The 129,431-nt window shown below is 35.4% G+C and overlaps 5 protein-coding genes, 1 long non-coding RNA gene and 1 pseudogene across 7 annotated transcripts; 4 read left to right on the top strand and 3 right to left on the bottom strand.

Annotated features, from left to right (window-relative positions):
• Positions 1-11,765: 11,765 nt before the first annotated feature.
• LOC126732419 (ras-related protein Rab11D) lies at positions 11,766-14,254 on the bottom strand. The gene is made up of 2 exons (XM_050435264.1): positions 13,831-14,254; positions 11,766-12,473 (listed from the first exon to the last, which is right to left on the bottom strand). Exons 1-2 carry the CDS (start codon positions 14,079-14,081, stop codon positions 12,026-12,028), a joined length of 699 nt encoding a protein of 232 aa, XP_050291221.1. The 5' UTR covers positions 14,082-14,254; the 3' UTR covers positions 11,766-12,025.
• Positions 14,255-23,979: 9,725 nt separating this feature from the next.
• LOC126732418 (flavonoid 3'-monooxygenase CYP75B137-like) lies at positions 23,980-35,104 on the bottom strand. 2 transcript variants are annotated; one of them, XM_050435262.1, is made up of 3 exons: positions 34,949-35,104; positions 30,047-31,661; positions 23,980-24,689 (listed from the first exon to the last, which is right to left on the bottom strand). In XM_050435262.1, exons 2-3 carry the CDS (start codon positions 31,019-31,021, stop codon positions 24,069-24,071), a joined length of 1,596 nt encoding a protein of 531 aa, XP_050291219.1. In that variant the 5' UTR covers positions 31,022-31,661; positions 34,949-35,104; the 3' UTR covers positions 23,980-24,068. The 2 variants fall into 2 exon arrangements, with proteins under 2 accessions (XP_050291219.1, XP_050291220.1); XM_050435263.1 differs by lacking the exon at positions 34,949-35,104 and having other exon boundaries at positions 30,047-31,683.
• Positions 35,105-41,580: 6,476 nt separating this feature from the next.
• On the top strand, positions 41,581-42,169 carry LOC126689616 (uncharacterized). Its single transcript, XM_050384849.1, has 3 exons — positions 41,581-41,763; positions 41,885-42,004; positions 42,122-42,169. The coding sequence occupies exons 1-3, from the start codon at positions 41,614-41,616 to the stop codon at positions 42,167-42,169; spliced, it is 318 nt and encodes a 105-aa protein (XP_050240806.1). The 5' UTR covers positions 41,581-41,613.
• Positions 42,170-50,932: 8,763 nt separating this feature from the next.
• Positions 50,933-57,795, top strand: LOC126732416 (ABC transporter G family member 1-like). The gene is made up of 7 exons (XM_050435261.1): positions 50,933-51,599; positions 54,506-54,585; positions 55,304-55,768; positions 55,962-56,264; positions 56,386-56,580; positions 56,720-56,806; positions 57,035-57,795. The coding sequence occupies exons 1-4, from the start codon at positions 51,104-51,106 to the stop codon at positions 56,058-56,060; spliced, it is 1,140 nt and encodes a 379-aa protein (XP_050291218.1). The 5' UTR covers positions 50,933-51,103; the 3' UTR covers positions 56,061-56,264; positions 56,386-56,580; positions 56,720-56,806; positions 57,035-57,795.
• LOC126689615 (ABC transporter G family member 1-like) lies at positions 56,163-57,646 on the top strand. Its single transcript, XM_050384848.1, has 3 exons — positions 56,163-56,264; positions 56,720-56,806; positions 57,035-57,646. The coding sequence occupies exons 1-3, from the start codon at positions 56,163-56,165 to the stop codon at positions 57,644-57,646; spliced, it is 801 nt and encodes a 266-aa protein (XP_050240805.1).
• Positions 57,796-60,625: 2,830 nt separating the features above from the next.
• Positions 60,626-70,106, bottom strand: LOC126732417 (uncharacterized). The gene is made up of 4 exons (XR_007659469.1): positions 69,617-70,106; positions 68,508-68,567; positions 62,240-62,306; positions 60,626-60,948 (listed from the first exon to the last, which is right to left on the bottom strand). It is a non-coding gene; the product is annotated as an uncharacterized LOC126732417 (long non-coding RNA).
• Positions 70,107-78,312: 8,206 nt separating this feature from the next.
• LOC126689614 (ABC transporter G family member 1-like) lies at positions 78,313-81,251 on the top strand (annotated as a pseudogene).
• The last annotated feature ends 48,180 nt before the right edge of the window (positions 81,252-129,431 follow it).

The following is a 129,431-nucleotide window of genomic DNA, read 5'->3' as shown; positions in this document are numbered from 1 at the left end:
TTTACCTGCCCATTCCAAATGGCTTCTGATCGATGGTTGGGCTGCAACGTCAACACTGACGTGTCAATGGGGCCAGGCTGCGCATGGTTAATCTCTCCAGCATTTGCAGCAGCCATACTGCACAAAAATGATAAGCAATTAGCACATACTAGACATTATTGAAAACAAAAACAAAAACAACCTAAAAAATATTGTCAATAATAATACATAATGAAACAAGGTATGCATTTGATGTTACATCTAACTTTTTCTTTTATATAGGTTATTTGAACAAACCTCTAACAAAACCACAAAATACAAAATATAAACCAGCATATAATGTATCCGTGAACTTATCATAAGACATTGCAGAAAATCTACTAAATATACATAACCATTGGATACATTTTACAGGAGACAAGATTTAACACATATCTCAGATGAATCTGAAGCATGTGTGTTATCTGCAATCAAATACCCAAATTCATCCCCTTCAAAGCTACACCACATGTCATGCCATTTTTTTGTCCTCCTTCATCACAATAATATACTCAAACAAAAAGAAATAAAAAAATACTGATGTTATCTAAAATGGGTCTTCGAAATTTGTCTTAAGAACATAAAATTCGAATCTAAAAAACTAAGTGAGAAATGGCATACTTGAAAAATGGGAACGAATTGAAGCAACAATCTGGGAATGAAGAAGAATGCTTCTTATACAAAAAAAAAAAAAAAAAAAAAATACAAACAAACAAACAAAACGAACTGACTCACCTTTTTTTCTTCTATTTCTTTCAGATACCGCGTAGGTGAGCGAGAGAGTGACTGAGACTGGGTCGGTGAGGCTGAGAGGGTGAGTGGGTTGGGGCCGGCGTCGGCGACGGTGACGCTGAGAGAGTGAGAGGAGGAGAGGGTGAGTGACAGTGTCGGTTTGCTGAGAGGGTGAGTGAGGCGTTTGACTGATGAGGGAGAGTGAGTGGGTGGGTGACTGAAAGAGAGGGTGAGTGGGTTGGGGCCGACGTCGGCGACGGTGACGCTGAGAGAGTGAGAGAAGGAGAGGGTGAGTGAGGGTGAGCGAGAGTCTGTAGAGGCGTTTGACTGATGAGGGAGAGTGAGTGGGTGGGCGACTGAAACTCTCTTAAATTCAAAAATATCCTATTAAAAATCGACCTTCACACACTCGGTTTCCAGGTCGTGCTCCACGTCAGTCCACGTCAATGGCACGTGACACCAACATGGAAATCGACTCTCTGATGGTCGATTTTCAAATGGCTGCCACCTGGCAATAACGCCACATCAGATGTCACGGACAACCAAAACCGACTCTGTGAGAGTCGATTTACAAGGCCCAAAATCGACTGTCAGAAACTCGAGATGTTACTAACCCAATTTCTTTCAAAACCGGACCTATTAACTAGATAGTTGGGAAATTAGGCCTATTTTCCAATTTCGTTCGTTATAGGTGGATTGAAAATGTTTTACTAATTCTAATGAGATGGCTCCAACATTGATGAGATAAATATCAAACATAAAGGAAAAGAGTGACCATGAGAGTACTAGGAGAGAAGTAGAGACTAGCGTTTTGAATATAGGAATAGAATATGTATAGAAATACATATTATAAGTAGGATATGCATAGAATAAACTATATTATATGTATAAATAAATTAAATATATATTAAATTATATATATACACTCGGGGTGGGGTAGGGTAAAAAACGGGGCAAGGCAAGCAAACTTGTCCCTGCCCCATCACCTCTTCAGGGTGGGTCATTTCTGTCATTCTAATATAAGTATATGCTAAATTTTTGCATTGTAATCACTTTGGACAGCGTGACATTAGTGTTGATAAAGCCACTTAAATGTTAAAAAGAAAAAAAGAAAAAAAAAAGCCACTTAAATAGTTTTGCCAGCAAGTCTTTGGCGGCAGAAGGCTTACGGAGATGACTAGAAATGTGAAAATTGTTTTAAAAAATCACAAGACAACTTTACAAGAATGTCAGTTCATAAAACAAGATGTGATGTTGATGAAGTAGTATGAATAAATAGAATGATAAATTAATGATTACACGGTTGATTTGATAACCAATACCTGATAATGGAGTACTTTCAATTTTGATATGAGTTAGTCTCTACATATTCAAATTAAGTTCGTATGAGTTTTGATTATTGTGATAATCTATTTTAAGATAATGAATAATTTGAATAATTTATTTAAATAAAAATTATATATATATTTATATATATTTTTGCTTAAATATATAATCAACCTGCAGTTCATTTTTAAAAGTAACTAGTTGCTAATCTATGTTATGCACATGAACCTACCTATTTGTGAGGTAGACTAAATTTTATAAATTTTTTAAGAAATTACACCATTACATGATTTGCTCTTGTATGACTTTAATTTCTGTTACAATTTGATGAAGAAGCTATTGCTTGAACGTGCAATAGCATACAAAAAATTTGTCAGACAGTTTCAGATACTGCAAAAAAAATAACTCAAAAATTTAGATATTAAAATTTCTAAAAAATCAAAAAATATTAAAGAATCAAATGGTTCACTACGTAGAAATTATTGAAACAAAACAAGATATATATGACTAAACAATAGACAAATATAAGAGAAAGATGGGTTACATTCAAAAGAATAATTTCAATTATTACAAGCTTTTTTATCTTGTAAAAAGTGGCTAAAGAGAGTTTGATGGTTCGTGTACAAAAATTACTTTTTAAAAAATACATGAAAAACCATAAAATAAATGTTTTTATTTTTTATTTTTTTTAACAAAGTAGAGGAGAAGAAAATAACATAAGAAGAACTCATACCTCTACTCAGCTTTAAAAAAATATATATTGGGGTTTGCTTTACTTTTATAGTGTTCATGATTAACCTCGCAAATTTGGAGGATAAATTATCAATGTTTGAGTTTGAGTTTAAGTTAGACTTGTTAGAGAGATAGAGTTTCACTCCTTGTTAAGTTTGGACTAAACAAAAATAATTTTATTTAAATAAAATGAACAATCCATGATCAATTAGTCCACAAAAGAATAAGACCTAAAATCAAATAAATCTCAATTAATATAGATGTCAAAAAACCTATGAATAATATAAAAACTAAAAAAGAGACTTGTTGAAACTAATTGCTCTACTTGAATACCGCAATATTATAACTTCGTAAAGATAGTGGAAAAGAAGAGCATCCCTGGGCACATCCCCATGTGCACCCATGGCTCATGTACTGTAACTCTTGTTGGCTATGGCAATAAGTAGTAAGACTTTGCAAAATCTATTTTATCGTTCAAAACCTAAATTAAAAAAAAAAAAAATTAAACCAACAATTCATTAAAAAAATGATAAACTTACAAAAGGGGGATGTAGAGGAGAGAGAAAGGGAAGCAAATTCAGTGAAGAGGGCAATCAAAGCAATCTATATATAAATAATTCCAAGAAATATTAGACAAATAATTTCTAAAATTTAAACACCAAGAGAAAAAAAAAAAAGGAGAGTGGAAAAACAACTTTCACCTAGGAGAGAGAAGAGAGAGAGGCAAAGATACTAATGAGTTTTAATACATGTGTTGGTGGCTTGGTGTCGTATAGTGAGGTTTTTGTGACTTTGTGTGAAAGAAAGAAAACCTAAAAGGCTTTATGTTTGTGTTGCTGTCGTACAAAACAAACATGCATTATATAGTTAAAAAAAATGATAATAATGAGTTTGAGTTTAAGTTGGACTTGTTAGAGAGATGAAATTTTACTCCTTGTTATATTTAGACTAAACAAAAATAATTTTATTTAAATATTGTGCTGACATGGAAAATTATGAGAGATTCAAAGGTTTTGGTTTATATATATATATATATATATATAAACCCTAGTTAAGGAAGCCAACACATCTAAACCTAGGATTCAAGAACCCAAAGTTGATTTGGAGAAAATCTACAATAGGTTTACCAAATCCAAGAAGGAAATTATTGTCCAAGATCTCCAGAAAGAGATCAAGGATACCAAGTCAGAAGTGAGAACCCTTAAGCAAGAGTTAACCATCCTTAGGGTAGATCACAACCTCCTTGACAAGAGAGTTAAACAGATAGAAAACACTTCTCATCAGGGCAATGAGGAAGGAACCTCATTTCAGAACCCTTCTGATTAAGAAGATGACGAAACAGTTAACCCTACAGCTGATATGGTACAGAAACCCTCCAGTGAGACGTTCTTACAAACTATCAGTAGGATTAACTTCCAGAAATGGCATTCCAAAGTCAGGATTGTCATCAGTAAAGATTTTGAATTTGAGGTCGTAGCCTTAATAGATTCAGGTGCTGATCTCAACTGCATTCAAGAAAGGAATTATTCCCTCCAAATACTTCAAGAAAACCAAAGAAAGCTTAACTTCTGTGAGTGGAGGAAAAATGCAGATTGAATTCAAAATTCCAAAAGCCCATGTTTGCCAAGACAATACGTGTTTCAAGACAATACGTGTTTCAAAACCACATTTATCCTTATCAATGACATGACGGATAGGGTCATCTTAGGAAACCCTTTCATGTGTTTGTTGTACCCTTTCATCACGAATAGTGAAGGAATCACTACTCGTCCCTTTGGCCAACCAGTTAAATTTAAGTTTCTAAGGAGCCCATAATCTAGAGAGATTAGCAATCTCCAAGAAGTTTCTGTCTCTAAAACCCTTAACCTTATCAATGCCAAAACCCAACACCTTAAGTACCTTGACAATGAACTAAGTTACAAGAGAGTTGAAGAACAATTGGCTTGCAAAAGCTACCAATCTGAGATCATAAAGTTTGAAGAAAAACTTAAGCAAAAGGTCTGCTCTGATCTTCCTACAGCCTTTTGCATTGGAAGAGACACGAGCTCAACCTGTCCAAATGAGTCAGGAACTTATGGATACCTATAAAGCTGAAATACACGATCTTCTTCAGAAAGAGATCATCAGAAACTCTAGGTCACCATGGTCCTATCCAGCCTTTTATGTCCAGAAAAACGCTGAGATTGAGAGAGGTGTCCCTAGACTTGTCATCAACTACAAGCCCCTTAACAAAGTCTTAGAATGGATAAGATATCCAATTCCCAACAAAAGAGACTTAATCATTAGGCTTAGCAAAGCAGTGGTCTTTAGCAAGTTTGACATGAAGAGTGGTTTTTGGCAGATACAAATCAGAGAGTCTGATAGGTATAAGATAGCCTTTACCACACCTTTTGGCCATTATGAATGAAATGTAATGCCCTTTGGTCTCAAAAATGCACCTTTTGAATTCCAAAATATCATGAATGAGATTTTTAATCCATTCTCCACTCATGCTATTGTTTACATTGATGATGTACTCATTTTTTCAGAATCCTTACATCAACATTGGAAACATCTTCGAGCATTCCTTCATACCTTCAAGCTCAATGGTCTTGTTGTTTCAGCCCCAAAGATCAAACTTTTCCAAACTAGTGTCCGGTTCTTAGGTTTTGATATAAGACATGGTGTCATCAAACCCATAGACAGAGCTATCCAGTTTGCAGATAAGTTTCCAGATGAAATCCTAGATAAAACCCAACTCCAAAGATTTCTAGGATCTCTTAACTACATTTCTGATTTCTAACAAAATCTCAAGCAGAAATGCAAACCTCTTTTTGATAGACTTAGGACCAATCCTCCTCCTTGGACCCCAACTCATACCACAGTTGTCCAAGACATTAAAAAATATGTCAAAACACTTCCTTGCCTAGGAATTCCCTCAGAAAATTCCTTCAAGATTGTTTAGACTGATGCCTCTAACATTGGTTATGGTGACATTCTCCTCCAACGTTTCAGTCCCACTTCCCCTGAACAAATTGTCTGTTTCCATTTAGGAATTTGGACCCCCCCACTCAGATTAATTATAGTACTATTAAGAAAGAAATCTTATCTATAGTACTATGCATTTCAAAATTTCAAAGTGATCTTTTGAATCAAAAGTTTTTAATAAGGATTGATTGTAAATCTGCAAAACATGTTTTAGAAAAAGATGTTCAAAACATTGCATCCAAACAAATTTTTGCCCGATGGCAAGCCATCCTTTCAGTTTTTGATTTTGACATTGAATTCATAGAAGGAACTCAAAACAGTATCCCTGATTTCCTAACCCGTGAATTTTTGCAGAATCAAAACCAGGATGTCCGGGAAAAGACCCATACAATCCTAACCCCCAAAGTTGCCTAAACAGCAAACCACTGGTAGTACTACTCAGGCAAAGAACCCTGGCCTTTTAGTACCTATCTCTCCCAATCCATCAAAGACCTTACCTGTGTCACCTTCCATTGTTGCCAATCGCTATTTGGTGTCTACCATCCCAAAACCAAATTACAAGAGGCCCTAGGGACAGCACAGTTACAGCTCTGCCTTAGCCGCACCACCTCCTAAGACAATCACCCCATACACAGTCGAAGAACCTTTTGGCCTAATTGTACCCCAAAAGCCTTCTTCCCATCCCCCCCAGAAAAGGAAGGTCTTCCTATGTTAGGAAACCCTTTATCCAGCACATCTCTTATATTGAGCCACATCTGGTTCATATAATAGATCCTTTAGCTCTAGCTATGGAAGTTTTGCCCCTAGAATGGCATTACCTCCCAAGACACCCAGGGAAAAACATCAAGTTCTATAAGAGCATTCTCACCCAAGAAAAGTTTGCTTGAATAGAAAATGTCATGAACAAGACAAACCCCTCAGAAGCTCTCTACCACAAATTCATCATTACAGGATTTGTAAGTTGCAAGGATTGGGGACACCCCTCCTCACTTAAGACCCTTACAAACCTCAAGTCTCTCACAGGCTCAGAACTCTAGTACAGTTATTATGACTACATGGACGCCTTTGAGAAGGTTTTATTTTACTAGAATAAGAACTTTGATCATTCATGGTTCTTAATGTTTGATAAGAAATTCTCCAGTCCGATACCTTCATGGTTCCTAAAGTGGTGGGAGATGTTTGGATCAATTCCTCAGATTTTTTTAGAACCCCTTCAGGATGCCCTCAGATACTTTGGATCTAGATTTCAAGCTTCCAGTCATGGTTCCCAGTTTCCACCAATTCTGCATATGACGATCATGTACAGAATCCATTGGATCAGCATGTGGAATTATTCAATTAATAATAATCTCTTAGACAGGGAGTTTTCAGTAAAGTGGTGGGATAGTTTTAGGTTTGATCAAATCATCAGCCAGATTCACAGGGACTTTCCCCCTTCAATTCAGAGAGCCATTGCTCATAATACAAGATCTTAGTCAAGTCTAGACTCCGTCCAGATCGCCGGAAAATCTAGCAAGGAACTGAAAGATCTTGCTCAGCAGTTGCTCCTCCAATTAGAGAAGTTAAAGTAAGAAGAAAAGAACTCTCCTGCCTCTTCAGAAGCTTTAGTGAATCGCAATCCAGTCGATCCCTTGCAGGATTCTTAAGATCCTTATGATGGTTACAACTTGGATAGCGATTAAGATATTTTGTCACTATTTGGAACAGTTCCTCAGTTCGGTTACTATTCAGTTACAGTACCCGCACTCAGCAAAAGTTCCAAACAGATCACTATTCATCCACATCACTAGTCACTGTGCATGAACAGTATCCAGAAAAGTAAGGGGACAAGTCACTATCCATGAACAGTAACAGTTACTATTCATCAAACAATACCCGACAGAATCATTCAGAGTACTATTTGCTTTTGGTGGAAAAGAAATTCACCCTCAGTAAAAGCAATTTACTCTCCGGATTTTCAGCAATCTCTTGAAGAATCCAAGGCTTCCTCCAGCTATATAAGGAACCCTCAGGCTCATTCTTTAGCAAGTCTCATTTTAGGTCTAGTTTGGACAACTACTTTAGAGCCTCCCTTCTCTTTACAACCCCTAATCTTGTAAACAGAATGGCAACCCCAGTTTATACTAATCTTGTAAACAGAATGGCAACCCCAGTTTACACTTGTAACACCATAGTTATGGTCTTCACACTTGTAACCTGTAATTTACATTTCCGCAATCAGATGGCCTCAGTCGGCCTTCCCCTTTGTCTGTAACTTACCCCCTAGATTTTGTCCAGCAACTAGCCGATGGTACGGTTAGGCTTAGCTTTGACCAATCCAGGTTTAGGACAGCCTTAGAGTATGATGAACCCAGGTCTAGATCCCCAATAGATCTACACCAACCTTTCAGGTAGCTAGCTATCCTTCTTAGAGATAGACCTGCATCTCAGTGTAGCTCATTCAGAAACCTAGCACCCTTTCCCAGATCTAGGAGAGACCTAGGACCAGAGCTCCAAGGAGTAAAAACCCAATCCTAGGTTAGTATCCCTTGTTACACAGCCAAGCAAGACTCAGTTGTTGACCAAGAAGAAGACAACACTAGTAAAAAACAGCCATCACCATTAAGAACTGATATGGAAGATCCTTTTCAGCAGGAAACTGAAAAGGAGATAGAACATCTAGAAGACCAATTTCGAGGTTTGCAGGTCAATAGGCTTTACCAACCCAAGGTTAACCCAACCAGCCTAACCAAGAATTGGTATCCCAGACCTACACCTCCTGACCTCCAGTTCGAGGAACGGAATAGTTAGTTCACAGTATCCACTAGTAAACTCAATGAATGGAACATAGATGGTTTATCAGAACAAGAAATCCTAAACAAGATTCAACATATGACCATGGTAGCCAATAACTACCTAAATGATGGACATCAACACACAGAGGTCATAGAGCTCATGATTTTAGGATTCACAGGAAAACTTCTGCAATGGTGGAATAACTGCCTCATAGAAGAGTCTAAAGAAGACATTAAGAATGCTGTCCAAAAAGATGAGAATGAGAACCCCATCTTTGACGAACACATAGGACGAGGTGTTCCTGACGAAGTTAATACCCTGATCTATACGATTATGAAACACTTCGTAGGAAAACCCAGCAACATCACATCTAGGATTTACGACCAGTTGAGTAACCTTAGATGTAAAACCCTTGGAGAATACAAATGGTATGAAGATGTGTTCACCACCAAAGTCATGCACATAAGTGATTGTAACTCTCCATTTTGGAAGGAGAAGTTTATCAATGGCTTACCCACATTGTTCAGTGAAAAGGTGAAAGAAACCCTTTGTAGCCTCTCAGGTGTCATAGATTATGATAACTTAACCTATGGAGACATCTCTAGCACGATCTGGAGTGAAGGAATGAAGATGTGCAGAGACTTGAAAATCCAAAGCTAAGCCAGCAAGAGTAAAGCCAAGTATGAAGTAGGAAATTTCTGTACACAGTATGGCTTACCTTCAGTCATTCCCAAAAGAAAATCCAAGTACAGAGGAAAAGAATCCTTTGAGAAGTTCCATAAGAAAAGGACATCATCCAAGTATTATAGAAAACAGAAGTTTAAAACAGATGATTTCTATAAGAAAGGAAAGTCCAAATCCACAGGAAAGTTCATACCCAAAGCATCAGGAAAATGCTTTAAGTGTGGAAAAAGAGGTCATTTCCAGAAAGAGTGTAAAGCTAAGGCCAAATCCCTTATCAACACCCTTGTTAGTGACCAAGCCAGTAAGGAAGAAATCTTCAAACTCTTAGAACTTGATCGCTTCGATAGTGAGTCTCCCAATAGTTCTAGTGAGCAAGAGAAGCACCAGTTATATAGGTCATCCTCTGAACCCTCTAGAGTTTCCTCTAGCTCCTCTAGTGGCCCAGATGAACCTATAGCATGCAAAGATAGTTGTTGTAGGAACAAGACTATCACTGTTCTTTCTAAGCAAGAAGTGCTCCTTTTAGATCTCATAGAACAGATCGAAGACCCAGTCATCAAAGCTCAAAGGCTTAGTGATTATATATATATATATATATATATATATATAGATGACATTATAACAAATGAATAACTGTCCTAAAAACGTAGTAACAATAAATGTTATGTTTAAGATTTTAGATATCACGAGTTTGAGATTTATATATATTTTTAATAAATTTGGATTTAGAATTGTGCTTTCAACCCAAACATGTTTTTGCCTATCATGTAAGTCAGTAAGTGCACAAAAATAAATCGAAGTGGACCAAAATGGACCGAAGTGGTCCGAATAGACCGAATTGGACCAAAGTGGACGGAAGGGACAGAATAAGACCGAATGGGAACAAGGTAGACCGAATAAGACAAAAATGGACCGAATAAGACTGAAGGAGACCAAATAGGAGCAAAGTAGACCAAATAAAAACTAATGGACAGATTAGAACCAAAGTAGACAGAATGGACCGAACGGGACCAAATTGGATCGAATAAGACCGAAGTTGACCAATTAAGACCAATTTAGACTGAATAGGACCGAAGTAGACGAAACGGACCGGATAGAACCAAAGTGGAAAAAATGGACTGATTAGGACTAAATTGGACCAAATAGTCTGAATAGGACTGAAGTGGACTAAAGTGGATAGCATGGACCGAATAGGTCCAAATAGAACCAAAGTAGACAGAATGGACGAAATAAGACCAAAGTGGACCGAATATGACCAAAGTTGATGGAATAGACTGAATAGGACCAATGTAGACAGAATAGAATTGAAATGGAAAGAATAGGATCAATGTGGATCGAATAGAGCCAATGTGGACCGAAGTGGACTAAATAAGGCCGAAGTGGAGCGAATAGAACTTTAGTGGACATAATGAACTAAATTGGACTGAAGATGATAGAATGGACCGAATAAAACAATGTGGACTGAATCAGACTTTTGAATATTTATCATTTTTATTGCATTTTTAGGGCTCATATTTTTAATTGTTAGGGAGAACAAATTATCTTCAACAAATTTTAGAGAAAAAATTATACATTATATTACAATACAAAATAATTATTTATTCCTACACATTGCATGAGTCTTTGACTAGTTTCAATAAAACACAATACATTCGAAAATGAGAATATGATCTATTAAATAAATCCGTGTGGCAAAACATGTATTGACTATTGTGTAGACCAAAAAAAGTTGGACATCAATTGTAACGCTAAATCATCAAGCATGATGTGTGTATCAAATTGCCAATATAGATTTCGAGTCCGACTGAATGGTTCTGCTTGGATAGGAGGATTTAAAAACAATGAATTTGAAGAACAATTTTAAGTATTAAATTGTAATATACGGAGTAATTCAATATACAAATGATGATTCGAGTTTTGAAATTTTGCTCAAACAAACGCCCCTGATATTATGGATTTGAAATTTTGCTAAAAAAAAAGCCCCTGAAATTATGGATTTGAAGGATTTGAAATTACTTCTACTTCTGATCATTTGAAATCCATATATAAATAAATTTCAAATCCACTCATAAATTTCATAACAACAGCCAAATCTAAAAACAAAAATAATAATATATATATATATATATATATATATATATATTTAAAAGATTATTTTACAAATGACCTTTAAATGTCTTTTTCAAATACACTTAAGTCAAGTGATATTTTCTAGTGTTTTCAACAAAGACATCTAAGATTTGAAACCCCATACTATTACTTAAAATGTATATAGAAATAAAGCTACATATTTATTAATCTATTCAACTCCTTTAAACAAAGATTTGAAATCCTCTCAATAGAGGAATTAGATAAACAAGCCAACAGAAAACACCTATCCAAACAAACCATCCATATAGACACACACCTTAACGGCAATAGGATACGTAGCTGTGCTCGTGTTTGCATTTAAGTATTTAACCCTAAGCATGGCCTTTATCAAGAGTGCAAGACACTAGCAATTTTCTCAAAGGCATTCATAAATTTTACAATAATTGTGAATTGTGAAATTGATTGAAAGAGAGTGTTAACTTAAGTTTTGAGACATCAAATACGTAACAAGCAATCTGCAACTTAGCTTCATCTTTAGTTCTTTCTCCCATTTCAAAACATGAATATAATTGGCTTCCTCCTGCAAACTAAACTTAAGCATTGAAAGATATACAAAGGAAACACATCACACACCTAAAAGAATTGCTATGAGTAACACAGAACCAAGATTCCCCTCTTTTTAAACCTCAATTCAATCAAATCATGATGATCTACAGCACATGTTGCTCTTAGCTGGGATCACTTGTGCAGGACCAGGGATAAGGATCTTCTTGCCAGCCAGAGATGCAGGGTTCCCGTTACCTTGATTTTCATCAGCAACTAGGTTCTTCTTGTTCACAATGTTGAAGATCTCTGTCAACACAGTCAAAAAGGCGGTTTCAACGTTCGTTGCTTCCAGTGCCGAGGTCTCCAAGAAAAACAGTCCTTCCTTCTGAGCAAATTCTTTGGCATCCTCTGTGGGAACTGCACGCTGATTCTCGAGATCAGTTTTGTTCCCTATCAGAATGATGACAATGTTCTTGTCCGCATGGTTACGCAGCTCTTCCAGCCAACGAGGTATGTGATCAAAAGTCTGGCGTTTGGTTATGTCGTAAACCAGCATTGCCCCAACAGCACCCCTGTAATATGCACTTGTAACTGCTCTGTATCTGCTCAATCCACCAAAAAACTTGATCAGATGATTATTACTTGCACTAAATCAACATTTCTTTAAAATAACTTCACGGATAATACAATGTGATTCAGGCAACACTTAGATGAGACTTAAAAATTGGCAAAAAGGTTTGCACAGGCTCTCTCTCATCAAGTAGAATACAAAGCTATATCTAGTCCAGTAACATTTCAACATTTTCCTACAATTCACTCTTAGAATACAAAGCTATATGCCTATATCCATTCATTTTGAAATTAGTGGATTGAATTTTGACACGTCATTAATAATTGAGTAATCATTTATACTGGTAAGACAAAGAACTTGTCTGCAAATAAAATATCAATCTTCATAAACATTCAACATGTCAGTCATGTGATGCTGGGTCCATTTCCAAATATCTATAGGAGCCTAATACAATTGATAAGTGTAATCATACAATTGATCTATAAAATCAACCCACACCGACATGGCTACATAACCAAACAATGACAAGAAATTTCAACAACTCCAAACTTCCTATTACCTTTCGTCTTTTTTTTTTTTTTGGATTAAGACCCTGTAGAGTTCTTAGTGTAACTCTACCATGGATTTCTTAAAATCCTTTCCATCCATTTTGAAATTGGATTTTACCATATAATCAAAATTTAAATAGATATCAAAATGCCGATGCTCAATGTCTATTTAACTACTCATGATGTGGTAAAATTCAATCCATTCATTTCAAAATGGATGGATAAGATTTTAGAAACTCTACGAGTAACCATAAAGAGTCTAAACGATCCTAATCCATTCTTTTATTTTGAAAATATATAATGATTTGCAAATTATAATCAATATCTACAATTATACTTACTAAAATTGAAATAAACCTCATGATAGTATACACATTCAAAAGCGTTAAGAAACTCTAAAACGGACTAGATTGGAAATAATATTCAAATTATACTCTTCGTCCTTCATATTAAATCCAAATTTTAGTCCCATTTGTTTTGTTCTTCCAAAAATTATAATATCAGCAACAAATAAAAATAAAATAAAATCATAACCATGGAATATATATATATATCAGTAATAAAAATCAGTTACAGAGATAAATTTGGACTTGGGTTTGAACTTCGAAAACTGCGCATGAAAATAGATACGACGATAACAAAATCAGTAAACCTCAACAAACAAACAAAAACAAGCGATTCAACCAAAGCTAAACTAAACAAAACTAAACAAAACAAATCCATTAACATTATTTTTATCAAATGCAAGATCGATCTAACTCTAAAGTGAACTAAAAAAAAAGAAAATCAAAACCCTACGAATCAAGCAAAAGCAGTATAAGTTTCTAGACTAGAAGGTACCGTTCTTGACCAGCCGTGTCCCAGATCTGAGCCTTGACACTCTTGTGCTCAATGACAAGAGTGCGAGTCTGGAACTCGACGCCGATGGTGGCTTTGGAGTCCAAACTGAACTCGTTGCGTGCGAACCGAGCCAGTATCTGAGACTTCCCGACCGCCGAGTCACCTATCAGCACCACCTTGAACACATAGTCTATCTTCTGGTTCGAATCTCCATATCCTGCTCCTCCACCTCCACCTCCACCGCTAGCCATTTTCAGAGAGAGCTATGAATCTCCGAGCGCTTTTTTGGTTACTCTGTACTTTATGGTAGTTCAGAGATCGGTGAGGAAAGGCTTTAAGTTTTTTGGTTTGTGTGTGAGAACTGTGAGAGGTAAAGTGAGATTGATTTTGATTAAAATGAACAAGCGACACGATTTTGCTGATTTTTTTGTGTATTTAAATATTTGGCTTTGTTTATACTTTATATTATAGTACATTTCAGTTTAGGGCACTACTATAAGTTAAGCAATGGATACTTGCCACGTTTGTGAAAAGTTATTTTTGTTGGGTTATGTGGCATGAAGGGATTGGTTAGGATGGTGCGGAGATGTGATGGGATCAACACTGGAAAGAAAGGGAGAACACAGATTTCACAATGATCGCTCTCGCTGTGTCAGGTAGTGGTGGCGTATGTCTCGGTGAGCTGTCTGATTAATGTTGTTGAGTTTGACCACTCGCACTGTATTATATGTCATTTCATAACTAAATAAATGTTTGTACTGTGTGTGAAGGTAGGAACTCAAATTTTAGAGTAAACAAGTTTTTAGAAAAAATTTCATACACCCGTACATTATTAGAGTAGTAGGTTAGAATAAAATTTCATAAAGTAAAACTTAAAAGAATGTTGTTTTTATTGTTTAAGTTATAAACTTTCTGATCCCATCCAAAAAAAAAAAAAAGTTATAAACTTTCTGATATTTTGGTGGGTTCATTTGGGCTTGATATGTCCATTTATTTGGGCTGATGTTCAGAATTATACAGTCCAAGTCCAGCAAAGGCTTAAAGAATGTCGTTTTTAGTGTTTAAACTTTAAACTTTCTGATATTTTGGTGGGTTCATTTGGGCTTGATTTGTTCACTGATTTTGGGCTGATGTTGGCTTGAGGGAGGCCATTGTGCAGTTTATCAACAAAAAGAAAAGTTTATAAAAAAGAGGGAGGCCATTGTAAGGAATAATTACAATGAAATGCTTACACTAAAGCCAATAAAATATACTAAATAGTTGACAAATACACTAATCGAAGTGTTAATATTTAAGTGAGTTGCAGCTAACTCAACTAGTAAAGTTTATTGTTTTCGAATAGGAGAGCTAAGTTTCAAACCCTACCTATATTAAAAACCAATTAGTGTTATGATTTGATGATAAAGAGCGATCATAATAGAGCAACATCATAAGTTAAAATTCTATCATATCTAAAAGATAAATCGTTGAGCATTTGTTAATATTTTGACCATAATTTTTTTTTTCCAAAAATTTCAAATTGATATGAAATTAGTGTCATTTGAAAGATAATTCAAAATTCTACAACTTCGCCAAAATTGTGCTTGAGCTAATTTCGATATGTATTATGTCCAAAATGACCTGCAATGTGAACCTGAAACTTGTGATTCTGAATGTTTGTAATGGTGTCATGGTAAGTTGGGTTTTTTTTCTTTTTTCTTTTTTCTTTTTTTTTTCTTTTTTTAAAATTCAATCCGAATTTTGAACTTAAAATTTAACCATTTGGGACCAGCTAAGAATAATGAATATTTTCTCCAAAAAAAAAGAATAATGAATATTTATAAAATAATTTATTTTAACTAAGCACTTATTTTAGAAAATAAGATTATCATAATCCCATGTGCAATAGAACACCCTTCTCCTAAGCCAAAACCAATATTGTGGGGGGGTATGAAGCCGGGAAGCCCATGTCAATGTCTGCGCTGGGCCCAGGGCCCGATCCAAGGAAGGCCCACCCCTTGGCCATGGGAAGGATCCTCCTCGGTCATGGGAAGGACCCTCCTCGGCCATAAATGTAGCCGGGGGCAAAGGGAGCAACTCGGTCTTGGTGATGACATTTCGGGTCATTTCGCTGAACAAGAAAAGTACTAAAACGATAAAGAACAAGGGAAAGACTGCCATTATTGCAATTAAGTACTCTGCACATGACAGAATCATACTTTTTAGCTTTTACAACCACCCCCAACCATTTTGGGTATGGGTTGATGGGACAAATATCAGCCCTATAAAGCTGAACCTACACGTGAACGTTCGTGAAAGGAAAAAAACTAATATAAAAGGAGGAAGAAGCAGTCCAGAAAGGAAAGGGGGACCAGGTCCAAGAACCGGAGCCACCCAGGCCGTGCCGAGGAGAAAATCTTTTTGGATAAGCTTAGTTCTCCTCTGTACGATCATCATGAACACCATGACTAACGACTGTTCGTTCACCAAGGTCAAGTCTTTTAGCCCACTCTCTACAAATTCATTGTATTGGGCCCGCTGGTCCAAGATCCCACCCACCGTGTGGTATTGGGCTGAAAAACGAGACCCTACAAATATTATTATGACACCTTATTAATTAATTATTATCCTTTAAAAGACCAATCACAATTAGCTAACCATAATCATAAGTCATTGTTCTAATGGTAGGGATGTCTATCAACTGTAAAAACTTGATTTGGCCGCAACTTTTGATCCAGTCATATCGTTTTGATTGTTAAGATTTCAAAATATATTTTACAAAGATAATTTAGAAGACCAACAATTAAAATTATGATTTTACCCTTGAGATGTTAAAGGATCATTTAACCCCCATATGAAGCTAAATGTATGTTGTAAAGTGGGGTGTCAACACATATTAGATTCTTTAATGCTAAAACAATGATACTTAAGGTCAAGGTTGTCAAAATTGAGATCCTATGTAGAATTGTGGGAGGTAGATGGGATTATGGATCATAAGATCGGATCGTGGATCGTAAGATCTTCCATTTTTTGGAAAAAAAAAATACACATTGCTAATAACTTTGTATGTTAAATAATCACAAAAATTATACATTCATCTTTATATATATATATATGCATTAATAAGAAGTGATTTGTATACCATATTTAAGTAAATATTTAATTAGCAACCAAGTACAACAAATTGTTATCAATTTCTATTAAAAAAAGTTGTTATCAATTGTTTTTAATAACCAAATTGAAAAATTAAATTTTCTTAAAAAAAAAAAACCGAAAACTTCAATTAGAAAAAGGGTACCAAAGCATTCCATCGGTGGCATTAGAGCATTCACATTTGGTCTCCTATATGCCATATGTTGGTATATTTTAGCATCAAGGCAAAAAAATAACCCATTACCCGGTCTTACAAAATTTTGGAATTGCAAAAATATCTGCAATTGTGATACAGTGCCATCCTAAATGTATGATGGCACTGTAGCACAATTCTAAATCAAAAAATTATATTTTATTCTTTTTCACCTTTTGTTTTCTATCACTCTCACTTCTGTCTCTCATCTACTCTCTCTCTCTGAGCTCCTCCCTCTCTTATCTCACTTCTCTCTCTCGATCAAAACTTGCATCGGAGTTGGGTTGGATTCAAAGTGGTCACGGCGTGGATCGACGGAGATCGGAGATCATGGTGATGTGGGTTTGGATCGATGAGCTGTGTGGGTCGTGGGTCAGGTGGTGGTTTTGGAGTTGTGGGTCAGGTGATTGGTTTGGATAGGTGGATCGGTGGATCGGTGTATCATGGGTTAGGTGGTGGCGTGGGTTTGGATTGGTGGGCAGTGTGGGTCGTGGGTCATGTGGTGGGTTTGGAGTTGTAGGTCAGGTGATGGGTTTGGATAGGGGGATCAGTGTATCATGGGTTAGGTGGTGACGTGGGTTTGGGTGCTGTGTGTGGCTTCGTTGGTGGCTCCGTTGATGGCTTTGATGACGATTTTTTTTAAACAGGTTGGGATATGTGGAGTTTTGGTTTGGTTCGAACTAATGGTTTGATGGTTTTTTGTTAATGTGGTTTTGGTTTTGGTTTGATGGTCTAGTGGTTGGTGCTGGGATATGTGGGGTGGCAATGTGTTGGCGGGTGGCATGGTGGTGGTGTGGTGGCTATGTTTTTTTTTTCTTTGTTGTGGCTGGTGCTAGAGGTGGAGGGAGAAAGAGAGGAAAAGGAAGAGAGAGTAAAATAGTAAAAAAAAAAAAAAGAATAAAAAAGTAAATTTAAATAAACTGGGAAAAAAATAGAGTTTGGGATGTTAGGTGTGTTGTAAAACTGTATAATATAATTGATAAAATAGATTTTGAGATGGTAAAATAAAATAGTATGAAGATTACGGATGTGAATACTTTTAGAGCATTCTCATCAAAGGTGTTAAAAATGCTAAATGTTATTTTTTAGAATTTTTAACACCTCAAATCATAAAAACATACCTACAATAAAGATGTTAAATGCTAAATATTTTAGCATTCAGCTACAATGAGCTGTCATTGATAATAGCTCACTATAACTGGATTGTAAACAAAAAAAATATTTTTTTATTCCTTACAAGTCTGATCTCTCACACTATTCTCTTCTTTCTTTTTCTCTCACAGGTTTGACTTCTTCTCTCTTTTCTTCTTTCTTTTTCTCTCACCGGTCTTACTTCTTCTCTCTTTTCTTCTTTCATCGGCATCAACAACTGAAAAATCACAGTGATAGTGGTGGTGCTGAAGTTTTATGGTTTTTTTTTTTTTTGGAGGTAACTTGTGATTCTAATGGTGGTTGCCACGGTGGTGATGTGGGTCTTGGTTGTTTTGTATCAATGGTGCCTTGGCGATGGTTTTGATGGGTCTTGGTTGCTAGGTTGCTGGGTTGCTCGATGGGTCTCGATGGTGTTTCTCAGCGGAAGTGGGTTTGGGTTTGTGATTTTGGTAGGTTGTTTTTCTTTATCTTTTTCAGATTGTTGGTGATGATGAGGCTGTGGGTTTGGGTTTGTGATTTTGGTGGGTTGTTTTTCTTTTTCTGCTTGTTGGTGGTGATGAGGTTGTAAGTTTGGGTTTTGTGATTTTGGTGGTTGGGGATTGTGGTGGCTACTGGCTAGTGATTTTTTTTTTTTTTTTTTTTTTTGGTGGTGGTGGCTGGCAGTGGCTAGTCTTAGTTGTGGCTGTGGCTGTGGTTGTGGTTGTGGTTTGCTTGGATTGAGAAGAAAGTGGTGGATTTCTTCAGAGAAAGAGAGAGACATGAATAAGAATAGAGAGAGAAAGAAATATAGTGAGAATAAAAATAAAAATATTTAAATGAAGTTGTAAAAAAAAAATAAAACTTTTGATGTTTGGTATACTGTAAAATGAGATGTTAAAGTAGTGTTTTGAGATGTTAAATGCTAAAATTTGTAGCCCCATTTGGTATACCCACTCAAACACATATTTTCAGTTTTAAAAAAATATTATACGTATTTTCACATACTTTTTCACTTATTACCTATATGTATTTCTACCCATATTTTCAAATAACAGAATACATGTTTTTAAGAGTATGCGCCAAATAAGACTCTCTCAATGAAAATGGTCATAGCAGAAAAAGTAGCTTATCTAAGAATAAAGGCATTTCCAATTCTGCAGTACAAAATTGACACGCCAGTACTCACTAGTCACTAGAGCTACCTAAGTCATTGACTCCACCCGTCAGCAATTGCATATACGTGGCCACTGCCTGAAGATTGAGAGAACGCATGGAAATAATTAAGACTAGGTTGATTACATTAATCAAGATTTCAACTTTCACATTATCGACCCAAAAAATTAAAAAAGCCATTTTCCTTGGAGTTGATTTATCCTCTGTGGAATAAAACTATGCTAAACTGATTCTCAAAAAAAAAAAAAAAAAAAAAAATATATATATATATATATATATATATATATATAAAGCTTCTGCAACTAAGCACCAAATATACTAAAGTCTCTAGTTGTTAGGGTGGTGCATCCAACCCACCAATTCAATAAAACCAATCTAATATAACCCAATTCAATGCCTCAAGTTGGCTTTTCATTGGTTAATGGGTTGGATTGGATTTGTTTCTTTTTATTTTTTTAACTCATGGTGGGTCAAATTCTATTTGATAGTTTTTTCAACCCAATTCCCCACACACATTGTGTGTATTTGTGTGTCAGTGATGTAGAATATACAGCACAAGCCTTCTTGGAGTAGCAAGGGCGCCAGAAGTCACGACGCGAGATTAAGGGGGTGCTAATAGAGGCCATTAGGGCGACGATGTTAGAATTGCATGAAATTTGGCAGGTTGAAAGATAACGGTACTCTGATCCAAACTCGAGACTAGAGGGTTGCCTAAATTTAAACGAATTCCTTCATTAAGGCCTCAAAAATAGTGTTTTTGTAATTTTTAGTAATATTTGTTTTTCTTTAATAACTTTTAGTTTAAAAATCGGAGTAAGGTCCTGACTGTTTTGAGACGTCTCTTAGAGACAGTATTTTCAATTTTCGCAATTATATAATTTTTGCTATTTTGGCAAAAATCACAATTTTGCCACCTAATTACGTGATTAGCGTGAATTATGGTTGTACGATACGGGGTCCTCAGGCCCTTTGGGCCTTGCGCCCCAGCCCTGTGGTACGGTCCATAACCCCAACCCCTTGTACGAGGTAGAACCCCAGGCCCCAGTCCTGCTAGGCCATGGGTCCTAACCTCGTGCCACGATGCCTGACCCAATGCCCATTGGACCTATAATCTCGACCTAGATACACTTTGAGGCCCAGTCCGGCCTCTCCCAATCAACTGCAACTTGGACGGGAATGTGATTGCTCGGAATGACCATGTCTCGACTGCCTAATATTGCCTTGGAGAATATCGCTGCCGAACAACCTTTTGGAGGTGGGAACCAATTCCAATGCCATTACCACCACTCCCAATGGAACATCCACTTAGAAATGATGGAATTGGACCCCCATTCCCACTAATAACCAAGAATAATCATAACACCTCAATTCATCTTGAGTTATAAATAGGGGAATAGAGTGAGAAATAGGGAGGGGGGGGGGGAGGCTGGAGAGAAAAAGAGAAAAAAGGAGGGAGCCACACCAAGAGTGAAGGGAGCGACCTTGTGAGAGGAAGAGAGGAATTCGTAAAGACAAGTGTGAGTGTAACTGGGTCTCCGGGCAAAGGACTACCTATAATAGGAAACCCAAATCTCACAATACAAATAGGTTGTAAGCCCAAGTATAAGTCAAGCCCATTGGCCATATTTTGGGTGTGCACAAGGGTTTTTGGGTGTTTTCCTAGCCGCCATAGGGTCTATTTTTTACTATTTAAACATATTGTAACCTCCAAGATAGTTTAGTTTTTCAGATTTATAAAAAAATACAAACTTTGTCAATTTTTCTCTAATGGATTCCAGAACCCTATCACCTTGTGGATTCACGAAACCTCCCATGGATTCGAGGTTTTCATTCAGAAGTTAACGTGTTTCTTTTTCCATTTAGAAAGCAGCGTGTTTGTTTTCTTGTAGCTTCCACAACATTAATTAGTTATAATTATTTAAATTTTGTTGTTTTATTTATATTAGTATTTCAAAAATTAGTATAATTTAAGAACATATGTGAAGTGTAATGATTTATTGAAATAAAATGGTGTAAGTAGTAGATGAAAAATCAATTTTTACAAGATATGAAAATTTATGTCTAACCCACCATGGATCGGGTTGGATTGACTTCTACATAGGTAATGTATTGGATTGTGCTGAAAAAAAAATCCTCCACAAGAATTTTTAAACTAAAAAAGAAATGCACTTCTAGTCAATGTGAAAAATCTCCAACTTGAAACAATATCAATCACAAAACAAAACCTAATATCTAAAAATGCCAAAAGAAGGGACAGTGGGACACAAATATTTAAACTAAAAAAAAAGGTAGCACACTCCTAATCAACGTGAGTTTTTTTTTCCTAAACATCAAAAAGTTTCTTGAACACTCGCCCCAACTCTCTAAAGGCATCTTAAATTTTTGGCATAAATGTACTTTTAGCCCTTACATTTTGACTTTTTTCCATTTTAGTCCCTATATTTTATTTTTACCACTTTTAGTCCCTAAACTAATTAACACAGGACATTTAAGTCCTTGAAGTACCATTCCGTCACCAAACTAACGGAGAAATTGGACGTGGCTGACGTGGGCATTAAAATATTATTAAAAAAATTATTTGGCATTTTAAAAATGCCAAAATTAAAAAAAAAAAAAAATTAATTACTCAATTTTCTTTTCATTATTTGTGTTCTTCCCTATAATCAATCTCCAGCAAAAAAAAAACCCTAAACCTAGATCCTAACCAAACCCTAAACCCATATCCCTAGTAAAGCAAACCTTAGCCTTCAAACCCATAAATTTTCTTGGCAAATAAACACAAAAAAAACCCACTCACTGGTATGTTGTTGTTGGTTGTCGTTGCCACCATTGTCCGAACTGTGACCACCTCTTCTTCCTTGTTGTCTTCCTCGCACTCTTCAACCTCGTACTTCTCAATATCCCTTTCTTTAACATCATCATCAGCTATCACAACAACTTTATCGTCTTTCTCCTTGGAAAAATCTAAGCTTTCTTCAATTTTTGGTAATGGGGTTTCAGAAACATCATCATCGAAGGGTTTCTCTAGGACACGACGAGTGGGTTTGTCTCTATGCTTGCCTTTGCCGTTCACCTTCTTTGACTTCTCGCCGTGAGCTAAGTGGTCCTCAAACGCTTCAATGGCTTGGTGGATGAGCTCGCAGTTTGGCGAGGAGTCCCATTTGAAACAGTAGCTTGTGTAGCAGTCAAAACAGCCGCACTCAAACATAGGTGGCTTATGGGTATTGTTGGTGGTGTTGTTGTTGTTGTTGTTACTGTTGTTGTTATGGTTATTTGGGGCTTTCTTTGGAGGTTTTCGCTTGGAATCTTAGGTGATTGGAGATGGGGTTGTGGTTTTCATGGAGCGGGTAATCATGTAAGCAAGGACTTCACGGTCTTCAAGAGAAAGAACAGAAGCTAGAGCTAGAATCGCAGTTGGGAGGAGCTTTAACACAGAGAAAATCTCCATCAGAATGGCATGGAATCACCGAAGAAGAAGATGAGGAAAAAGATGAGGATGAGGATGGAGATGGGTATACTTTACCTTTGTTCTTTATCTTCATTTTTCTTTGCTTTGCTTCAGAAAAAAAGAAAAAGAAAAAATTGTATCTTTTTTTTTTCCTCTCTTTTCTTATGGTTTTTCTCTCGTCTCCATCTCTCACTCACACTCGCTCACAGTCTCTCTCTCTCTCTCTCTCTCTCTCTCTCTCTCTCTCTCTCTCTCTCTCTGTGCGTTTGAGATATTTTTAAAAAATTTGAAATTTTCAGATCGATAAAAAAATATCTTGGATGATGTAAAAATGTCATCCACCAGACTTATTATTATTTTTTGCCATTTGGTTGCTAGGTTTCTATTCTTTTGCTTGGGTTTGATCTTAATTTTCTTTAATTCGGTGGTGGTAATTTGGGATTTTTTTTTTCCAGTGGGTTTTTTTTTTTTTTTTTTTGTGCGTGTTTATTTGCCAAGAAAATTTATGGGTTTGAAGGCTAAGGTTTGCTTTACTGGGGATATGGTTTTGGTTAGGATCTGGGTTTAGGGTTTGTTTTTTGCTGGAGGTTAATTATAGGGAAGAACACAAATAATGAAAAGAAAATTGAGTAATTAATTAATTTTTTTTTTAATTTTGGCATTTAAAAAATGCTAAATAATTTTTTTAATAATATTTTAATGGCCACGTCAGCCATGTCCAGTTTTTTTGTAAGTTTGGTGACAAAATAGTGCTTCAAGGACTTAAATGTCCCGCGTTAATTAGTTTAGGGAATAAAAGTGGTAAAAATAAAATGTAGAGACTAAAATGAAAAAAAAGTCAAAATATAAGGACTAAAAGTGCATTTAGTCCTAAATTTTTTATTGGCGTATAAAGTGAAGGTCGGTTTTGGAAATTCAAAAGATAAGACAAAAAAAGTACTCCATTTTCACAACTGTCGACATGACCTGTTGTGATTTTAAGTAATGTCACTTTCATCTGAGTTCTTCTTTGATATCACATTTATGATGTACCAATCACTACATGCATGTCAGTCATTATTAAAAAAGATGCGCCTGTGAACTTATTTCTCTCTTGTAGTAATATGGATGTTGCAAACTTGCAATTCCACTCATCATATCAAAAGCAAATACACTTCTAACTTACTCATACATAGATGGATCAGTTAACCTTGGGGTAGGTATTGCAACAAGAGGGGTCTTCTTTTTTAGTACAATCCCAAACTTTTCTATAAGGTCCAATTTCTCTCCCTGGGGCAATTTCCAATCAAAAGAATGCAAAAGTGTAGCAAGGGAATACATCACCATCCTCTCAGCCATTGCTGTTCCAACACATATTCTCCGACCAGACCCAAACGGAAAATAATTGAAGTCACTTCCACTATAGTCCCATTTACTCTTCAAGAACCTCTCTGGATCAAAATATAATGGATTTTCCCAAATAGAAGGGTCCCTTTGTATTGCCCATACATTCACAAAGATCCGAGACCCTTTTGGAATGGTGTAGCCTCCCACGGTGCATGTCTCACTCGGGCAATGAGGGACTAATAATGGCAAGGCTGGGTGTAATCGCAGTGTTTCTTTCATCACAGCATATAAGTACGGTAATTTGTGAATATGAGACTCTTCTACAATGTTATCCTTGCCAACTACAACCTCCAATTCTTGTTGGGTTTTCCTCATCACCTCCGGTTTGTTCATAATTTCAGCCATGGCAAACTCAATTGTATGGGAGGATGTGTCTGTCCCACCTACCACCATATCCTGTTTACAATGTACACTAGATTATGGCACGTGGATGCCTCCTTGGACAACTTAGCTACCAAACCAAACAAGTCAAATCAATTGTAATATCAATGTCATAATTTGAAAGATAATGTTGTTTTTTAGTGGGAGCCTTGCGTATGGGGACTCCCTGTGACTTAGGGGGCTCACCACTTAGTGATATAAAATTATAAATATTTCACCGATGATAAAAAAAGTCTATAACATTATTCATATTGAAATATCATAAAAGGAAAATCAAAATCTTGTAAACAAAGAATAACAGCTATATAATATATTTCTCGTTCAGCCGCTCCAATAATTCCACTTGACATGTTCCATACACATTTTAAAATTATAGAAATTACAATGTAGTAAGCAAGCAAACAAACAATTAACAGAGTGCCAAACAATTTGATTTGATTTTTTTTTTAAATTTTTTTTCCTCTGCCCTAGGTGCCAAGATTCTTGAAATGCCAAACAAATATTTCTTAAAATGCATGTAAATTTTTGTTCAATTCAAATGTTATTTATTATTCGATCAATAAACTTATTTTTTATGCATATTTTAGACTATAAAAACTTAAAATATATACATTTGATTGATAACATAACTATTAATCTTCAATTTTCTTGAAATTACAAGTATGAAGAATATAATAAGAACATGCAATCCAACAGTTACATCCAATAAAAAGATAGTGGATTAGTTTGAAATACTATCTACAGACAATTACTTGTCATCCTTTAATGCTAAATGGGTGGGCAAAGCAAGTTAGACCTTTTATTGTCAAAAGGTTGACTTGGTTCTCTCTCAAGTCTTAAAAGGGGAAATTATATTTTATCTCTCTAAACTATACCCCTTTTTACACTTATCCTTTAAACTATGAGAATGATCGTTTACTCTCCCAAACTATTACCTATGGGGTGGGTGCAAAATGATGGTTTAATGGGGGTAAGTGTGAACTCTATTAATTTATGGGGAAAAGAATTACACGAGTAATAGTTTAGAGAAGTAAGTGTAAAATAAAGTATAGTTTAGGAAATTAAAGTGTAATTTTCCCAAACCTCTTAAATTTTACTTTTTGCATGCATTGTCAATCTAGTCACACATAGGCGTGGCTTTAGGTAGATAAGCAAGATCAAATTTCTCTACTAAAGGCCGTGACTTCGTCAATTAGTATAACTTTGATATCACGTCTCCTTTAAATGACTTTCTTGCATGGATGGATTATTGCCTTGTCGGGATTCAGATCCTCTAGATTTCTTAGAGTACTTTACCTAATAGATTTCTTTAAATCCTAAGCTCTCTTTTATGATTTAAGAGTCTAAATTTTGTCATGTCAACTGTGCGTACCCAAATTCTACTTGATGGGTCGGGCTTAGAATTGGGCTCACAATTTACTTGTATTAGTGGGCTTAGTGTTTCCTATTGAGGGTAGTTCCTAACCAAGTGACCCAACGGCGCCCCTTAACCCCCACAAATTCTCTTTCTTTCCTTTCTGAGTGGTTCTCCCTCCTGGTGATACCAGCTTTAACTCTCTCTTTTCCTCTCTATCTTTTCCTTCACATTGCCAACCCCCTTTCTTCACTCAATTTTGCTATTTATAGCTTAAGGCTAGTAGAGGTTTCATGATTACATTCTGGTCTCACTCGTGTGGGTGGGGTCCTATGTGATTATTCCTGACATGGAATATATCCCATTGGAAACGATGGTAGTGGCATTGGAACTGATTTCCTGCCTCCAAAAGATCGCCCAGCAGCGATACCTCCCAAGGCAATATCGAGCTATCGGGGAGGTACGTCATTCTAAGCAAACGCACCTCCGAACAGATCATGAATGGGCAGTCATGGGCTTGTTTATCATGCACTCAAAAACGATATGGACTTACTATGAGGTTTGGATTCAATTTTGGTTCTTGAGAATGTTCGGGCCAAGGCCTAATGGGCCTGAGGCCATACCTCGTACATCAACATTTTACTAACAATACTTTTAAAATAATAAGATAATATTGTAAACAAAACAATTAAGATTATTGTTAGTGAAATGCTGACATGGCAAAATCCAAACTATTAAATCATTAAAGAATGGTTAAGATTTAAAGAAATCTATTTGATAGGGTACCCTAAGAAATCTAGAAGATCTGAATCCTGCCTTGCCGACACTTCAGTTTATTGCCTTTTATCATAAGTCATGACTATAATCTATATGTCGACATATAGAGACGTCTCTCAACTGAAATTTGTAGAGACAACCACAAACTTCACCCAATTAATAATGACTAATCTTTTAAGAGATTAAATCCAATAAGGATGTGGTGTAAAACCAATGGTTTTGAAACCCGAACCGGACCGTACGGTCCGACTGGGAAAACCTCGAACTACTCATTTTTGCGGTTCTTTTAGTCTCAAGAATCGCTCTACGGGAAAAAAATAGGGATCTATGCAAACTGCGGTCGAACCTCATGGTTTTGAGAATCATGAACGGTTCTCGCGGTTCTCATAGGTCCCTTCAAAAAAAAAAAAAAAATTTAAAGCCTTAAACGGCAGCATACCGCAATATATATTGGATTCTGGCTGGTTAATGGATACCAGACCAATACAAAATTACACACAAAATGCTTCTTTCCCTCCCCTCATGCTAGTCATACTTTCTACCTCCCTTCATTTCTAACTCTCTTTACGCTAATGATGAAGTCATACCATTTGGTGGAGAGCGGCGGCACCAGTAAATATCCAGCAAGCTTTGAGTCCTTGAGAAGGGGTTGAAGGTCTGAAGCTTTAATAGAAAGAGAGAGTTTGAGGTGAAAGATAGAGAGAGTTGTGATGGAAGTGAAAGAGTTTTGGAAAATAAAGAAATGTTTGATAGTGAAGTGATAAGTTTAATCGTGTGAAGATGAGGGCTTGTTGGAAATTGTAATGACATGTAGGTTGTAGTTGTAGGTCTTAGGCGTGTGATATGGATTAGAAAAAGAAAAAGAAATTAATAGAGGTGGGAGTGGGAGGCAACTGGCAAGAGGCATCAGGCATGTGTTTGGTTTTATCACCCACCATTTTAATTTTTCTAATTATTTAATCTTTTTTTACCAAACTCCTCTCACGTAATAATCAGTAATATCTCATTTCTCACCTACTAACCCTTCTTTTTTATTATCTTTTTCTAGTCTTATACTTTTATCTCTGTTCATTTTTTTTTTATAATAAACTTATAAGCTTAACAAGTTTAATTGCTTAACAAATTAAAGTTATAAATATGCAAATAAAATTTATTTATTTATTTTTAAAATTTATACAAATAATTTTTTTTAAATAGCGGTAAACCCGAAACGGTACACCGGTATTGATCGATACCGAAATATATCGTTTCGCTGACCAAACCGGTACAACCTCTGATACAAGATTGACTTCCTTGTTCTAGAGCTGTTTTTGACTTCTTCTTCTCTCTTCCTTTAATTTCATCTGCTTTTGTTTGTTACAAAGCCTTGAGCCCCACATGATATGATGATACATCATATCATCCTCTTTTGTCCACTTGCTGGTACAAATTAATGCTTTTAACTTTCTTTTTATAAAAAAAATGGTTATTATTATTATTGGATAGATATTTCATACTTGGGCTTGAGATGGATATATTAGACATAGTTAAAATATGGATTTATAGTTTTAATTGGACTATTTTAGTTAATTTCTCTATTTTTTACTAATTTAATATTTTTATATATATTTAAAATAATTATTAAATTAATTATGATATCATCACGGTTCGACCTCGGTTCGACCTCAAAAACCTTGAACCTTCCCCTTTTACGGTTCAATAAACGGTCCGGGTTTCAAAACCATAGTTTTACCCCTCCAATTCCAATATGTCACATCATCTTGTCACACATTTAAGAACAAGTACAACCACACTCAATCAATTCTAATACCCATATACAAATCTAACCAATTTGGGAGTTTATTGAGATATTATTAGGTGTGGTAAGATATATTTAATTTTAAGTAAAATACTGATGTGACAATTTCTTATTGGATGGTGTAAAACATGGATTTTACACTCCATTCTTACCAAATTTGGACTCATCTTTTAATTAGGGTTGTAAATAAATCAGGTCATTCATAAACAGTTTCGGCTTAGCTTAGTAAAAAATTCATTTATATTTATTTTTTCCTAAACAAGTTAAGCTTGAATCTTAGTTTTAGGCTTGTATAATAAATGAATTAAACCAAAAAAAAAAAAAATGTTCATTATCAGGCTCATAAACATTAGGGCTCGATACAAAATAAGCTGAGTTTAGATTGTTTATTGGCTTGGTAATAAGCTTGATATGAGTTTGATAATTAAACTCATATCTTACTAACCTTAAGCAATTGGGAGTTGGGATTGCTCATCTAAACCAAATAGGCTTAATAATAAGCTTGATATGAGTTTGATAACGTATCTATATTGAATTTCAAGCTCAAATGCTTGATATTGGGCTCAAGCCTGACTTAACTAATTAATCAAACCAAACACAAATTTTAGGACTGTTTGACAAGCTCGAGCTCAAACATTATCTATAAGTTTAATTCAAACTCAAGTCAAGTTTGAACATTTTACAATCGTAATTAAGCCAAATTTGAAAACTCGTACTTGGCAATGCTCAGCTCATTAAGGTTGTCCTATTAAATAATAGCATACTAAATGCTTCAATGAATATAAGCTCTTTTAATTCAAAACAAGTATATTACCTGACTAGAAAAAAATAAAAAATAAAAACCTACCCGGCATAAACCTTTTATTTTCTAAGGTCCCCATCATAAAACATTAAAACCTTAATTGGTAAATCCCATCTACAAGTAATTTTTATCTCATATTTTATTTCTTTCTTCTTTTTTCTGCTAAGACATATTTTGTTATTTAATAAGCTTAATTCAAACTCAAGTCAAGTTTGAACATTTTACAATCATAGTTAAGCCAAATTTAAATACTCACTACTTGAAGATGCTCAACTCATTTACTGCCCTACTTTCGAGGGTTGTTCTATTAAATAATAGCTTACTAAATACTTCAATGAATATAAGCTCTTATGTGTCTTTTAATTCAAAACAAGTATATGTTTCTCAAAAAAAAAAAAAAAAAAAAAATAATTCAAAACAAGTATATTATCTAACTAGAAAAATAAAAAATAAAAACCTACCCGTCATAAAACATTAAAACCTTAACCGGTAAACTCCATCTACAAGATATTTTTATCTCATATTTTATTTATTTCTTTCTTTTTTGGCTAAGACATATTTTGTTATTTAATTTACTACTATTTTTTTTCCCGATCAAATTATTTACTACTACGATTTGATTGTGAATGAAAAGAACGTACCATAAGCAAGGCCTTGAGGTGGATCATGGTCAAAGGCGGGTTGGAATCACCTTCATCCTTCAATTTCAACAAAAACTGCAAAAAGTCCTTACTACCTGACCCTCTGCTCCCGCCTTCTTTATCAATCTTCAGCCTTTGATCAATCATAACATCAAAGATCCGATCAAACCGTCGGGCCAACCCGTCCATCTTCTTCCGTATGCCTTGCAAGTCAAACCGGGCCAAACCCGGATAAAAATCCGAGATGTTGGGCTTCCCCAAAAGCTCCGTCATCCCTAACACCACTTCTCTGAATTCAGCCCCTAGCCTAGCCCCCTCCTCCTCCTCCTTCACTGTCCCACCCCACAACATGTTGGTAATCAGGTTCAACATCGTTAAGAACATTTGCTCCTCAATGTTCACGGGTGACCCGACCCGACTATACAAGTACCCAGCGGTTTCTCTAACATGTTTACGACGTAGCATGTAAAAGGAGTCCAACGTGATATTACTAAGCAACTTGAGCGCACAAACTTTTCTCAACATCCGCCACTCTGGCCCGTATGAGCACCACGCTATATCGGATCCACCATAGGTAGCAGCCCGACCCGCTTCGGTTATGTCACGGTTCGCAAAGGTGACGTCTTGGTCTTTGAGCACTTGGCGAGCCATGGAAGGTGAGCTCACCACGATGCCAACCTTGTTGCCGAGCCGAAGCTTGAATATGGGCCCGTAGATATGGGCGAGGCCCGCGAAGTAAGAGTGAAGCTCCGGTTCGAGGGAGAGGAGGTTTCCGATCAACGGGATGCCACGTGGACCTGGCGGCGGCGGAGGAGTAGTACTCGTCGTCGTTTTGTTAGATTTGGAGGAGTGAATCGTGACCCATGCGTACCAAGAGAGAGTAAAGATGACAAGAAGAAGAGTGAGAAGCAGTGAGCGTGAAACTGGGTCATTTCCACTGCTAAGACTCTGGAGGAAATATGCGTTGAGAGTCATGGTTGATTGCTGCTAGCTAGTATTGGTTTGTGGATTTGGAGATGAAAGGTGTGAGTAGACTTGTGAAGGCTTAGGCTTGATTTGTGGATTTGGTTGAGGATAATAACATATATAAAAACTAATAAAGCAGTACGGAGAAGTCTAGATATTTAGTTTATACAGTGAACCGGAGAAGTAGTAGTTTTGTCCGCAAGGTCTAAGACAAAATTGATCACTATTCTAGAAACAAACAAAATTTTAATGACCAGATCCTATTGGTGCAGGTTGCTAAAGTCTGAAAGAAAGGTTCTGTCCATCCATCTTGCCTTCTTGACGTAGTTGTAGATCTGAACCAAATATTTATCATTGCTAATAACATAAAGCCTCTGATAGCCCATATCCTTTGCTTTCATTAGAGCTAACAAAAGAGCTTCCTGGGCTGCTTGATGGCGTGTTTTAACTCCACTGCTTGCTCCCCCTGAACAAAATTGATCAATCCAAGCTCCTAGTTTCAATAGCAAATCCACTCCTTCTGGTTCTTTTGTTCTCAGTAGCTGCCACCTTTATCAAAAGTTGCCAATTCTATCCGCATTCCTTTGTTCTATTCCTGCTTCTTTGACAATGATTGTACCCCTTATACAGATTAAAAGCCTCCTTGAACCTGCAAATAAGAGATTGAGATGTGAGAATTACTTCTACAGGATTAGGAGTTTTCTCATTGTGAAGAATCAAGTTCCTATGGATCCAGATTGTCCATAGAATAGTGAAAATAGATTGAAGAGAACTTTGCTTTGTTTGAACTGGCATGTTGGTGGTAATGATATGACTGAGAAGCCATTGTTTCACAGAAAGATGGTTCAGCTCAGAAGTCCTGATGCCAAGTGATGAGCCATACCAGACAGCCCTAGCAAAAGGGCATTGTAGAAACAGGTGAGACATTGTTTTTTCCCCTTCATCACACATTAGGCATCTGCTAGTTGTTTGAATGCCTCTTCTGATCAGGTTTGTTAACACTGGTAGACTATCATGCAGTAACTTCCAGATAAAGGTAGTAATTTTCATAGGAAGTTTCACTTTCCACAAAGCTTTCCAAACAGATTGAGGAATATCTTCTATGATGTGATCTGGTCTTGTGTTTATATTCTGGATTTGTTGAATCTAGGAGTAAGCTTTGGCCACATTATATTCTCCTGAATTTGAGTACTTCCATATTAGAGTGTCTGGAATCAATTTTAGCTATGGGAATCTTGCTGATTTCTACACAAGTGTTGTGGTCATATAACTTCCCAAGCAAATCCCAATTCCAAGTTTTTGTGTTAGGATGTATCAAATCAGCCACTGTACCTCTAAGGAGATTGTGGTCTCTCAGGATATGATCTGGGATATGAAACCAATCAGGATGGTTGAGAGGGATTTGATGACCTGATCCAACTAACCATCTGCCTTTCCCCAGCTCTGCAAATTGGGGTTTTGCAATATTTTTCCAAGTCCATGAGTGGTTGGGTTTGGGTATGTATCCTTGCAGGTGAGTTTTAGGAAAGTATTTTGCTTTAAAGGTTCTAGCAAGGAGAGAGTCTGGGGAGTTTTGAATTCTCCAAAATTGTTTTGTTAGCATAGCTTGATTAAAGGTGCTAAATTTCCTAAAACCAAGTCCACCATTGCTTCTTGCTTTGTAGATTTTATCCCACCCAATCAAATGTAGTTTCCTAGTACCCAAATCATGCCCCCACCAAAAAGCCCTTACAGTTGCATCTAATTTCCTACAAATAGTTTCTGGAACCTTAAAAAGCATTGGAAGGTGTAGAGAGGCATTGATTACAAGACTGATTTTATGAGGGTGGTCCTACTTGCTTGAGATAAAATTCTTGCTTTCCAACCCTGAAGTTTAGCCTGCATCTTATCCACTAAGTCTTGAAAATCCATCACTCTTCTACCTCTCAATTTGAAATCTGTTCCCAAATACTTGCTTGGCCTAAGGACAAGGTTAACTCTCAGATTTTCGGCCAAGGACTGTTGAATGTTAGTAGGTATATTAGGGGTGCAGAATAGATTAGATTTTGCAAAATTAATGCACTGACTAGATAAGGAGCAATACCACATGATAATCTCTTTTAACTTTGATAAGGATTGATTATCATTCTCAAAGAAGAAGATGAAATCATCTGCAAATAATAAGTGTGTAAAAGTAACACCCCTTCTTCCCATTGTGATACCCATGATTTGCTCCTGCCTTTTAGCTTGAGTAAGAGCAATGGACAAAATGTTGGTACACAACAAGAATAAGTAAGGGGAAATGGGGTCTCCTTGTCTTAATGCTCTAGAGGGGTGAAAAAATTGTATGGGACTCCCATTGAGCAAAATAGCATACTGGACCAAAGAAATGCATTCCATAATCCAGTTAATCCAAGTGCTACTAAAATTCATTGTAGTTAACATAGCTCTAAGAAAGTTCCAACTCACTCTATCATAAGCTTTGCACATATCAACTTTTAGAGCTCCATACCCTTTTTTCCTGCCAATTTTTTTCCCCATAGTATCCATAATTTCATGAGCTAACAGGATATTATCAGAGATATTTCTACCTTGTATAAAGGCATTTTGGGAGGGTAAGATGAGAGAATTCATGAGAGGCTTTAGTCTATTAACCACAATCTTTGTAATGATTTTATAAGTGACATTACAAAGACTAATGGGTCTAAATTGAGTCACCTCCTTAGGAACACTCACCTTAGGAATGAGGGTAATAAAAGTTTTATTGAGGGCTTTAAGCAAGGAGCCTGAATGGAAAAAAGCTTGGGTTGAGTTAAGTATATTTTGCTTCACCACTGCCCAATACTCTTGGAAGAAGAAAGCTGGAATACCATCTGGGCCAGGGGCTTTATGGGCTCCTAATTGGAATACAGCCATTTCTATTTCAGCATTTGAAATTGGACTATCCAATTGAAGGACTTGTTGTTGGCTCAATTTAGGAATAGGAAGGGTACTAAGATTTTCAAGAATGGAATCAAAGGAATAGGAGTTTGGTTCATAAAATCTATCCTTAAAGTGCTTTACCAGTAAATTTTCAATTTCCTCAATATTATTGGTATTACTACCATCCTCTCTTTTAAGTAGTGTAATCCTATTTCTTGCTCTCCTCTGATTCACAATAGTCTGAAAATATTTAGTATTCCTATCACCTTGAATGATTCAATTGCTTCTAGCTTTCTGAGCCCACTTGATTTCTTCCCTATCCATCAAGTTTTCTATATCCTCCCTAAGAAGTTTCTTATTCCTAACATCCATTAAAGTTTGAACTGAGTTTTGCAGATTTTGAAGGATTTTATGTTTGTCCTTAATTTCCCTTTCCACCTTTCCAAAAACTTTCCTATTCCACTCACTAAAGGTCTTCTTTACATTATTTATTTTATATTGTAAATTGAAAGCTCTAGAGCCAATAGTTTTGACAGCCCATGCTGCTTTAACAACATCACCACAGTCCTCATGAGAACTCCACATTCTCTCAAATCTAAAGGGTCTCCTCCTAAAGGGTAGATGCACTTCAAATTCTAATAAGATTGACCCTTGATCAGATCTAATGATTGGATGATTGTGAAGAGCATATTGTGGGTAAGAATTAATCCACTCCACAGAGGCAAATGCTCTATCCAATCTCTCCATGACAAAATAGTCATCCTCCCTTCTATTCATCCAAGTAAAATGCTGGCCCTTGGCCTCAAGAGCACATAATCCCAACTCATTAAGAGTCTGTTGGAATAGCTCTGCTCCAACAATGCTATTACTATGAAAAGAAAAATTTATCCTCATTAGTTAGAACTTGGTTGAAATCACCTATGTACAACCAATTTGGAAGAGCAATTTGCCTAATTTGCAGTAATTCCATCCAAACTTCCTTCCTTTTAGCTAACTCAGGGTGACCATAAAAGAAAGTAATGGAAAGAGGAGTACCTTTGTGATCCAGAAGGTTGGCATGTATCATATTTTTGGAGCTATGTTGGATGTGGAGGTTGTGCTCAGGCATCCATCCCAACAGCAGCCCTCCATTGAGTCCCACATGAGGAACCTCCCACCCATTCCAGAAGCCACATCTTTTCAACACTTCAAAACCCTTATCTTCTTCCAACTTTGTTTCCATCAAAAATAGTATATTTGGTTTATGGTCTTGGGCCTTTTTTTGACACTGTAGAATTGCAGAGGGTTTGCCTAGCCCTCTACAGTTCCAGCTTAAGATACTCATGGTTGCTGGGGAAGCTGTTGCAGGCCAGCTTCCTGAAGCCTATCTTCAGATTCAGTTTCCATAAAATTTCCTGAGGTGCTTGCTTGAACATTCTGTACTTCTGAAGTGCTTGCTTGAACAGTCTGAATATTGTCTTCTTCATCTTGATAACTGCTCCTTTGAAAGTGCCCACAGCATAATCTCTGTCTAATGTTTTGTCCTAACCTCCCAATATCAAGTCTAATTCTTTTCCTTGAGCATTCTGTGCAACTGATAATTTCCTCATCAAAGTTGGTATTTGTAGAGGAATTGAGGTTGTTATCCTGTGAGTAAGGTGTTATTGGGCTTGGAGAACTTGGTGGGCCTGGCCCAAGTGTCAAAGTTCCTACCCTATCCAACGGGTTGCTAGTTTGTGTTGCAATTAGTGATGTATCATGTTGTGTGGGCTCAGATTCATGGAAGGGACTAGTCAGATTTTGAGGTGTGACAGGTTGGGCTTCCTCTGTTTGATTTGGTAAAAGACTAGGCCCATCACTTGGCCCACTTGATTCAAACCTAAATCTCCCACAATCCACTCTCTAAACTAGGGTTTCTATAAAAGAATCTGGTGATTCTAGAATGCAGCCTTTCCTCCACGGACCATTTTGTGCAACCTTTGGTCGCTCTTCATTCAAGCTATCCAGATTGAACATTATGGCAGTAGTATCACTCTCTGTTTCCAAGTCTTCAAAGTGGGGGTGTTAGCTATTTCCATTTGTCACAAAAGGTTCATGGCCCTCAATCCAAGCCCATTTCAGAGAAGAGTTCTCAGGCAGCAACCAAGGGGGTGTAGAAGAAAAATTTGTGGTACGAGTTATGTGATCTGTTTGAGGATTAACCAGGGCATTTGGTTTAGCAAAGGTGGCTGCAACATTGTTAACAGCATTGTCCAAATCACTTAGATTGGGGTTAGTTGAAGCTAAGGAATTAGCAGGGGTAGGAGGTACAGTTCTGGGATTCAGATTGAGAAGGTTAATGGCTGCATGGAGTGAGGTGTGAAAATTTAGTGTTTGAGAGGTACGGGGTGTATGTGCATGATTGGGGAAAGGATTAGTGCTTTGAAGAAATGAGTTATTACCAGTTGAAGTTTCATGAGGTGTGGGCGGGGGACTTGGAGTACTAGGATCAGGGTAGTCACCAGAGAGGCTTGGAGGGCTTGCATGTCCAGTATTCAGGTCAAGATGTCCAAATCTGACCTGAGTAGTCCACCTTCTCTTGTGAAAAGCTCTAAGTTCATTGGAGAACTGTGGTTTCAACACTTCAAAATGAAACTGAACCTAGTGTATCTCTTGAATCCTTATCCTCTGCCTATATAACATCCTCTCAATGTCATCCATGCACTGTGTGCATTGCCTTCTAGTGTGTCCAATAAGCCCACATCTATTGCATAATTTATGTACCTTCTCATAACGACATTGTATCCAGAAATATGAACCTTCCTCCATGCGAAGCATAAAACCTGCAAGAACTGGAGCCCATGGGTCGATACACACCTTAATCCTCATAAATCTTATATTCCTAGGTATTTTGTCTTCCCAATCAACCCTTTCTACTATACCCATTAATTGGCCTAGATACTCTGCAAGATCTGAGTACTAATATTCTAAAGGAAGACCATTATCGCTTATGAGTTTGAGAGTGAAAGCTTGATGTGAACGTGTGGATGAAAAAAAAAATAAAAAAGAGTTTTGGATTAGGTTACATGCCAGGTGGAATATATACACTGAGCTACTCTTTTAAAGAATAAATACAAAATTAATGACTTTGTAAGAATTTTCTTTAAAAATACATACACACAGTGTCACAAGTATGAAGAATTTATGTATTGCTATTTTTGATAATTTACGTCTTAAACCGAAATTTTGATAAATACTTACCGAATATTCTGCTTTTTGAAGAGACGCAAATTAATTTTTTTTTTTTTTTTTAAACTGTGATTTTCTACATAATTTTAAAAACTTGAACCAAACTCACCCTAATAGTACGTCATTAAGACAGTCACATGTGACCCATGATATAAGTCTCCACCACATATATCTACCCTCTCATAATATGATAAAATTATTAGATACTCCTGGAGTATCATAAATGCGTACTCTCCCCTCTCACATGAATGGTGGGTCTCACTATGAATTTAATTAGTAAAACCCATCATTCATGTGAGAGGAGGAAGTACGCATTTATGGTATTCCGAGAGTACACAATAATTTCCCTCTCACATGGGTGACCTGGCTCCATAAATGTTTTTTTTTTTTTTTTTTTTTTTAGGATGCCACGATGCCAACCTTGTTGCTAAGTTGAAGCTTGAATATGGGCCTGTAGATATGGGCCAAGCCCGCGAGGTAAAAGTCAAGCTCCAGTTCGTGGGAGAGGAGGTTTCCGACCAATGGGATGCATGTGGATCTGGCAGCAGTGGAGTAGTAGTCGTTGTCGTTTTGTTAGATTTGGAGTGAATCGTGATCCATGCATACCAAGAGAGAGTAAAAATGACAAGAAGAAGAGTAAGAAGTAGTGAGCCCGAAGCTGGGTTTTTTCCATTGCTAAAATTTTGGAGGAAATCAGAGTTGAGAGTCATGGTTGATTGTTGCATGTTGCTTGCTAGTATTGGTTTGTGAAGTAGTGGAAAATTTATCATGTTTTGGTTACGGATTGAGATCAGGTGCGATACTCTAGAGTATCGGACTTGATGCAATTGGTATGGATGGGTGAGATTTAAAGTTACAAAAAACTTTAAATCTCAACCATTAAATATAAAAAAAATGAATAAAAGTAAAAGTAAAAAAGTAAAAAAAAAAAAAAAAAAAGTTGTGTAAGGATTGGGGTGAATTGCACGGCGCAATTGCATTTAGCAATATGCAATTGCACCGAATCCCAATCCTTTGGTTACATGTACCCACCCATGTCTATTGGGTTGGTCGCTCAGCCCAAAACTATCCAACTAATATAATTGGTTCATTTGGGCTTTGATATTGTTCATTGATTTTGGGGCTGATGTTTAGAATTATACAATCCAACACAATATATGCTCTAAACTAAAGTGGCAACAAGTTTAGTTGGAGGGGTTTTGTGGAGGACACAAAAGGGTTTTTTTTTTTAGTCCAATTCTCAATAGAGATTTGGACCTTTGGTTGCTCAATTGGGCTCATGGAATGAGTCTTTTTAATCACTAGTATTTGTGGAAGCACGTGCATGGAATGTGCTTGGTTAATGATAAAAGAATTAGGCTAAATTGCAAACTATACTCATAAAGTTTAGTAATATTTAGATTTTACATCCTGAAACTTCAGAATTTGGATTTTATCCCCTGAAGTTTGGGGGTGTTTGAATTTTACACCTAAAGTTTCAAAATAAAAAATTAGTTTATTGCCATATCAACAGAAACTAATTTTTTTTATTTTGGCTATCAGCCACATTAGCAATTTACATTCAAAAGATAACGTCATATGTTAAATTAACACAATATTGAAAAGTTATGGATCAAATTGACATAATTGAAAGGTTATGGACCAAATTAAAATATGGTGTAAAGAATAAATACCAAATAAATAGTTTACCCTTAGGGCCTGTTTGGATTAAAGGGAGAGGGAGAGAGAGTAGAGTTGGCTGAAAATAAGCTATTTTTGGGCCAATTTTACTCTACTCTACCATTCTGCCCCTCCCTCCCCCTCAATCCAAACGGACCATTAATCTTATTAATCCAAAAACAAGAAAAGGTGAATTGTAATGCCGTGTTTATCATTCATGATTACAATTACAATGATTATCTAATTAGGTGTATAATCGATGCATGACATTATCTACTACTTGCAAGTGGAAGTCCAAGTTAAAATTGCTTTGCTATTTTATAAATGTTAGAGATCCATAACCATTGATTTGCTAATTGTGATTCTAAATTTAGTTTTATTTTTAAAAAATTTATACACATATTCTCTATGAAATTTTTAGATTTTTGTTGGAGTGTGATAATAACCCTTGTATATTTATTATATATCTATTTAAGCATTATCTCCTTATCAACACACTTAATTTGTATAATGAAACTATGATTTGAGTAGTCTCTATTACTTATCTTTACATAATTTTTTGAATAAATTCCATTCATTGTGAGTAATTTTAAAATTTTAAGAAATCATGTGAAAAATGAGTTTACAAGAGTGTATGAGGCAAATAAGGGAGAATAGAGATCAAACTATAATTAACGAATAAAGAAGAACTAAAGGATCATTAATATCATGCTTAAATGTTTAAGGAGGAGTTGCTGGAGTGCTTGAGGCGTGTAATATGTTAGGAATGTTTAAATTAAGGAAAGAAATCAAAACGGTATAATCTAAAAAGGAAAAATCAAATTTGAGACTGATCAGGTGTATCTCTCTCCTAAAAAATCCAATTGACCCAAGGTCAGATGTTTTCGAATCGTTAAAGCACTACAATTTTCTAGTTTTGAGTTTTTCCAAAAATTTACACTTTTTGAATGCCAAATTTAACCCACAAGTAGCTGTTGCAAATTTGGGCAAAAATCAAATTAAAATTGGAAGAGTTTTATTTTCTTTTATGTCAGGGTTTTAACGTGGGCTGTGTGGTATGAATTTTGGACACCAAAATCTTGTATTTTATTATTTTCTCATGGCAGCTTAAACCCTTAACTAGGGTTAGGGGTTATGTTTCTTCTATATGGTATGATAATTCATTGTGATTCTTCCTAAATTTTGAGATAATAGCATATTTGATTGTTCAATGAGATTTTTGTTGATGTGTAAGTTCTTCCATGCTTTCAATAATTTCAATCATATTTTTTTTTATTGTTTAGATGAATTTCTCACAATTTCAAATAGAAATCAGGTTTTAAAATTAATAAGTTTTTCTAAAAACTATTCTAATCGCATTGTTAATCTAGGTTACCATGCATTTTTAGATTTTCTTAGTTCAACCGAATCATAGGTTTTGCATTGCTTAAGAACAATGAATTATGGAAAAAATTTATTTTTAGATCACAAATAATTCATATCAATTTAGGAAAGCACCTCGATGCCTTGGTTTTTGCATTATTGATTTAAATCGGTCATCGATATATATATATATATATATATATATATAAAACCGAAACTTTTGAAGCTCCCACAATTTTTCACATCAGCACAATATTTAAAAAATAAAAAATAAAATTAAAAACTATTTCCACTTAAAAATAATAATAATAATAAAAAAAACCGGATACTTATCTTAAAAAAAAAAAACAAAAACAAAAACCAAAACAAAAACAAAACAAAACCTAGCTTAACCCGAATCCTCTCTTTCAAACCTTATGCATTCAAATTTCAGATGCTCTCTCTTCCCTTCCGATTCTGCCGTTCAAAGTTCAGCCGTTCTCTCTTTTTTTCTTATAGCCAAAAACCATTTAGTTCTTTTTCCGTCAATGGCAGAGAGAGAAAGAGATCTGAGGGCTGCCACCATGTCAAACCATCACCCCACCTTCAGCCTAGCCTCCACCCATATACCGTCGGAACCGCTACAGTGCAGGTATTTTTAGACAAGAAAAATTGGTGTTAAATATGATTCAAGTTTTGTTATTTTGGGTTGAGTGTCTTATTGGGTTGATGGTCTTTAATTTAGGCATTTGGGTTATTAGTTTTAATTTCAAACGAAAAGAAGGTGAGAATGAGTTTTTTCAGTATTGGTTTCTTTTGAATTGTATGTACCAGTTGATTTTTCTGATTGATTTTGTTGAATTTTGGTCTGTGTCTGTGATTCAAATTTGAGAAAATTTTTAGTTGAAATTTCAGATACAATAGGTTTGGATAGATTAGTGGTTGATTAGAGTTTAAATTTCGTGTTTTTGATGACCAAGTTTATGGATACCCAGATTTGTTTTTATTTTTTATGGATGACCAAGTTTGTGATTTTTTAGGGATATTTCTGGGTTTTGCATGTTTGTTTGTATTACTTGATGAATGCAATCAGGCTAAGACAAACAAGTTTTTCTGTTGACAACTTAGGCGACATGGGGGAGGCATTGCTTACTTGAGTGGCACTGCTTCTGCTTTGTCCTTGTGTAGATACTATTTCATGTGATGGAGATAAATAATGATTATTCTAATGAAGCCACAAATGTCATTGTAGAAAATTTTATTAATTTTGAATAATACAGCTTTTCAAGTAGTCATGGGTTATGCACCTGGCTTCATTTTGATCCAGGGGTTCTGATTCAAGAGTACATGTTTTTGTAATCTGTTAAGTTAATAATTCTTTGGTAGAAAATGTTATCTTGAGTTATAACATGTGAAGAAGAAAAACCACTGTACTTCACTGTATTCAAAACGGAATCAATATATTTCAGAAAACTTGCAGATACAAGGGCATCATGTTTGTGTCCGAGTCAATTGGAAACAACACTCAGAAAAAGCTTATAAAAATAGATATCAGTTCAGACATTATGTGTCCATGGTGCTTTGTGGGCAAACAAAATCTTGACAAAGCTATAGCTGCATCTAAGGATCATTATGACTTTGAGGTTTGCTCTCTCTCTCTCTCTCTCTCTCTCTCTCTCTCTCTCTCTCTCTCTCTCTGTTTGCTAGTGTGTGTGCACGGATGTTTGTGTTCCCACTCTTATCTTTTATCAACTACATTTGCAGATTAGATGGCATCCATTTCAACTTAATCCTTCTGCCCCAAAAGAAGGCATCAATAGGAAAGAGTATTACAGGAACAAGTTTGGATCTCAAACTAAGAGGATAGAAGCTCGGATGTCAGAGGTTTTCCAAAAATTCTTTGAATCACTTATATACATATCATTGATTTGTTTGCATTAAGTTTGATTTGGCTGGTCATTGTATGCAATAAATAATTATGACTGTTTTGCAAATTTTCAGGTTTTTAGGGGCCATGGATTGGAATATAACCTTTCAGGACTCACATAAGCATAAAAACAGTTTTAAATATATGGATAATTTTATATAGGTGAGGAAGCTATGAAGCGACCTTAATCTATTGGAGATTCCACTAACATTGTCTTAAATGCACACAAGGGAAATACTCTAGACAGCCACAAGCTTATGCATTTCGCTGGGCAACAGGGTCTTGATAAGCAACATAATCTTATGGAGGTGCTCTCTCTTGGCTACTTCACTCAGGCAAAATTTATTGGTGACAAGTAAGTTGGGTTGTAACGTTTGATCTTTATATTTTCTAAATGTTTAGGCTGTTTGCATAAATTTTATTTTCTTGTATACAATTCTTAAAATTATTTTTCTTATAGATTGATGTTTTATTTAACATGAATACCATGTAGAATGCATCCTCCTCCAAAAAAAAAAAAAAAAAAAAAACTTTCAAAGATCTGAGTTATTAGAGACTAAACAACTGGACAGATCTTCATTTCGACTTTAGCTTCACATGTTCAACTCACTTATCTAAATAAAATTGTAGGAAATTTATTGCTTTCTAGAACCAAAATTTCTGCAATTATTGACCATTCTACTTTAGTTTGACATGGCACTGGCAATCAACTAAAACTGCTAGTCCCCAGCAGTTTGTGCAAAGAGTTACTTCTTTGCATAAAATATAGATTAAAGCTTCTTAGATTGTGAAAGAATCTATTGCAGAGAGATTATTAGAGTCAAAGCAATTATGTTGCTGCTGCAATTCTTATAATTCTTTTGAATAAGAGTATGAAATTGAAACTTTGAAAGTTTTTTGCCTGTTTGTTGTTGGTGCTTCTAACTACTGGAAAATATCTACGAAATTCTCACAATCACTAAATCAGTTTTGCTTCCGACCATTATGTATAACATTTTATCCTTCAAAATAGTCAGCATTCATCATTAAGTTTACTTCCAATCAACAAAAAAGTTCGTACATACCTCATTATGAGACATCCGTAGGAAACATGGATTAGTAGAACTCCTGTTTATTGCTATGAACAAATTTTTTTTCAATAGAACATCGTTGTCCAAGTTTTACTTCGAGTGTACAATTTGAAAAATATTACTTTTGTTAGGTGCCCGAAGAAGTCGTCCTTCCTGTGCAAATAGAAAATCTGAATGGAATAGAATATGTTTTCCAAATACAACTAAATGACTATAATCTTAAGTATGGATGGGAATTCTACACTCTCAAGAAAGTTTTTGAATCTTTTGAAAATACTGACAAAGCAATTTAGCTTGATAAAATGTCAGAAGTACGTATTTTTTAATATAGCAAAATTACAAATTAGATATTTAATTTGTTTATGTTGTAATACATTTATCAACCTGTTTTATTGTCATGCTTACATCAGTGATACTTCAAATGAATGTAGTAGCAACTTATCAAGTGAACAAGGTGGTGATTCTACAAAGTTTCAAAAAGTTGATGTTCAAAACAATGTGCAACTCACACCAACATCTATACTCAAGGAAAGCAAAAGAACATATTCAGTGACTATTACAAAGCAACAAAGGAAGAAGATACAAAACACACTTTTTAAAGTTTTTTTTTTTTCAATTTATTTGAAATATTGATTAAGTAGTTCTTTAAATTTGTGTTTCATACATTTTATGGATAATTGAAGATGTTAAAGATTTAATTCTTCATTTTATTTTAAACTTAAGTTTGATTTTTATTTTTCATTACGTAATTTAATGTTTCATATCAAAGATAGGAAACTATAAGACTGGAATTCTAATGTACAATCAAAGAGGAAGAGAAAAAGAATATTTTATATCTTTATACACAATAGCTTTCCCATGCATCGCACAGGTTAGCGACTAGTTATTATTATTATTATTGTTAACAATCACAAAGTAAAATTACTTTTCTTCTTCACCCAAATTGTTGTTTAATTGCATTATTTTTGAATTTATCTTGCTCCTTATAGTTTGACATTCAGTATTTTGAGAATTATATTACTACGATCTCCTACACTTGGGTCTGAGCAAGCTGAATATTGCTTGATCATAATTAGATGTTGGCCACTTTTTCATTTTCTTCCTCCATAACCAATCTCAAGCACTTTTTGACCTTGGACTCTCGTGCAGGTTATATATATGTTTTTTAGATTTCATTCTAGCTTTTGATATTTGATTTTTCAAAGTTAAAGTTTGTATAGAAGTTAGATTTTTGATGGGTTGCTACTTGATCAATGATCATGATGAGATCTTGGCTGCTTCATCCCCTGACCGGCTAACCTCATGCACTTTCTTTAATCTCTAATTTAAATTTTTTGTATGGTAAATTGGTGATGTTAGAGTTGTCGTGACATTTTGTTATGTCTTTAGCATTACTTACAAACATAATCTTTAATTTCTTAAACAAAAAATATATATAAAAGTTCAAATAACATCAAATATAGCCCTAAAGCCAACAAGATTAAGCCAAAAAACAACAAATTAAACAAAATATTCAACAAAAGCTCATTCTAAAACAAAAAAAATAAAAACCCCTAATTATTCAGATTCGTAACTTGATCAATCCATTCCATAAAAATAATTAAATGATTTTTAATTTCATTTTCCTAAAAAAAGGTACCAATAAAGAGATTGTAACTGTGAGTTTTTCTCAGTGACGCTGGGAGCTTTGCTCCTAAATAGCTTGGCTCGCAATTGCAACACGTATCATTCATTACTCACTTTATTACTCTCATTTCAGCATTGTTAATTCTCACTTAATTTCGCATAAGTTCCTTTTTGCTTTTTAATTTTTTTTGTAGAAGGAAATTGTAAAATTTCATGCATTTGCAATTTTTTTTGGGTGATGACGATATATTTAAGATTTATTTTCATTAAATTTTTTATAATGTTTCTTAATAATCACCCTAGAAACAATTCCTACAGCCGCCACACTTAGCTTAAATGCAATGATTTTGAACTAGTTTTTCTTTGAAATTATTATATATTGATGTTCTCCACTTCTACTAAATCATTTTGTAAAAGTTGGTTTTCAACCTCTCATTTTTTTTCCTTACGATTTTTTTATCATCGTTGGTGAAAAATTGTCATTCAAAAATTTGGATGTTCTTCTTTCTTCATTACAATGAATATTTTATTTTAAGATTTTCAAATTTTTCTTATTAACATTATGAAGTTCACACAAAATTAAAATCACGCAAGTTGGTACGTTTAAATAGAACAAAATATATCTACAATATTATAACTTATCTAGTCTTTCTAAATGTTTGATTTTTTTTAATTAATAATCAAACAATTCCATTACGTCAATTTCATTTTAATAAAAAATTTTTTAACCATAGAGCTCTTTGGGATGCAAAGGAGCTATGATTGCAACAAAAATATCATTATTATTAATCAATATTTTTTCAAGAATAATAATAATATATAAGTTATAATTTACAAAGTACTAAAAAAATGTTGGGAAAATTATTCAATTTTTTATTTTTATTATAGTTGATATTTCCGTGCATAAGCATGAGTTACAAACTAATTTTTATAAATTTATAGTAAAATTTAATATTATGATAGTTTGATCCAAGTAAAAGTCTATTATCTAAATTAAAAAAAAAAAAAATCTACTCCAACTAGAATTTTAAGAAATTTTAAATAAAATTTTATATTATTATAGTCAGTGGTGGCTATAGGAATTTTTTCAGGGTGGTCATTAAAAAATTTAATAAAAATAAAACTTGAATATATTGACATAAAAAAAAAAAAAAAACTCAAATACATTAAGTTTTAAATTTCCTTCTATGAGTTTTTCATATTTTGAAATTGTTCTATCAGCTACATCTTTTTCAATATACACAACCAAGTAATTATTAAACTACTGATCTTCCATTCAATTACTAACATCTTCCTATTAAAAAAAAAAAAAACAACATCTTGCCTAAATAAGTAACAATATAAACAAAATGCATCATCATTTTTTATGATATATTCTTACCAATATTTTGTATTCTTTAAACTAATCAGGATTTAATCAATGCAATGCTTCACTAATTTCTTTTTTAGTGAAATTATGGCTAAAACCTCTTTGTAAATATGCTCTTTTTATTTTTCCCTGATCATTAGGATAAAAATATGAGACCCTTTCTCGTAACCATAGTCTAGGATCTAAAAAAAGATTATTCAAATAAATACGAATTTGCTTAGAAGATGACTTTTGCTATAAAAGTGATTTCTTTATAAGAATTTTGTCCATAATGCTAACAAAAGAATAAAGGGTAAACTAAAAGTTCATTCAACATATATATTCAACTTAGGCATTATCATTACATTCATGTTCAATAAAGTATTAAAGCATTATTTTAGTGCATATGTGTATGTATAAGATGTATAACATAAATCCAATAAATTAAGCTAAAGACAAAAGCAAGCATTAACCAACTAACTATTGGAAAATATGCAAATTTTTTTTTTTTAAATAGCAATTTTAAAATATATCTTTTGAAAAACAATTTAAAATATTACATTAATTAAACATTAGATTTGAGTTTTTAGGCTAATTTGTTTATTTGGGCAATTTTTGAAAAATGCTACGTCCATAATATTTTCATAACAAATTCAAGATGAAAATTGTTAGTGGTTCTAATTCACATATCACTGAAATTGTTTTTTATTTATTTATTATTATTATCTACTAATAACAACTTGTCGCTTAGAATTTGTTGTAAAGGTATTGTAGAAATATTGTGAACATGGCATTTCTCGCAAATTTTGGTTTAATTTTCAACGGACCAAAATTTTGGAGAGGTTAAATTTTATTTTTAACGGGCTTAAATTTTTATTTAAAATGTTCAAGTTTCTTTTTAGGTTGGTTAGGTTTTTTATTTTTTATTTTTTATTTATTTTTATAGGGTGGTTAACAACAAACATTAATTTTTTTTTTTAAATTTATGGTATAAAAATTATTTTTTCCAAGTGCAGGTTCCTGTGACCACCCTAAGTATAGATAGTATATATTTGTTTTGAACATCAATCATAATTTTGTGTATTGATATGGTAAAACTAACAAACTACATGCCATGCTTACGCCCGCTAGCTATTAATTAATAAGATAGTTAATTTACTCAACTGACTCAATAACTATTACTGGAGTAAAATAAATTTGATAATTTTGTAAAATATTTTATTTTTTAAATATAATTTTTAATTAATCTATCTAGCATGAGAATTCTACTAGTAATGATAAAGATAATAAAAACAAATGGAATAAAAAAAATGTGTATATATATATTGTAGGAATAAGGGGCCCAAAAGTATATACAGGACCTTGGGCCTTGGTCGAAGACGTTGAGTGGTCCGATAACATATAAACAATATTAAAGATATAAGACTCAGAGCCCCATAAGTAAGCTACAAGTGAGAGGATTGGGGAAGGTAGGCCGATGAGGAATATCCCCTCGGCTAAACGGAGCAAAAATCAAAATGGTTGTCCTATCATTCAGGGTGACATTCTAGGAAGTTCTATTGATAAGGACATGCATTATGAATGTACAGGAGAGATGGAAGCTAAGAAATATCTAAGAAAAAGCTATTACCACCGCATTAAATGTTCTGTAGCTAACTCTTTGGTTGCATTAATGAAGAAGTGATATCTGAACAGTGTTTTTCAACCTTACAGCTACCCCTAAAGACTTCAGGAAAGTGCTGATGGGACAGAGATTAACACAAACAATCTACTATCCACGTGGAGGGTAGAAATGAGAAGGGAGAGATAATATAAATTAGAAGGAGGGCCCTAAGAAAAAGGGATCGAAGAATTAAGAAAGAAATACTGTAGCAATTAGAACTATATTTGTAACCAACTTCAAGTAATATATATAAGAATTGATCTCCTCGGATAGTGAGTGCTGATGGGACAGAGATTAACACAAGCAATCTACTATCCACGTGGAGGGTAGAAATGAGAAGGGAGAGATAATATAAATTAGAAGGAGGGCCCTAAGAAAAAGGGATCGAAGAATTAAGAAAGAAATACTGTAGCAATTAGAACTATATTTGTAACCAACTTCAAGTAATATATATAAAAACTGATCTCCTCGGACAGTGAGTACTGATGGGACAGAGATTAACAAAAGCAATCTACTATCCACGTGGAGGGTATAAATGAGAAGGGAGAGATAATATAAATTAGAAGGAGGGCCCTAAGAAAAAGGGATCGAAGAATTAAGAAAGAAACACTATAACAATTAGAATTATATTTGTAACCAACTTCAAGTAATATATATAAGAACTGATCTCCTCGGACAGTGCCAATGATAATTTTCCTTAGATAAAACTAGTCCACTTTTACTTTATTGCCATCTAGATCAATTATAATTGTTACCTAACTGATTGTAACCTAGTTTTCCAGCCCCTCTCTACAAATCCATTATATTAAACTTATTGAGTCTAGATCCACTTACTTGTTTAAGCAAGTTGGCTTAAGGGCCAACTTGCGTCCTTACATATATATATATATATATATATATTTTAATTAATTTCCGAACTAAAAGGAATATCATGCAAATTTTAAAGGAAAAAAAAATAGTAAAGAAAATTACAAAATGTTTTTAATGGGATATGTGTCATTAAATGATACTCGGCAGGCGGTGCAGGCGTGCAGCAATTAATGTACCCTTTTTTAATGGATGAAAATGAATCACTTAGAAGTAATTAATACTCCTTGGGTTCACCAAAAAAATATTAATGCTCCTTGAGCTACCTATTAATAAAACCTGCCCCCAATGAATACCTTTTGCAGTTTCCACTTTGGTAGTTGGGACTTGGCCCGCTTTCAAAAAAAAAAAAAAAAATGAAAAAGTTGGGACTTGGCCCACTTGGGAGTACTTTTGGGAGCTTAAAATGACATATTTGAGATTTCACATTAACTTATTCAGTTTTTGCTAAAAAAAGGCTAAATATTCTTATATTTGAAAATCGATGCAAGGAATAATGATTGAATGTGATGGGTAATTGTTTAAGCTAGATTGAATTTGGAAATGAGAATTACTTAGAACAATCAATAGGTGGTTAGGCACCTTTGTAAAGAACACAAGGTTTTCAAAGAAAAGTTCTCCAAGATTTTTTTTTTTCATTCACTAACAAAAAAAACCCTTCATTACAATGCTTATCATGGATATTTATAGCCTAGGGTTAGTTATTGGTGATGACACTAACTCATATTTATCACATGTTAGATTACAATTGTAACATATTAATCGAATGTTATATTTAATACAAGAAGAGAAATGTTATGTTTACAATACTTGCATGATAAATTATAAATGGTAGGTTGTTGTTGATGTGTAAAGAAGTAATTTCAGTGATAAGTTTAAATTATAATTAGTAATAATTTATAACATATGATTTGTTATGCAAATGTTGTGAAGTAACACTTCTCATTTAATAAAGCACATGACTTATACTTCTAATGAGTAATGACTTCTTAAAATCCAGCATTTGTATGTGCCTCTAATTAATTTTTCATCCAATTTTCAAATACTACAAATTTTGTACATGGGAATAATTGGATATAGTTACAATAACCGCATGTGACATGTGAAATACAGCCCTTAGGATTGGCTAGCCTTGTGTGTCATGTCACTTTGTTGTGCCACATCACTATGTCAAGTTAACATCTTCCATATATTGTATTAGACTTATGTATTATGGAATCAATGAGTTTTTTAATTGGTAAAGTCTCTGATGGTTGAATAAGAAATATGAGGTTCAATTCCTGTCTATACCAAAAATTGATTAGTGTCTTGATCTGATGATAAAGAGCTATTATCAAAAGTGGACGCCATAACTTGAAACTTTCTCCAAAAACATAAAAGAAAAAGAAGAAGAAGAAGAAGAAGGTGGCCACACAAGCCTAGGAGAAAGCGTAAGGGATGTTAGTTCCTTTATCATCTCAGCAAAAGTTCCTACTGCTCAAGTCTACTTTGCAAGTATCGGTGAAGATTGTATTGTTCAAACTATATTGATGCAGGTATATAAGTTTTCATTATGTCAAGTGTGAATTCATTTACTTGTTATATTTTATATTTAAAGTCTCTTAAGTAAATTCCGAACTAACTCAAGTAAAATTCATAAAATTTGGTAAACAAATATATATATATATATATAGATTACATAACTTTCACAATTTTCTTTTTTATCATTTAAAATTTTAGAACATACGACTATATATCAACAAGTGTGAGCCTCAAGTTTCTTAAAATATTATGACAATAGTATTAGTATTATTTTAAGGCAAATTTTAAATACAGTTTCTTAAGTGGTATATCTTAAAATTTTCAATTAAATTATGTTTAGGATTTGTAGTTAAATTTTATTTAATATTTTAAATCAATTTTTCTAGGATACATCCAATCATATCAGCTTGTGATTGGAATACATTACTTACATCAGACCACATTAGTGAAAAGTGAAATTATTGTGCATTAATACACTAAACACGTTGTGAAATTAGACATGAATTTAGATGTGTCTATAATACTCTATAGGGTTTCCATTTTATATTAGATGATGTGATACACTCTTGACTCTTGCTTGTAGACACTATAGGGTTTCCGTTTTATATTAGAAAATATGATAATGTGAGACTCTTACATTCATTTAATTAGAGAGATCTAATATAAATGCAAGTAGAAGAAACATCACGTTATTATATATATATACACAAAATTATCTACTAACTACATCTTCTTCTTCTTCTTCTTTTTTTCTCAATTTAATGGCAAAAGTTTTAACTTTCTCGTCATACATTCTCAAAAAAATCTTTCACGTCCTAGGAGAAAGAGCAAAATAAGTTTTTTTTTTTATTTATTTATAAAAAACCATAAAAATATCACCTTGAATTGCTCTCTCCCTCTCTCTCTCTCTCTCTCTCTCTCTCTCCCCCTCCAACCCTATAGGCTACAGCAAGAAAATAGAATGGATTCTTCAATTAATGTTCCTCGATGGACACCAAACCCAAGTCCATCAAAATCATTACTAAAAGAGGCCGAGACAAGTGCAAGATTTGATGATGATATAGAGATGCAAAGCATAGCTTCTGGAGAAGAAGATGGCAGGTCGACATGTACCACAGACAAAATGTTATTCCCATTTAGCATTGCTCATGGCTTCGCTATTTCTAGTGCTCCCCACGTAGAGATTCATGAAGCATCATCTCTAAACTCCCATGTTACACAAACGTTGGCGATAGAACAAGAAAATTACTTTGCATTCAAGGAAGTTGATTTTGTGTCAAATAGAGATCTAGGTCTTTTCTTGACATGGAAGGAGCTGTTGGTTACAGTGCCTGATGGAAAAAGTGGCCGCCGGCCGATACTTGAGGGGCTTACTGGGTACGCTGAACCGGGAAAGATGCTGGCTATCATGGGTCCTTCTGGCTGCGGCAAATCAACTCTTTTGGATTCTTTGGCAGGTAATCTTTCAATTTCAGAAATGACTGTTTCTTCTTTCTCTCTTTTATTATTATTATTAGTATTATTTAATAGCCATCAAAAAAGAAAAGCAATCCACAGTCATGGTACTGAACACGTTATATTAAGTTATGAAATTGACATGATAAAGGGTAAAATTATTATAATTTTTTTTCTTATAATTGATATGATAATAAATTTATTGGTCATAACAAAAAAATTAAGTTATGAAATAAAAATATATTTTCTTTTTTCTAAATAAAACAGTTAAGAATGAACAATTTGTAAGTTTGTATACTCTACCAAATATCTTTATAAGGTATAGTTAAAAAAATATAAGTTCTCTCTCCAATAATATTGGTTACCTAATCAAGGTGGAATTTAAAGCTTTCCAAAAAAATAGGTGGAATTTTAAAGGTCATACAAAAAATGCTATTCCCACTCCTTCTGTATAGTATCTATGTACATATCTTTTTTTTTTTTTTTTTTTTTGTGCTAAAAATGTGCATCTCTAATTCGAAGTATTGATTTTGCATTACAATCTTCTTCTTTTTTTCATATAAAAAAATGTGCAAAATGATATCCACATATTACGGACGTAGTGCACGCACAAAAAATGCAAAATTTATGAAACTAGTAGAAATAGCCTTCCCCTTCCGTTTTAAAACTCTTTTTCTCTAATTGGTTGTGCTCAAGATATTTATGTAATTTGAGATAAATGGCCTAATTACCTAGGCAATATTTAGACCCCAAATTTTAATTACAATTAAGTTAATTAAGATAATTAAACAATTAATGCGGATTTATGTAATTAATCAAATTAACTAAGCATTGAAATCACAATTTTATAAATAGACAAATTTAACCAAATAAATTTTCTCAAAAAAAAAAAAAAAAAACCAAATAAATGGCAGGATAGGTCTAGCAAGTCATCTCCTATATATAGTGGGAAATGAGAGTATAGATAGTCGATATAGGTAGGGTACAACAAAGGATCCAAATAACAAAATTTCCTATTGTGTGGAGGATTCGTAGGATAGGTCTCACAGGTCATCTCACGAAATCAATTTTCAATTGAATTTTAAAACTTCACACTCAACCCACATCCTATTTTTGTGGGACATGGTTTTGCAAATCATCTACTTCTAGAAGCTTCGAAATTAATGGACCTCCAAATTGAATTTTAAGCCCAACCCAATTACAAGTAAAGCTCACAAATTCAAGGAAACTAGTCGCTAACCCTTGCGATGCACGGGAAAACTATTAGAAAATAATAAAGCATGCATATATTAAAAGACAATTTAAGTTCATGTGTGCTTGCAAGGGATACATACCTAAATAGTTCTTGCGGTAGAAATAAAAGTCTTATCTTTGAGATAAAGAACTGATGTAAACAAACTAACCTTACATAAAACAAATTTAAAAAAAAAAAAAAACATAAAATTGATGTCACGGGAAATTCAGCCACATAGTAGTAATATATAAATTTCTTAAAACCTAAACCTAAACCTAAACGTAAGGACTAAATATTTATGCGCCTTCTCTTGCTTTCCTGATGTATTTGGTTAAAAACATAAAACTGATGTCACGGGAAATTCAGCCACATAGTAGTAATATATAAATCTCTTAAAACCTAAACCTAAACGTAAGGACTAAATATATAAACAAACTAACCTTACAAAAGCTGAACTTTATAAGCTAAAATCTATACCGTGAGTTGTAGATCTTGAATGTTATACCGTGCGTTTAGGGCTTCCTACATCTGGAGAGAGAGAGAGTTTGCAGAGACCAAAGAAAATCTCTCTATAGCTTAAGAAACACAATATACTAAAATCAAAGAGATAAAATTTTCAGAGGACAAAATATTATAGATAATTTAAAAGAATTTTGGTTTAATTCTTGAACACCGCAACTCCATAAAATTCATACTAATAATAATATTTTATGATAGCGCAGTTAGAATTTTGGTTTAATTCTTGAACACTAATTAAATTGGAAATTGATTATATGAGTATTCAATGGTGAACAAAGTACTATGTATTAATTAATATATAAACAAAACTAACCTTACAAAAGCTGAACTTTATAAGCTAAAATCTATGCTGTGCATTGTAGATCTTGAATGCTTTAGGGCTTCCTACGTCTGGAGAGAGAGAGTTTGCAGAAACCGTGACTTTATATTTCTTAACTTGAGAGAGGGGTAAGGTTGCTAGGGTTTTGTAGATCTTGAATGCTTTAGGGCTTCCTACGTCTGGAGAAAGAGAGAGTTTGCAGAAACCGTGACTTTATATTTCTTAACTTGAGAGAGGGGTAAGGTTGCTAGGGTTTTGAGGAGTTATAATTTTTATTTATTTATTTATTTTTTAAATATTGTGCTGACGTAAAAAATTGTTGTGCTAGCAAAGGATTCGGTTTTTTTTTATATATATATATATATATATATATATATATAGATTAAGCATAAATGACAAGAAATTGATATGGAATAAAGGCGATACTAAATGCACGGTAATTACAAGAATATATAACTTAACATAAATAATGGGAGATCTACATATCATTTCAATGCAAAATATTCATGTATTCATTGCCTGAAATTTAAAGAATAAACAAGTTAGTAAATAAATAAAGTATGCAACGGAGACAGAGGGTTCGAGGGGTTTGGAAATAGGATATTAACAGTATCGTGGAATGGGTGAGGGAAGAAGGGATGGATTAAAGAGGAAGAGTGAGATAAGAGTATAGAGGAGAGAGAGAGAGAAATCAAAATGAAAGATTTACATAAGTGGTAATACGGGTTACGTGGGGCTTTGGAAACCAAGTGAAGGAGGAAAATAGAAATATGAAACATTATTAAATTCCATTGATTTAAATATGGAAGTCATTGATGAGCAACTAGCTATTGCAGGAAGGTTAAGTTCAAATACGCGGCAAACTGGGGAGATCTTGATAAACGGACGAAAAGAAACGCTTGCTTTTGGAACATCGGTATGCAAAAAGGGTTATATGTGTGTATTGTGTTTACCTATGGATATGTAAGGTGTATTTGGATAGAACTTATTTTGCTGAAACTGAAAACTGAAAACTGAAAACACTGTAGCAAAATAATTTTTAAATGTGTGAATAGTACTGTGGGACCCATTTTTAATGAAAAAATTGATAAAAAATGAAATTTGTGGGTCCGTGAACAGTGCATATGTGCACTGTTCACAGCAGAAAGTCAAGTTTTGCGGTTACTGTTCATTGAACAGTAACCGCAATACTCAAAACTCGTGAAAACAAAAAAAAAAAAAAAAAAAAAAAAAAAAAAAAAAAAAAAAAAAAAAAAAAAAAAGAGCAGCAAAACGCAGCAACCCAAACGCAACGCAGCTTAAGTGGAAACCAAACACACACGTAATGTGCTTAATCCATCAAAATACTTTCTCATGAAATTATATGGACTAGATGATTGTCATTGCTTGATTTCATTAATAATTCAGAGTGGAGTTTATAGTGTTCCTTTGTATTAGAACTTCATTCACTCTCCTTGTGTGTGAATGTTTCTAAAAAAGAAAAAATCCTTGAAGTACTTCTCATTAATTTCTAAGTCTCAAGGTCTAGATAAATTAGAACTTGGGTTAAAACGTAAACTGTGCTGTGATTTTTTTTTCCCAAAAAATTGCCACCTAAATTGCCCTTTAACTTTTTCTTACTTTCCATGATTTAGGCCTATGTGACTCAGGATGACACCTTAATGACAACACTGACAGTAAGGGAAGCTGTTTACTACTCAGCACAACTCCAACTGCCTGATTTAATGTCAAGATCAGAGAAGAAAGAAAGAGCTGAGATGACTATAAGGGAGATGGGGTTGCAAGACTCCATAGACACAAGAATAGGAGGGTGGAGCATAAAAGGCCTTAGTGGTGGACAAAAGAGAAGGGTTAGCATTTGTATTGAAATATTGACGCGCCCAAAGCTTCTTTTCCTTAACGAGCCAACTAGCGGGCTAGACAGTGCAGCATCTTTCCATGTCATGAGCAGAATCGTTAAGCTAGCTCGTCAAGATGGAAGGACTGTTATTGCATCAATCCATCAACCGAGCAGTGAAGTTTTTGAGCTCTTCAGCAATCTTTGCCTCCTTTCTACAGGCATGACAGTCTATTTTGGTCCTGTTTCAATGGCAGAGGAGGTACAAGAATATTTATTTTACAATACATTCATGTAAAATCAACATTGTCTCTCACCTTTTTAAACCTTATTGAGTTCATCTTTTTTCTTTTAAAAACTAAATAAAAAATAAAATAAAATCTTTGTAGCATGCATCAAATGAACTGTTTAAAATAAATTTATGAATTCTAGGTATATATAAACTTTTTATGCAGTTGTTTGCTTCAAATGGCTTCCCATGCCCAACTCTGAGAAACCCATCTGATCACTACCTTAGAATTATCAACAAGGACTTTGATGCAGTAAGAATATAGATTTTTCTCATTACCATCCCTCTACTATTTGATATAATCATCATGGATGACAAATTGTGAACCATTCGTTATCAAAACTGGGACATTGGGCAACCTGGTGGCATGATAAGGACTGAGGAAGTCATTAATATTCTCGTCAAGTCATACAAGTCATCTGGGACTTTCCAGAAAGTTCAACAATTGGTATCTAAGATATACCAACAGGTAGTTATTAATGTTAATACTAATTGATCAATCATTATCTTCTTAAAATTGAAAAGAAAGAGAGTTAATTTATAAAGAAATATACAAGTTAATAACTAAGGCTAAGTTCTTTGTTTTATAGAAAGGAGGAACTTTGGAGAGGAAGGGAAGCCACGCAAATTTCATAACCCAGTGCCTAGTTCTAACAAGGAGATCCTTTGTGAACATGTATCGTGATTTAGGCTATTATTGGCTTCGTCTTGCAATCTATATTGCATTGTGTTTATGTGTCGGGACTATCTTCTATGATGTTGGATTCACCTTTGGCTCCATTTAGGTAATGGATGAATATAATAAATTTTCTATTATGTCTTAACAGGGACTACATGTAACATAGTGATCATATCATTCCGAAGCTAATTGATAATTTGAAACTGATAATCTAGTACATGCTCAACTCTATTTTAAATTTATAGGCAAGAGGTTCAATGCTGATGTTTGTTGCGGCTTTTCTGACTTTTATGGCAATTGGTGGATTTCCTTCTTTTCTTAAGGATATGAAGGTCGGTCACTTTTTAAATCTTGAATAATTTCATATGAAAGACATTTTTATATAGAATAAAAGCTATTACACATAAGAAAAAACAATTGAGACTATGACTTTTCGTTGAAAATTATGACTTCAAGTCATAGTTTTAGTTGCCTTTTAATGTGTGTAATAAAAAACTACTTTTTTTTTTTGTTGCTACACATACTTTGACCTTTATATTTATTCTTCAACAATATATCAGATCTTTGGGCGTGAAAGATTGAATGGGCACTATGGAGTTGGCGCATATGTGATTGGAAACACGTTGTCTTCCATTCCTTACTTGCTTATCATCTCATTAATTCCTGGAGCAATAGCTTATTTCCTTGTTGGCCTTCAAAAGAGTTTTGAACACTTTGTCTACTTTGCATTGGTCCTCTTTGTGTGCATGATGTTGGTTGAAAGCCTAATGATGATCGTTGCGAGTATAGTGCCAGATTTCCTCATGGGTATCATTACTGGAGCTGGAATACAAGGTGTGATGATGCTAAATGGAGGTTTCTTTCGACTACCAAATGATCTTCCTAAACCTTTTTGGAGATACCCAATGTACTATATTGCATTCCATAAGTATGCCAACCAAGGATTCTACAAGAATGAGTTTGAAGGATTAACATTTCCTAATAACCAAGTCGGTGGTTCACCTTCCATTACTGGTGAAGAAATCTTGCGAAATACTTGGCAGGTAGAAATGGGCTACTCCAAGTGGATTGATCTTGCTATCTTGTTGGGGATGGTGGTTTTATATCGGCTTATGTTTTTGGGCATTGTAAAGATTGTCGAAAAGGTTAAGCCGGTTGTTAAAGCTCTTTGATTTGGACCTTCCAAGCATTCGAAACAGATCGCAAAGAACACTTAGCTAATATTCAATCCTTCACTTCAGGGGTAGAACCGAGAATTGCTATTTGGGGGCCAAGCTTAAACTATTTATTTGCAATTATTCATGAACAACTCTCAGTAGAATGTGTGTGTGTATATATATATATTTATCAAATATAATACTTATTAATACTTAAAAAACTAAATGACCAATTGAGTATTTTAAGGTCATTCCCCCCCCCCTCCCCCCCCCCCGCGCGCCTTAAAGTATAGTATCTTTTATTCCTTTGAACAACTGAAGCACATAACATTCAAGACATTAAATATATGAATACAATAGGGAAAATGCTGAAACCACAAACTATTTTACTAACTGCTTAAGTTTTTTTTTTTTTTTTTTTTTTTTTGAGAAGGAAGACTTTTATTGAAAGGAACTAAAGAGCGGCCAAATCGGCTTGAACAAAAGGTAAAGTGCGAGATGGAACATCTTCCATCCACATAGTACAACTTGGTGTTGTCAAAGTTAGTCTAGCTAAACTATGAGCAATTTTGTTACCATCTCTCCTTATGCGAGAGTATGACAATTCTGAAAAAGAACCAGAAAATAACGACACGTCGTTTATCAAATGGCCATAAGGAGCTAAACCATTATCCTTACATTTTAGGGCCTTCACAACCAACACCGAGTCACCCTCAACAGTAGCTCTATAGAGTCCCAATTCACTACCAAATTCCACTGCCTTACACGCTGCCAAAGCCTCTATTTCCACGGGTTGGTATGCCTGATCCAGCTGCTGCACAAGTGATGCAAAAACCTCCCCTCGACAGTCCCGAACAACAACTCCTATTCCAGATTTGTTGTCTGCGTTTGAGAGTGCACCATCATAATTGATCTTGTAAGTGTTTGGTGCAGGAGCTGTCCACTTTGTATGAGACATTGAAGTGATTCGGTTCTGCCTGAGATTACATCTCCGAATCTTGTTAAAGCTCTCCTTTGCCATCTGTTGCAGATCTTTGGTAAGGCAGCAAGTTTGATTCAGTCTGAGTTTTTTTCGTTGATTCCAAATACTCCACACCTGGATGGCAAAACGGTCCATTGGCTTCTCATTTTCAAGAATCCAGCTGCATAACTCCTTAAAATCAGCAAAATGCGTCGTTGATCGAAAATTCCAAATGTCACCTTCCCACACCTCATCCAATCCCGTACAACTCCATAGAGCATGCAACGTATCCTCTGCTTGTAGGGAGCAACGGTCATAGTTGTGATTTTGAATTATGGTTCTCCGGACCAGATTTTGTTTTGTTGGTAGTGAGTTTTTACATGCACACCACAACATGTTTTTATATTTATTTGGAACTTCCAGGCACCAGATGCACTTCCAAACTTTCCTGTCCACCTCCGAAGGAGTGCTAACCTCTGAATTTTCCTCAAAGTCCTTGAGAAACTTATACCCAGACTTTGTACTACCCGTCTACAGTGAATGGCCAAAACAAAACATCTTCCGTTTGGCTTCGAGGCAGTGGTATCTTACGAACAAGTTTCGCTTTAGCTAGTGTGAACACACCCTTAACCATATCATCATCCCATTTACCCGTGCTGTTGTCAATCAGGCAATCCACTGTGGCATTTTCCATAGACTCTATGATTGGGGAAGAGACTAATGGTGGATGCTTTATGGGCAGCCAGTGATGCTGCCATATTTTGATATTTTTTCCATGGCCTACCCTGAATCTAGCACCCATTTGGATCACCTCTCTCCCCTTCAAAATACTTTTCCAAGTATAGGAACCGGTTGTCGATTCTTTTGCTTCCATGAACGAACAATGGGGAAAAAATCTTGCCTTAAAAATTTTGTAAAGGAGAGTGTCTTCATTATGTAGAAGCCGCCATGCTTGCTTGGCAAGAAGAGAATCATTGAAAAGAGCAAGATCTCTAAATCCCAATCCTCCTTCTAGTTTTGGTTTTGTCAACTCTGACCATTTGACCCAATGTATTTTCCTTTTGTTACCTCGGTGCCCCCAAAAGAATTTTTTTACCATTACTTCAATTTCATGGCATAGACCCAAGGGTATTTTAAAGCATCCCATGGCATATGTTAGGATGGCTTGAACAATGGCTTTGATAAGGACTTCTCTACCAGCTTGAGAAAGGAGCTTCCCCTCCCACCCTTGTAATTTCCTCAAAACCCTCTCCTTAATATAGCTAAAACTTACTTTTTTGTCTCTTCCCACCAATGAGGGCAGCCCCAAATATCTCTCATAAGACCTTATTTCATTCACACCCAACACATTTTTGATCTCCTCTTTAACGACGTTGTTTGTGGACTTGCTAAAGAAAAGAGAAGTCTTTTCACTACAAGAAAAACGGGCTATTGCGGCGGTCCAGAACCGCCGCTAAAGCCCCAAAAACCGCCGCTAAAGGTACATTCGACCTATAGCGGCGGGTGCTATTGCGGCGGGCCGTCCCGTCGGTGCTGCAGTGCCGCTATAGGTATATTGCGGCGGTCGTTAGAAGCGCCGCTATAGATGCACCTTTTAGTGGCGGGTGAAGGTTTACTGCGGCGGGCATAAAACCGCCGCAATATGTCTTCAGAATTCATGAGATGGACTTTTAGCGGCGGGATAATGCCCGCCGCTATTGGTATACTTGTAGCGGCGGGCAGATACCGCCGCTATAGAGAATCGATGAGAAGAGCTGAATGTACTTTTAGCGGCGGGTGCATGCCCGCCGCTATATGTTTAAACCTTTAGCGGCAGGCTATAAGCGCCGCTATAGGTATTTATTTAGAACATAAAATGTGAACCTTTAGCGGCGCTTTTTGACCGCCGCTATAGGTTTTTTTTTTTTCCCCAGTGGGTTTTAAAACTGCTGTTTGCTTGTAAATAAGTTCACAAACCTATTATAAAAGACATGTAATAGTTTTAGCTCTACTAACACAATATCACGAATGTAATTAATTAACAACACCATAAATGTCTTGAAACTAACATAATATTGACATAAAAATATATTATCAAATACATAACATTGTCTATAACCACCATCTTTAAATTAACAAAAAAAAGATGTGGTCATTTGAATAAAACAACCGCTAAAATTAATCTAATACTATAATCAAAATTCTAAAGTGTTTAAAAATGTCTTTCAACACTTGCAAGAAATGAGGTTGTTCTTCCATAGTTCTCTGTACACAAAAAAGCCCAAGAACTCCAAGATAAAACTTATAAGCTTCTTGGTTGATAAGATGCGGCTGATGATTTGGGGAGAGCTGGAGATTGTTCGATTAGAGGAGCATCCTACATACAAAGTATGATTACTTAATAAGTGCATATAAATGAAATAGAATGACAAGAAAATATTATGAAGGTAAAAAATGGGAAGAAGTTAAATGAAGACATGTTTCTTGATCTGCGGTAAAAAAAAAAAAAGCTATTTAAGCTGGCAGTGTTTAAGATGATAGAGGAGATAAGGTTGCTGATGGTCTCAATGACAACAAGCAGTAATAGTGATAACCATGTAAAGAACAACACACTCACACTTAATAGTGATTGTTAAAGGTGGCCAAACCATGCTCATGTTGGTAAGGACAACAAAAAGAGGACAACCATGATTGTGACAATGTTGGTGGGAGAGGCAATTGCCAATGGCATTAGGCTTGCAATTGAAGCACCAATACTTTTAATTGGGATTGCATTTTCATGACGAAAGACTAATGAAGTTTACTAATAAGCAGTTAATTGTGGGGGGGAAACAGTATATTTCAGATTCAAATTTTAGGGATGATGGATCCCATTTGGTCACCATGGTTGCCTTGCGCATGTTCCCAATTAAGTAGTGTAAAATTGTTCTATAATTGTAATATATATCTATATCATACTTTACAGGCAGCAACTATACTTTAACCTAATCAATTATAATGTGATTTCATGAAAACACAAATCAAGAGTTAACATACATTTTATTCACATAATTTCACATCAATTTAAGAAATAAATCATCTTTAACCATTCACTTTTAACTATGTTCCAAATCAAACAATGAATTTAAATGCATAGAGAAGTTATCAATACATTTGGTAACTATAACATCATTACTAGCAATATTCTTTAGGAATGGACATCTCTTTAAATATGCAATTCCATTTTAGCATTCCATATGTGTGAAAAAGATAGAGAGAAGCCCCTAAAATGAATTAATCAAATAAAACAACTCGACAACAATCATCTTTACTCATTCACTTTTAGCTATGTTCCTAATCAAACAATGAATTTAAATGCATAGAGAAGTTATCAATACATTTGGTAACTATAACATCATTACTAGTAATATTCTTTAGGAATGGACATCTCTTTAAATATGCAATTCCATTTTAGCGTTCCATATGTGTGAAAAAGATATAGAGAAGCCTTTAAAATGAATTAATCAAATAAAAACAACTCAATAACAATCATCCAACATTACACAAAATAGTCAACACTCCCAATATCAGCTAAAACCACCTTATTACTCCATGCAAGCCACCTGCTTGCCCCAATTCAACAACCCACCACAAACACACACACACACACACACACAGAGAAAGAGAACCTTAAGTTTTTCACCAACTTCACTTGTTTTGATCACACAAACTTATAGTGCCTCTTCTTTTTGCAATCTGCCAACAAGAAAAGAATATATATATATATATCTAAGTTAATTTTCAAACAAGACTCATTTCAAAGCAATTTAACTGAGAGTGAGTCACAAAGGAAGCTTATCTAGATACAACACACAAGTTTATGCTAGTATATTTGCACCAAAATGATAAATAAATAAATAAAAGAATTTGGTATGAAATTACAGCATAATCTCATTAAATGAAATTACTAATTATCTCATTAATAGCATCCAAAATAAAATTACAACATAAGTGCTTATGTGTTGATTCTTTTTGTAAGTGTGTATATCCATGATGATTGTAGAATAGTATTGTGAGGGATTTTCCTTTTATAGTTCCATAGTGAATGTCCCTTTTGCCCCATCACCCTATGGATCAAACAAACAAAGTGAAGCTTCTTTCTTTAGATCCTTTGAGTTTTGACTAAAAACAATGGATCTCATTGTAAAATCAAGGTCCAAAGTTAGCTTCTTTATAGACAAACAAATATAAATGAATTTTTTATCAAGCCAAGTGCAAGATATTTATGAGCAATTTGGTGCATTTACAATCCTAGAAAGTTAATGGATCTCATTGTATTGAAAAGTAACAAAAGCAAATAAATAATCATTTCTTTAACTAACTCATGTATAGCTTTCCAATTGAATATAATATATAAAAGGAATGATTTGAAGATTTATTTATAGAATAGCATGATCTTGAATTTCTATTCGTCCCTGCCTCTTAACAGTGCTGAAATCACTCTCTATTTCAGCAAAGTTGGTTCCCATTAAAAAATAGGAATAAATCCAACCAAAAGATGTGCTATAAATAAAAATATAGGAAGTGGGATCACACAGCCTTGGTGCTTGTCAATTAGTCATACATTAGAAATTGATGATAATAATAAACAAATGGAAAGGAGGGTGAGAGGCAAAGAAAAAGAATTGGCTTTATGAGAAAGTTCCAAATTTGGATATAATTTTGATGGAGATAATTAAATAAATAACTTTCTAACAGCTTTTTAATTTTTAATTATAAGAAGAAATCATATCATTGATATCTCAACAGTAGTGCTAAGTACCAATGCTTTAACCTTCAATCCAAAAACCAACCTCCTTTTAAGAATATCAATACTATTGGTTTCTAAGATGAACTCAAGGTCACTGATATAGTATGTTCTAATTTGAAATATATTATTATGATAAAATGCATAATGTCATTTAAAAATAAAAGCTAAGGGGCATGCAGTCACTAGTCAAACCTATGAAACAATTTATGCCACTTACTATTTTATTAAGGTTGGTGGATTCAGCAAAAAAGCCCATTGGAAGAGCCCAATGTAGAATGCTCTAATATAAACTCACACCCAAAAAAAAAAAAAAAAAACAAGGCTTTGGGATTTTCTTTTTGGGTCGTCGAAAAAGGCCCAGTTAGACTACAACAAAAACATCTGAGGGCAAAATTCCAGCCATTGGCATTTCTCAGAGTTCAACATACTATAAAAAAGAAAAAAAAGAATTTTGGGTTTGAAGGAAGGAAGGAATTCATGAAGGGATTTTTAAGCTCTTTCACTGTAAGTCATATCATGGTTTGGTCAGCTTCATATAGACTCCACTCCATATATTTCAGACTCAAATTATTAGTAAAGAATAAAATATATAGGAATTCAAGCTTATTCAGCATTTAAAAAAAAAAAACCTAAATAAAGAAGAATGAAATATATTAAAAACCTATAAATTATGCATACAACTAATAGTAACAGCATTTTCAATGTATTTCAAAAAAAAAAAAAGATCTATGCTTATCCCAATTCCCAAACCCTCCCCAATAGAAAACTAGTTTAAAGCTCAACTACATCAACCTTCATGATTAGGAAGCTAAAATTTGAAGCTTTTAGGGAAAGAACTCTACAATTCACTAATCATGCTTTATAAATCTACCACTTTAAAGCATTGTTTAACACAATTTGTCAAACACTCAAAAGCCAAAAAAGCTAAAGAGCTTCTCAGTTAAAACTCTATATTACAAACTACTAAAACTCTATAATTAAAACTCTCTTCCTAAAGTAATGCCAAACATGCATATAATTTTATCGATTTCATTTGATTGTCAAAATTTCTTAGTGGAATAGCAAGTTAAAAGTTCAACATTGCAGACAGATCATATAAAAAGAGGTTAACTTTTTAGAAAAACATTCCAAAAAAATCAGTGAATAGAAAAATCCAAAAAAATAAAACCACTGTGAATGATCCAAAGGCACTATACCAATTGCAGCAAAAAAAAAAAAAAAAAAAAAAAAAAAAAAAAAAAAGAAACCCTATAAATTATAAGCTCTAACTTCCCCCAGTCTAGTAAAAGAGAATGCTTGTTCCACTAAATGAGTCCTTATAAACTCTCATGATTGAAGTCAGTCCAGAAACCTTACAGCTATAATACTCTCTAAATATGCTCAAATTACTCCAAAAGGCATACTTTAAAATTATCCAAGAAATTCCTCATCATCTAATAATTCTATTGCTAATACTTTCGAGTTCAGATGTAAAGCTGGCTGCTTTTACATTATCATTCATGTAGATATTTCATGCCATATTTTTACAATACAAACATGAAACCAACACATATATTAGAAGTATTAAAGTATTACTTAGCCTAGGTGGAGCCTAGCAAAAATTATTTGATAAAATAATGAACATTAACCATGGGTCACAGTGTCAGTGGAGCCCAGAAGTATTCAAGACAAACTTAGCGTCGAGGTCTAACTCTTACTTTTATCATGACAAATATGGACCTAACATGAACTAGAAATTTTGGAGGTTTTCAATTATCTTAAATATGCAAGGATATTGGTTGATTTACTGAATTGGTGTCTAAACCAGCCACAACTTAGGAACATTCATCATTAATAATGGTCAAGTGACTGAGTTTAACTGAAATTTTGGTCATTAAGAACTGTGACAATAAGCTTATACTTCTCAAAATTGTAGTTCACAAGGCTAACTGGCTTATGAAACACTCCAGAATTTAAGTTGACAGGAACCTTAAAATTTTAAGAACCAAAGATCAAATCAAAACAGAGCACCCATGTTCACTTTTTGTTAGCTTTTACACAACTGTGTTGACAATCTTATGACAAAATCAAACTCATTATATGCTACACTAGTATTTTGAGCATTCAAATGCAATGGACAACCCCACATACTTGTACCAAGTAATGCTACCATTGAAGCCATGAGTCTCACAGTAACAGCCATTGTCCCCAACAGAAAATTTTACTGACTCCCTGAAAACCAAAGATTTAATCTTCAGCCCTGCTAAAAAGAATTGTGAAAACATAATTGTGAAAACCAAAGATAGCATATTTCAAAAAAATGTTAATTAAGTTTGTTAAGAAATATTTTGCTTCATGTGAAGAATAATAGTACTTAAAAAAAGATAAAAGTTTAAAAATTAGTTCTCAAGGGTCCAATAACCTTTTTCCTTTTTTTTTTTTGGAAAAATGCTTGTTTATTATTATTTTTCCCACAAATCAGTGAAATAATTTTAAAATCTTGGTTTTATTTTAGTATCTTGAGAACCATGTATAATATTTTAAATCTAATAGAGTTTACTCAACTTAATTGGTAGACCGAAATTATTAGTAGTTTTTTAGAAGGTTTGTGGCCTGTGTTTTGACAAAAGTCGTCTTAACTTGTGAAATTTACAAAGCAAATAACTTGTAACTAGAGGAAAATGGGGATTATAAAAAATTATATATTAGCTGAAAGATGATAAATTTTGAATGCAAGAGGATTTTGCCATTTTAGGTGTATGTGTGACAGACAGTGTGAGGAAATTGATTGCAAACTCAAAAAAAAAAAAAAAAAAAAAAAAAAAAAAAAAAAAAAGCGATGATAATCCAATCAGACTATTTTACTGCAATAATATTTTACATACATACATACATTATATTCATAGATGGCGTTGGGTACTTCCAACCATGCGTAAATAAGCTAAATTCTATTCTCGAAAGTTATTAGTAAACAAAAAAACAAACTGACACACATTCTTCTTCTTTTTTTTTTTTTTTTTTCCTAAACTTCAATATCATCCCTAAAATTTAACAGAGATTTATTAGAGCACTTTATTAGAGCACTTGGTATGACGGAAAATGCAAGTTAACAGAAATGTTTTTTCAACTGACAAAATTCCCAATAGAGTGAAAAAGTTAAGCAAAATCACCAAATAAAAATTAACAAAGCATTATAACTACCGAGACAGATTTAACCAAATCACAAATTTTTCCAAATTAACATTTAACAACCATTTAACTTGGATTAAACCCAATTACAAGAGTGTCCAATTTTTTCAACGTGCCCATGATTCTTAGCTTATATAACACTAATAAATAAATAAATAAATAAATCAAAACTAAAAAAAATAAAAATAAACATGCTGAAGATGGTAGTACATTAGGGTACAATGAGTGAGAATACATACGAATTTGGAGAGGGACCCTAAAAAGCGAGGATTTGAAAACCCAATTGAGCTGCCATGAAATTTGGCAGTGGCAGTGGCAAAGTGAGAACCGTTTGATGGTAGAGCACTTGGTAATAACTCATTACCAGCCCTACCGTTTGATGGTAGGGATTGACCCTAAACATTTTCACTCTATTGCTAATAATACTTGCATTTATTGGAGCACTTTTTTTAAATAACTCATTCCCTAAAATTTTTTTAGTAGCATCCATGGCTTAATAAAGTATCTTAGTGTCTGTTTGTTACTTATTATTATTTTTTTGTAAGTGATAAAAATTTCACTATAGTACCAATGGAATTGACTTGCTAGCTCTAACAATAGTGTTCCATAGAAAAGACTCCAATCCCTCCACCCCCAAAGAAAAAAACATGATAATGAATAGCCATTGTTTTGACTTAATCATTATAGTTTAGCATAAATTCTCATAATGACAAGCTAGCAGAAATTAGTATAAGGACGAACAAGAAATTCAACTGGTAGTGGAGGTTTGAGAGAATTTACTACGTTGCATTAGTGGAGAAGATTAAATTTGAATAACAAAATTTTATTCAAAAGTTGAGTCATAAATCCAAAAAGGAAAAACCTAAGATTCAGTGAGAAGAGAATAAAGTTAATCTAATTCAAATTATTCACTGGAAATTTAAACTAACACATAGAGGACAAACACAAAGATGTCAATAACAATGAACCAAGACAAAACCTTCAAAGCCACATACCTATACCAATCAAACTCATTACAAACTAATTGTATTTTATACAATGAATTCACTTCAATTGGAATTCCTAGAACACCAGGTTGAACCATAGAGACATAGAACCCAGTCCCTAAATTCGTATGGCTTAATTAGGGGAAAAGTAACCCCAGTTCAATCTTAATAGATTCTTTGTTAGTAACAATACGATATTTAAGTTCACTATTGAAATAAACAAAAAATCCACATTATAGAATTTCCATGCTTAGCCCATTGTACATCACTTTCCTCTAAAATAAAATCAGGTAAATACGTAGTTATAGTGGGGGTAACAAAACATAGGTAATAATACTATGTTGACTACTTTGCAAAAAACTTGTAGGTTGAAGTGAAGGTACCAATGTCAGAGGCTGAATTCATTCAACTACATGAGACAGCCCAAATAGTAACTTCATGAATATTGCACAAAGAACATATCAGCTATTCGTAACTTGAAAAGAAGTAAGAGAAGCTACCAAATATATAATTTTAGTAATTTAAAAAGATACTTTACCTATTTTAATAATTTATTTTACAATACACTTTCAAAACAACTACATTTTATATAATCCACGTTTTATATTATTGATCCTGCCAAAACAGGGCCCTGAGAGAGGTGACTTGGTGATATCTCCGTCCTCTCACCATTACAATGGTCACTATTTTTTTTGGTGTAAAAGCACCAATAATCATCAATAAAGCATACAAACATGAGAAATTTGATCAGTTCATCAGTCACTATTCACTGCAGAAGCAAGTATTGCAACAGAAGTGAATTAACATCTGAATAGCTATAATACCAAACACAGCAATGTTGAAAATTAAAAATAAATAAACAAAGAAAAAGCTAAGTTCAATATCTATCCTGTAGCCCCATAGGAAACTGCACAAACATCAACTTGGAGTAAAAGTTTCAGTAATCATGCATGATTGTGACAATGCACCAAACGAATTTTGAACTTATCATACTTTATTTAAAGAGCCAAGCTGTACAACTCCATGCGGGGCAACAGAAACAACAACGATAGTCTACAGGACAAAACAAGAACAATATTGTTAAAAGGATATGAAAGTGGATTAGTGAAAACCAGAAACCATAAAAACAGAGAAAAACAAGATACATCAATGGAAATGTTGGACCACCTAAAACCATATCTCCTACCATGCAGCCATCAACTTATCACAATACAACTATTAATAAGTCATCTGTTTATTCATCTCTGTTGTCCAAATGTTAATAAATTGTACCTCAGGTTATGATAAGTCAGTAACATACGTAGCAAATTAGGAGTTGAATGAATACCTTATTCTAATTGATATTCTACAAGGTAAGGTTAGTTTAATCTGAGTAGCCTATCAGAGTGGCATGCACCACTACTGTTAGTCCAAGCAGAATAAAAGCATGCATTGGTCCAATGGTTGGAACACATTCAGACACTTAGGTGTGGCACATGGACAAACAAATAGTATCTTGTGATTCACAGTAATATATATATATCAACATGCTTTAAGTAAACAAACTTCAGTAAATTAACTGGTTGTTCCATTATCAATCTCACAAGCCAATTAAATACTAACGCAACAAATGAACATCAGGTCCATTGTATTTCTCATAGATAATGCCACCGTCACCACCACCACCACCCACAACCGCAACCCCAACCACCAAACCCACAACTGCATCACCACTACCAGTCGGGAAAATAAAAACAAAAACACCACCCCCCGTTGAAATCAAAAAGCCATTAAAATGCACACAACCATGCTTAGCCCATTGTATACACTGTTTGACTCAAAATTGAAACAAAGCTGATATAAGATCAGTCATTATCATCAACATAAGAATTTCCAAAGAAACCCAACTAAGTTCAAAATTGTAAACAAAAACAAAAACATCTAAAAAACAAAACACCTAAAAAAATAAAAACAAAAACACTACCCCCCGTTGAAATCAGTCTATAACTTTGAAGAAATGGTAAAATGCAAATACCCAGAAACCAAAACATCTAAAAAAAGCAATCTTTAACACAAATTGAAGCGATAAATGTACAAACAAAAACAAAAACAAAAAGCCAGACCTGGAACTTTGCGAACCAAGTTGGACAAAACTGAGTGGTCGAATTCAAAGCTCAAAGGAATGTTGATCGGAAAGGCCAATCAAGGTCTAGAGGGAGAGAGAGAGATCGAACCTAGGTTAGAGAGATCTCGGTAAGGGTTTTTGATGAGGAGCAACCCGCCTCTACTGATGGCGGTGCCGGTTTGAGGCGATGAGATCAGGTTGCTCAAGCCATTGGTTTCTGTCAAGAGCGAAGGTTCTAGATTAGGGGCATGAACCGTTAGGGTTAGAAAGGATAAGAGAAATGGGTCGGGCTAGACCTAACCCATTTCTTTTTGGACCTAACTAGGCTCGATTTTTGGGTGGTGGTGGTGGTGGTGGCTGTGGCTGTGGGTTTGTGGGCAGTGGTAGAGATGAGACAGTGAGGAGATTTTCAGTGTCTGAGAGAAAGAGAGAGAGTGTGGGAGACAGAGGGAAAACGAAGAGGCGCTAAAATGAATAGGGAAAAAAAAACAGAGGGAAAATTTAGGATTGGGTGAGGGAAATGTAAGGGCCTATTGCGGCGGGTCAATGACCCGCCGCTATAGCTAACCTTTGGGCCGCTGAAACACGTTTATTACGGCGGGATATTGACCCGCCGCTGTAGCGCGCCGCAATAGCTATAACTATTGCGGCGGGCTATTGGCCCGCCGCAATAGATCTCCTGTACAGCGGCTGGCCCAATTCGCGCCGCAATAGGGCGACCTATAGCGGCTGTTTTGGCACCCGCCGCAATAGGTCCGCCGCAACTGCTTGATTTTCTTGTAGTGTTTCTTTATTAATTTTTTGGCCTGACACCTCTTCATATTCCGCCAAAATTTTTACCACGTTTCCACATTCATGAGAATTTGCCTTACAAAAAAGCAAGCTGTCATCTGCAAAAAATAAGTGGGTTAGTTTTGGGCCTCTCTTGCAAATTGAGAAGCCGTAGATTTCCTTTGCTCGTGCAGCTTTTTTGATTAAGCCATGTAATCCTTCCGTGCATAATAGGAAGAGGAAGGGAGAGAGAGGGTCCCCTTGTCTTATGCCGCGTGTTGGATTTATTAGCCCCTTTGGATCACCATTCACCATAATTGAGTATGAGACCGTTCGAACACACTCCATGATCAAACCAATCCACCTTGAGCAAAATCCCATTTTTTCCATCAGTTTCTGGAGATAATTCCATTCCACCCTATCATACACCTTGCTCATGTCTAGTTTTAGGGCCATAAAACCTGTTTTTCCTGAATTATGATTTTTCATACAATGCAAGGTCTCAAAAGCTATTAAAATATTATCTGAAATAAGCCTATTCTTTGCAAAAGCAAATTGATGCTCAGTTATAAGTTCTGGCATGAATTTTTTTTAATCTGTTTGCAAGGACTTTGGAGAATATTTTGTACAAAACATTACAAAGGCTAATAGGACGATATTGAGAGACTAAAACAGGGTTCTTCACTTTTGGAATTAAAGTGACAAAAGTATGATTTATTGGGTAAGGTAGTTTACCTGCATTCAGCCAATCTAGAATTGTGGAAGTTACCTCGCTTTTCATAATCCCCCAAAAATGTTGGTAGAATAGGGGTGGCATCCCATCTGGACCTGGTGCTTTTAGAGGCGCCATTTGGTCAAGTGCCTCTTGAATTTCCCACTCCATGAACTCCCCCATTAGCTGTTCATTAATCTCATCTGTGACTAGCCTTGGAATAAAGGATAGAGAACTTTCTTCAATGGCCGAATTCCTTGTAGTGAACAACTCTTCAAAATACTCCACAATGGTGTCTCCAATCGCTTCTGGTTGCTCTTGCCAAATGCCCCTTTTATCTTCAATTCCAAGAATGGTGAAAGAATTTGGAATTGCTATCTCCATTTTTCAACCATAACACCCTTGATCTTTGGCTCCACATTCGAGTTTCCTTGTCCATGAGAACATGAATTTCAACCTTCAATTCTCTAAGACGAGCATTATCTCCGCTCCTTATTGTCTCGGCCTCTACCTTGGCTAGCATCTTTTTTTTTTTCCTCCAATTCTCGCCTAACATTTCCAAAAACATTTTTTTCCCACCATTCCAAATCCTTGCCGCATTTTTCAATTTTTTTCATGATATCACCTTCTTCACCATTCCTCCAAACTGCCTCCAAAATTTCTCCACAACGTGTGTCAAATAGCCACATCTCCTCAAAACAAAACACTTTCTTCCTAGGTGGAGTTTCCAAACCCGAAAGATTGATAAGGAGAGGAGTATGATCTGATGACATACATCTGAGATGAGACACCCTTGAGCCTGGAAATCTTATGAGAAACTCACCATTCCCCAATCCTCTATCCAACTGTTCCCATATAGAATTGCCATTAGTAAAATGCTTACTCCAAGTAAATTTGGATCCCTCAAAACCCAAATCAATGAAGCCACATTCATCAATTACGTCTTGGAATTGTTAGTAGAAATTAAAAACTAAAGTACTACTACAAGAAGACATAATATTAATAGAAATTAAAAAAAAAAAATCATATAAACCAATATGAAACTATAGATAAAAATAAAAATAATAAAAATAAGATCAATTTCGTATGTGGTTGTTTGAATAGAAGCCAGAATAAAACATAACCTATCAAGTATCAATTGGTTTAAAATTAAAGGAAAATAAAATTATAACTCATAGGATAAATAAACATATAGTATCCGTTTGGATACAAGTCTGCATTTTAAGTCTGCGTTTTCTCCAATTTTTTTTTTTTTTTTGCTTCAGCCGCAGTTGTTGACCAAGTCAGCAGTGAACAGTGTACCCATGCACTGTTCACGGGTCTCACAAACTTCACTTTTCAGCAACTTTTTTTATTAAAAATGAGTCCTACAACACTATTCACACATTTAAAAATTATTTTGTTATAGTGTTTTTAGTTTTCAGTTTTCAGTTTCAGTAAAATAAGTTCTATCCAAACGGACCGAAATGGTAGGATAAATAAATATATAGAAGAAGAAGAATGAAAAATAGAGGAGTTGAATGCTAAGTGGGAAGGTGAGCATAAGTATCGGTGGAAGCTTAAATAGGTGGGGTGAAAGCAATTAGCTTTAAAGGATAGGAATTTTGAGCAACAGATTGAAAATTGAAAAAGTAAAGCTTCTAAAGCAAGCCAATGGCCTGATATGTGTGGGGGTGTTTCAACTTTCAAATTTCAATAGCAAATGCTAACAGTAAAAGAATGAAAATAAGATTTTAGTAAGCTTGAAAAGAACACACGTGGACAGGTGCAAGCCAAAGCCGCTACCGCATTACTTTGATAGTCAAGAATCACCATTCACCACTCTCCAATGCTTGCCTTTTGGGTTGTGTGAAGAGTGAGCGTTATCAAAAAAAAAATTATGCAAGTCTTTCGGTCGATCCTACTAATTTTTTACGTGTATCTTCCAAAATACTAACTAAAAGTTTCAAACCAAAGAACTCATGAATCTAGCCTTCAAAAGCCACTAAGCCTTCAAATATACTATACTTTAAAAATTAACAAATTGGAACGTTAGAAACAAGATTTGAAGGAAAAGAAGTTGGAATATCAAAAGGGGAAGAAAAAAAACGTGAAACTATTTTATTTAACGAATAAGATTTTAATCATTGGAATGTCAAAAGGGAAAAAAAAAATTACAAGACAAACATATAATAAAAGCATTTCAGGTAATACAAATCTTTCCAACATAATAGTATATTTTAAAGAGGAGATACCCTTTCCATTGAGTTGGGTCAGCTATCTAGGACCAAGCGTAGTTAAGTTGACAAATTAAAAAGTGTTATCAGTTGACAGTTGGGTTGGGATGGATAATAGATTAATGAGACATCAAGAATAAAAACATGTGCATTCAACAGTCATGGGCTGCCAAAACATTGTTGCATATGTACGGCACAATGACGAGTTGTGGTTGGTGAAAAGTGTCTTCACATAAACCCACTATCACCTCTTTACCTAGGTTAGTTGTGGTACAAATTATGCCACAAGTTGTGGCACTAGCAATGCTCATATGAATGTGGCCAACTCACACCGCGTGGAATTCACCCCTCCACCAACCACATGTGGCACAAGTTGTGCCACAAGTGGCACTAGCAATGCTCATGTGCGTGGCCAGCCCACTCCTCATAGAATTAATTAGGAATATAGTAACAGAGCCATTTTCTTGTTTTATACTATTAAATGTTTCAACTTTCACATTATTATTGACCTAAAAAGTAATAAAAACTAAAAACTAAAAAGAAAATACCTTTTTCAAATGTTTAAATACTGGTGGAAACGTAATGCAAAATATGCAGTACTCCAACATCGATCATAACAGCTCTGTGTCTATCTCTGTCTACTCCTTAGAAATTCGCCTCTACAGCAAGAAAAGAAATTAAATAGCATGGATTCTTCTTCTTCTTCTTTATCTTCTACTCCAGTTTATGTCCCTCGATGGACACCAAGCCCAACTCAAACAAAGTCGCTTCTGAAAGAACCCGTGACAAGCAGTGCAGGGTTTCATGATCATTTAGATATGCAAAGCGTAGCTTCAGAAGAAGAAGATAGCACTGAGCAAATGTTCTCATCTAACATTGCTCATTTCACTCCTGGTCCTCAACATTTAGAGACTCGTGAGGCATCAATATCATCATCATCATCGTCTCTACTGTCTGGTCTCAAGTTACAAAATCGTTTGGTGGAGAACAGGGCAATCACGTTGCTGGTTTTGTGTCAAATAGAGAAGGGCTTTTCTTGACATGGAAGGATCTGTGGGTTACAGTGCCTGATGGGAAAAAAGGGCGACGCCCAATACTTCAGGGGCTGACTGGGTATGCTGAACCTGGAGAGATGCTGGCTATCATGGGTCCATCTGGCTGTGGCAAGTCTACTCTCTTGGATTCTTTGGCAGGTAATTAACAATTATTGGCCAACATTTCAAAATCACTTGCTTAATTTATTTTGAAGAAAAGTAGAAGAAGAAGAAACCCGATATACTACTTCCCAATTTCTGTTCAATTATGATATGATCTTTCACTTTTGGAAGTGCCATTTACTCCCATCCTTCGTAGTGGTTGAAACTTGAAAGCAACAGACTAGGGGAAAATGCTGGTTTCCCATAAATGGCACCTAAAATGCCATTTATGTGGCACCTACAATGCCATTTACGTGACACCAGTATTACTCGGAAAAATGCATGCATTTTATTTGTTGGATAGTCAAAATGGAATTTAAAGATATTATTAGTATTAAGTGAAAAGACAATGCTACAAAAATAAAAAAAAAATTTCACAATCTTTTTTTACTTTATTATAGATTATTAAATTAATAAGTTGTAATTAGTGTATCATGTACTCGGAAAAATGCATGCATTTTATTTGTTGGATAGTCAAAATGGAATTTAAAAATATTATTAGTATTAAGTGAAAAGACAATGCTACAAAAATAAAAAATTTTCACAATCTTTTTTATACTTTATTATAGATTATTAAATTAATAAGTTGTAATTAGATTATCATGTATAACTTTCATTTAAGCTTATCGTTGATGTCACTTTCATTTAGTCAACTTAAATCTTATGTTAACATCAATAGTTATTAAAAAGCACTACCAAAATTGTAAAAACTAGAGAATCTAAATAGAATTGAGAGCTTTCATTGATGGAGAAGTGAATTACAAGAGAATGGAATGAATTAATTATACAACTCTACACTCTGTTTCTTATATACACAGTAAACATAACCGCCCTACAATTGGCGCCAAAATCTGTTACTCGAAACCTTCTAGAATCTGTACACGTGTCAATCCAAGATCAAAGGACTCTTGAATTTGCGGAGCTAACTTTCTTTAATGCTGTTAGATGAAGAAATCGTGATCTGGCATAGCTTCAAGCATTTCCAATACTTTTGTGCTTATCAAACCATTTGATGCAATGCTTGTGCTCTGAGAGATGCACTCCTTATCAGCAACCGCTGCCTTCGTGGCTTGATCAACACACTTGTTATTAGCAATTCCTGCACTGCCTCTGCCTTCTACCCTTGCAGCTTGGCTGTGGCATCTCTCATCAGTAGCTGCTGCATGCTGTGGTATCACATCAGTAGTGGCTACATGCTGTGATCTTTTATCTGGACTCTTAATACTCCCCCTCAAGAGCACAGCTCTTGTCTTTTGCTCTTCCAAACCTTTAAGAGGATAAGTCACTGTAGAAGCAAAAATATTGATCACACCTAGTCTTCTGATCAGTTTGGAAAAACTTTCCACTCCTAATGCTTTGGTGAATACATCTGCCAACTGATCCTTGGTGGAGACATAGAAGGTTTTAAGTGCACCTTCAAGAATCTTGTTCCTCACTACATGACAATCCGCCTCTATATGCTTTGACCTCTCATGGAATACAGGATTTGCAGCTATATGAAGGGCTGCCTGGTTATCACAGTACATTAATGCAGGCTTATCATGTTGGACATGTAAATCCTGTAATAAATGCAAAATCCAAGTTAATTCACAGGTAGTAGTGGCCATAGACCTATACTCTGCCTCTGCACTGGACCTAGACACAATGCTTTGCTTCTTAGACCTCCAAGAGACTAGTGCATCACCAAGAAACACACAATAACCTGTTAAGGACTTCCTTGTATCAGGGCAGCCAGCCCAATCTGCATCACAGTAAGCCTTTAGGTGCAAATCAGAATTGGTTGGAAAGAAAACACCTTGACCAGGAGTTCCTTTAATGTATTGAAGAATCCTGGTGGCTGCTTTCATATGAGGAGCTCTAGGTTGTGCCAAGAATTGGCTAAGTCTATGCACTGCATATGTGATGTCTGGTCTACTTAGAGTCAAGTACATAAGCTTCCCAATGAGCCTTCTATAATGTCTTGAGTTGGTAAGTAAATCTCCACTGTCTTTGGACAACTTGAGCTGTTGTTCCATTGGAGTTTGGACTGGTTTGCATCCTGTCATACCAGTTTCCTCAAGAACTTCCAAAGCATACTTCCTTTGAGATAAACTGATTCCACTCTTGTTTCTTGCAATTTCTAAACCCAAGAAATACTTGAGTGATCCCAAATCCTTAATACCAAACCTCTGATCAAGAACAGACTTGAGAGTAGCAACACAAGCATGATCATTGCCTGTGATTACCATATCATCAACATAAACAAGTAGAGCAGTGAACAAAGGCCCTTTGCTGTGTACAAATAAGGAGTGATCAGCCTGAGATTGAGCAAAACCAAGCTCCTTTATAGTTGCTGACAGCTTAGTGTACCACTGCCTTGAGGCTTGTCTTAAACCATAGATGGACTTAACCAATTTACACACCCTAGGAGCAGTAGAAGAGGCTGAACCAGAACCAGAACCAGAACCACACTCCCCCTTTAGGGTCCTATTAACAGGTGTAGATAGAATTCTCCTTTAAAATAATTTATATATATATATATATATATATATATATATATGTACGAAACTCCCTTTTAAAGAATTGAACCCCAACTATTGCACCTTACTCCACAAGAACTTATATTTTAGAGTAACCATTACGTTAAAGGTGCACGATAGTCAAACACTATTTTTATGGAAAATTTAAAAACTATCAAAAAATTAATTATTTTTTCTTTTTCATAAAATTTTTTTAAAATATATTTAAACTAATATTTTTAGGGCATTCATTAATTATTCTCAATATTTTATTCTTATAAATGTATTGACTAATTAGCTATAAATGAGTGATTGTAACCAGTTACGTAGACTATACTAATCTAGTTGTTGTGCTATTGAATCATACACGTATAAAATAAGATTATTATATTGAATCATATTTTATATATATATATATATATAAGATTATGCGCATTTCTTATATGGAAAAATTATTAGGTACTTCCGGAATACCATAAATGTGTAGTCCACTCTCTCACATGAATGGTGGGTCCCCACCATGAATTTATTAGTGGGACCCACCATTCATGTGAGAAGAGAGAGTACGTATTTATAGTATTCCGAGAGTACACAATAATTTCCCCCTTATATGTATATCTTTTGTCTTGTAGTATTTACTTTGAAGTAAAGTTAATACATACAATAATTGTACATGATATGACAAGGTTTTTTTTTTTTTTTTTTTTTTTTTTTTTTTTTTTCCTTTTGAGAAAAAGATATAACAAGGGTTATTATCAAGTAACTCGTGGTATAACTTACAATGTTACATCACTCTATACATTTTTTTTAGATTAATATTTTGAGAATTTCACCATTAGATGACATATTCTCTTTTTACTTTGTGTTTTATGATAGTTCACCTATGGATTTGTGAGGTTTTCGTCATTCGAATTTGAATGGTGTATTCCACTATTTTGTAAGGATATGCGGTGGTTTTACAAAAATTTATGCTTATTCGTGAAATTTGTGTATAAATACTTAAATGTAATTTACTAATGTATATGGTTATTTATTTATTTATTTGCATCAATTAATAAGCATCTGGGGAGATTAAGTTCAACTAGAGAGAGAAAACTACTACTCATAAGCAAGTAATTATTGCAGGAAGATTAAGTTCAAATACGTAGCAAACTGGGGAGATCTTCGTTAATGGACGCAAAGAGACTCTTGCTTTTGGAACTTCGGTAGGTGAAAAAGAGTCATATGTGTTTATTGTGTAGGAACTTCGGTGTGTGAAAAAGGGCCGGGTCATATGTGTTGTGTTTATTGTGTTTATGTATATGAATTATAATGTTCTTGGTCTGTCAAAATAGTTTCTCTTAAATGTAGGCCTTTGGCTTTGTTATCATTAATTAATAATGATCACAACAATAATGTGGCTTTTTTTGGTCCAGAGCTAAATTTGTGCCACATCTTACACTTGTTTTAATGCTATCATCATATTAACCCCTAAAATGATCTGTTTATGACTTCATTGATGACTAATAAGGTAAATGATACATGTGTTGTGAATCACTCTACTTATTCAAGAACTTTCAATTTTCATGTCACAGCAACAGTAATTCCTTATGAGCTAAAATCATGGTGTAGGCTTACAAAATCGACATAGTAATGAATATCTAAACACAATAAGTAAATGATTAAATTACTATTTTTATCATTGATGACACATCACTTTATATTGTAAAGCTTATGTAATAATATATCATTCTTAGATAAATTAGAACTTTAGTGTAAAACTAGTACCTAAACTGGGCTTTGATTTTTTTCCCCCCTAAAAATTGTTTCACAAATTGCCCTTAATTTCTTTATGTTGTAATAATGGCCTCTCTTACTTTCCATGATTTAGGCCTATGTGACTTAAGATGACACCTTAATGACAACACTTACAGTAGGGGAAGCTATGTACTACTCTGCACAACTCCAACTACCTGATTCAATGTCAAAATTCGAGAAGAAAGAAAGGGCTGAGATGACTATAATGGAGATGGGCTTACATGACTCAATGGACACAAGAATAGGAGGGTGGAGCATAAAAGGCCTTAGTGGTGGACAAAAGAGAAGGGTTAGCATTTGTATTGAAATATTAACTCGCCCAAAGCTTCTTTTCCTTGACGAGCCTACTAGTGGACTAGACAGTGCAGCATCTTTCCATGTCATGAGCCGCATCGTTAAGCTAGCACGTCAAGATGGAAGGACTGTTATTGCATCAATCCATCAACCAAGCAGTGAAGTTTTTGAGCTCTTCAATAATCTCTGCCTCCTTTCTACTGGCATGACAGTCTATTTTGGGTCCATTTCAATGGCAAAGGAGGTACAATAATAATTTCTTCTACTATGCATGTAAAATCAACATTTTTGTCACCTTGTTTAACCTTATTGAATTCTTCTTTTTCAATGGAAAAAAAGGACTAAAAAATAAAATCTTATCAGCATGCATCATCAAACAAATTGTTTCCAAATAATTATAAAATGTTTATATGTAATTTCTATGCAGTTTTTTGCTTCTAATGGCTTTCCATGCCCAACTTTGAGAAACCCATCTGATCACTATCTTAGAACTATCAACAAAGGACTTTGATGCAGTAAGTATATATATATATATATATATATATATATATATATATTTTTTTTTTTTTTTTTTCTCATTACCATCCCTACTCTTGAATATAATCATCATGGCCATGGGGTACACAAATTGTTTAAAACTCATGTCAACCCTTTGCTTTTGAACACTAGGGCATCATACGAGACCCTGATGGCACAACAAGCACTGAGGAAGTCATTAATAGTCTCGTCAATTCATACAAGTCATCTGGGACTTTCCAGGAAGTTCAGTGCCTGGTATCTAAGATATGCCAACAGGTAAACAAGTTTATAGTTATTATTGTTAATGACTTAATGCTAACTCATCAATCATTCCCCATAAAGACACAAGTAACTATGAGGCTGAGTTTTTTGTTTTGTAGAATGGAGGAACTTTGGAGAAGAAGGGAAGCCAAGCAAGTTTCATTACACAGTGCCTAGTTCTAACAAGTAGATCCTTTGTGAACATGTATCATGATCTAGGCTATTACTGGCTTCGGCTTGCAGTCTATATTGCATTGTGTTTATGTGTTGGAACTATCTTCCATGACATTGGCTTCACTTTTGGTTCCATTCAGGTAATTGATGGAAATATACGTATATACATATACAAATCATTTTTTTGAAAAGAAAACATCCAAGCTAATATTGATTATTTCAAAAAAAGTGATGTTTATTGCACACTCTAATTCACACAATTTTGCACACCCCCCAAATAACAGAAATACTAACTTGAAGTCATGATTTCAAGTTTAAACTATTTCAAAATGATGATCCAATTATAACTCTATTCTAAATTTCTAGGCAAGAGGTTCAATGCTGATGTTTGTTGCGGCTTTTCTGACTTTTATGGCAATTGGCGGATTCCCTTCTTTTGTAGAGGACATGAAGGTTGGTCACTTTTTGAATTTCTAATGATTTTATATGCAACACAATTTTGTATCAATTAATTGGATGTACTTTGACCTTGTTATATTCTTCAACGATGTATCAGATCTTTGGGCGAGAAAGATTGAATGGGCACTACGGTGTTAGCGCATATGTGATTGGAAACACGTTTTCTTCCCTTCCTTACTTGCTTATCATCTCTATACTTCCAGGAGCAATAGCCTATTACCTAGTTGGCCTTCAAAAGAGTTTTGAAAACTTTGCCTACTTTGTGTTGGTCCTCTTCGTATGCATGATGCTAGTTGAAAGCTTAATGATGATTGTTGCTAGTACAGTGCCAGATTTCCTCATGGGTATCATTACTGGTGCTGGAATACAAGATGTGATGATGCTTAATGGAGGTTTCTTCCGATTGCCAAATGATCTTCCTAAACCTTTTTGGAGATACCCAGTGTACTACATTGCATTCCATAAGTATGCAAACCAAGGATTCTATAAGAATGAGTTTGAAGGATTAACATTCCGTAATAACCAAGCCGGTGGGTCACCTACCATAACTAGTGAAGAAATCTTGCGAAATACTTGGCAGGTAGAAACGGGCTACTCCAAGTGGATTGATCTTGCCATTTTGTTCGGGATGGTGGTTTTATATCGACTTATGTTTTTGGGCATTGTAAAGATTGTCGAAAAGGTTAAGCCGGTTGTTAAAGCTCTTGGATTTGGGCCTCCCAAGCATTTGAAATAGATCGCAGAGAACCCTTAGCTGATATTCAATCCTTAACTTCAGAGGCTAAACCGAGAATTGCTGTTTGGGGCCAAGCTTAAACTATGGTATTTGTAGTTTTTTTTTTTTTTTTTTGAGATAATATAGACAGAAGACATAGGTGATGGGCCGGGAAGGAGGGAGTGGAAATCATATTTGCAGTTATTCATGAAAAACTCAAAGTAGAATATATATAGTTTTATCAATATACTAATACTTAATAAAACTAAATGACCAAATGATCAATTGAGTATCTTAAGGTCATTTCCCCCTTAGGTTTCTCTTATTCCTTTGAACAACCATAAGTCCATAACATTCAAGAAATTAAATATATGAATATAATAAGGAAAATGCTAAAACTACAAACTATTACAAACTTTTGATATGTGATGAGCGGTTATTAGTAAGTAAAAAAGTGATGTTAGTAGAAATTAAAATCTAGACTATATCTACAGGAAGACATAATATTAATAGAAATTAAAAAAAAAAAAAAATCATATAAGACAATATGAAACTAGAGTAAAAAAATTATGTTAGTAGAAATTAAAAACTAGACTACATTTACAAGAAGACATAATATTAATAGAAAATTTTTTAAAAATCATATAAGCCAATATGAAACTAGAGATGATGATGATGATGGTAGAAATTAAAAGTAAAAAAGTGATGTTAGTAGAAATTAAAAACTAGACTACATCTACAAGAAGGCATAATATTAATAGAATTTTTTTTTTTAAAATCATATAAGCCAATATGAAACTAGAGATGATGATGATGAAGAAGAAGAATAAGCCCAAATGAAAATTTGAACATAGCCTATTAAGTATCAATTGGTTTAAAATTAAAGGAAAAGAAAATTATAACACATAGGATAAATAAATGTATAGAAATAAAAAATAAAAAATAAATAAAATAAGAGAAAAAGAATTTGGTACCTCATACGATTTCAAAGTCATTTTTGCTAAGATTCAAACAAGCTTAAGACTCTGTTAAGAAAAATGGAGGAGTTGAATGCTAAGTGGGAAGGTAAGCATAGAGTATCGGTGGTAGCTTAAATAGGTTGGGGCGGAAGGCAAGTAGCTTGAAAAATGAGAATTCTAAGCTACAGATAGAAGGTTGAAAATTGAAAAATTAAAGCTTCTAAAGCAAAGCCAACGGCCTAATGTGTGTGGGGGGTTTCAACTTTCAAATTTTAATAGCAAAGGCTAACAGTAAAAAAGTGAAAATAAGATTTGAGTAAGCTTGAAAAGAATACATGTAGATAGGTGCAAGCCAAAGCCACTACCACATTACTTTAATGGTCAAGGATCACCATTCACCACACCCCAATGATTGCCTTTTGGGTTGTGTGGAGAGTGAGCGCTCTCAAAATTTGCTTTATGCCAGTCTTTCGGTCAACAAATTAACTTTTTATAAGTATCTTCCAAGATATACTAACTAAAAGTTTTGAACCAAAAAACTCTTCCAAAATACTAACTAAAGGTTTCGAATTAAAGAACTCATGAATCACGCCTCAAAAACCACTAGGCCTTAAAATATACTACTTTATACATTGAAAAATTGCAACGTTAGAGGAAAACAAGATTTGAAGGAGGAGAAGTTGGAATATCAAAAAGGGAAGAAAAAAAATGTGAAACTATTTTATTTAGAGTAATATTACAACCATAAATTATTTTACAATATTTTTATAAAATGTTGACGTGGCCAGCCTCTTATTGGTTTTAATTTAAACCCATCATTAATATTATTTTTTTATTTACCAATAATCACTCACCACATTAGCAATTTATAAAAAAAATTTGTAAAATAGTTTATATTTCTAGTATTATTCTTTTATTTAACTAATAAGATTTTAATGATTGAATATATATATATATATATATATATATATATATATATGTGAGATGGGTTCAAGTTATACCTGGTGTAACTCCACAAGAATTACACATTTTCTAAACCGTAGATTTATGAGAAATCCAACGGATAAAAACAAAACACTATTATCCATTACAACATTAAATACTTACCTACTCCCTTGATCCCACTTTGTTTGTCCTCTATTCTATTTTGAGATGTTTCAAAATATTGTCCTGTTTCTAAAAATAAAAATTATTAATTTACTAATGTTCCTATTATACCCCTATTTTATTAATAATTTAATTTTTTGATAAATATATTTAAGGGTAGTTTTGGAAACTTATATATTTTTAAAAGGTAGACAAGACAATAAATGATGTTCCCTTAAAAATTTTGATTTTTCAAATAGGATAAACAAAATGGGACGAATGGAGTAATTAATAGTCTACTCATTATCCCTCCCCTCATTAAATATTTCTTATGTCTCTTTTTCTCTCTTCTTATTAAGTCTTTCTTTCCATTTTCTTTGCAATTTCTCCTACGTTTCTACTTTCTTAGTTTTTTTCTCCCTAAATATCACTTTCCTTATATCTGTTTTACAAAATGTTCAAGCAAAAATATTCATGGCAGGAGCTGCAAATGGCATCAGACAACCAAATGAGGAGATCTTATTGGGATGTACTATTTGATTGTTTTTCTTCTGATGATCTTATTGGGATGTACTATTTGAATTGCATTTTCTTTTATGCGTATTTCCATGATACGGAAGTACGTTCTCTTTTCTATTGCACTTATTGGATAACTGGTTATTTTCATAGAGGGCCTGGCTGGATTCATTTCAAGGGACTGGTATAGTAGTAGACCAAATGTGCTGATGAAGGGTTTTACTGGCTATAGTGTCGCATGAAGGACTATATGTCAGATCAGAATTTATTAGTAGAACTATAGAGGCAACTAAAACCCACTTTTCCTTAGATCAGCAGAGGCAGAATCCATTGAGACTACTGCATCTGTAAATACAAAATTTTGTCCCATAACCAGGCTATTGACAAAGCATGAACTGGAGGTAGCAGCTTTTGCTTCTCCATCTTTGGGTTCTCTCTCTGTCATTTTAATTCTAATAACTAGTGCTAACAATGCAAGAGGTCCCCATAGAATCTCTCACCTTTGAGTTTTGTAACAGTTGTATTGTTTTTGTATGAAGTTTAATGTTTATATGACCATATTTGTTTGATGTCACTGGAGTAATCCTAATACTCGCCTGAGGCATTGACATTTTGTAGTTTAAATTATTTCTCTTAACTGGGGAAATATTAATGGAATAAATTTTATAGTAATTCTCTCACGATTTTAGGCACCACTCAAGTGATCATTGACTAATAAGAATCATTTCAAACGAAAAACACCTTGTTGGGCTCGGTCAAAAGAGTATTTCTCTACATTGAAAAGCTAACTCTATTGTCAATTGGTTGCTCTTTAAAACTCTATATTAAGATTTCTTTAATGTGCATTAGGCATCTCAATTGGACAAATATTAGGCTTTTTTATTTTTTATTTTTCAAAGAACTTTGATAACATCTGTTACATCATATTATTAGTAGAGTGATTAGACTCATTACATAATACAATTATTTGTAGGAGCAATATTAGTGCTTTGATCATAATATGTTCTTTCTTAAATGTCTTAATTGTTAACTTTCTAATGTGGAAGAGTTGGTTAAAATCTATAGTAGAAGATAAGTGGTCCCAGCCCCCAAGTTCAACTCCCTACAAATTCATTTGTTGATGATAAGGGAGCAATCTTTGCAAAGTTTCTTGAGTAAGCGGAGGAAGGAGATTTCGTTAATGCATGTTTCTTCAACTTTTAAGCTGTTTATTCTATTTGCATTGGTTTTATTATAGTTATTGTGTTGTTCAATCTTTCTTTTCCAAAAGTCCTCTTAATTGAGGTAGTGCAGATTACATCCAATTCACTCGAATTTGAGTCAAAACATAAATTTTTGGTAAAAAAAGAAATTTGTAAGATTAATATAGTAAAATTTTTAAAATCTTCAAGATCACTGATTTTTTTTTTTTTTTTTTTTTTGATACAAGATCACTGATTACTGTACATGACTTACTCAGCTTCATTTATTACAGTAGATCTCGTTAAAACCCCTGTACACCTATGCTAGTAGTGACTTGCGAACTTAGCCAATTCTCTCCCCCACATGACATGAATGGTTTTCATACAACTGCATAGAAGGTGCTCTCATTTCCTTAAACTAACATCAAATCAATAAAAGTAAAACACCACCCATGTCCAGTGGGTGTTCTTGGAAGAATATGTATATTCAAGTAGCTCTCTGTTTACACTAATAATAAGCTGAATCAGGCATGCTAGAGGTTTCACCATAATAAGCTTGTTCCTCCACGAGTGGATGAAGATTTGCAGAGGGATTATACTGTTGAACCACCAAAACCAATGCCGTGGTGGAAAGTTCTGACGATGCTAAAAAGCTTCCCACTGGTCCCAACTCTGGATAATCGGTTTTGTTCACCAAGGGTACTGTTGGGGCCACTCTTCCCACCAAGAACAGATTGTACTCGTTCAAGGCTTTCAATGCGTCCACCACCTCAGCCTTGTTTTCGACTAACATTTCTTCGTACAAATTTGACGACTCCTTCTCCTTGTTGCTGTGTGTGCTTTTAAACTAGATACAATAGTACTTCTTGAAAATTTTATTTCGTTTTTTTCATTAATTTGCTAAACATATTATCAAGGAGAGACAAAAAGAGACATAAATCTACGATGAAGTGATATTAAGGGATGATTTGTTGGAGTTCTTATAATCCCATTCTCTCTCCTCATTTGGTTGTCTGATGCCATTTGCAGCTCCTGCCATGAATATTTTTGCTTGAACATTTAGTAAAACAAATATAAGGAAAGTGATATTCAGGGAGAAGAAAACTAAGAAAGTAGAAACGTAGGAGAAATTGCAAAGAAAATGAAAAGAAAGACTTAATAAGGAGAGAGAAAAAGAGATATAAGAAATATTTAATGAGGGGAGAGATAATGAGAGGACTATTAATTAGGTAAGTATTTAATGTTGTAATGGATAATTGTGTTTTGTTTTTATCCATGGGATCTCTCATAAATCTACGGTTTATAAAAGGTGTAACTCTTGTGGAGTTACACCAGGTGTAACTTAAACCTCTCTCTCTCTCTCTCTCTATATATATATATATATATATACTCTCTCTCTCTCTCTCTCTCTCTCTCTCTCTATATATATATATATATATATATATATAAGAGACAAACGTATAATAAAAGCATTTCTGGCAACACATCTTCCTAATATAATAGTATTTTTAAAACAGGAGATACCGGTTCCATTGAGTTGGGTCAGCTATCTAGTTACTAAGTGTAATTAAGAGTTCGTTTAGAAACAGTTTATTTAGATAAAACCTTTTTTTTTTTTTTTTTGCTGAAAGTACTGTAGATAAAGTTAAAATAGTACAATAGGATTTATGAATAGTATCAAAAATGCAATGAGACCTATGAATAGTAGCAAAAATAAGCTAAATAGTAAAAAAATCTGACTTTTTAAGCTAATGCCAAACGTATACTAAGTTGACAAATTAAAAATAGTTATCAGAGTATCATATTGGTGGTGCCAAAAATTTAGCAATTTGGCACCATAAAAAGTTACTTTATTTATTTTACCATCTCATTTTATAAAACACCCAACATTGTTGGTTTTATTTTAGCATTCAACACAATAAAATAATATAACCAATACAATAAAATAATATATCTACTGCAATAAACAATAACCACTACCACCAACACAATAAAATAATACATCTTTTAATAAATTTTTTCTTTCTTTTACCATCTTAGCATGCACAACTATATTTAGCTGTGCACTATAGCTTAAAAGCCAAAAAATTTGGCTTTGCCTTCATTGATCCTATTTTGCTATATTTTAATGGTAAATTTAGCATTTTAACAAAATGCCTACACCAATACTAAGATTTTAGCATATCCAGAGTTATAAAACTCCGGATATGCTAAAATTTAGCATCAAACAACTAAAATGACGCATTATTCACCCTTTTAATTGTAAAAAATTTACAACTTAGGGTCTGTTTAGAATTCGATTATTTTGCTGAAACTAAAACTTTTTTTTATTGAAAGTACTATAGATAAATGTAAAAGTTAGCTGCAATAGTACAATAAGACTCATGAAATCAAATTCTAGCCGGTATTGAAATCCGGGCCGTTCCGGTCATTCCGATCGATTTCGGTGAGTTTCAGCCGGTATACCAATTCTAGCCGGTATTGAAATCAAACCCGATCAACCCATCTTGTCATGGCACTGGTCACCAGAAGAAACGCATCTCATCACAACAGTCTTCTTTTTCTTCTTCTTCAATTTTTCTGTGCGTTTCATCCTCTGCAACTTTCTTTCTAATTCTTGTTTTGGCTATTTTCTGTCCAGTTCAACTTTTTATTGTGCTTAGTTTTGTTTTTTGTAATATTATTTTTAGTTTTGTGAGCCTTCACGTGACTAGCCTGACTAGTATTTGAAAGGGAAGCTATAATTCAGCTTTTTATGTTGACTTGTTAGCCCCCTGCCCTCCTCCACTCACGTTGTCATCTAGCTTTTTTATAAAAATAAATTTCAGCTTTTATTTTTTATCTTTCATTATTTATATACATTTTAATCTTATAATATTCTAAAAAATTGTTAATTTATATATATATATATATATATATATAACTGAAGCCTCTGCTCTCTCCACAATTTTTCACATCAACATTTTTTATTTATATTTTTTTAATAAAAAACTAATTAATAAACTATTACTTATCTAATAGTGAGCTGTAAATATCAAACTTCAAGTTGATCAGGACACAATATGAGACTTGAATTTTAAAATTAATAAACTAATATAAAAACCTCTCTTTCTTCCCCAAAAGCAAACCCGATAAAACTCCTAAAACAAACCTTACTAGCAGACTAAAGAATCAACGAAGAAACAACAAATCAAGCAAAATATTGTTATCTATCCTCTCTCAAAAGCTAACCCAAGCACGACCATGGGTGTTCCTCTCTCAAACACAGACCCAAGCTCGACCATGGGTGCCAACGTTTTCAATCTCTGACCCGGCCGCCATATCAGATCATTCTCTCTGGGTATTTCTCAATTAATCTATGACTAATCTCTTTTCCTACTGTCTTCAATTGGGTTTTCTATCAATTTAGGGATTTCAATTCCTAACCCTTTTTTCCTCTCTATTCTTTTTTGTTGAAGTCAGGGAAACAGTAATAGAAAATCAAATTCTACAGGTTTTGTAAGAAAATATTGTGGATATGAATGGGTTTCGTAGTGGAGATAGTATTAAAGAGCCTTCCAACCCTCAAAATCTGACAACAATCCTATAGGTTTTGCTTTATCTTCAAGTTTTGCTTTATTTGCTATTTAGGTTTTTTTAGCATATCCGATTTACCTTAGGTTAATCGTCTGTTTGGTTGAATAATTATTTGGCTACCTAAAATGCCAGCCTACTGCCTCTTCATTATAGAGAAATAGGGAATTAAAAATGTGTTGATGAAATTTTTATTTCTTGCTTTATATTATGAATTTGGTTTGTATTCTAGAGTTGATTGTGTTTTGTAGTTTTATAATTTTGAATTTGGTTGGAACTTTTTATTATTATTTGTGAATTTGAAATTTAAAGCAGTTGAGTATAAGGATATTTGTAAACCTGTAGTTTGGCTTTGCATGTGGTTCTAATATATATCAAATTCAGGAAGGGGTTACTCAGTGTGTGGTTTGACCTATAAAACTTCAATGCTGCCCCATGATGGTTGAGATGGTGTGACAATCCATGAGTATACATATACTATATCCTCCTCCTCTTAGGTTCTCACATTTTCTTATTTTGTATTTTAATTCCTTTTTCTATTTGGTTGCATGGAGATTCATACTTTCTTTTTCTTTTCTTTTTTAATTATTATTAGTAGCCTTGGTTGGAGTTTCTTAATTCGTATAAGATATTGTTTGAAATACAAAGTATTTTGGCTGAATTATTATGTAAGCATCCAATTAAGAAGTTGTATAACTGACTGGAAACTCAGATTCAGTTTGTTATTTTCTATTTGATTATTGAATGCCCTATAGATTTTTTTGTTTGGGGCAGGGTTGGAGTAGACTATGTGTATTTGTGGGAGTCTTTTTTATATCATTATTGGTTTATTAAGTTTAATCTAAACTGTATATGCAATACTGTGGCTCTATTTGGTTTTTGAAGTCTATTTTATATCAGAAGTATTTGCCATATAAAATATTAGTAGTTGATAGTGTTAGGGTATGAAAATATCAGAATACAAATACCGTTTTACTCTTTGCACATTCGTGATATCATTATAACTATGGCATGTAGCTCTAAACAAGTGCTTCCAATAATTGGGTTATTGGATTTAATTTTGTGAATTCTTATCTGGGTTCATGTATGGCTGCCAATGTCTGAATTCTTATTGGAATTTATGCACGATTTGGGTGTTGGTTACTTGAGCTTTTAAGTTTATTTTAGGTTTCTAATTGTGATGGGAATGCCCTATTTTAAACATATTGTCTTTCATATCTATTTGCTGGGAAATCTGACTAAATATCCAGCATAAACTTTGTGATATTGATGGTTGACACTGAAAATGTGACATTGATAGCCATTGTTTAGATTATGTGAGACAGTTACGATTCTACTGTTATAAGTATGAATATTTGATCTAAATTCAATGGGTTTCAAATCCTGCTGCAATTGCATGAGCCCTTTGTTGCATGCCATAAATGACCTATGAAAATCTTAGAATAAAATGAGAGGTAGCTAACCTAACTTCTAGCTAGCACTTCAAGTCTTCAAGAGACAATCGATCCTCTGTAAATAAATTGAATCTATAAATATTGAAGCTGGATTGTCATATGTTCTGTGCATTGTCTATACACTTCTTGCTTAAGAAGTATCCAACAATTACATGTGATAGGAGGGTCCACCGATGGGCCTGAAATTAACAATCTCAATTCTCCAGCTCATCTTTTCAATTTCAATGTCGACCATTACATTTTATGCATAAATGGCCTTTTTGTGATGGTATGAAAGTGTTTAATAAGGTCAATTTAATTGGCTTTGCCAACCCTGAGATGCAGTGCGTTTACATTGGAAGAAAGAAAGGGCCACTGCATTTCAAGTTGAATGCTGAATTGTACAAAGTCATATATACATCATTGTATTCATTATTGTACCACAAATATAAGTTTATATATAGATAATTGTATTTTTTTTAAAATAAATCCCATGCATTGCAGGAGAGTATAACTTTTCATCAACAAGTGGAACAAGAGTTTATGTTGATTTAGAAATTTCTAAGACTACTAATTTCAAAGATCAGTAAGTGAAACCTTGAATAATAATATTGTTTCCTTAACATTGCTTTATGTACTATAAACTTGCTTTTATAAAATTTAACTATAAAATTATGAATTGATTGATATTAAATTCAATTTCTAGAAAACTATCTTTACCTGTTAGGGAAAGATTATAAACACTGAGATAGATAATTCTGGTTGGTATTTTATCTGTTACGAAGTATGTCGTAAAAAGGTAAAATCAAGAGATGAATTTTTATGGTGTGACAATTGCAACAAAAAGGCATGCTTCCCAATCCCAAGGTACCCAAAATGAAAATGTTTACTTTTTATATTAAAATACACAATAACTAATATGATATTAACATTATATATATCATTTCTCTTATCAGGTATAGAATTCAATTAAAGGTTGAAGATAGTTCAGGAATGACCATATTCATTTTATTTTATTCAAAAGCAGAAAAATTACTCAACATATCAGTGAAAGACCTTTTGAACAAATGTTTAGAGGTGAGAATATGGAAGATAAAATTAGCGTTTAATATTTACTAAACTTTACTTGAGTGTACAATTTGAAAAATATTACTTTTGTTAGGTGCCCGAAGAAGTCGTCCTCCTTGTGCAAATAGAAAATCTAAATGGAAAAGAATTTGTTTTCCAAATACAACTAAATGACTATAATCTCAAGTGTGGATGAGAATTCTGCACCGTCAAGAAAGTTTTTGAATCTTATGAAGAAACTGACAAAGCAATTTAGCTTGATAAAATAACAAAAGTACGTATTCTTTAATTAGCAAAATTACAAATATGATATTTAACTTGTATATGTTGTAATACATTCCGTAAGCTGTTCTATTGCCAGGCTTACATTAGTGATACTTCAAAGCAATGTGCAACTCACACCAACATCTGTACTCAAGGAAAACAAAAAGACATATTTAGTGACTACTACGAAGCAACAAAGGAAGAAGATATAAAAAATACTTTAAAGTTGTCTTTCAATTTATTTAAAATATTGATTAAGTAGTTCTTTAAATTTGTGTTTCATACATTTTATGAATAATTGAGGATGTTAAAGATTTAATTCTTCATTTTGTTTTAAACTTATGTTTGATTTCTATTTTTCATTATGTAAATTAATGTTTCATATCAAGATTAATATTTCATATCAAGGATAGGAAGCTATAAAACTGGAATCCTAATGTACAAGCAAGAAGGAACAGAAAAAGAATAATTTACATCTTTATACATAATAGCTCTCTCGTGCATCGCACAGGTTAGCGACTAGTATTTGTTTATTTAGGAAGCTGAAAAATGGGATGCCACGTGGACCTAGCGGCGGCGGAGGAGTAGCAATCATCGTCGTTTTGTTAGATTTGGAGGAGTGAATCGTGACCCATGCGTACCAAGAGAGAGTAAAGATGACAAGAAGAAGAGTGAGAAGCAGTGAGCGTGAAACTGGGTCATTTCCACTGCTAAGACTCTGGAGGAAATCTGAGTTGAGAGTCATGGTTGATTGTTGCTTGCTAGTATTGGTTTGTGAAGCAGTGGAAGATTTTATCACGTTTTGGTTACGGATTGAGATAGGGTATTGCAATTGGTATGGATGGTTGAGATTTAAAGTTGCAAAAAGCAACTTTAAATCTCAACCATTAAATATAAAAAATGAATAAAAGTTTTTTTTTTTTTTTTTTTTAAGTTGTGAAGGGATTGGGGTGAATTGCACAACGTATCCCAATCTTTTGGTTACATGTACCCACCCATGTCTATTGGGTTGGTCGCTCAGCCCAAACTGTCCAACTAATATAATTGGTTCATTTGGGCTTTGATATTGTTCACTGATTTTGGGGCTGATGTTCAGAATTATACAATCCAACACAACACATGCTCTAAACTAAAGTGGCAACAAGTACAGTTGGAGTTGGGGGGGGGGGGGGGAGGGGGGGGGGGGGGGGGTTTGTTTGTGGAGCACACAAAGGTTTTTTTTTTTTTCAGTCCAATTCTTGATAGAGCTTTGGACCTTTGGTTGCACAATTGGGCTCATGGAATGAGTCTTTTTAATCACCAATGTTTGTGCCAGCATGTGCATGGAATGTGCTTGGTTTATGATAAAAGAATTAGGCTAAATTGTAAACTATATCCATAAAGTTTAGTAGTGTTTGAATTTTACACCTTAAAATTTCATAAATTAAATTTTATCTCTTGAAATTTGGGAGTGTTTGAATTTTACACCTAAAGTTTCAAAATAAAAAATTAGTTTATTGTCACATCAACGGAAACTAATTTTTTTTATTTTGGTCGTTAGCCACACCAGCAATTTCAAATCAAAAAATAACGGCAGAAACTAAATTAACACGATACTAAAAGGTTATGGATCAAATTGACATAATTGAAAAGTTATGGACCAAATTAAAATATGGTGTAAAGGATAAATACCAAATAAATAGTTTACCCTTAATCTTATTAATCCAAAAATAAGGAAAGGGGAATTGTAATACCGTGTTTATCATTTATGATTACAATTACAATGATTATCTAATCAGGTGTATAATCGATGCATGACATTAGCTCCTACTTGCAAGTGGAAGTCCAACTTAAAATTGCTTTGCTATTTTATAAATGTTATAGATCCATAACCATTGATTTGCTAATTGTGATTTTAAATTTAGTTTTATTTTTAAAAAAAATTTACACAGATTCTCTAAATTTTTAAAATTTTGTTTGAGTGTGATAACCTTGTATATTTATTATATATCTACTTGAGCGTTATCTCTGTTAGGTTCTAAAGTTTAGGACTTTATGTATTTAGAACTCTAATGTGTATTGTTGGCAAACCATGATCAAAACAATGTGTTTAGAAGTGTTTTAAGCTAGCTCAAAGTTGTGTATTAATGTAAAGTTGGAATCGAGTTAAAGCAGGAAGCATTGTGCCTTTCGGCCTGGCTCGATCGATTGAACGACAGGCTCGACCGATTGAAGCTCGGGCAGAATACTTTTTTGCAGATTCGTCCAACTCAGCCCTATTTGTTTTAAAACCTTTTTAGGGTTTCTTATTTGTCCTAAGTATAAAAGGCAAACCCTAGCCACGTTTTAGTGTTACTCATAATTGTGGTTTGTGTAAATCTCTTGTGAGATCTAGAGGAGCTTTCCTTTACACAAACTTAGGGTTTTCAAGGAGAAGATTTATCTACACCTTGATGATCAATTCAGTTGCTGCCATTAAAGCTTAAAGAATACACAAGCGGGTGTGCTTGTAGCTGGTGGGAATCCAAGAAAGAAGGAGTCCGTGGATTCGGAGTTTGCACGTGGTCGTGTCAGTAAGTTCTACTAGTTGGTAGCAATAAGCAGTCGAGCGTGGGGGCTTGTAAGTCTTATTATATGAACTTCGATTCTTTCAAGATAGTGGATTCAAGTTTACCTTGAGGATAGCTAGATCAAATCCTCCCCAGGTTTTTACCGGTTTGGTTTCCTGGGTGATCATATCTTGTGTTATTTATTTTCCGCTGCTTTGCATGATTTGATCTTTTATATTGTGATAACCTAGACTTATTTAATTGGACTAAGTAACAACTTGGCTAATTACCTAGGTTTAATCAATTGTTTAAGGGGTCTAAAAACTGTCAAGTGGTATCAGAGCGGGTAGCTCTTTTGTTGTTGATCTTTTGATCACCGAGCTGATCCTTAACCCCTGTTGTCATGGAACACGGACACTCTCTAGTTATTCTTCCTCACTTTGATGGGAATAATTATGCTTACTGGAAAGTAAGGATGAAAGCTTTCCTGAAATCCATTGATGAGAGGGTGTGGACCTCCGTTGAATACGGATGGGAGAAGCCCGCTACTCCTGTTAGTGAGTGGGAAACTTCTCAGAAAGAAGCAGCTTCATTTAATAGCAAGGCTATGAATGCGATTTTTAACGTTGTTTCTATGGAGGAATTTAAGAGAATCTCGAATGTTGAGATTGCTCATACTGCTTGGAATATCCTCCAGACTGTGCATGAAGGCACAAAGGCTGTCAAAATAAACAAATTGCAGCAATTGACTTCTAAATTTGAAAGCATTAGGATGTTTGATGATGAATCTTTTGATGAATTCTATTCTAAACTGAATGATATTGTTAATTCTGCTTTTAACTTGGGTGAAATCTATGATCAACCTAAAATTGTTAGGAAGATTCTTAGATCTTTGACTGAAGACTTTAGACCCAAGGTGACTGCCATTACTGAAAGCAAGGATGTGGACTCCATCCCTGTTGATGAGCTTGTAGGATCTCTTCAATCCTATCAGTTAGATCTACCCAAAACTACCAAATCCAAATCAATGGCTCTTAAGTCAGTTGATGATGTTGAAGGTGGTGGATTTGATGATGAGCTCTCTGCTACAGAGATTGCCTATCTTGCCAAGAACTTTAGAAACTTTCTCAGGAATAGCAATAGAAAGGCAAGAGGCACAAACACTGTTGAACCTAGAAATTTTAGGAAGCATGATCCCACTAAGGTTAACAACAATGATAAGCCTAGAGAAAGAGTAGGTCAAGCTTCTAATAATTCCTTGGGCTCTCAGTGTTTTGGATGTCAAGGGTATGGACACATGAAATCTGAATGTCCAACCTATTTGAAGTCTAAGGGTAAGGCTATGGCTGTAACCCTTAGTGATGGTGAAGTTTCTGATCATGAGTCTGATTGTGATGAGAATGGAAACTTCATTGCTTTCACTGCTACTGCTGTAGTTGATGAGAGTATAGCTGTTGAAGAGAACCCTTCTGATGGGGAACTCTCTGAAGATGCAGATCTTCAAGAGGCCTATAACAAACTTTGCAAAGTTGCTGCAAAAGATGCTATGAATGTTGAATTTGGCCTGAAGAAAAATGAATCTCTTGAGCTTGAAAAGAAAAATTTGCTTGTTAAATTGTTTGATGCTAATGATCTTTTGAACAATGTGAAAACTGAAAACATGCTTTTGCTTGATAAAGTTAAATCTTTGGAACTTGATTTATCTGTTGCTAGATCTGCTAGTTCTAAACTTGATCAAATGCTGAGTGTTCAAAAGTCGTCTTCTGACAAAACTGGTTTAGGTTATGTTGATAGCATCTGTGTGTCCGCTTCCCATTCCACTAAGTTTGTTCCTTCATCTTCTTCTTCTGAACCTTCAGTGAGTGAGATAGTGAGTGAAACTGTCAAACCCTCTGTGAGTGAGGTTGCTAAACCCTTAGAAGGTTCATCATCTAGGAAGATTAGGATTGATCTGAAAGAATCTAAGCCTAAGAAGCCTACCCTATCTAAGGACAAGACACATGATAAACCTGCATGAGTTTGTCACTTTTGTGGAAAGATTGGACACATCCGTCCAAATTGCTACAAGCTGCAAGCTGCTAAGAGAGCAAACAAACCAAAAGTACCTGTGCCTCAAGCACTTGATCCTATGGTACTTATTAGTGATTTGGTAAAGGCTTTAAACCTTTATTCAAATCCTGGAGTTGGAAATCATTCTCAAGTGAATAAGAACTCCAATGCTCGTGGTGCATCTAAAAGGTTTTGGATGCAAAAGACTCGACCTAACTGAGTCTTTCTGACATGGTCCTTGTGCTTCATTGCTCTACCCTTTGTGACCATTGTTCTTTGGTTTTTGTTTTGTTTTTTTTTTGTTTTTTTTTTTTTTTTGTTTCTAGGATTTGCATAGCATAACATTCATGCATTTCATTCTAGGTGTTTTTTATTTTTATTAAAATTAAAAAAAAAAGGAAGAAAAAGGAAGCACATTTTGTTTTGCACTATTCTTCTTGTTTTTATTGAGAACAAGGTTGTTCAATTTATTTTCACATAACATGTCTTTTGTACCTTATTTAGCTTTGATGAGCTTATTTATTGCACTTTACTAGTTAAAGATTTGTAGTGCATGTTGTGTGGGAAAGATGTGTATGGTTTTTGATTACTATGTCTTAATCTTGAAGTCACATGTTTTTAAATGTTGGACTTGAACTTTTAGAGAAAGGCATAAATAACCATCTCACCACTGTTCACTAGCCAATCATGAACACCTTAGTGCATATCATAAGATTTTGTGCTCGAGAAAGTGTAGCACATGCACAAAAAGAACATAAGGTGAAGCCTCGGTTAAAGTGCTTAATTCTTAAAATCAAAATTGGTGTGTACTATTAGGCTTGATGCCAAACTCACATAACTTAAAATTGGAATGTATAATTATGAGGCATAAATACAAGAAACTTACATGATTGCAAGCTTATAATCTAGGAGATGTGGGAGTTATATGATGTAACTCTTTAAGTAATAGTCTCTTTTAAATTCTTTGTGATGAATTTTGTAGACTTTGTGATTGATTGCTATTCACATATCACCTCACATGTATCTCAAGTTTTTGCTAGTCGCACACACTACACGAGTTACTCCTTGCTAAACATTGTACATGTTATTGTGTGTGTTTATGGTCTAACCAACCGAGTTATTGCAAAAACTTTGAATTATGTGCAAACTAAATTTGTTGCTTGAAAATTTGTGGAGAATGCAAGAAATTTTGTTTTTGGGAATTTTGGGCTTAAAATTCTTGATTGAAAAATCATATCATCTCATACTCATGCATTTTTGTTCTTAAATTTCAATGCTTTGAGTTAAATCAACTTGTTTTTCAAAAATTGTGTTTTTCCTCAAAAATATGGTGAGCCTCTGCCTAATTTGATCGATCCATTCTGTTTTTCGACCGATCGAAATTTTTAAAATTTTTAAAATTTGAGAGAGGGAGTCTCTGTCTGTTTCGACCGATCGAGGCTGATTTTCGACCGATCGAAACTCGTGACTCAGGTTTTTTAAAAGACAGATTTGGACTTTTTCAAACTTACTTTTCAAATAGTTCTTTTCTTTTCTCTCTCTCCGCGTTGGCTCTAAGCTCCACCATCCAATTTTTGTTGTTTTCCTTCAAGATTTTTGCAAGGTTTTTGTCCTTAGAAGCCGGTAAGTCCTTTTTGCCCTTCTTTTTCAAGTTTATTTCTTGATTTCATGCATTTTTCATGCATTATCATGGGTATTTTCGGCACTTTCAAACATATTGGGGTTTTTGATGATTCGAACCTATTCTTGTGTAATTGATCAATGGGTTTTTGTGCTATGATGCTATAATGATGTTCCCTATAGTTTAATTTGATCAATTTTGTGGTTTTTGAAAAATTGAAAATTCTAGGGTTTTGAATTTGATCCGAATTGGGGATTTTGTCAAATTGGCTTAAATTGATGAAATTGGCTTATCCAATTGATGTATTTGGTCATTATTTTTGTTATTATATCAGGTGTAATGATCAATTCGTCTATATTTTTCAAATTAATCAAGTGCTTTTCAAAATTTTAGGGTTTTTGTGTTAAAAACCTTAATGTTCAAGCCAATTTTGTAATTTGAACCTTTTGGACTTAATTCACTGCATTAGAACATGCATCATGACATTTAAACTTGTTCATGCATCATATAGATTTTTATTCTATATTTTGTTTTTGTGCTAACTTGCAGCCTGCCCTTGGTTTTGGTTTTGTGTTTTTGTTTTTTCGCTCTGTGTTTTGATCCTTATCTTAGCACCATGCCTAGGAAAACTAGAGCTCATAGGACCACTTCCACTTCCTCTATGTCTCCCACTAGAGTTGAGCTGTTTAAGAATGATAAGTGTAGAGAAGTCTATGACACCTTGAACTGTAAGCGTAAGATCTGGTCTGAGCGAGCTGTTGTGTTAGATGCGCTTGATCTGGCCATTAGGGCCAATTTTGAGTCTAGAGGTTGGTTGCCTCTCGTAGAGATAGATCATCCACCCTCGACCGCCCTGATTAGAGAGTTCTACTCGAACCTCTCTTGCCACATCTATGATTCCAACACCCTAGTTAGGAGTTGGATACGAGGTGTAGAGTTCACCATTACCCCTCGGGTAGTGGCTGAGGCTCTTGGGGTGCCGGTTGTTCGGGATGCTAACTATCCCTATGATGAGTCACCCTTATTAGACGTTGTCATGTCTTACATCACTGGGTCATCTATCCAGTGGGGTTCTGATCCTCGGATCACGTTCGCTGAGCTTACCGAGATGGCCTATCTCTTCTTTAGGATTGCATGTCATTCCTTGTGGCCTATCTCTCACTTCCACGCCATCCCTTTAGAGCGATGTGTGTTTTTGTACGCCTTTGCTTCTGGAGCGTCTATCAGTTTTCCTCACTTGTTCCTTCGTTCTTTGAACGAGGTTCATAGGAGTTCTGCCATAGGGCATGCACTGATTCATCTTATTTTCATTCATAGGATTTTGCTCTACTTAGGTCTAGATGGTTTTCCGTCTGGTGAGCCTGTTCATGTGATTGCTCCCATAGGTGCCACCTTTCTTCGTCAGAGGGCTGCTCAGTTGAGAGTTGCTCCTTCTCGTCCTAGAGGTACGTCATCTAGTGGTGTTCCCCCTCCTCCCTCTTCTACAGGTACTGCTGCTGCTGAGACTTCAGGTGCTGCTACTAATGCTGATGTTCCTCCACCGACTATTTCGGATGATTCAGACATTCGTCGCATGTTGGATCATGTCTTGACCATTCAGGCGGCTCAAGGACAGATTTTGGTGGACGTGCTTGATGAGATCCGTGCCTTGCGTGCGGAGTTGGCGCAGTTTAGACCACCTCCCTTTTGATGATGGATATCTTGTTTGCCCTTTGGCATTCCGTCACAAAAAGGGGGAGTACTTTGTAGAGTTTTTGTTTTCAGGGGGAGTTTATTTGTTTTTGGTTGGAGCTTGTGGAGTTTTAGATTGTATCTAGGTGCTTCACTTTGTACTTATGTGCTTCACTTTGTACTTATGCATTTTTAGCTCTTACCTTGTTTTTGATGGGATATTCATGTTAGGAGGAGTTTTATGTTTTGTTGGTACTTTATTTGTTTCTTGTTTCAAACTGCTTATTAATTTATATTTATGAGTTATTCATTGATATATGTCTTTATTTGTGTGTTGTTTGAAATCAAGATGTTATTTTGTTTACTTGTATTATTTCCATACATGCGGTTATGCATTTTGTTTAGTGTTTCAGGAAATATACAGGTTGATTCAATTGAGCTGCTGTCTACACTTGCAACTGATGGATAGTAGTTAGGATTGAATTTGGTTTATGAGCATTATTTTGTAAAGGGCTTTTCATTTTGTAAACTTTGAGCTTCTAAGTTGTATTTTGTCACGGATTGCCAAAGGGGGAGTTTGTTAGGTTCTAAAGTTTAGGACTTTATGTATTTAGAACTCTAATGTGTATTGTTGGCAAACCATGATCAAAACAATGTGTTTAGAAGTGTTTTAAGCTAGCTCAAAGTTGTGTGTCAATGTAAAGTTGGAATCGAGTTAAAGCAGGAAGCATTGTGCCTTTCGACCTGGCTCAATCGATCGAACGACAAGCTCGACCGATCGAAGCTCGGGCAGAATGCTTTTCTGCAGATTCGTCCAACTCAGCCCTATTTGTTTTAAAACGTTTTTAGGGTTTCTTATTTGTCCTAAGTATAAAAGGCAAACCCTAGCCACGTTTTAGTGTTGCTCATAATTGCGGTTTGTGTAAATCTCTTGTGAGATCTAAAGGAGCTTTCCTTTACACAAACTTAGGGTTTTCATGGAGAAGATTTATCTACACCTTGATGATCAATTCAGTTGCTGCCATTAAAGCTTAAAGAATACACAAGCGGATGTGCTTGTAGCTGGTAGGAATCCAAGAAAGAAGGAGACCGTGGATTCGGAGCTTGCACGTGGTCGTGTCAGTAAGTTCTACTGGTTGGTAGCAATAAGAAGTCGAGCGTGGGGGCTTGTAAGTCTTATTGTATGAACTTCGATTCTTTCAAGATAGTGGATTCAAGTTTACCTTGAGGATAGCTAGGTCAAATCCTCCCCAGGTTTTTACCGGTTTGGTTTCCTGGGTGATCATATCTTGTGTTATTTATTTTCCGCTGCTTTGCATGATTTGATCTTTTATATTGTGATAACCTAGACTTGTTTAATTGGACTAAGTAACAACTTGGCTAATTACCTAGGTTTAATCAATTGTTTAAGGAGTCTAAAAACTGTCAATCTCCTTACTAATACGCTTAATTTGTATAATGAAGTTATGATTTGAATAGTCCATGTTCTTTATCTTTACATAATTTCTTAAATAAATTCCATTCATTGTTTGTAATTTTAAAATTTTTAGGAAAATTTTAAAATTTTCAGAAATTATGTGAAAATAGTTTACAAGAGTGTATGAGGAAAATAAGGGAGAATAGAGGTCAAACTATAATTAACGAATAAAGAAGAGCTAAAGGATCATTAATATCATGCATAAATGTCTAAGGAGGAGTTGCTGGAGTGCTTGAGGCGTGTAATATGTTAGGAATGTTCAAATTAAGGAAAAAAAAATCAAAACGGTATAATCTAAAAAGGAAAAATCAAATTTGAGCACTGATTAGGCGTATCTCTCCCCTAAAAAATCCAATTGACCCAAGGTCAAATGTTTTCGAATCATGACTTAAAGCTCTATAATTTTCTAGTTTTGAGTTTTTCCAAAAATTTACACTTTTTGAATGCCAAAATTAACCCACAAGTGGCTGCTGAAAATCTAGGCAAAAATCAAATTAAAATTGGAAGAGATTTATTTTCTTTTATGTTAGGGTTTTAACGTGGGCTGTGTGGTATGAATTTTGGACACACAAATCTTGTATTTTGTTATTTTCTCATTGCAGCTTAAACCCTCAACTAGGATTAGGGGTTATGTTTCTTCTATACGGTATGATAATTCATTGTGATTCTTCCTAAAGTTTGAGATAACAACATATTTGATTGTTCAATGAGATTTTTGTTGATGTGTGAGTTCTTCCATGCTTTCAATAATTTCAATCATATTTTTCTTATTGTTTAGATGAATTTCTCACAATTTCAAATAGAAATTAGGTTTTAAAGTTAATAGGTTTTTCTGAAAACTATTCTAATTGCATTGTTAATCTAGGTATCATGCATTTTTAGATTGTCTCAATTCAACCGAATCATAGATTTTTCATTGTTTAAGAACAATCAATTATGGAAAAAAAAAATTCTTTTTAGATCACAAATAATTCATATCGATTTAGGAAAGCACCTTGATGCCTTGGTATTTGCACTATTGATTTAAATCGGTCATTATTATTATTGTTAACAATCACGAAATAAAATTACTTTTCTTCTTCACCCAAATTGCTATTTAATTACATTGTCTTTGAATTTATCTTGCTCCTTATAGTTTGACATTCAGTATTCCCAGAATTATATTGCTACGATCTCCTGCACTTGGGAATGAGCAAGCAGAGTATTGCTTGATCATAATGAGATGTTGGCCACTTCTTCATTTTCTTCCTCCATAACCAATATCAATCACTTTTTGACCTTGGACTCTCGTGCAGGTTATATATATGTTTTTTAGATTTCATTCTAGTTTTTGATGTTTGATTTTTCAAAATTAAGGTTTGTATAGAAGTTAGATTTTTGATGGATTGCTACTTGATCATGCTGAGATCTTGGCTGCTTCATCCACTAGCCGGCCAATCTCATGCACTTTCTGACCTTGGAATTTCATGAAGGCTATTTGCATATATTTTAGATTTTCATTCTAACTCTTGATCTTTGTTTCAAAGTTCAAATTTTGTATAGAAGTTAGATGCCTAATTTGAGACTTGTTAAATCAAGGAATGTAGACATTTTTATATTTTGTACACAGATAGGTGTTGGCAAAAGCAAAGTCTTATATGCATTTTGTTGGGACAAAAACTGTAGTGCTTAGTAAATTTTTTTTTTCAAGATGTATAATAAGGTTATAGAAAATGTTCATAACTATATTCAAGGGTTTAAAGGTATTTGTTAGATGTTGGTAATTATCTTCTTCTCAAGATTTGTGATATTTGTATGTACAACCAAATAGATTAGTGATGATTTAAATGTAAATATTATTTTGAAAATGGGTTTTTTTTTTTTTTTTTTTGTATTTTAATAAGGACAAAACTTAGGTATAGTATCTTAGGTGCTATTCCTTAGGTTCCCCTCTTAAGATTCTACCATGTGACTACTTAACTAAAAAATACACTTCCATCCCATGAGAAAAAATCCACATGGCAAAATCTTAAGAGGGAAACCTAAGGAACAACACCTAAGTACTGTATCTAAGCCTTGTCATTTTAATAATTTTCCAACCAAATAAATTTTTTTCTCATGTTTTTACCCTATCTGCGTAGTTAGCCATTAGTAGTTGATTAAAACATAATATGCAACGAATTGTTTAAACATTTTGTAAGTATGTGTTTTTTGTTGCCCACAAATGAAGTGTTACCACTTACCAAGGCGGCTACACAATAATAATAATATATAAGTTATAATATACAAAATACTAACAAAATATTGGGAAAATTCTTCAATTTCTTCTTTTTACTATCGTTAATATTTTCATGCGTAACATGAGTTACAAACTAACTTTTATAAATATATAGTAAAATTTAATATTATGATAGTTTGTTCCAAGTAAAAGTCTATTATCTAAATTTTAAAAAATTAATATTCTACTCCAACTAGAATTTTAAGAAATTTTAAATAAAATTTTATATTATGATAATCAGTGACAGTTGCAGGAATTCTTTCAAGGTGGTCATTAAGAAAATTAAATTAAACAAAATTTAATAAAAATAAAACTTGAATATATTAACATAAAAAAAAAAAAAAAAAAAGCTCGAATACATCAAGTTTTAAAATTTCCTTCTATGAGTTTTTCATATTTTGAAATTGTTGTATAATAACTTCATTATTAATGCTATCAGCTACATCTTTTTCAATATACACAACCAAATAATTATTAAACTACTGATCTTCCATTCAATTATCAACATCTTGTCTAAAGAAGTTACAATATAAACAAAATGCATCATCATTTTTTATGATATATTCCTACCAATATTTTGTATTCTTTAAACTAATCAGGATTTAATCAATGCAATGCTTCACTAATTTCTTTTTTAGGGAAATCATGGCTAAAACCTTTTTGTAAATATGCTCTTTTTATTTTTCCTTGACCATTAGGATAAAAAGATGAGGCCTTTTCTCATAGCCATAGCCTAATATCTAAAAGAAGATTATTCAAATAAATACGAATTTGCTTAAAAGATGAATTTTACAGTAAAAGTGATTTCTTTATAAGAAGTTTGTCCATAGTGCTAACAAAAGAATATAGGGTAAACTAGAAGTTCATTCAACATATTCAACTTAGGCATTAAATCATCACATTCACGTTTGATAAAGTATTAAGGCATTATTTTAGTGCATATGCATATGAACAAGATATATAACATAAATCCAATAAATTAAGCTAAAGACAAAAACAAGCATTAACCAACTAGCTATTGGAAAATATGCAATTTTTTTTTAAATAGCAATTTAAAATATATCTTTTGAAAAAAAAAATTAATATATCACAATTAAACATTAGATTTGGGCTTTTAGGCTAATTAGTTAATTTGGACAATTTTTGAAAAATGCTACGTCCACAATATTTTCACAACAAATTCAAGATGACAATTGTTACTAGTTCTAATTTACATATCACTGAAATTGTTTTTTTTTTTTTTTCACTGATAACAACTTGCCACATAGAATTTGTTGTAAATGTGTTGTAGAAATATTGTGAACATAGCATTTCTCGCAAATTTTTGGTTCAATTTTCAACGGACAAAAATTTCAAAGAGGTCAAGTTTTATTTTTAATGGGTTTAAATTTTTATTTAAAATGTTCAAGTTTATTTTTTGGTTGGTTAGGGTTTTTTTTTTTTTTTTTTTAATAAGGTGGTTAACAACACATATTAATTTAAAATTCTTTTTTTTTAAGGTATAAAATTTATTTTTTCCAAGTTCAGGTCCTGTGACCACCCTAAGTATAGATAGTATATATTAGTGGAGTAAAATAAATTTGTAAAATATTTTATTTTATAGCATGAGAATTCTACTAGTGTATGATAAAAGATAATAAAAACAAATGGAATAAAAAATGTGTATATCAATTTCTATTAACTATATAAAAAGAGTCAATAGGCTTAGGAATAGTGTTTTGGTTTAGTCAAGTTTTTGGACTCATTCTAATGCTACTAAAAAACCTTTCATACTTATTCAAGGCATTTGGCCAATCTAGCTAGTGAGATGGATTTTTTTTCTTCTCATGTACGCCAATTTGTTTTTGTTTTGTTTTATATTATATTATCTATATATAAAAAGAGCGAAGTTATAATATTTTTGGTTTGTTCAACTTGCACTGTTTCAACGGCCGCTTTTTTTCTTTTTTTTGGAAAGCGTAAAGCTACAGTAGTTTGGCCATATTATTTTTGATTTGTTCAATTCCCAATGTTTTACAAAATTATTTTCAATAGACTTAGGAATAGTGTTTTGGTTTAGTCAAGTTTTTGGACTCATTCTAATGCTCGCAATGTTTCACAAAATTATTTTCAATAGACTTAGGAATAGTGTTTTGGTTTAGTCAAGTTTTTGGACTCAATTCTAATGCTACTAAAAAACCTTTCATACTTATTCAAGGCATTTGGCCAATCTAGCTAGTGAGATGGATTTTTTTCCTTCTCATGTACGCCAATTTCTTTTTGTTTTTTTTTTTTTTATATTATATTATCTATATATAAAAGAGCGAAGTTATAATATTTTTGGTTTGTTCAACTTGCACTGTTTCAACGGCCGCTTTTTTTTTTTTTTTTTTTCGAATGCGTAAAGCTACAGTAGTTTTGCTATATTATTTTTGATTTGTTCAATTCGCAATTGTGGGGGTAAAATTCATCAGTCAACAGTGGGCCTTGGTACCCGTGCGGAGCCCAGCCATAACAGGAAGTGAAGACATGGCCAGAGGACTTCCAACCCAATCCTGTTGGGCCGGGCTTGTTTAAGGGTCGTCCGAGGAGGAGTGTCTCCTCGGACGTACCAAATGGGAGTCCAACGCACGCCCTGTACACAGTGAGAAATCGTCCCAAGTAGAAGGAAAATGCTGGACGTTCAGGGGGCAACCACAACTGCCGCATTAAATGAAAGGAAGCTACTTTTCCAGCCGCATTAATGTAGAGAGGACAGGAGAATAGTGTTATCTTGGCCAGTGCAACTCATAGAAAAAGAAGGGAGATGTCCTATGAGACAGACACTCAAGTAGAGGCCCAGATGGTTAACAAGTGTAAGGCCATTATCAATTGAAGGATGCTATATAAGAGAAGAAAATCCCCATAACTAGGGGATCGGGAGATTGAGAGAGAGAGGAAGGAAGAGAGAAAGAGAGAAAGGAACTCTATAAACAGAGCATAAGAAGCACTCGTGCACCCCCATGGATTGTAATCCCATGAAACGTAATGAAATATTCCCACGTTCATATTGTTGCATGGCTCACTAATAATTACGTTTACTCTGTCAAGACCTAGTTCTGTGACCCACTCTCTACAAATTCATTGTTGAGGGTCTTTTGGGCCAGAATCGCCTGCTTGCTGGGCCTGGGCCCCAAAAACCGCTCTTACAATTGGCGCCGTCTGTGGGAAGAATTTGTGTCTCGACAAGTGAAACAGTAAAAAATGGAAGGATCAGGCCCGCGCCAAACCGGACATGCAGATTCTCAACGGCAGGACAATTTTTTAAATATCGAACGAGGGAAGGACCAAGATAATCAACGAGAGGGTAGCGTGAACACCTCTCACACGAGTAAAAGCCGCTCAAAAGGGAAGGATCATGCAACCCATAAGCAAAGCGATCGAAAGGCTCTACAACAAGAGATTGATGATTTGAAGAAAAAGCTGCATCGAGCACAGCAGAAACGTCCTTCACCCGGCTCGGGCACTAGCAGTGACGAGGATAACGAATACTGGCGAAGATCAAGAACCCCTCCGAGTGAGACCTTTTCCTACGAGGAAGAGAGGCCTCGCAAACGCAGTCATAAAAGCCCATCTTACCAAGGCCTGGCCAACGATGCCATGAGCAAGGCCCTAGATCGCATCTCCCAGTCACCGTTCACGCGTAGAATAGAGAGGGTAGTGCTTCCTCGGTGGTTCCATCAACCAACGTTTGCCATATACAATGGTCGGACCGACCTAGTAGAGCATGTAAGCCAATTCAATCAGAGGATGGCCGTCCACTCCAGGGATGAGGCGTTAATGTGTAAGGTGTTTCCATCCAGCTTGGGACCCATGGCGATGAGATGGTTTGATGCCCTCCAGCCGAATTCCATAGATTCCTTTAAACAGCTGACGCAGGCTTTTGGTTCCCGTTTCATCACCAGCACTAGAGTCCCTCGGCCCCTTAACTCCCTCCTATCCTTGTCCATGCGGGAAGGAGAGACGCTAAAGGCCTACTCGGATAGGTACTGGGAAATGTATAACGAGATAGAAGGGAATTATGATGACGTCGCCATCAGTACGTTCAAAAGGGGCTTGCCGACAAAACATGGCTTAAGAAAGTCCTTCACTGGAAAGCTAGTCACCAGCGTACGCCAACTTATGGACAGAATTGACAAGTACAAAAGGGTCGAAGAGGACCAGCAGATGGGGAAGGGTAAAGCGAAGGTCGTCCCTCAGGAGAGGAGGGACTTCAGGTCGGAACGATTTAACAACAGTAACAGACTGAGAAGGGACTATATAGAGCAACCCGGATCTACTGGGGCTCAGGCAGTCCATGCTGTGTTCTGAGAACCGCTTCACAAAATCCTAGAGAAGGTGAAGTATGAACCCTTCTTTCAGTGGCCGAACAAGATGGCTAGTGATCCTTTGAAATGCAATCAGAACCTGTATTACGCGTACCATCAGGAGCCAAGTCACACCACTGATGATTGCAGGAACCTGAAGAACCATTTAGATTGGCTCGTCCGAGAAGGGAAGCTGAGACATCTGCTGCATCGCCCTGAAGGATGGCAGGAACCATCGAACAATGAAACCAGACAAAGTACGTTGAGGCCACCCATTGGCACAATTAATGTCATTCTCGCCGCACCTGGAAGGACAGGCTCTACCCCCTTCAGGGTAATGTCAGTGAGCAGTTTCCCAACTGGGCCAGACGACAGGGAATCCAAGAGAGCCAGAGTGAGTGCCACGCCAGTAATCGGGTTCACGGAGGAAGACAAGCAAGGAACTATTCAACCCCACGACGATGCCCTAGTCGTCACGCTCAGAATAGGAGGTTATGACGTGAAAAGGGTGTTAGTTGATCAAGGCAGCGCCGTGGAGGTAATGTACCCTGATTTGTATAAGGGGCTGAACTTGAAGCAGGAAGACCTGTCGCCATACGATTCCCCCCTGGTCAGCTTTGAAGGAAAAATCGTCATCTCGAAGGGCATGATTAGGCTGCCTATGCAAACAGATTCAGACGTGGTAGAAGTGGACTTCATTGTCGTAGATGCATACTCCCCCTACACAGCTATCGTGGCCCGGCCATGGCTTCATGCACTAGGGGCTGTGTCGTCAACCCTGCACCAAAAAGTGAAGTATCCGTCAGGAGGTCAAATCAAAGAAATAATAGGGAACCAGGGAATGGCTAGACAATGCATGGTGTCGGCAATCTCACGACGGCCGAATAGCGAACCTTCCACTTCTGCCAAGAACGGTTTATAGCAATCAATGACCCCGGTCCCAACTGCGGGTATCGGAGGACCGGCCATGGAGGTGAACTGTGAGGAGCTAGAGAAAGTACTCGTCGGATCAAACCCTGAGAGGTTTTTTCAAATTGGTTCAGAATTACCGCCCCAGGAGAAGTCAGCATTGATTGCTTTTCTCCGACAAAACGTAGATGTGTTTGCTTGGGACCCCTATGAGGCCCCCGGGGTCGACCCAGATTTCATCTGCCACCACCTTAATGTGAATCCGGCTATAACACCTAAGAGGCAGGCTCCTCGACGACCGTCGAAAGAACATACTGACGCCGTGAGAGAAGAGGTCGCGAGATTGAAGAAAGCAGGGGCTATTAAAGAGGTCTTCTATCCCGAGTGGTTAGCCAACACGATCGTGGTAAGGAAGAAGAGCGAGAAATGGCGGGTCTGCGTAGACTTCACAGACCTAAACAAGTCGTGCCCAAAGGATCCATTCCCTATGCCCCGGATAGACCGGTTGGTAGATTCAACTGTCGGACACCCTAGAATGAGTTTTCTAGACGCCTTTCAGGGCTACCACCATACCCTTGGCTGCCGAAGACCAGGAGAAGACTGCTTTTGTCACCCCAGTTGGGAATTATCATTATAAGGTGATGCCCTTTGGCCTGAAGAATGCCGAGTCAACCTATCAAAGGATGATGACCAGGATGTTTGAACAGCAGATGGGTAAAAGCGTTGAAGTGTACATAGACGACATGGTGGTTAAAAGCAAGTTAGTTCCCGACCATATTGAAGACCTCGGCAACGTTTTTCAAATACTGAGAAAATACAAGCTACGACTGAACGCAACCAAATGTTCATTTGGAGTGGGATCAGGAAAATTCTTGGGTTATATGGTGACTCACAGAGGCATAGAGGTTAACCCTGACCAAATAAAAGCCATCCATAGCTTGCAGCCTCCTCGGAACCCTAAAGAGGTCCAGAAGCTTACCGGTATGATAGCTGCTTTAAACCGTTTCATCTCGCGCTCAGCAGACAGATGCAGACCATTTTTTCTCCTATTACACAAGTGGAAAGGATTTGAGTGGAATGAGGAGTGCGCCATAGCTTTCCAACAGCTAAAGGAATACCTCGTCCAACCACCGATTATGTCCAGTCCCGATGCCGACTAGGTCCTGTTTGCCTACATCGCAGTAGCCTCACATGCAGTAAGCTTGGTGCTAGTCCGTGAAGACAACGGCACACAGCGACCAGTCTATTACGTTAGCAAATCACTGCAGGAGGCAGAAACCCGTTATCTTCCCCTCGAAAGGGCTATCTTGGCCATCGTACAGGCCACACGAAAACTTCCCCACTACTTTCAAGCACACACTGTAGTAGTGTTAACTCAACTCCCCTTAAAGTCCATCTTGTGCAGCGCTGATTACACAAGTAGAATTGCAAAATGGGGAACAATTCTGGGCGCCTTCGACATTAGATACATGCCTCGCACCGCTGTAAAAGGCCAGGTCCTCGCCGACCTAGTAGCAGAATTTGCGGAGCCCACAATAGAAGGAAAAGAAGCGTCGGCATTGCTAGGGGCTGATGAGAAGATGATCAGCACAGTTTCTCCGCATGGACACACTTGGTGGAAAGCATACATTGATGGCGTAGCGAATCAAAGGGGCTCAAGGGTAGGACTTGTCCTGCTCTCACCTGAAGGGATAACCATAGAGAAGTCACTGAGACTCGGATTTTCAGCCACAAATAACGAAGCCAAATATGAGGTGCTATTGGAAGGAATGAGGATGATCCGGAAAATGGGGGGGAAATTCGTGGACATGTTCTTGGATTCGAGACTCATTGTAGGACAGGTAAATGGAGGCATAGAGGCAAAGGACGAAAGAATGCAAGAGTATCTGGTTCGGGTTAAGCACCTACAAACCCATTTTCATCACTTCCGCTTTACGCACATACCTAGAAGTGGGAACACTCATGCTGATTCTCTCGCGACGTTGGCTACCTCCTCGACTCAGCCCCTTCCTCGAGTCATTTTGGTAGAAGAGCTCATCCGTCCATTAACGGAGAAGGCCGACGGGATTGGAGTACATAACATCAGGACAGGACCGAGCTGGATGGATCCTCTAGTGCTGTACTTAAAGCACGACACCTTGCCAGATGATAAGGTTGAGGCTGACAAAATCAGGAGAAAAGCTACTCGATTCTGGTTGTTTGAGGACTCCAAGCTTTATAGGCGCTCGTTCTCGGGGCCGTATTTACTGTGTGTGCACCCAGAGGCTACTGAACTCATACTGGAAGAGTTACACGAAGGAATTTGCGGAAGTCACACGGGGGGTAGGTCTTTGTCTCACAGGGCCTTAACGCTGGGCTATTGGTGTCCGAGCATGCATAAAAAAGCCCTGGAGTATGTGAAGAAGTGCGACCAATGCCAGAGATTCGCCTCGAACATACACCAGCCTGGTGGAGAGCTGAATCCATTGTCCAGTCCCTGGCCATTTGCGCAATGGGGCCTAGACATACTTGGTCCGTTCCCCAAGGCAACAGGGAACAGGAAGTTTCATCTTGTCGGAACCGACTACTTCACCAAATGGGTGGAAGCTGAGGCGCTGGCAAACATTAGGGACGACGATGTCAAGAAATTTCTTTGGAAAAATATTGTCACCAGGTTCGGCACCCCACACACCCTGGTGTCGGACAACGGGCTACAGTTTGACAGCAAAGCCTTTAGAAGGTACTGCAGTGAGCTGGGAATTGTTAACCGATACTCCACACCAGCTTACCCACAGGGTAATGGACAAGCAGAAGTCGTCAATAAAACCATAGTGAATGGATTGAAAAAGAGACTAGATAACGCGAAAGGAAGATGGGTTGAGGAGCTAGCCCATGTCTTGTGGATATACCGCACCACACCTCGAAGGTCCACAGGGGAAACCCCTTTTTCAATGACCTATGGAGCCGAGGCTGTCATTCCACTGGAAGTGAACTTCCCAACACAGAGGACTACCGCTTTCTGCCCCACTGCCAATGACAAACTTCTGGAAAAGAGCTTGGACCTCATCGACGAAAGAAGGGAAGATGCGATGGTCCATTTGGCTTACTATCAGCAGAAGCTGAAGCAAAGTTACGACGCCAAGGTAAAATCCAGACCATTGGCGCCAAGGGATCTGGTACTGAGGAAGGTCTTGGGCACCGCGAGGAACCCTGCATGGGGAAAGCTCGGACTAAACTGGGAGGGACCGTACCGTATCACTTCCGTAGCCGGCATAGGAGCCTACTTTTTGGAAGACTTGGATGAACATGTAATGCCACGCCCTTGGAATGTAAACAACCTGAAAAGATACTATTATTAATAAAGATGTACTTCTTGATGTCGTATTATTGCGCAGCCACTTAATCTAGGTGTTAAACAGAACCCAAGTCCTGCCTGGCTCTTCAGACCACAGACTTGGGTGAAATTAACCGTTAAGCCATTTTCGCTAAGTGTTAAACAGAACCCAAGTCTTGCTTGGCTCTTCGGACCACAGACTTGGGGGAAATTAACCGTTAAGCCATTTTCGCTAAGTGTTAAACAGAACCCAAGTCCTGCCTGGATCCTCGGACCACAGACTTGGGAGAAATTAACCGTGAAAGGATTCTCACTAGGTGTTAAACAAAACCCAAGTCCTGCCTGGCTCTTCGGACCACAAACTTGGGGGAAATTAACCGTTAAGCCATTTTCGCTAAGTGTTAAACAGAACCCAAGTCCTGCCTGGCTCCTCGGACCACAAATTTGGGAGAAATTAACCGCGAAGGGATTCTCACTAAGTGCTAAACAGGACCCAAGTCCTGCCTGGATCCTCGGACCAAGGGCTTAAGGGAAAATTAGATTCACAGCCGTTTCGCCTAATTATTAACTATCGTTCTTTTCACGTATTCATTCACTTATGCTTGGTTTTCAACAGTTAGTGACGGAATAGACATCCATTCATGATGAAAACAAAAGAGAAGAAAACAATGATATTTGAAGGGAAATAACCTTTATCATTAAAACCCAAAAGCGGTTCTGTTTACAAACATTAGCAAGGCAAAACAAAACAAAATACAAAAGGAAAAACAAATAACATCCTACACTACTTTCCTAAGAGCCCTGAGTAGGAGCGGGCTGATCATCTGCTGTTTGGGTCCCCGAGGCAGTCTCCTTGACCTGTGCAATGATCTCACTAATGCAAAGGCTATCCTCGGGTAACTTGCCTTGTGCGGCCTGCTCCGTACCCCCAGCTTCGGGAATGGAGGAGTCCGTTGGAAGAGGCTCTTCGGAGGCAACTTCATCAGGAATCTCACGTATGTCCTCCGGGAAAAAGATGTTCTCAACCTTCCTGAGATCGGAGTCTGCTGGGACAGCTGCCCGATCCAGGGCTACACCCTAGGATGTGGTGATGTACTCCCTATAAACGGTGGCCACTTTCTCGGCCAGCCTAACCTCAGTATCACGGACTCCACGTTCATATGAGGCCGCCACAGCCTTTTCGGCAGCCTCCCTGGCCAAACGGGCCTCCTCCTTGGTTCTTGCGAGCTCAGCCTTGAGCGTTGAAACCGCCTGCTGCTCCGTCGTAAGTTTTTCCTCAGATTGGCGGAGCTGTATGCGCAGATCGTCAGCCTGCTTTGTGACATTCTTAAGGCCAGCGTCCGCGCTCGCATGAGCTTTCTTCAACTCTTTTATTTCATTATTCAGGCGATCAAAATCCTGTTTGAGATCGCCAGCGGTCTTCTCGGCAGCAGAGCGGGACTGAGCCTCCCTGTGCAAGTCCTCACGAGCCTTCTTGGCCCATTCCTCAGCAATAAAAATTTGTTGAGTGACCTGCGCCCAGAAGGAAATAAAGACCCTGTTAAAACATGACGATAAAGGGGTACATAATATGAGAACAAGATAGAAGATTCCACTTACCATGGTCATGTCCCTCTTCAATGACATGAAGAGGTCTGGCTGCCGAGTCTTTCTGAGACCCTCCATATCACGAGGCAAGAGAAGAGGCTGCTGCAAGGCCTCAGCCAAGAATGATGCCTACCCTCGTTGGGATTCCCACAGGGTCGCGTCCCAGGGGATCGGAGCGCCGTCTAATTCGATTCGCGGCGACCATGTTCGTTGTTCCCTCCGAATGGCCGCCTCGTCTCGGCTATCGACGAACCTAGTCCTCTTCTCTCGGGGCTCTTTCGTCTCCTTGCCCTTCTTCTGAGACCGGGCCTTTTCGCGGCCAATCTCTCCCTCCTTCGGTTCTTCTACAGGCCTTTTTCGCCTTAAATTGGGCATAGGCTGTAGCGCCGCGTCCGATGTGGGAGGGAGAGGAGGAGTAGGAGCCTTAGGGGTAGTTTGTTCCTTCGGGACGTCCTTAGAGGATTGCCCCTTGTTCCTGTTGGATAGAAGGCCCCTGAGGCCAAACTTTGGTTTCAAATCCATTCCTTCTTCCTCGGTCTCTTGGCTGGTATCAACTTGTGCGATGACTAAACCAGGGTCAGGAGCTACTGAGGCACGGTCTAAATCTATGTCGGAGTCCGAGAGCTCTACTACCCTGGCCGACACCTCTCCCTCCTCGGCAAATTGGAATTGGTCTATTTGCTCCTCTAAGGATGAATGCGAAGAACCAGCCTCCTCCTCCGGGACGACCGCTGCGGGAATGGCGCGCTGGGTAGGCAGCTGGACGGGGGGTAAGTCTGTCGAAGCAAGAAACCCTGGTATGGATACGTCAATACGTGCCAACCTTGGACTGCCAGCCCTTATAACTTGACCGGCGTCCACCAAGGATCGAGTAAGGGGAACAAAGTCCAAAATCAAAGGAGCCGATCGTAATTGTCCGTCCTCGCTTACGAAAATCTCAGATCTCAAGAGGTAATTTAGAGCCGGGACGTTGACCAAGCTCAGCCGAGGGGATGTTCGCTCCTTATCTGCAAAGTCCGATAAAAAGGTTACGTTAGTCCGAGGAAGCATGCAAACAAACCAATAATTTAAAAAAAAAAAAAAAAAAAAAAAAAAGGGGGGGGGGGGGGGGGAGAGCTCAAAACTAAGGTCCTCTCCACGGAATCTAGTTCTATGACACCCCACCTGGCGTTCCTGCCCTAATCGGACAATGAATGCCGTCGTGCCATGGTCCGGAGACGATCAAATGGTCGTCCTTCAAGCCTTTACTGGACTTGGGAAGATAGGATATCAACCTCACTTCGTCGGTCCTGGACTTTAAGTAGTATGAGTTGCCGAGCTTATGGCATTCATAGAGATGAACCACGTCGTGCCATGAAAGGCCGAGGTTCATCTGGTCGTTTAAGGCGTCTGTGCACCCCAAGATCCGGAACAGGTTCGCGATGCACTGATGGGGGGCCAATCTATGACCACGTAGGTAGTCCCTAGTTATTCTCCCCATTGGAATCGTCATTCCTCCTTCCACAAAGGCTATCATTGGAATTGCGACCTCCCCTGTCCTCCTCTTGAACAAAATTTCCTCCTGGTGGCAATACTCTAAACCTACCTTTGGTGAAATACGATACTTCGCCCTGAAGCCCTCCATACCAGCCGGAGAGTCTACTATTTTTTCAAGCCTACCCATTCCCCCTAATCCTAGACAACGCGAAGGGAGTTTGCCTAAAGAAGAGTAACGAAGAAGAAGCACGCACTTACGGGTAAGAAACTCGACGGAATCTTCAAGAGAATGACGGTGAAGGTAAGAGCGTGCTGAAGGAGAAGGCACTGAGACGTTCTGAATACTGAAGTGTTCGTCAAAAGTGGGGAATGAACGCCTTCAAAACCTTATATACTCAGAGGGAGTTGGACAGACATGCTCCTCCCCAGAGCAAATAAAATAGTGTCCACCGTTGATCTGGTCTCCAACCGTTGGATTGAAAGAGCGTAAAACTCCAAAAAGCTGCGGTTAATTCCCCCCGGGTCATTAAATGCCTTCAGCATTAATGAGGCACGTGAGTGTACACTCCCGCACGTGTGAAGTAGGAATCCACAACGAACTGTCCAGTAGGATATCAAAATCCCGCCTTTCCTCCTCGGACCAAGAAGAAAGAGCCGGAATTTTGAGGGGCTATTGTGGGGGTAAAATTCATCAGTCAACAGTGGGCCTTGGTACTCGTGCGGAGCCTAGCCATAACAGGAAGTGAAGACATGGCCAGAAGACTTCCAGCCCAATCCTGTTGGGCCGGGCTTGTTTAAGGGTCGTCCGAGGAGGAGTGTCTCCTTGGACGTACCAAATGGGAGTCCAACGCACGCACTGTACACAGTGAGAAATCGTCCCAAGTAGAAGGAAAATGCTGGACGTTCAGGGGGCAACAACAACTGCCGCATTAAATGCAAGAAAGCTACTTTTCCAGCCGCATTAATGTAGAGAGGACAGGAGAATAGTGTTATCTTGGCCAGTGCAACTCACAGAAAAATAAGGGGGATGTCCTATGGGACAGGCACTCAAGTAGAGGCCCAGATGGTTAACAAGTGTAAGGCCATTATCAATTGAAGGATGCTATATAAGAGAAGAAAATCCCATTAACCAGGGGATTGGGAGATTGAGAGAGAGAGGAAGGAAGAGAGAAAGAGAGAAAGGAACTCTATAAACAGAGCATAAGAAGCACTCGTGCACCCCCAAGGATTGTAATCCCATGAAACGTAACGAAATATTCCTACGTTCATATTGTTGCATGGCTCACTAATAATTACGTTTACTCTATCAAGACCTAGTTCTGTGACCCACTCTCTACAAATTCATTGTTGAGGGTCTTTTGGGCCAGAATCGCTTGCTTGCTGGCCCTGGGCCACAAAAACCGCTCTTACAGCAATGTTTTACAAAATTATTTTCAATAGACTTAGGAATAGTGTTTTGGTTTAGTCAAGTTTTTGAACTCATTATAATGCTCGCAATGTTTCACAAAATTATTTTCAATAGACTTAGGAATAGTGTTTCGGTGTAGTCAAGTTTTTGGACTCTTTCTAATGCTACTAAAAAACATTTCATACTGATTCAAGGCATTTGGCCAATCTAGCTAGTGAGATGGATTTTTTTTCTTCTCATGTACGCCAATTTGTTTTTGTTTTGTTTTATATTATATTATCTATATATCAAAAGAGCGAAGTTATAATATTTTTGGTTTGTTCAACTTGCACTGTTTCACGGGCCGCTTTCTTTTTCTTTTTTTTAGAATGTGTAAAGTTACAGTAGTTTTGCTACATTATTTTTGATTTGTTCAATTTGCAATGTTTCACAAAATTATTTTCAATAGACTTAGGAATAGTGTTTTGGTTTAGTCAAATTTTTGGACTCATTCTAATGCTCGCAATGTTTCACAAAATTATTTTCAATAGACTTAGGAATAGTGTTTTGGTTTTGTCAAGTTTTTTTACTCATTTTAATGCCACTAAAAAACCTTTCATACTTATTCAAGGCATTTGGCAAGTCTAGCTAGTGAGATGGATTTTTTTCTTCTCATGTACGCCAATTTGTTTTTGTTTTGTTTTATATTATATTATCTATATATAAAAAGAGCGAAGTTATAATATTTTTGGTTTGTTCAAATTGCACTGTTTCACCGGCCGCTTTTTTTTTTTTTTTTTGGAATGCGTAAAGTTACAGTAGTTTTGCTACATTATTTTTGATTTGTTCAATTCGCAATGTTTCACAAAATTATTTTCAAAAGACTTAGGAATAGTGTTTTGGTTTAGTCAAGTTTTTGGACTCATTCTAATGCTCGCAATGTTTCACAAAATTATTTTCAATAGACTTTGGAATAGTGTTTTGGTTTTGTCAAGTTTTTGGACTCATTCTAATGCTACTAAAAAAGCTTTCATACTTATTCAAGGCATTTGGCCAATCTAGCTAGTGAGATGGATTTTTTTTCTTCTCATGTACGCCAACTTGTTTTTGTTTTGTTTTATATTATATTATCAATATATAAAAAGAGCGAAGTTATAATATTTTTGGTTTGTTCAACTTGCACTGTTTCAACAGCTGCTTTTTTTTTTTTTTTTTTTTTTTTCGAATGCGTACAACTACAGTAGTTTTGCTATATTATTTTTGATTTGTTCAATTCGCAATGTTTTACAAAATTATTTTCAATAGACTTAGGAATAGTGTTTTCGTTTAGTCAAGTTTTTGGACTCATTCTATTGCTCGCAATGTTTCACAAAATTATTTTCAATAGACTTAGGGATAGTGTTTTGGTTTAGTCAAGTTTTTGGACTCATTCTAATGCTACTAAAAAATCTTTCATACTTATTCAAGGCATTCGGCCAATCTAGTGAGATGGATTTTTTTTCTTCTCATGTACGCAAATTTTTTTTTATATTTTGTTTTATATTATATTATCTATATATAAAAAGAGCGAAGTTATAATATTTTTGGTTTGTTCAACTTCCACTGTTTCACCGGCAGCTTTTTTTTTTTTTTTTTTTTTGAATGCGTAAAGTTACAATAGTTTTGCTACATTATTTTTGATTTGTCCAATTCGCAATGTTTCACAAAATTATTTTCAATAGACTTAGGAATAGTGTTTTGGTTTAGTCAAGTTTTTGGACCCATTCTAATGCTTGCAATGTTTCACAAAATTATTTTCAATAGACTTAGGAATAGTGTTTTGGTTTAGTCAAGTTTTTGGACTCATTCTAATGCTACTAAAAAATCTTTCATACTTATTCAAGGCATTTGGCCAATCTAGTGAGATACATTTTTTTTCTTCTCATGTACGCCAATTTGTTTTTGTTTTGTTTTATACTATATTATCTATATATAAAAAGAGCGAAGTTATAATATTTTTGGTTTGTTCAAATTGCACTGTTTCACCGGCCCCCTTTTTTTTTTTTTTTTGGAATGCGTATAGTTACAGTAGTTTTGCTACATTATTTTTGATTTGTTCAATTCGCAATGTTTCACAAAATTATTTTCAATAGACTTAGGAATAGTGTTTCGGTTTAGTCAAGTTTTTGGACTCATTCTAATGCTACTAAGAAACCTTTCATACTTATTCAAGGCATTTGGCCAATCTAGCTAGTGAGATGGATTTTTTTTCTTCTCATGTACGCCAATTTGTTTTTGTTTTGTTTTATATTATATTATCTATATATAAAAAGAGCGAAGCTATAATATTTTTGGTTTGTTCAACTTGCACTGTTTCACCAGCTGCTTTTTTTTTTTTTTTGGAATGCGTACAGCTACAGTAGTTTTGCTATATTATTTTTGATTTGTTCAATTCGCAATGTTTTACAAAATTATTTTCAATAGACTTAGGAATAGTGTTTTGGTTTAGTCAAGTTTTTGGACACATTCTATTGCTCGCAATGTTTCACAAAATTATTTTCAATAGACTTAGGAATAGTGTTTTGGTTTAGTCAAGTTTTTGGACTCATTCTAATGCAACTAAAAAACATTTCACACTGATTCAAGGCATTTGGCCAATCTAGCTAGTGAGATGGATTTTTTTTCTTCTCATGTACGCCAATTTGTTTTTGTTTTGTTTTATATTATATTATCTATATATAAAAAGAGCGAAGTTATAATATTTTTGGTTTGTTCAACTTGCACTGTTTCACGGGCCGCTTTCTTTTTTTTTTTTTTTGGAATGCGTAAACTTACAGTAGTTTTGCTACATTATTTTTGATTTGTTAAATTCGCAATGTTTCACAAAATTATTTTCAATAGACTTAGGAATAGTGTTTTGGTTTAGTCAAATTTTTGGACTCATTCTAATGCTCGCAATGTTTCACAAAAATATTTTCAATAGACTTAGGAATAGTGTTTCGGTTTAGTCAAGTTTTTGGACTCATTCTAATGCTACTAAAAAACATTTCATACTGATTCAAGGTATTTGGCCAATCTAGCTAGTAAGATGGATTTTTTTTTTTCTCATGTACGCCAATTTGTTTTTGTTTTGTTTTATATTATATTATCTATATATAAAAAGAGCGAAGTTATAATATTTTTGTTTTGTTCAAATTGCACTGTTTCACTGGCCGCTATTTTTTTTTTTTTTGGAATGCGTAAAGTTACAGTAGTTTTGCTACATTATTTTTGATTTGTTCAATTTGCAATGTTTCACAAAATTATTTTCAATAGACTTAGGAATAGTGTTTTGGTTTAGTCAAGTTTTTGGACTCATTCTAATGCTACTAAAAAACCTTTCATACTTATTCAGGGCATTTGGCCAATCTAGCTAGTGAGATGGATTTTTTTTCTTCTCGTGTACGCCAATTTGTTTTTGTTTTGTTTTATATTATATTATCTATATATAAAAAGGGCGAAGTTATAATATTTTTGGTTTGTTCAACTTGCACTGTTTCACCGGCTGCTTTTTTTCTTTTTTTTTTGGAATGCGTAAAGCTACAGTAGTTTTGCTATATTATTTTTGATTTGTTCAATTCGCAATATTTTACAAAATTATTTTCAATAGACTTAGGAATAGTGTTTTGGTTTAGTCAAGTTTTTGGACTCATTCTAATGCTACTAAAAAATCTTTCATACTTATTCACGGCATTTGGCCAATCTAGTGAGATGGATTTCTTTTCTTCTCATGTACGCCAATTTTTTTTTTTGTTTTGTTTTATATTATATTATCTATATATAAAAAGAGCGAGGTTGTAATATTTTTGGTTTGTTCAACTTGCACTGTTTCACCGGCAGCTTTTTTTTTTTTTTTTGGAATGCGTAAAGTTACAGTAGTTTTGCTACATTATTTTTGATTTGTCCAATTCGCAATGTTTCACAAAATTATTTTCAATAGACTTTGGAATAGTGTTTTGGTGTAGTCAAGTTTTTGGACTCATTCTAATGCTCGCAAAGTTTCACAAAATTATTTTCAATAGACTTAGGAATAGTGTTTTGGTTTAGTCAAGTTTTTGGACTCATTCTAATGCTACTAAAAAACCTTTCATGCTTATTCAAGGCATTTGGCCAATCTAGCTAGTGAGATGGATTTTTTTTCTTCTCATGTACGCCAATTTGTTTGTGTTTTGTTTTTGTTAGGTTCTAAAGATTAGGATTTTATGTATTTAGAACTCTAATGTGTAATGTTGGCAAACCATGTTCAAAACAATGTGTTTAGAAGTGTCTAAAGCTAGCTCAAAGTTGTGTGTCAATGTAAAGTTGGAATCGAGTTTAAAGCAAGAAGCACTGTGGCTTTCTGCCTGGCTCGATCGATCGAAGCTTAGGCTCGACCGATCAAAGCTCGGGCAGATTGCTTTTCTGCAGATTCGTCCAACTCAGCCCTATTTTTTTTTTAAAAACGTTTTTAGGGTTTCTTATTTGTCCTAAGTATGAAAGGGAAACCCTAGCCACGTTTTAGTGTTGCTTATATTGCGGTTTTTGTAAATCTCTTGTGAGATCTAGAGGAGTTTTCCTTTACACAAACTTAGGGTTTTCAAGGAGGAGATAATTTCTACACCTTGATGATCAAATCAGTTGCTGCCATTGAAGCTTAAAGACTACACAAGCAGGTGTGCTTGTAGCTGGTGGGAATCCAAGAAAGAAGGAGTCCGTGGATTCGGAGCTTGCACGTGGTCGTGTTAGTAAGTTCTACTGGTTGGTAGCAATAAGAAGTCGAGCATGGGGGCTTGTAAGTGTTGTTGTATGAATTTCGATTCTTTCAAGATAGTGGATTCAAGTTTACCTTGAGGATAATTAGGTCAAATCCTCCCCAAGTTTTTACCGGTTTGGTTTCCTGGGTGATCATATCTTGTGTTATTTATTTTCCGCTGCTTTGCATGATTTGATCTTTATTATTGTGATAACCTAGACTTGTTTAATTGGACTAAGTAACAACTTGGCTAATTACCTAGGTTTAATCAGTTGTTTAAGGGGTCTAAAAACTATCAAGTGGTATCAGAGCGGGTAGCTCTTTTGTTGTTGATCCTTTGATCACTGAGCTGATCCTTGACCCCTGTTGTCATGGAACACAGACACTCTCTAGTTATTCCTCCTCACTTTGATGGGAATAATTATGCTTACCGGAAAGTAAGGATGAAAGCTTTCCTAAAATCCATTGATGAGAGGGTGTGGAACTCCGTTGAATACGGATGGGAGAAGCCCACTACTCCTGTTAGTGAGTGGGAAACTTCTCAGAAAAAAGCAGCTTCGTTTAATAGCAAGGCTATGAATGCGATTTTTAACGCTGTTTCTATGGAGGAATTTAAGAGAATCTCGAATGTTGAGATCGCTCATACTGCTTGGAATATCCTCCAGACTGTGCATGAAGGCACAAAGGCTGTCAAAATAATTAAATTGCAGCAATTGACTTCTAAATTTGAAAGCATTAGGATGTCTGATAATGAATCTTTTGATGAATTCTATGCTAAACTGAATGATATTGTTAATTCTGCTATTAACTTGGGTGAAATCTATGATCAACCTAAAATTGTTAGGAAGATTCTTAGATCTTTGACTGAAAACTTTAGATCCAAGGTAACTGCCATTACTGAAAGCAAGGATGTGGACTCCATCCCTGGTGATAAGCTTGTAGGATCTCTTCAATCCTATGAGTTGAATCTACCCAAAACTACCAAATCCAAATCAATGGCTCTTAAGTCAGTTGATGATGTTGAAAGTGGTGGATTTGATGATGAGCTCTCTGCTACAGAGATTGCCTATCTTGCCAAGAACTTTAGAAACTTTCTCAGGAATAGCAATAGAAAGGCAAGAGGCACAAACACTGCTGAACCTAAAAATTTTAGGAAGCATGATCCCACTAAGGTTAACAACAATGTTAAGCCTAGAGAAAGAGTAGGTCAAGCTTCTAATAATTCCTTGGGCTCTCAGTGTTTTGGGTGTCAAGGGTATGGACACATGAAATCTGAATGTCCAACCTATTTGAAGTCTAAGGGTAAGGTTATGGCTGTAACCCTTAGTGATTGTGACGTTTCTGATCATGAGTCTGATTGTGATGAGGATGGAAACTTCATTGCTTTCACTGCTACTGCTGTAGTTGATGAGAGCATATCTGTTGAAGAGAACCCTTCTGATGGGAACTCTCTGAAGATGCAGATCTTCAAGAGGCCTATAACAAACTTTGCAAAGTTGCTGCAAAGGATGCTATGAATGTTGAACTTGGCCTAAAGAAAATTGAATCTCTCGAGCTTGAAAAGAAAAATTTGCTTGTTAAATTGTTTGATGCTAATGATCTTTTGAACAATATGAAAACTGAAAACATGCTTTCGCTTGATAAAGTTAAATCTTTGGAACTTGATTTATCTGTTGCTAGATCTGCTAGTTCTAAACTTGATCAAATGCTGAGTGTTCAAAAGTCGTCTTCTGACAAAACTGGTTTTGGTTATATTGATAGCATCTGTGTGTCCGCTCCCCATTCCACTAAGTTTGTTCCTTCATCTTCTTCTTATGAACCTTCAGTGAGTGAGATAGTGAGTGAAACTGTCAAACCCTCTGTGAGTGAGGTTGCTAAACCCTTAGAAGGTTCATCATCTAGGAAGAATAGGGTTGATCTGAAAGAATCTAAGCCTAAGAAGCCTACCCTATCTAAGGACAAGACACATGATAAACCTGCATGGGTTTGTCACTTTTGTGGAAAAACTGGACACATACGTCCAAATTGCTACAAGTTGCAAGCTGCAAAGAGAGCAAACAAATCAAAAGTACCTGTGCCTCAAGCACTTGATCCTATGGTACTTATTAGTGATTTGGTAAAGGCTTTAAACCTTTATTTCAATCCTGGAGTTGGTAATCATTCTCAAGTGAATAAAAACTCCAATGCTCGTGGTGCATCTAAAAAGTTTTGGACGCAAAAGACTCGACCTAACTGAGTCTTTTTGACATGGTCCTTATGCTTCATTGCTCTACCCTTTGTGACCATTGTTCTTTGGTTTTGTTTTTTTTGTTTCTAGGATTTGCATAGCATAACATTTATGCATTTCATTCTAAGTGTTTTTTATTTTTATTAAAAAAAAAAAGGGAAAAGGAAGCGCATTTTGTTTTGCACTATTCTTCTTGGTTTTTGAGAACAAGGTTGGTCAATTTATTTTCACATAACTTGTCTTTTGTACCTTGTTTAGCTTTGATGAGCTTATTTATTGCACTTTACTAGTTGAAGATTTGTAGTGCATGTTGTGTGGGAAAGATGTGTATAGTTTTTGATTACTATGTCTTAATCTTGAAGTCACATGTTTTTAAATGTTGGACTTGAACTTTTAGAGAAAGGCATAAATAACCATCTCACCACTGTTCACTAGCCAATCATGAACACCTTAGTGCATATCATAAGATTTTGTGCTCGAGAAAGTGTAGCACATGCACAAAAAGAACATAAGGTGAAGCCTCGGTTAAAGTGCTTAATTCTTAAAATCTAATTGGTGTGTACTATTAGGCTTGATGCCAAACTCACATAACTTAAAATTGGAATGTATATTATGAGACATAAATACAAGAAACTTACATGATTGCAAGGAGATGTGGGAGTTATATGATGTAACTCTTTAGGTGATAGTCTCTTTTAAATTTTTTGTGATGAATTTTGTAGACTTTGTGATTGATTGCTACTCACATATCACCTCACATGTATCTCAAGTCTTTACTAGTCGCACGCACTACACAAGTTACTCTTTGCTAAACATTGTACATGTTATTGTGTGTGTTTATGGTCTGACCAACCACATTTTTGCAATCACTTTGAATTATGTGCAAACTAAATTTGTTGCTTGAAAATTTGTGGAGAATGCAAAAATTTTGTATTTGGGAATTTTGGGCTTAAAATTCTTGATTTGAAAAACATACCATCTCACACTCATGCATTTTTGTTCTTAAAATTCAATGCTTTGAGTCAAATCATCTTGTTTTTTCAAAAATTGTGTTTTTCCTCGAAAATGGTGAGTCTCTGCCTGATTCGATCGGTCCATTCTGTTTTTCGACCGATCGAAATCTTTAAAATTTTTTAAAATTTGAGAGAGGGTGTCTCTGTCTGTTTCGACCGGTCGAGGATGATTTTCGACCGATCGAAACTCGTGTATCAGGTTTTTTAAAAGGCAGAATTGGACTTTTTCAAAGTCACTTTTCAAATAGTTTCTTGCTTTTCTCTCTCTCCGCGTTGGCTCTGGGCTCCACCATCCATTTTTTTGTCGTTTTCCTTCAAGTTTTTTGCAAGGTTTTTGTCCTTGGAAGCCGGTAAGTCCTTTTTGCCCTTCTTTTTGTAGTTTATTTCTTGTTTTCATGCATTTTTCATGCATTATCATGGGTATTTTCGGCATCTTCAAACTTATTGGGGTTTTTGATGATTCAAGCCTATTCTTGTGTAATTGATCAATGGGTTTTTGTGCCATGATGTTATATGGATGTTCCCTATAGTTTAATTTGATCAATTTTGTGGTTTTTGAAAAATTGAAAATTCTAGGGTTTTAAATTTGATCCGAATTGGGGATTTTGTCAAATTGGCTTAAATTGATGAAATTGGCTTATCCAATTGATGTATTTGGTCATTATTTTTGTTATTATATCATGTGTAATGATCAATTCGTCAATATTTTTCAAATTGATCAAGTGGTTTCTATAATTTTGGGTTTTTTGTGTTAAAAGCCTTAATGTACAAGCCAATTTTGTAATTTGAACCTTTTTGACTTAATTCACTGCATTAGAACATGCATCATGACATTTAAACTTGTTCATGCATCATATAGATTTTGATTCTATATTTTGTTTTTGTGCTAACTTGCAATCTGCCCTTGGTTTTGGTTTGTGGTTTTTTGTTCTTTTGCTCAGTGTTTTGATCCTTATCTTAGCACCATGCCTAGGAAACCTAGAGCTCATAGGACCACTTCCACTTCCTCTGAGTCTCCACCTAGGGTTGAGTTGTTTAAGAATGATAAGTGTAGAGAAGCCTTTGACACTTTGAACTGTAAGCGTAAGATCTGGTCTGAGCGAGCAGTTGTTTTAGATCAGCTTGATCCAGCCATTAGGGCCAATTTTGAGTCTAGAGGTTGGTTGCCTCTCTTAGAGATAGATCATCCACCCCCGACCGCCCTGATTAGAGAGTTCTACTCGAACCTCTCTTGCCACGTCTATGATTCCAACACCCTAGTTAGGAGTTGGATACGAGGTGTAGAGTTCACCATTACCCCTCGGGTAGTGGCTGAGGCTCTTAGGGTGCCGGTTGTTCGGGATGCTGACTATCCCTATGATGAGTCACCCTCATTAGACGTTGTCATGTCTTACATCACTGGGTCATCTATCCAGTGGGGTACTGATCCTCGGATCACGTCCGCTGAGCTTACCGAGACGGCCTATCTCTTCTTTAGGATTGCATGTCATTCCTTGTGGCCTATCTCTCACTTCCACACCATCTCTTTAAAGCGATGTGTGTTTTTGTACGCCTTTGCTTCTGGAGTGTCCATCAATTTTCCTCACTTGTTACTTCGTTCTTTGAACGAGGTTCATAGGAGTTCTGCCGTAAGGCATGCGCTGATTCATCCTATTTTCATTCATAGGATTCTGCTCTACTTAGGTCTAGATGGTTTTCCGTCGGGTGAGCCTGTTCATGTGATAGCTCCCATAGGTGCCACCTTTCTTCGTCAGAGGGCTGCTCAGTTGAGAGTTGCTCCTCCTCGTACTAGAGGTGCGTCATCTAGTAGTGTTCCCCCTCCTCCCTCTTCTACAGGTACAACTGCTACTGAGACTTCAAGTGCTGCTGCTGATGCTGATGCTGTTGTTCCTCCACCGACTGCTTCAGATGATTCAGACATTCGTCGCACGTTAGATCATGTCTTGACCGTTCAGGCGGCTCAAGGACAGATTTTGGTGGACATACTTGATGAGATCCGTGCCTGGCGTGCGGAGTTGGCGCAGTTTAGACCACCTCCCTTTTGATGATGGATATCTTGTTTCCCCTATGGCATTCCATCACAAAAAGGGGGAGTACTTGTAGGATTTTTGTTTTTAGGGGGAGATTATTTGTTTTTGGTTGGAGCTTGTGGAGTTTTAGATTGTATCTAGGTGCTTCACTGTGTACTTAACTTTTTTAGCTCTTACATTGTTTTTGATGGGATATTCATGTTAGGGGGAGTTTTATGTTTTTGTTGGTACTTTATTTGTTTCTTGTTTCAAACTGCTTATTGATTTATATTTATGAGTTATTCATTGGTATATGTCTTTATTTGTGTGTTGTTTGAAATCAAGAAGTTATTTTGTTTACTTGTATTATTTCCACACATGCGGTTATGCATTTTGTTTAGTATTTCAGGAAATATACAGGTTGATTCAATTGAGCTGATGCCTACACTTGCAACTGATGGATAGTAGTTAGGATTGAATTTGGTTTATGAGCATTATTTTGTAAAGGGCTTTTCATTTTGTAAACTTTGAGCTTCTAAGTTGTGTTTTGTCACGGATTGCCAAAGGGGGAGTTTGTTAGGTTCTAAAGATTAGGATTTTAAGTATTTAGAACTCTAATGTGTAATGTTGGCAAACCATGATCAAAACAATGTGTTTAGAAGTGTTTAAAGCTAGCTCAAAGTTATGTGTCAATGTAAAGTTGGAATCGAGTTTAAAGCAGGAAGCACTGTGGCTTTCGGCTTGGCTTGATCGATCGAAACTTAGGCTCGACCGATCGAAGCTCAGGCAGATTTCTTTTCTGCAGATTCGTCCAACTCAGCCCTATTTTTTTTTTAAAACGTTTTTAGGGTTTCTTATTTGTCCTAAGTATAAAAGGCAAATCCTAGCCACGTTTTAGTGTTGCTCATATTACGGTTTGTGTAAATCTCTTGTGAGATCTAGAGGAGCTTTCCTTTACACAAACTTAGGGTTGCCAAGGAGGAGATAATCTCTACACCTTGATGATCAAATCAGTTGCTGCCACTGAAGCTTAAAGACTACACAAGCGGGTGTGCTTGTAGCTAGTGGGAATCCCAGAAAGAAGGAGTCCCTGGATTCGGAACTTGCACGTGGTCGTGTCAGTAAGTTCTACTGGTTGGTAGTAATAAGAAGCCGAGCGTGGGGGCTTGTAAGTCTTATTGCATGAACTTTGATTCTTTCAAGATAGTGGATTCAAGTTTATCTTGAGGATAGCTAGGTCAAATCCTCCCCAGGTTTTTATCGGTTTGGTTTCCTGGGTGATCATATCTTGTGTTATTTATTTTCCGCTGCTTTGCATGATTTGATAATTATTATTGTGATAACCTAGACTTGTTTAATTGGACTAAGTAACAACTTGGCTAATTACCTAGGTTTAATCAATTGTTTAAGGGGTCTAAAAACTATCAGTTTTATATTATATTATGTATATATAAAAAGAGCGAAGTTATAATATTTTTGGTTTGTTCAACTTGCACTGTTTCAAAGGCCGCTTTTTTTTTTTTTTTGGAATGCGTAAAGCTACAGTAGTTTTGCTATATTATTTTTGATTTGTTCAATTCGCAATGTTTTACAAAATTATTTTCAATAGACTTAGGAATAGTGTTCCGGTTTAGTCAAGTATTTGGACATATTCTAATGCTCGCAATGTTTCACAAAATTATTTTCAATAGACTTAGAAATAGTGTTTTGGTTTAGTCAAATTTTTGGACTCATTCTAATGCTCGCAATGTTTCAAAAAATTATTTTCAATAGACTTAGGAATAGTGTTTTGGTTTAGTCAAGTTTTTGGACTCATTCTAATGCTCGCAATGTTTCACAAAATTATTTTCAATAGACTTAGGAATAGTGTTTTCGTTTAGTCAAGTTTTTAGACTCACTCTAATGCTACTAAAAAATCTTTCATACTTATTCAAGGCATTTGGCAAATCTAGTGAGATCGATTTTTTTTCTTCTCATGTACGCCAATTTGTTTTTGTTTTGTTTTGTTTTATATTATATTAACTATATATAAAAAGAGCGAAGTTATAATATTTATGGTTTGTTCAACTTGCACTGTTTCACCGGCCACTTTTTTTTTGGAATGCGTAAAGTTACAGTAGTATTACTACATTATTTTTGATTTGTTCAACTCGCAATGTTTCACAAAATTATTTTCAACAGACTTAGGAATAGTGTTTGGGTTTAGTCCAGTTTTTGGACTCATTCTAATGCTCGCAATGTTTCACAAAATTATTTTCAATAGACTTAGGAATAGTGTTTTGGTTTAGTAAAGTTTTTGGACTAATTCTAATGCAAGTAAAAAATCTTTCATACTTATTCAAGGCATTTGGCCAATCTAGTGAGACGGATTTTTTTTCTTCTCATGTACGCCAATTTGTTTTTGTTTTGTTTTGTTTTATATTATATTATCTATATATAAAAAGAAAGAAGTCACAATATTTTTGGTTTGTTCAACTTGCACTATTTCACCAGCAGCTTTTTTTCTTTTTTTTGGAATGTGTAAAGTTACAGTAGTTTTGCAACATTATTTTCGATTTGTTCAATTCGCAATGTTTCACAAAATTATTTTCAATAGACTTAGGAATAGTGTTTTGGTTTAGTCAAGTTATTGAACTCATTCTAATGCTCGCAATGTTTCACAAAATTATTTTTAATAGACTTAGGAATAGTGTTTTGGTTTAGTCAAGTTTTCCGACTCATTCTAATACTACTAAAAAACCTTTCATACTTCTTCAAGGCATTTGGCCAATCTAGCTAGTGAGATGGATTTTTTTTTCTTCTCATGTACGCCAATTTGTTTGTGTTTATTTTTATATTATATTATCTATATATAAAAAGAGCGAAGTTATAATATTTTTAGTTTGTTCAACTTGCACTGTTTCAACAGCCGCTTTTTTTTTTTTTTTGGAATGCGTAAAGCTACAGTAGTTTTGCTATATTATTTTTGATTTGTTCAATTCGCAATGTTTTACAAAATTATTTTCGATAGACTTAGGAAGAGTCTCTCGGTTTAGTCAAGTATTTGGAATCATTCAAATGCTCGCAATGTTTCACAAAATTATTTTCAATAGACTTACGAATAGTGTTTTGGTTTAGTCAAGTTTTTGGACTCATTCTAATGCTTCTAAAAAATCTTTCATACTTATTCAAGGCATTTGGCCAATCTAGTGAGATGGATTTTTTTTCTTCTCATGTACGCCAATTTGTTTTTGTTTTGTTTCATATTATATTATCTATATATAAAAAGAGCGAAATTATAATATTTTTGGTTTGTTCAACTTGCAATGTTTCACCGGCCGCATTTTTTTTTTTTTTTTTTTTGGAATGTATAAAGTTACAGTAGTTTTGCTACAATATTTTTGTTTTGTTCAAGTCGCAATGTTTCACAAAATTATTTTCAATAGACTTAGGAATAGTGTTTTGGTTTGGTCAAGTTTTTGGACTCATTCTAATGCTACTCAAAAACCTTTCATACTAATTCAAGGCATTCGGCCAATCTTG

Source organism: Quercus robur, chromosome 6, assembly GCF_932294415.1.
Source record: "Quercus robur chromosome 6, dhQueRobu3.1, whole genome shotgun sequence".
NCBI classification, from domain to species: Eukaryota; Viridiplantae; Streptophyta; class Magnoliopsida; order Fagales; family Fagaceae; genus Quercus; species Quercus robur.
The sequence above is the reverse complement of the archived record's forward strand: the minus strand, read 5'-3'. Positions and strand labels throughout refer to the sequence as shown.

What these genes read in the sequence shown, in the direction of transcription:
- LOC126732419 (XM_050435264.1), bottom strand. Translation starts at nt 14,081, where the DNA reads ATGGCTAGCGGTGGAGGTGGAGGTGGAGGAGCAGGATATGGAGATTCG. An exon ending in GACACGGCTGGTCAAGAACG is followed by an intron (nt 12,474 to 13,830) that starts GTACCTTCTAGT and finishes TGGATTGAGCAG; the next exon opens with ATACAGAGCAGTTACAAGTG.
- LOC126732418 (XM_050435262.1), bottom strand. Translation starts at nt 31,021, where the DNA reads ATGACTCTCAACGCATATTTCCTCCAGAGTCTTAGCAGTGGAAATGAC. An exon ending in ACCTCAAGGCCTTGCTTATG is followed by an intron (nt 24,690 to 30,046) that starts GTACGTTCTTTT and finishes CATTGTAAACAG; the next exon opens with GATATGGTGGTAGGTGGGAC.
- LOC126689616 (XM_050384849.1), top strand. Translation starts at nt 41,614, where the DNA reads ATGTTTGTGTCCGAGTCAATTGGAAACAACACTCAGAAAAAGCTTATA. An exon ending in AGGATCATTATGACTTTGAG is followed by an intron (nt 41,764 to 41,884) that starts GTTTGCTCTCTC and finishes CTACATTTGCAG; the next exon opens with ATTAGATGGCATCCATTTCA. An exon ending in TAGAAGCTCGGATGTCAGAG is followed by an intron (nt 42,005 to 42,121) that starts GTTTTCCAAAAA and finishes GCAAATTTTCAG; the next exon opens with GTTTTTAGGGGCCATGGATT.
- LOC126732416 (XM_050435261.1), top strand. Translation starts at nt 51,104, where the DNA reads ATGGATTCTTCAATTAATGTTCCTCGATGGACACCAAACCCAAGTCCA. An exon ending in TCTTTTGGATTCTTTGGCAG is followed by an intron (nt 51,600 to 54,505) that starts GTAATCTTTCAA and finishes TAGCTATTGCAG; the next exon opens with GAAGGTTAAGTTCAAATACG. An exon ending in CGCTTGCTTTTGGAACATCG is followed by an intron (nt 54,586 to 55,303) that starts GTATGCAAAAAG and finishes TCCATGATTTAG; the next exon opens with GCCTATGTGACTCAGGATGA.
- LOC126689615 (XM_050384848.1), top strand. Translation starts at nt 56,163, where the DNA reads ATGATAAGGACTGAGGAAGTCATTAATATTCTCGTCAAGTCATACAAG. An exon ending in TATCTAAGATATACCAACAG is followed by an intron (nt 56,265 to 56,719) that starts GTAGTTATTAAT and finishes TTAAATTTATAG; the next exon opens with GCAAGAGGTTCAATGCTGAT. An exon ending in CTTTTCTTAAGGATATGAAG is followed by an intron (nt 56,807 to 57,034) that starts GTCGGTCACTTT and finishes ACAATATATCAG; the next exon opens with ATCTTTGGGCGTGAAAGATT.